We start from the raw sequence: 144,179 nt of genomic DNA on the forward strand, positions 1-144,179 counted from the left end.
TATCTTGGATTTAGCTTTCCATGCTTTCCGAAGCGTATCAAGCCTTTCCAGGGTGAGACTTTCAAAAGGACTCGGTCTCCCACCTGGAACTCCAAAGGTTTCCTTCGTTTGTCTGCATAGCTTTTCTATCGGTCTCTAGCGGCTTTCAATCGTTCATGAATCTGAACGATCTTCTCTGTCGTTTCCTGAATGATTTCCGGACCCCTGAGAGTGTTGTCAGGAACTCGTCCTTTAGCTAATTGAGTGTCACACACCTCAGCCCAACACACAGAGGAGATCTGCACTTCCGGCCATAGAGGGCTTCAAATGGAGCAACCTTGATGCTCGTGTGATAACTGTTGTTGTAGGAGAATTCAACAAGGGGTAAGTGAGTATCCCATGCCTTCCCAAAGTCGATCACACAGGCTCGCAGCATATCTTCCAAGGTTTGGATAGTTCTCTCACTTTGTCCGTCGGTCTGTGGATGGTAGGCTGTACTCATGTCCAGCCTCGTTCCCAAGGAGCTTTGTAGTGACTGCCAGAACCGCGAAGTGAATCTACTATCTCTATCCGAGATAATGGATATGGGAACACCGTGTAGTCGTACAATCTCCCATATGTATGTTCGTGTGAGCTTCTCCATTTTGTCAGTTTCCTTGATGGGCAGGAAGTGTGCGGATTTGGTCAATCTGTCGACGATGACCCAAATGGTATCAAGTCCACCCGTCGTCTTCGGTAGCTTGGTTATGAAGTCCATAGTGATCCGCTCCCACTTTCACTCAGGTATCTCCGGTTGCTGGAGTAGACCTGATGGTTTCTGGTATTCGACCTTGACCTTGGCGCAAGTAAGGCATTTACTTACGAAGGTAGCGATCTCCGCTTTCATCTTAGGCCACCAGTATGACTTTTTAAGATCCAGATACATCTTATCTGAACCCGGGTGGACGGAATATCGAGTGTTGTGTGCTTCTTTAATGACCAAGTCCCTGAAACCACCGTGTCGCGGTGTCCAGATTCGGTCCATGAGGTATAAGGCTCCGTCACCCTTGACTTCCAAGTTCTTATCCATTCCATGCAGGGACTCTCCCGTCACATTTTCAGGTTTCAAGGCTTCGAGCCGAGCCTCCTTAATTTGTGTGGATAGATGCGAATGGATAGTCATTGTTAATGACTTGACTCTTCGACCAGAATATTCTTTCCGACTTAGGGCGTCTGCTACTACGTTGGTTTTACCCGGATGATAACGAATTTTGCATTCGTAGTCATTGAGTAGTTCGACCCACCGTCGTTGTCTCATATTGAGTTCCTTCTGGTTGAATATGTGTTGTAGGCTTTTGTGGTCTGTAAATATAGTACTCTTCGTACCATACAGGTAGTGTTTCCAGATCCTTAGGGCGAACACAACCGATCCTAATTCGAGATCGTGCGTGGTGTAGTTGACCTCGTGTGTCTTCAGTTGTCTTGAGGCGTAGGCGATGACCTTACCTCGTTGCATCAGAACACAGCCGAGCCCCTGGTTGGACGCATCGTAGTATACCACGAAGTCTTCTTTCCCTTCGGGGAGGGATAGTATCGGTGTGGTGCATCAGGCTCGTTTCAACGTTTGGAACGCTTTCTCTTGTTTCTCTTCCCAGTCAAAGGCCACGCCTTTCTGGGTCAATGTAGTAAGGGGTTTCGCAATTCGAGAGAAGTTCTGAATGAATCTGCGGTAGTAGCCAGCGAGACCTAGAAATTGACGAATTTCAGTAGGCGTCTTCGGTGCTGACCAGTTCTCAATGGCTTTAATTTTGGAAGGGTCCACGTGGACCCTCTTCGCTAACCACGTGTCCTACGAATTCGACTCTTCGGATCCAAAATTCGCATTAAGAGAACTTCGCATAAAGCTTCTCTGATCGTTAGGTTCCTAGGACTTGTGGTAAATGATCGCTATGCTCCTCCTTACTTCGAGAGTAGATAAGTATGTCATCGATGAAAACGATGACGAACTAATCCAAGTAAGGACGACATACTCTATTCATTAAGTCCATGAATACTGCGGGCGCATTGGTCAATCCGAATGGCATCACTACGAACTCGTAGTGTCCGTAACGAGTTTGGAAGGCTGTCTTCGAAATATCCTCCTCAAGCACTCGTAACTGGTGATACCCGGACCTCAGGTCAATCTTAGAAAAGTAGTTCGCCCCTTGCAGTTGGTCGAATAAATCGTCTATGCGAGGAAGGGGATAACGATTCTTGACTGTAAGTTTGTTGAGTTCCCTGTAATCGATGCACATACGGAACGATCCGTCATTCTTCTTTACGAACAAGACTGGTGCTCCCCAGGGTGAGAAGCTTGGTCTTATAAAGCCCTTGTTGAGCAGTTCGTTAAGTTGACCCGACAGTTCTTGCATCTCAGCAGGTGCTAGACGATAGGGCGATTTGGCTACGGGGGTAGCCCCTGGAATTAAGTCGATTCGGAACTCGACTTGACGTTGCGGGGGTAATCCTGGGAGTTCTTCCGGAAAGACGTCGGGAAAATCGCGTACTACGGGGAGGTCTTTTAGGACTTTTGTTTTCTGGCTCGTATCGACAACATGCGTCAGGAATGAACGATATTCCTTACGCAAGTACTTTTGGGCTTGAATACTTGAGATGATACGAAGGCTCGTACCGGGTTTGTCTCCGAAGATAGTAAGAGTTTCGCTTGACAGAAGATTAAGGTGAACATCCTTTTCATAGCACATGATGTCAGCACGGTGCAGACTCAACCAATCCATCCCGACAATGACATCGAAACTTTTAATTGAGACCGGCATGAGGTCGATTGGAAATGAATGGCTATCTAGAGTTAGAGTGCATCCTACGTATACACTACTAGTTCTCTCAGTCTTTCCATTAGGCATTTCTACAGTGAATGGTTCTTTAAGTGTGCGGGGTTGTTGTTAAAGTAAGCGAGCAAATTTTTGGTTCACGAAACTCCTCTCCGCTCCACTATCAAACAGTATGCATGCATAAGAGTTATCGAGGAGAAACATATCAGTCACCACCGTAGGGTCACCAACTGCTTGCTTGTGGCCTATAGCCAGAACTCTTCCGGCTCCACCAAAATTTCCTGCCTTGGGGCAGTCCCTTTTGTAGTGGCCCACTTTGCCACATCCATAACAAGACTGGGTCACACCAGACCCTGGAACCTGGTTGATTGGCCTTGCTGGGGCTCTGCAGAAGCGGACAGTGTGTCCCTTTTTGTTGCAGTTGGAACACTGTAACTCCCGGCAGGGTCCATTGTGGTGGAAGCTGCATCTATTGCACTTTGGCAGGTTCCCAACGTACTGCTTTATCGAAGTAGCAGCGACCGGTGCTATCGCGGCATGAACCGCCACAACCTACTGCTTTTTGCTTCTTCTTGTCGTCCCAGAACTTCCGCTTGTTGTCAGTGGGTTTGGAAGGTTCGGACAAGGGTTGGGTTGTTGTTGTTGACAGGGTACGGACCCCATGGTCTATGAGACGTTGTGCCAACCGCTTGGCACTGTCGAAGGTAGCGGGGTTGGAAGCTAAAACATTCCCCTGCACCGGAGGCAACAACCCCCATATATACCTCTCTATCTTCTTCCCCTCCGTGGGAACCATGTTGGGACAGAGGGCCACCAGCTCGCTGAATCTGGCAGTATAAGAATCTATATCGGAGCCCTTCATGGTTAGGCTCCACAGCTCCTGTTCCAACTTCTGGATTTCGCCCCGCGGGCAGTATTCCTCGATCATGAGGTCTTTCAAAGTTTCCCAGCTCATATCGTTAGCCACTGCAAGAGTTAGTGACTTGACATGGCTATTCCACCATGTCAGGGCTCTTTCTTTGAAGGTGCAAGCAGCAAACTTGACCTTACTCGCTGCAGGGCAGGAACAAATCTCGAAGATCGACTCCGTCTTTTCGAACCATTGTGAGAGGGCAATGACTCCGCCAGTCCCTTTGAAGGGCTTTGGCTTACAGTTAGTGAAGTCCTTGTAGGAGCACTCTCTCGAGCGTACAAGGAGTTCACCTTGAGTAGAATTAACTGGGGTTCCACCTCCCCTTGCACCAGTGGAGTGATATTGAGCCATGGCCGTTGCTACAGCCGCGGCTACAATAGCATTCAGAGCCGCCGTATCGATTACTGGAGGAGGTGGTGGTACTGGAGTTGGGGTAATCGGAGGATCACGCCTTGTTGATTTTCGAGGAGGCATCCCTCAACTGTAAGTTTTAAAAAAAGATGAACATGATAGTAAGAATCAATTGTATGGATAGTGAGAGTGATCCATGGGCTAAATTGCCAAAGTTCAACCGTTGAATGAGTGTACGTTTTAAAATAGAAGTACAGTAGAAGAGTAGAGAAACACGAGAGTACAGATGTTTACAACAGATTAGATAACTGCCAATATTACTGGTATTATTGATGTAATAAGTTCGAGAAAAGTGACCTAGAAGTAGGTCTTACATCAAACCAAAAGGGGAAATGTTGGCAGCTTAGAAGTCTAGTTAGAGTACTTTCAAAGTTAGGAATGTTTACAGACAAGTGCTCCATGGGGCACAGAAAGAAAGGCTAGTCCTTAATTCAAAAGTATAGATGAGTCGATATCTTCTACCGGCGACAGGTATCCCTTGGGCTAACCCTCTGGTCTGCCAGTTGACGTACAACTTCCTGAAGATGTCGCTCATGCGCCCTCTGACACACTCGGAGTTCCATGACTTCAGCTCGGGACGCAGCTAGCTGTTGCTGCAGAGCCTCATTTGTACTCCTAGTCCTATCCATAGCCTCTTCGATTTGGTGAATGCGGACTGTGTTAAGGCCAGAGTTGGCATCAATTTCCACTACCCGGTCGATGGCTTCATGACCTTGCTCGACGTTCCTAGAAATCCTACGGACCATGATGGGCAGGACTCGGTTAGCGGAACTTCCCTCGCTTATGTTGTAGAAGCTTCGGTCTCCGTTGAAAGGTAAGGGCTGACCCTGCTCATCACTCCATCGATTCAAGGTTGTTGCCCACAAGGGAGTGGGACCTTGAAATGTCAGACGGGGGTTGAGGTTTGGAATTGGAACTCCTTGGGGAAGGTTGTTGACCTCTGGTTCGGAGTCGGAGCCTTCCGAAAATCCTTCTGCGAGGTGATCATCCAAAGGGATTGGGTGATTATCTTCTGGCTCCTCCTCAAGCCATCCACCAATGCCTTGGTTTGGACAATACGGATCGCCGGGGAGATGGAAGCCAGCCATGCTATCTACACGAAGATGGGGAAAGAATAGTTAATAGACGTCCTAACCTAAGATACTTATAAGATGATCGTTATTAGTTGGCTCAATACTTGCATAGTGCATACCAATTACATGCAACCAAAACAGGATAGACCTTCGAATAAGTGACCCTAACTCTAAATCCAAAACCAAACAAGGAACAGGAAGTAAAGCAAAGATCACAGATTCTAAGTCTATAGCGCCTTCGTCACATGTAACCTTAGAGTATCCACTTAGCAACTATTTCCCTACTAGTAACGACCTTTTTAATTCTCACATATGTAATTTATAGTAACGCAGAACACTCCTATAGTATTTTGTTCTAACGTTCTTGTTGTAGTAGTGTTGGTAAGTTTTTAGACTTGTTGCAACATTACAATCATTCTTAGGCACATGCTAGTCACTCCTCAGAAAATATAGTTGATCAGGCTATATCCCCTTAGGTTTGACTATATGTCTCTAAGCCTAACTGTGATGTTCAAAAATCGTAATACTTTTGTTATGTTCTAGTATGCTACTGACACTGCTATGAATAGATGTATATATATACTTAGTTAAATATTTTATTATTTAAAAGTATATATTCTTGGTCAGAGTGTTTTAATCCCGCTATGTTTATAGTTCGTATATCTTTTATGGGTTGATATACTTGATTCACTATAGACAGTGCTCTGATACCAATTTGTCACACCCCAAAACCGGAACGGCGGAAACGTTTCTGGGATGGAGGACGTCATGTACAGTATCATAACAAAGCATAATGGTAAAGAAAAGCAAACAACATCCACTGCATTAATATAACAATTGTAATACAAGCGTGTTCTGAACAATATATAAGACACCAAAAATGTATAATCAAAATAAAGATGAGTCTTGTATGTGCTCCATCTTCGCAAAAGCTTCATCGGTACCTGTCTACTGATGACCTGAGAATACAAGTTATTTTGAAAGAGTTTGTCAGCATTAAAGCTGGTGAATTCATAAGTATTTTAGTGTCATAGTTTGCCTGAAAAGTTTGTAAGTGATTGAGTGTATAAGTTTGTCAAAATGTTTGTAGTGATGGTTTGTAACTCTTAGAAAACCCTATATTTTCTATTAAAAGTAGTCTTCTACCAAGCCATAAAGTACTGTATGTTTATTCAATTTAAAAGTGAGTATTTCTCCCCAAGACACAACGGGGTACTGTAGCATTATGCTATTAGTGACTACTGTTGTATTAACTACCTTAAACCAATTGTTAATTAAGGTATAATGTGATATAATTGCAACCATACTTGATCGACCTTAGTAAAACACGACGCTCGAAGACGTCGAGATGGTATGACATTGATCACTCGAAGACCTGCAGGTCCCACTGTAGCTAGCAGCAAGGTGTAGGACGGTCAGTCCAGTATAGATCTATACACGAATTCACGCTCTTCTTCCCGAAGACTCTGGTTACAAGTAGAACCATGACAGAGTTGCCATGCCCCGAAGTAGTGCCTCATATTTAAGTTATAGTGGGTATGCATTATTTGTACTAGTGTAGTGTGTGTTCTCTCCTGATTCTCATCATAGTGTGTTCCTTAGTATAGAGTTTAGTGCGTATGAATAGTATGTATTAGTGTAGGTTCTCTCTTTCTAGTATGTAGTATGTTCAGTTATATAGTGTAGTGTATGTAGTGTCTACAGTATGCATTGACTCATGTATGAACTGACTCGTTGTATGTTTCATAGTATTAGAAATAATGTGTAGTAACTCCTAAACTATACCTATTATAGTTTACTAGTAATGTTGTATAAGTAACTTAGCGTATACACCTTTGCTACCCAAAGGGTTGGTACTGAAGTAAAAGCTTTATATCTACACATATATACATGATATATAACAAAGGATCAAACGACAGTCGGACAAACAACAGAGTACTCTAAGTCCACAACCAAACAAGGAATAGGAAATAAAGTGAGTTATCAGTCCTAAGTCCTTCAAACCTTACTTATATAACTATATATGCATTAGACATGATTTGGAAATATATAAGTTTAAAGAGTTGAAAGTAAAGATTTGATAATCAAGAATAAGTTTTATAAACAGTTTAACATGTAAAAGAGTTTGATAATCATTTTGAAGTAGTTTTGTTGACAAAACAGTTAAGAGTATAGAAAATTTTTTTGTTTGCAAGTTATAAATCACATGTGATTGATATTATAACTAGTTTGATTCAACTTGTATTCCCCCCCCCCCCCATAAAAGCATTTAAAAACATTTAAAAAGGTCGATTAAGGGGTATTAACTCACCTGTAGTGAGTGGTTTGGATGGAAGTGTCTGATAGGATGCTAGGTGTCAAGTGAGGACTTGAACACACACACGGATCCTATTTAACATGAAATGATACATATATGTATCTAATTAGTTATTTTAACAACTAATTTATCAAGTAAGGACACCCTAATACATGGATAACACTTTGATTTAAGTGTTAGGAGTACATAAGGGTTGCATCTAAGGAGAGTATGGCCTCACATTGGAGTTTACTTCTCATTTGGTAACCCTACATGTGTTTACGGTTTTTGGTCATTTTCCCCATGAGTTTACGGCCGTAAACTCATGGTAATTGGCACATTTGTGCGTTTTAAGGTCTTATACCCCTCAAGGAAGTGTTCTAGGTTTGAATCAAAGGCTTAGGAAGGGACTAGGGCTCAAAATGGCCCTTCATTGGAGTTTACGGTTCTTGGACCACTCCTTGGAGTTTACGGTCGTAAAACCTTGAGTTTACGGTCGTAAACCCATGAGTTTACGGCCGTAAACTCATGGTCACTCCAACCATTTCGTGATTTAGGGTTTCTAGCTTATGCATGCAAGGTTCTAGTCCAATATCCAAGCCCTAAAAGGTGTTAGTGGCACTTAAACACCACTTGATGGTGTTTACGTTTCAAGGATATCCCTTGACCGTAAACACAAGTGTTCTTGAGGGTTTTTGATGTTCTTCAATGGTTTAGCAAGTATTCTAAGCAAGTAACTAGTGAGAAGGAGTGTACTTACTTATAGGAAGCTTGTAAGAGTGTTTAAGGGCCAAGAACACCAGTGTGTGTTCTTGGTGTTCTTGATGTTTTGAAGAACACTTGAAGATCTAAGTAGAAATGAAGAATTCATGGATGAAATGATGTATAAACACTAGATAAGGTGTTATAGTAACAAAACAAGTGAACGAACACTTACATTTTTGGAAGATTTGGAAGATGATCCTATGATAGTTGAGAGAAAAAGTTGGGTGTTCTTGAGCTAGGAAGTGAGAAATGGGGGAATGAAGAGTAAACTCATGCTATATGCATGAGTTCTTGGTCAAAGAGGAGTTTACGGCCCAAACTCCTCATGTTTGGCCATAAACACCTAACCAAGGTGTTGTTTGTTTACTTGCTACTCAATACTCCTAAAAGATACTTCCGTTTATTTATTCGTTTGACGAAAATTAAAATAAAAACACCTAAACGAATTTTAAACCGGCCAAAAATGTACTGAAATGAATTTGACTATTATTTGTAGTGTTTGACTGTAGAGTTTATACAAATGAAAATTTTGGGTTGTCACATACAATAAAGAGGTATTCTTCTAATTTGATTTTATGATTCATATACCATAATTGTAGGCTAGTTGTAAGCTTCCTGCTTTGGAAATTTAATTGCATGTATAACTAGAGAAAACGTAGATCCAAAGATATTAGGCTTGTATGTGCACCATAGGAGCGTTATATTACTCAAAACCCAACATAACACATATGAACATACAACTAGTATACCGCTTATCACATAATCGGCCGGCCTTGGTGCCTTCGACCCATTGATGTGGTGAGGAGACTCACCTCTGTCTGCTGAACACAAAAGCAGGTTGCCTAATTGTCTGAAACCACATGTGATGAAGAATAATACATTTAACCCTAACTTAGGACTAAATACAATCTAATTAAAGAACCCAATTACCTAAGCCCAAGTCCTTTGATAATGGCCTAAGAGTCTTCCCTTCCTAATGGGACCAATGTCCATATCCAAAGCTATTAATGGGCCACAGGGCCTAATAAAGCCCAACCTAGACAAACATGGCCCAAAACAGATTAATTGGACCACTAACCCAAAATAGGACCAGGCCCAAAACTGAATAAGGCCCAAAGGGCTTACAAGCCCACACGAAACCCAAAACCAACTGGGGTTCGTACGCCAAGCGTGCCACTTTAGTACGCTTAGCGTACCAAGTCCTTGGTTGTACGCGTTGCGTATGCTATATTACGCCCAACGTACAAGATTAAGCACCACATCCATTAACTGCTTAATAATCGATATTCCAACATCCAATATCACATCTGAGCTCATTAAGACGTCCTAGGGAATAAAGTTGGCCACTTTATGCCCTTGCATGCTATAAGGGACTCCAAAAATTCATTCTTCACATTAGGACTTCATATAAAGCGTCAAACTCATGCATGGAGTCTAGATAACTTTCAAGCTAGCACCTTTATGCATCTAGCATGCTCACAAAGCTCAGATCTAACCATCTTAGTCTCTGGAGTTGCTCAACTCCCAATAGAATATCCCAGAACCAAAAATGGGACAATATAGAAAACCCTAACTCAATCTAATGAATAAGATAACAAGATTAAGACGATCGAGTAGCTCCCAAATCGAAAAGAACATGAGCCAACATACCATTGACCAAAAAGGTCCCTATACAAATGTACATATACATATATAAGCATAAAAATTAAATATCAAGCAGGAAAATAGGTTACATATCAGCCATGACATCTGGCGCTGCCCGATCCTCCTCGGTAGTCATCTAAAAAGCGCGGCTCTTCACCGCAGGAGCATCCACCTTGGCAAGACGGTCACCAGTGATTCTCAATGTGGCGAGCGCAGGTAAATTAAAAATCATTACAAATTCACAATGGGTTTGAACAACTTTTAAAAGAAATTACAATGTAAATTGAAATACAACACATGCGAATGCTCCTAAAAGTGAAGTGTCCCTAAGTGCCACTTACTCGATGATTCCTGAAAAAGCATGTAAAACGAGCGTCAACTATAAAAATAGTTGGTGAGTACTCACAGATAAACAAAATAATACTGGTTCCATGAATTGAAATCAAAGTTTTGATAAAAGTTTCCAATAATAAAAGTATATTGTTAAGATGAGTAAATAAGTTTGTAAAAACAAAGTTCTTTGTCATCATGAGAGATAAGGTATGTTGCCCAAATAAGATGCAACATTCATATTCTCATGGAAGATAAAGTTCGTTACTCAAACGAGTAAACAAGTTTCATTGCTAAAATGAGCAATCAATTTCGTTGCTACAAGGAGCAAACAATTTCATTGCTAAAACATGTATATAAGTTTTCAGTAATAACAGTTTGTTGTTGTAATGAGAAACAAAGTTCATTGCTATAATTAATAAACAAGTTTATTGCTATAACGAGAAACGAGTTTGTATGTGTATGAGCAAACAATGAGTCTCAACCAAACCTATGACTGAAGCCCTATCAAGATCTATGCTTATCGTTCCATAGATGAATATGGTATCATGCACTCCAGCAATAGGGCGAGTGAGGAGTTGTCAATTCCTAATAGCGCTATCCATAATGACCATTGGCTCAAAGAGTTAATGGTTAGAGATAAGGGAAGGGCCTTAGTACGATAAGTTCTCATGTTCCGTGTTGCATAGACATACATAGAGAGACATAGCAATAAAATAGCAATCATGTTTGATACAAATCAATTTAAATACAACATTCAAATAATAGCTTTTCGGGACATGCTTTTCCACCCCAAAACATAAAAACTGAAAATAGGGGAGTGCGTGAATACTCACAATACATTTAGATGATGCAAATGGTGCCTTGAACTACGTTCCACGTGTACCACTACCAATTCCTACAATAATGGTATTCGCTAGTGAGTCTCTAATCGAAATCTAACACTAGTATACTTACTACTACAATAGAATTATGCCAATAATGTGTCAAAATTTAATATTGATAAGTTACAAACATTTTTCTGTGGAAATTAAGTTTCAAAGAATCAATTGTTATATAACAATTTAAGTGGAAAATTTCCATTATTGAAATGTTAATATTTAACATTTTAGAGGTGTTCCAATGATTAAATATTCAAAACTAAAACAATTTAGTTCTAAAAGTTCCCAAACTTTGCATTTCAGTTTTAATTGAAGTCAAAGACCTCAAGATAAATTTTCTTGAATTTTTGATTTGTCTAACTATTTTTCACCATTTTAGTTTCTTGAATAACCATAAAATCATGAAAAATAGTAAACAATTAATAAAAATTACCAAACTTCAGATTTTGGTTCTAAATATGTTAAAAGACTTCTAGATAAATTTTCATGGATTATGGATATGCATAACCATTTTTCATATATTTAATTCTCTAAATATATAAAAATTCATGAAAAATAGAAATCGGTTAAGAAAATGCTCCAAACTTTTTATAGTAATGTCATTACACGTATTTAACCTGGGAAAAATATAAAAATAGATTTCCAGACAATTTAACCCAGATTTATGATTTTTGAGCATTTATTCTAATAAAAATTGAAATAAATAGAAAATAGTTTCCAAAATTGTCCAAAATTTTTGTAACGCTGTTATTAGTCATTATTAAGCTAGGAAAAATATAAAAATGAATTTCTAAACTGTTTATCCCAATTTTATGATTTTTTGTGTATGTATTCTAATAAAAATTGGGTTTAAGTGTATTTAATCTTGGGAAAATAGAAGAAAAATAGTATATAGAAGAGAAAAATCATCAAAATTTTTATGTAGCATCCTAATGTACTAAAAGGTGTTCTGGTAAATTTTCATAATGTTTGGATGAGTAAAACTATTTTTCCTGTTTTTAGTCCATTATAAATACAAAAATCGGAGAAAAATAGGAATACACTATGAAAAATTCTGAAAATATTTTTCTAAGTGTTCCACAGAGAGTATAAGCTGCGAAAATTATTAGATACCATTTTTATATTCCCTAATGTGGTTTTATGAATTATTAGAGCTAAACAAAAAGAAAATTCAAAACCATATTAAACAGTAACAAAAATGGATGAAACTTAATGGGAGATGTTTATTAACTTAAAGGATCATCCAAGAATTTTTCCATAATTTATTTACTAGCTTAAGTATTTTATATGATTTAACATTTTATTTTCTTATTATTTTCATATAAAAATAAAGAAAATATATATTGAGCTGAAAATTTCCAGAATGCATCTTCATACAATTTCATAACAATGACAATTTGTGTTCTTATTTTTGATGTTGAACACCATGCCTAAAGGCTCAATAAATTATAGAGAAAACTTGGTTCTTGTGATTTATGTAAAGATTAGTGATGTTACTTTGACAATTTTTGCAACATGTTACAAAGACTTTTGAATCAAGATTTTTTTGTACCTATTAATACATGATATTAAGAGTTCAAAATAATTTTTGAATAATTTTTAGTGATGAATAAGTCCTTTGAAAATGCAACACAAAACAAATGTTCATAAGGAAAGTGCTGTTTGAGCAACAGTTTTATAAAAATTGGTAAAAATCGAAATTTTGGAATTTTTCAGTGAGGTCAGATGGGTTTGAAAGCTAACTCAAAATATTATATTTCAGAAAAATAATCACGAATTTTGGCTAAGAAATGAGTGAGATATGACAGTTTAAAGTCAGGTAAAGAAATCTGGCAGATTGCATGCATGATGATTGGTTAGAAAAGTGGGTTTTCATCATTTCCTTGAGTAAACCTTTTGAAGTATTTTAAATATATCATGATAACCTCATATTTTGGTCATGTTTCTAGAGATCAAAAGATTAAAACTTATCAAAATGTATACATGCATTTATGAAGAAAATTTTGTTTCTCAAAAACTCTTAACTTGAGTTTGATGTTTTAATCCTTAAAATCGATTTTTGCACTAAGATCATGAACATGCAACCTTGTTTATCATACATGCATGGTGTTAAAACACATCCATCATGTTCTAAAAACCATTTTAACAAAAAGAAAACAAGTTTGAAGAAGATGAAGAAGGAGAAAGTGTAAGAAAAGAGCAAAACTTGAAGGAAAAGTGAAGTAGAAATCGATTTTACCTTCAAGAATACCACAAGATGATGAAGATTTCGAGTTTGAGGAGTGTTCTTGGGTTTGTTTTCTGGAATATTTCTTGGTTCTTTAGAGGGAGGAAGAGAGAATGGAGTGGTGTTTGAAGAAAAAAAGTAGAGAGAAGGTAGAGAGAGTTTTCTAGAGAGAGAAAGAAGAGAGATGTGTGTGTTAGAGAATGAGAGTGTGAGAGAGAGATATGGGGAGAGAGGGATCCGATTTTAGGGGAGGAGAGGCTCCCTCTCTCTTGTTTCTTTTATAAAAATTCAAATCTTTTATAAAAATATCCAACTTTTTATAAAATGTGCACCTTAACCTAGTTTTTATGCATAAAACTCTTGATTTTTGGTTTATAAATTAAGGGTAAATGTTAATGAGTTAAATTTCATTTTCCTTGAATGCATTTTCATAATTTTAATTGTTATAAGATCATATTATAAGGTTCATGATTATTTTTATAGAATTTTTAAGGTCAAAGTTTATAAATGTGAGTTTTTAGGGCATTTATGGTTTTTGAGAGTTTGTAAATCTTTGGATATCAAAATTACTTGAATTTTGAGACTTCAAACTATTTTAGAGTTTCATAACTCTTATTCAAATTAGAAATATTGTTTGTAATTTGTTTTTAGCGGTTTATTGGCATTCTATGTAGTGATTCCGAGATTCAAACGAAATTGAGGAATCAAGTATACTAGTCCTACTCTTCAACTTTGACTTAAGTTTCTATGAGACTTTGACCTAATTTCTACTTCTAGGTCAAGTGCATGATGTGTGAACATGATTCATGAAATGGTGTTCGAGTCAAAGAATGACCCGAATATGGATAGTCTCTACAGTTAAGTAGTTATAGAATTCACATATCAATGTGAAATCTATGCACACTATCCATTGATTCTAATTGTTTCCAAGTTTCTAGTAGGTTATAATTTAGCATCTAGTTACTAAGTCTAGTATGTGTAGTGCCTATATGTGCAACTAAGTTTAGTCAAATCTAAAACCGACTCGAATTTTGACGACTGTCACACCAATGCCTTAGAAGAGCTCGATTAAGAACTTTTACTGTAAAGGCACTGTAGGAAATCATAAAATGATTAACCCTAAAAAGGCTTCCCTAAATAACCAAATATGCCATATCAGTTTCAATATCTCAAATACTCAATAATCTCCCCCTAGATGTTGAAACTGATGAAGATCACAATTTCCGATCTTCTTGGCATTTCTCCCCTTAAATTGTGATACTCATCAGCACATGAGGTCTTCAAAGCGAGAGAAATAGAAATAATCTTCCAAATACGAAATCCTCCTTGAATAATCTTCACTCCCCCTTGAATCTTCAACAAATACCATGGATAGAATCCGGAAAGTTAAGAAGAACCAGAAACAATCTTCAAAACCCGTCAGAATAGATGAAATAAATCATTTTGGAATATCCCCAATTCACAAAAATTAAAACCAGAAAAATAACAAAAATAATTTTGTATTTTTCGATTTTAAAATTTAGACAAAAGAATAGAAAAGAAACAATTTATTTAGAAGGGTTTGAAAAGAATAAGACCAAAGAAAAGAAAAAGAAGTGAAAATATCTTGGAAAGGAAGGGTAAAAGGTGGTAAAATCCCAAGAAATTGAAAGAATGTAGAATCTGGGGTAGAAACTATCAAGATCCAAAAATTCCAATGGTTAAAATAAACGGGGTTAATTCTGCCATGCAATGTAAGCTTTGAGGACTGGTATTGTAAATGGAGTCATCTTCTCCAATTGTTCAGAATAATGACGCTTTCTTTGACCTTGATAAAGTCAAAATAAATTCCACTTAGAAATTTACTCCTGATAAGAACCCATATTGAAGCTTCATCTTCAAGTTGCAGACGAATACGAACATTATTCAAGCAAATAGTTTCGATTACAATATCAAGTTCCGAAGAAATCAAATTTCGATTTTGATTTGTAAAATCCGATTCCGAGTCTGATAACGACGATTTTGATTCCGACAAAAATTCCTATTCGCTGTTGATTCTACCGATTCCTTTTTTCATACCAAATCCAAATCGATTACAGATTCAATTATGAGCGAGCCTTAGTTTACAGTTAACACGATTTCAAAATCGAGCCAAGAACAACGAGTCTAACGATTACACATCCGGAAACAAGAAAGACGAAACCAAGCGTGCGCTGATTTTTGATCTCAATTTCATACCTCCGAACGAAAGTGGGAGAAAACGATTGTGATATCAGATCTCAATTCCAAATTTGACTTTCGTTGCTAACCAATTTTGACTTTTCGTTTTTGATTTGCAACTGTAAGCAATCGGCCAAGAACAAGAAACTTTGTTTTGTTTTTGATCTTTTCTGACTTTCGCTTCTTGACTTTCTACTAGACTTTCGCTCCAAACCAATCTTTCGTGAACCACAAGCGAATCTCAGGTTCGCTTCTAATACAGTTGCAGGTTCGCTCCATCAATTACACAACTGAAAGCGAAATCAACCGAACGTTCGGTTGTGAACAGTAGATTCGGGTTCGGTTCTTGTGAGTTCGGTTGTTAAACTGAGTTACGCTTGTAATTGTAAGGTTCACGTCTTTGAGTTTCGCTTAATGCTTCAGTGAACGACCAAACAAGCGAAACCTCTATTGACCATAAATCCAAACGCAACCCCTCCTGTTACAGTAAACTGACAGTTTGTACCCTTTAAGCAGAAAAGTGTCACAAGGCAGCTTTCTTTTTGCAGAAAAATGACACTTTTCACCCAACAATCAACTTTTTCAGCCTTTTGTTAATTCCAATACTTAAAAACTCAATAAATTTGATTCCTTCAATAAACTTTCATATCTTAGAACCAAATCCACCAGATTTCACCAAGACTATATCCATTTAGGGTTTTTTTTTTTGATAAAGGACAAAACCTTTTTTTATGGGACTTTTGGTACCCATTTAAGATTCAACATTGAAGTTCGTTTCTAGGAAACCCATTTATTTGAAGAATATCTATCATCATCAGAAAATAATACACGCTTCTTAGTTGGAAAACAAAAATTTCCAAAAAATTCATTAAACCAACAGAACACTATTTTCTCTTTTCTCCAACCCTTAACATATTCACCTTAATGAAATTTTCTTTGAACATTGTTGACTTCAACTTTTTCAACTTTTTCACAAGCAATGGGCACTTGTACCTTGGGCATCCAAACTTTCATCATTTTACTCTTGTTCTTTCTCTTCTTCTTCCTTTTCTTATTTTTAGGCTTCAGAAACAAATTTCGGATCTGAACAACTTTTTCTTCTTTCTGAAACTAAACATTTGAAGACTTTTCAACACAATCCTTAGGAGTTGGTTAACTATGAACATCTTTAATTATTGGCTTTGTGTAGGGAACCAATCCTTCAAAGACATCATCAGAACACAATAAATCATCTGTTGTTGTTCCAATAGAACAAAATGTCTTTACTTTCATGATTTCCAAAGATTTTCTTTGAGATTCATCTTCAGAACAACTAAATTCGGATTGCAACTCATCTGAAACACATGAACCACTTGACTCCCCCTCAACAAGAACATCTGGAGTCACTCTTTCTTCTGAAACTTGAATAACAACATGAACTTCTTCTTTTTCTTTTTCAGCTCTTTTCATAGCATATTCTTTTCTTTTTCTATCTAACTCCAACTGCTGTTCATTTTTCAGATCTAAATGTGCTTTAATAATACGAAATTGATCTATCAAAACTTCATCAGTTACTAAGACACAACTTCCATATTGTTTACAACTTGTGAACTTATCTATCTCCCCATCAACAAAGAGATTATACATCTCTATAGCATCTCGATCCACATATCGATTGTACAAACGCCAATATTTCCTTAATCCCAGACGAAAATTTAGATCAGTGATATTTAATCCAAGATCGAAAACAAAAGATAAAAACAATGAGTTTGGTGAACCATTAGATTTTCAACAGGTGACAGAACTTGAAGAGAAAGAAAGTAGATCTGATAAGAATTCTAGAGAGAGAAAACGGATCTGAGATGGTTTCTAGTGAGAGAAAACAGATCTGAGATGGTTTTTAGAAAGAAAAAGTGGATCTGAACATGAAAATTCAAGTAAACACAAAATTTCTTCTAAATTTCTTCCAAAACACAAATTAAGAACAAATCATATGATAGAATGGGTAGAAGATAACAGATCTGAACAAGATTTGGCAATAAAACGAAATAGTAGACTTTTTCTTTTCAGAAAACTTACAAAACTAGAAGAACAAGGTGAGATTAAAGATAAGATTTCGCCATAAACAAGACCGATTCTTGCAAAAATCGCTGAGAACTACAAGAACCCGCTCTGATACCACTCGTTAGGAATAAAATCCGAGATGACGAATGCAGAATATCAAGAACAATCAGAATCAATCACTACAACATGCAAGTAATCTGATAAAGGTTTTTCTTGTATTGATTATGAGATGAACGTACAGAGAAAACCCTAATCTGGTCAAAAGCTTACACCAAAAGTTAACCTAATGATTATATATAGGGAACAATAAATATATGCCATAATTATAAAATCTATGCCTAATATGTAACCAATGCCTTAGAAGAGCTCGATTAAGAACTTTTACTGTAAAGGCACCGTAGGAAATCATAAAATGATTAACCCTAAAAAGGCTTCCCTAAATAACCAAATATGCCATATCAGTTTCAATATCTCAAATACTCAACACTGCTAAATCGCCAAAGATAACACTCTCAGCATCGTCGAACAGGTAAAAATTATGATCCATTCTAATAATTACGGAAGCAATTGAAAATTTAGTTAACAATGGGACCGTAAACAACACTTATAACTAGGGATGGTCCAATGGGTACTCAACCAATGAGAACTCTACTCCCCGGTTCAATGCTGATCGTCCCTATGTCCCACCAGATAGTGAGTTTCATTTCCCAGTCAATGATAAAACATTCCCTGAAGACATAAAATGTAACTTCGGTTGACTTCACAAACTGAGTAACAACTGTGTCATTGGGGAAATTCTTCCTAAATCCTCGGGTAATCAAAATGATCACTTACCCATCATTGGCATAATTTGTCCCGATTCTCAATCCACTTCAGATGTAGAAGAATAAATCATTGTGGAAGGACCATAATTGGTTGTAAATTGTCCATCCTTTCCTTCCATAAAATGTCCCAACAAAAGCCCATCTTTAACATACTTTGCGGTAGTCCAGTCATCTGTACCGCAAACCCCAGTCAAAAGCACAACGATTCTTTAGCCTATTCTTCATGCATTAACAATTGAAAATTTTGAATTTGGCCAATGTTCTCATATTCCTGAACTTTCTACTTCTGATGAATCAAGTCCCTGTCTTTCAAATCATTCAAATATTTTCAAGAAAACACAGTTAAATGTCTCTGATTGCGTTTCTCCAAAGGCTCAAGCAAAATTGGCTTTCAAAGAGGAGATCAGATCCCGAGATAAAAAGCGGGAAACTGATCTCAAAAATAAAACTTTCAAACAAGCCAATTTTTCAAATCAAAAGAATTTTGAAAAACCCATCCCTGTCAAAAATCTTTCAAAAAATTTTACAGTCAATGGATCATGCAAAAAAGAATGTACTGTGACAAAATCTTTTTCTAACACTCCTGCAAAATCTCAAAAGAAAGTCACATCATTTTAACAATATTCCTTAAACGATCCAAAGTGGAAGGGTATTTTGCCAACTCCTGAACCTTCAAAATTACATCAGTCAGTCATCAGGTCAAAACCTAAGACTAGTTTACGTGACAAAACTTTTTCAAGTCCCAAGGGCACTGCAGCCAAACATCACCCAAGGACCGGTCGCAAAACCCCAACCACATCCTCCGAATCGTTGACGAAATACGGTGTCTAGATAAACAAGAAAAATCGCTCCTTTGGATTTTATCCACTAAAAATGTCACGTCCAATCCAACATCGTAACACCCCAAATGTTGTCAAACACCCTGGACTAGGTTCAAAAACTGAAAAGCAATTTGTTCCTAACTCCCACGTGCATGCATCCATTAAGAAAATTTCTCATGTGACCCCGGGCTCCAAACTTGTTTGGGTTCCCAATCTAACCCATTAATTTGCAGGCAATGTGCATGGAGGAACAAGAAGAGGAGTGGTTAATTGATAGTGCCTGCTCCTTGCACATGAACAGAATGTTAGAATACCTTCTCGATTTCAGGCCAATCTATAATGGTGGACACGTCACTTTTGGAAACAATTCAAATGGAATCATCAGGGGTTATGGTGTACTGACCACAGGAAGTTTCTCAATTCAAAGAGTTGCTTATGTAGAGGGCCTTAACCATAACTTGATCAACGTGGTTCAAATATGCAAGGCTGGTCATCGGGTTGAATTTGATAGCGAATATTTCCACATAATGACAAATGATAGAAACACCTGCTTGATCAAGTCCAAAGCCGAAGGGACAATGTATCCTTTGGATGACTCATTGATCATTTGCAAACCGCTGTTGTGTTTTCTATCAAAGGCAGTATTTGAGGTAAGTTGGTTATGGCACCGCAAACTTGCTCATCTCAACTTCAGATATATCAACAACCTGGTCACCGAAGAACTAGTCTATGGTCTCCCAATCTTGAAGTACAATAATGATACGTTGTGCCTAGCATGTGAGTGTGGAAAACAAACAAATGGTAGTCATCCTATGATTATCGATTCTTTAATCGTTGAACCTTTAGATCTACTTCACATTGATCTCTGTGGTCCATCTTGTTGGATAAGGTGTCTAAGTCCATAACTTATTTGGTATATACTTGACCCGACCCGGCATGGTCCATTTGGGTTGCACTTCACCCAAACTGTTTATGGATAATTTTATGAGAATTGTATACTTACGATTTATTAATATATTATAAGTTATAATATATTAATATAAAGTCATGTTATTTAATTAGTTTTAATCTTGAATTAATTATGAATTGATTTAGTGATTAAAAAGAAGACTAATTAAATCATGGGCTATTGTATTTATATGGTGTGGGCTAATGCTCATTTGTTAATGGGCTAAGCTTATATGGAAGTCCATGGATGATCCATGGAGCTTTTAACCCATGGATCCTTGGAAGAGGAAAAGACATGGGTTATTAGGGTTTCACCCTAACCATGTACACTATAAACAAGCTTATGTTGCATGAAAAAGACACTAATATGTGTGTAATAGTGGTGGCCAAAATCTAAGAGTTAGTATACTCTCTCATACATTTTACAAGTTTGTGGTGATTTGTGATTTCCATTTGAGGCATTCACATTATTGGTGCTTGGCTCTCAAACTCCAAGGAATCAACAATCAACAAAAGGTATGTAATTCATCTAGTTCTTTTATGTTTAAAAGTACCCCATGCCATGCTAGATAGGTTATAAACCTTGGAAAATAATATTTTGCATGTACCTTAGACAAACATAGATCCAAGGTTTATTAGGGTTGCATGTACAATTAGGAAGTGTTAGAATGCTCAAAACCCAACAGTAGTATCAGAGCCTAGGCTTGTTTGTTTGATACTTGATGCAAAATAGTGATAAAAAGTCGATTTTTTGCTGTCTGACTGATGAACTCGCCGAGTCCATGGGGGGACTCGCCGAGTTCATGTGTAAACTCATCCTACTCGGCGAGTAGGTTCGTGCACTAGGCGAGTAGGAGCCTCAGAATGCAGATTTTCGACTTTTGCTGCTGGAAATGGACTAGAAACATTACCCTAAACAGTTTTGGTGTTTTAAAACTTGTTTTAGTTGGTGTAATGGTAGTTCTAATCCATTTACAATAGCTTATATCAAAATTTCATGCTTTGTATGTGTTCATATAATTCTTGAAACTTTGATGATCATGTTCATGTTCTTATGAATTTAGAAGATGATAGGAATTATTTGCTGAATTGTTTAGGATTAATTCTTGATCATTTATGTGTTTTAATGGAGTCCATAATTTGTCCTCAAGTTATGGATATCCAAAGGTCACTTCTTTTAAACACACACTTAAAACACATAAGTTACATAAAATGAAGAGTCTTCATTTTTATGAACCTTTAATTCATAAGTTATGAAATGAAAAGTTTTGGATAGTTACAAAACTTGCCCTCAAGTTTTGGAATTTGTAAAGTTTCACACACTTTAATAAACTTTAATTTCAAACCCTTAGAGTTTTAAAAGTTAAAATTCAACCCTTATACTATTTATAACATTAATGGTTAATTATTATATATATGTATAAGATCAAGTCGTTTTACCGTTAGTAGGCCTCATTCACGAAGCCGGTCTATAAGGGGGGTATAAGGTTGTTGCCTATAAAATGGCAACTTAATGGGTGTCCATTCTCACCCACCGCTTCCTTGATCGGTGGAGGGTCGTTAGCCGAACGGGTAGGACAATGACTTTAAATTCTCATTAAAAGTATAATGAAAATTATAAAGTAACTAAACCTTTTATAAATTCCCAATCTTAGTTACTTTAGGAAAATGTGAATATGGTGCTAACCCATGAAATTCACACTTTGTACCTTACCAAGTCGTTGGTGGAGCGTGTGTGGTTAACCGGCACACTAACTTGGACTAGTAAGGATCACGAAGGGTGACTTAATGTTTATCATAGATCGGTGGAGCGTGTGTGGTTAACCGGCACATCGATTACGTGATAATATTAAGGGTACCTAGTGAGTCTGCATGGTTATTCACACCTTGTTTTGTGATCCTCGGCATCCCAGTCACAAAACCTGAAGGGCACAATCGAGATTAAAACATGCCATTGAAAAGTTCAATGAATCTCAAAAGATCTAGGAGTTTCAAATCCAATTAAAACCTAATAAATTATTTCGTTTTTCATGGTGGAAATTGGTGAATCGTCATTCACCTACCTTCAAATATTTTATAGCTTGGATTACGGCATCCCTCTTCCAAGTTATAAAATATTGTGTTGGGTCCTAGCCTTAATATTTCATATTGGGTGTTATATTAAGGACTTGAATCAACTGACTTGATTTTCTCCCATTGTAGATGTCTGGTTCAGACAACTATGATCTTCCCAAATCGCTTGAAACAAGCTTTCCTCTTGAAGATGATGACCCTCAACATCATGCTTCACTCCCCCCACCTCTTCCATTTATTCTCCCTGACCCACAAGCCCGAAGACTTGAAAGGTTCAAGATCACTCAAGCTCTACTAGAAATGAAACATAAAGATGGAAGACCTGTGTGCACTCATGTCTTAGGAATGCAGTCACACATAGACAGGTTGAGAATGTTGGGTGTTGTTATTTCAAGGAAGTTCGCTGTTGACTTGGTTCTTTAGTCACTTCCTGAGTCATATAGTGAGTTTATTAAAGAGTACCATATGACAGATCCCGACATAACCCTAATAGATCTTTCTTATTTGCTTGTTGCTGCTGAATCAGCAATGATTTGGCACAATGGTCAAGCAAATATTGATGGAAGGTCTAATTCTCAAACTTCCATGGACATGGACAATGGTAACATTGAAAGTCCAGAAAAGCTTTCTCGTCCCAATGGAAGGGGATCGGCCTTGGTCAACCCGGTTGACCAAAAGGTAAAGGGAAAGGCTAAGTCTGTGATTGTCTCATGTACCATTCCCAAAGAGCCTATATGTTTTTATTGTCATGAGAAGGGACATTGGAAGCGAAGCTGCGCTGAATACCTGAAATGTTTGAAAGCAAGTAGAGACAAAATGTTTGACTCGGCTTCAGGTAAGTCCACTATCTAACTTTGTTAAAATTCCTAATTGTTGATTCTTATTACATGATGTGACTAGGTTGCATCTTGATGTTTAGCAGGATCGAGCAAGAGGAACGTTAAAATAAGAGTGTGCTGAATCTGATCACGAAGATGGATTTCTATCGCATGGTTCGAGGATCGGATTTTTGAGCTACTACTTAAAAGTTATGATAGATTGCTAGGAAATATGTAATATCATAGTTTTCATTTGAAGATGCATTGTAAGGAATATTTTTCCGCATTTTATAAAGAAATAAAAGTTTTGTTTAGTTTATTTTATATTATATCCCCTTACAATGGCATTTATGGAAATTGATGTTTGTATGTTTCTAGCAATATTGGAAATATGAGTTTGATTCTCTCATATGTGGTAGTGTCTGAATTTACCAAATGAGGAAAGGTTCTCATCACCCAAGCTTCAGTTAGACAGAAACTTGGAATCATACAAGTTGTATTGTATGATGGATGAGAATTTTCATCTTTGTAAAAATTAAGACTAATTCATTGATCACATGCATATGTGAGTCAATTGAAGGACTAAGGAATTAGGTACACTGGGTGTGTGCTGGTCAAGGTCCACCACAAAGATCGATTCGTCATGATTTACTAGAGATTAGTAAATATGGTTATACTTATAAGGTTAAGTATAATTCTGTAACATTGGAAAAGTTTCAATGTATGGAAGAACGGATGAGATGAATCAAATTTGGCAGAAAGATAAAAGTTTTTCAAATCTGAAAAGATGGGAGAGTACTTTAGTATCATGTTTTTATGATCATCTTAAGGATTATGAAACCATATCACAAATTCATACTCTAAGGACATCTTAGTGCATTGTTATGACTAAGATGAGGGGTCATGAATTGTTGGAATGTTTAAAATCAAAAAGATGGATCGTACATGTTTTTATGATCATCTTAATGATTATGAAACCATATCACAAATTCATACTCTAAGGACATCTTAGTGCATTGTTATGACTAAGATGAGGGGTCATGAATTGTTGGAATGGTTAAAATCAAGAAGATGGATCATACTTCGTTCCAAAACAACTCTTATAGTCATACTCCAAGATTGTAACATTGAGTGACATAAAGTAAGGTTTAAAACACTTATCAAATGTAGTGTAAAATGTTTTGTACTCCTGTACATTTGAAATTGGTAAGTTGTGATGTCTTGAATAAGACAAAGACCAACTAAGACCAATTGTGTGAAGTGTTTATCTTAATAAGAATCTGCACTATCCCTTGAATATTTGTTTTGTCAAGGAATGGTTCTTGACTAGGGAAACTTATATATCAAGAGGACAGTGGGAGTCTTAAAGATCCTGAAAGGATTTCAAGATTTAATCAAGAGTAAAACCTGAGTTTTATCACTAGCACACGACTTAAGGTTTGAAACCTATTAAGTTGACATAATTCTTGTTTCTGTGTCTGTTCCTATTAAGTTGACTATGCATATGAGTTCTGTTAGTTCTAAACTGTGTGCATAACAGCTTGGAAGCATTGGTGGGCCTTGTGCTACCAGATGACAAGAAAGTAAGATTGAACAAGTTCAATCCATGTAAGGCTGAATTTGTTACTAACCTTGTCTTGTGATTATGGTTTTGAAAAATTCACATGGATAGGGACTCATACACCATAAAATCTAAGTGTCATAAGGTTTCTCTCCGATTCATGAAAATGATGGTGAGGAAATGCTTTCACTAAGAAGATTTTAAGTAGATAGCAATTGTGATGTTTGCATTCTCAAAGTCGTTAGTGGAGCGTGTGTGGTTAACCGGCACACTAACATGGACTTGTGAGAAATGGCAAAGGTCTAAACAATTAAGACTATGATTACGGCATCTCTTTTCATAGTTCTGGAAATTGTTTAGACACACATGTGAGCTATCTAAGAAAGGGTGTACGAATCTAAATTTCAGAAGTCCAGCTGATTTCTGGAAATATGTCAGAGCTAGTGGGAGCATAAGTGTTATGCTGATAATCATCATGTTAGTGGGAGCATGATTATTATGTTTAGTGTTGCAAGTTAGCAATGTTAATTATAGAAAAACAAAAGTTTCAATTCGTAAAGTTGTAGGGGTTGAAAAAGTTGTTTTGCTATAATTAAGGGAGAGGAAATTATACTTTATTTCAATTATAAAAGCTTAGATTGAGTTTTTTAATCATCTTTAGTCAAGGATATATATATATGAATTTTATGTTGGAATGGTTCAACATAAGGAAATTCTATATATATTGCGTTCTCAAATTCGATTATGATTACGACATCCCTCTTCATAGTCGATTTTTGAAAACATGGCAAATAAAAAATATTGTAGCAAAAGACTGATCTAGTATCAGGTCTTTATGTGAGACATCATGAATCGTGTCCCATATGCTTCGGATATAGGATCGATTTCATGTGCTATAATATTTATCCTTTCTAAATTTTCCAAATGCTTAGGGCATCAAGAAGGGAAAAGTCTAGAATTGGATATGACTAAAATGATTAAGCAATTGTCGAGGACAATCTAAGGTTCACCAAAGATTGGTTGCTCAGGGACAGTTGGAAATATAGTGTTAAATTTTGGAATGACCATATTGACATATTCTGAAAAGAGGTAACTCTTGTTCGGAAGTGATAGTCAAAATGGGACTATGGAAATTTTCCATATTGGGAGTTGGATATTAAGAATCTATGAGAAAGTTAGAAACTTTTATGCAAGAAGGATGTTCAAAGCAATGTACCTTGAATATGAGAGTTCGTTTCCATAGAGTTGATCTCCTTTGTAATCCTCTGTAATGACTGATGACAAGGTTTTGGTGACCTTGTGCATAATCATTACGAGAGGATCAGTGCATATAAGTTTAAAATCTAACAATTTTTGGTAAATGGTAGGAATTAGGAATTCTTACATTTACAATAAGGATTTGGGATTGTGAAATGAGCATCATTGGAATCATGTTCAATTGATTTGTTTCACAAAGTAAAGATCATAGACAAACATAGTGTGCATACTTGGAGTATGGCATAACTATTGTTTAGAAAAACAAAGTGTACATGCTAGGAGCATGGGACGACTGTTGTTTTTGTTCAAGTATTAAGTTGATTATTTGAAACATTATACAATGAATAATGTGGAATCAATATGGTGATAAATAAAAGGTGGTTTTATTTATATTCAAAAGGGTTCTGAGATCATATTGGATTCGATTATTATTGTGTTTCACTTTGCATGTTTTGACTTCCATAATAACTAGGTTATTCTTTCCGAATGATTAAGTTATTCAAACCATCCACAGTCGGTCATATGTTGGAAGTAGATATGAATCAAGACTGTCATGAGTTGGTTGTAGAGGTCTAAGATGTTGGACATGGCTACAACACTCATGAGTGCTCATAAGTTATGAGTATTGGAATTAACCCACGCTTACTTGTATCACTTCATGGAATTTATCTCGAGTGATCGTGAGACGGTAATATCATATAAGTCTTCAAACCTAGAGATATGAGTTGTTACCTATGAGTTGGTTGTGCATTGATTGCACGTAAACGCATCAGTAACTTGATGTTATAAAACGTGTCTTTGTGTATAATTCAACAAGTAGTAGAAACAAGTATATGAGTCGAAGTTTATCTGTTCCTTCTAGTCCTTGGAGGATTAGAAGCGATATCTGGGCCCCTCGATGATTTTGTTTTGACCTATGTACCGGGCCCGGTCAAAACCTAATTGATGTGTTCAATTTAGTTCTTTGTCAAACAAATCGGAAATCGGGAAACAAACTGCTGGACAATAAGTACGACATTGTTCCATGTATTTGTCCGGCTGATATCATGAGAACAGAGGATTATATGATCACTTATCTAAAATGGCGCTTCATAGTTCAACAGAGTTTTCGAGAGCTACGATTGCTGGTTGGTTCCTGAAGTAACATACGCAAATACAATTATTAGACTTATCCAAGTGGGAGACTGTTGGATAAGGTGTCTAAGTCCATAACTTAGTTGGTATATACTTGACCCGACCCGGCATGGTCCATTTGGGTTGCACTTCACCCAAACTGTTTATGGATAATTTTATGAGAATTGTATACTTACGATTTATTAATATATTATAAGTTATAATATATTAATATAAATTCATGTTATTTAATTAGTTTTAATCTTGAATTAATTATGAATTGATTTAGTGATTAAAAAGAAGACTAATTAAATCATGGGCTATTGTATTTATATGGTGTGGGCTAATGCTCATTTGTTAATGGGCTAAGCTTATATGGAAGTCCATGGATGATCCATGGAGCTTTTAACCCATGGATCCTTGGAAGAGGAAAAGACATGGGTTATTAGGGTTTCACCCTAACCATGTACACTATATAAACAAGCTTATGTTGCATGAAAAAGACACTAATGTGTGTGTAATAGTGGTGGCCAAAATCTAAGAGTTAGTATACTCTCTCATACATTTTCCAAGTTTGTGGTGATTTGTGATTTCCATTTGAGGCATTCACATTATTGGTGCTTGGCTCTCAAACTCCAAGGAATCAACAATCAACAAAAGGTATGTAATTCATCTAGTTCTTTTATGTTTAAAAGTACCCCATGCCATGCTAGATAGGTTATAAACCTTGGAAAATAATATTTTGCATGTACCTTAGACAAACATAGATCCAAGGTTTATTAGGGTTGCATGTACACTTAGGAAGTGTTAGAATGCTCAAAACCCAACACATCTACCGTAGCCAGTCTTCATCACAAGAAATATATTCTGGTTATAGTTGATGACTTTACTCGCTTTACTTGGGTCTTTTTCTTGAGAATTAAATCCGACACACCGCATATCATGATCAAGTTCATAAAAGAAACAGAGCTCCAAATCAAGCTACCAGTCAGATGCATAAGAAGTGACAACGGAACTGAATTCACTAATCAACTCGTGAATAGTTTTTTAGTTTCCGAGGGCGTCAGTCACAACTTTTCGGCACCCTACACACCACAATAAAATGGAGTAGCAGAGCGAAGAAATAGAACATTGGTCGAAGCAGGTAGATCGATGTTGAATTTTGCCAATCTTCCTCTCTACTTCTGGGTAGAAGTAGTGGCAACTGCATGCTTCGTTCAAAACCGAAGTACCAGTTGCAAACGTCTTAACAAGTCTCCTTATGAGGGTCTCAACAACCACAAACCCAATGTCCGATTCTTCCATGGTTTTGGTTGCAGAGGTTTTGTGATCAACAATAAGGATCACCTTAACAAATTTGCATCGAAATCATATGAAAGAAGTTTTCTTGTCTATTCGACCATCAAAGTGGCCTACAAGGTTCTCATAAGACGTACAACACTGATAGTCGAAAGCTTTTATGTCAAATTTGATGACTATTTTGTCCGCAACACTGCTCCTTCAACTGAAACCAAATCTATCCTGTAAAGTGATATCCAGCCTCATCTGGTCCGTTGAACATAGTTGAAATCAACTATGATGATCTTTTTGACCCTGTAGAGAGAACTCATCTCTTAGAAACTCTGGTGTCTTCGGTAGCCCAACAGCATGATGAAGTATCTGGCCCGACCTTGTCTGAAGACTTGTCACTCAATACTTCCACCTCGCCGGTTGAAGGGGAAAGTTCAACTTCGTTGGAAGTGACAACCATCGAGGTTCCAGTACTAGAAGATGCCATTCCGGTTTCTACCTGTAGAGTGTCTAACCAATCAAATGTTTCTGAAGACTCTGAGGATGAAGAAGTCGAGAGCATTGACACAATATTAGATTCAAGGGTTATCACTCACTCATAAGTCCAGGGGGAACCAATTTCACTGGTTGAAGGGGAACTGTCTTCGGTTCAGGGGGAACTCCCATCCTCAATTCAAAGGGAACCTCCTTCAATAGTTGCAGATCAAATTCCTACAGTCCAAGATACATTTGCGGGCTGCTCCCAAGTCGAGGGGGAACTACCTTCTCCAACCGTAGAGTCCTCTGACATTGAAGATATTCCCTCAACCACAGCTGCAGATCACCAAGAAACTCGTCTTCACATTTGGACGAAGGATCACCCACCGGGTCAAATCATCGGCAACCCGTCTTTAGGTATTCAAACTCGATCCTCTAGTGATTTAAATAACCATTGTCATTATGCAGCATTCATGTCATCGGTCGAGCCCATAACTACAAAATAAGCACCCATAGAGCCTGATTGGATTGTTGCAATGCAAAATGAACTTGTTGAGTTTGAAAGAAATAAAGTGTGGAAATTGGTACCGAAGCGAAAAGGTCACACAATCGTCGGTACAAGATGGGTATATAAAAACAAGCTAGATGAATCCGGTGCGGTGGTAAGAAACAAAGATTGGTTAGTTGCTAAGGGGTACAGTTAAATTGAAGGCGTTGACAACGATGAAACATATGCCCCCATAGCAAGAATGGAAGCAATCCACATTTTCTTAGCGTATGTTTCACACAAAACCATCAAAGTGCATCAAATGGATGTAAAAAGTGCCTTTCTGATGGAGAACTAAAATAGGAAGTTTATATTCAGCAACCTCCTGGCTTTGAAAGTCTAGAATTTCCTAATCACTGCTCCAAGCTGGAGAAAGCAGTATACGGTCTTAAGCAGGAACCGAGGGTGTGGTATGAGATTCTCTCTGAGTTTCTTGTCACGTCGGGATACAAAAGAGGTGTGATTGATCCCACGTAATTTAGATGAGAAAATGATAATTATTTGATGCTTGTTCAAATATATGTGGATGATATCATTTGTGGATCAACAAATCAGGGTATGGTGAATGATTTTGCAAGGCTCATGACAAGCAAGTTTCAAATTAGCATGAGTAGAGAGATCAACTTTTTTCTAGGACTTTAGGTTAAACAAGTCCCTCAGGGGATATTCATTCATCAAGAAAAGTATACCACTGAGTTGCTGAAAAAAATTTCAATGGACAATTGATCCTCAACCAAGGTCCCAATGGCCTTTGGGTATAAGATCTCAGCTGACCCTACCAGAGAATCAGTTGACCACAAAACCTACCGATGAATGATTAGATTGTTGATGTACCTTCCTGCCAGCCGACCGTATATTGTATTTGCAACGAGTCTATATGCTCGATACCAAGCTGACCCTAAAGTATCTCACTTGACTACAGTCAAGCAAATCCTCAGATGTCTAATGAGAAGTAAAGCATTGGGCCTCTGGTACCCTGCGGGCAATGACTTCAGTATTCAAGCGTTCACAGATGCAGATCATGATGGTTGCAGATTAGATCGTAAAAGCACTCCGGGTGGATGCCAGTTCTTAGGAGGAAGATTAGTTACCTGGTATTCAAGAAAACAAAATTGTGTTTCTTTGTTTACCGCAAAGGCAAAATATGTGGCCGCATCCAGCTGTTGTTCCCAAGTTCTTTGGATGAAGACTCAACGTATGGACTATGGTTACAAGATGTTGTGGGTGCCCATTTACTGTGATTCAGAGAGTGGAATAGCGATTTCTCATAATCCTATTCATCACTCAAAGACGAAGCACATTGAACTACGTTACCACTTCATCAAAGACTACATCCTCAAAGGTAACATCGAACTCATTTTTGTGCCCACTCACGAAGAAATAGATGATGTTTTTACTAAGGCACTCGATGCTACAAAGCTAAATGGATTTTTGGAAATGCTAGGAATAATGAACCCAGACCTGCAATTCTTTTTGAATTAATAAGTACCACAGGCCACTTCAGATCTCCAAGGGTGAAGGAACTATTTTTTTTTCTTTTCAAAAAAAAAAACAAAAAAAAAACAAAAAAAAAACAAACTCTAGAAACACTTTCTTCACTGCGGTTGTAGAATAATATATTCTTCATATTCTTTTTTAGTATACCTTGTATACTGCAATCACATATGATCAATATATTCTTTGGGTCTTTTATTTCTTTTATTTCTAACCTTCATGATGAAGTTTGTTTACAGCTACCACAGTCACTTTGCTTTCTATCGCAGTTGCATTGAATGAACCTACAGTCATAACTTCATAAATGCCTTAAATGATATTGTGTGCTACTTAATGGACTTTAATAAAAACATTTTTCAAACAATCGTTTTGTCGCACATGATATTTTAGTCCTTTTCAAAATGACTTTCCTCAGTCGGGTTCCTTTTTCAGATAAAAAACAAATGAATCGTTTTTCCATAAATGAAATCTTTTAAGAAATCTTTTTCCTTAACCAGTCATGTCACTCAGCCATTTAAAGTGTAATCTTTTTCCACTTCCCCACTTTTCACAAAGGATAAACCACCCTCACCCCACAATCAGATGGCGTGTGATCATGGTACTGAAAATGCATTAAATGCTCCTCTTTTCCCAGAAATAATTTAATTTTGATTTATTTTAATTATTGCTGATAATGGTAAAAATCCAAAGGTTTTTAACTTTAATAGTTGTAATTAAAGTGATATGAATAATATTTGAAATTCGGAGGTATAAAACCCCCAATTCTTTCCAAGATAGCTTTTACGCTATCTGAACTCTCTCTCGAAGAAATTCATCTTCTTCATCCTCTTGCCAAAACCTTTTCTGCAAGTTCCTAAATTTTTTCTATAAAAACGGTGAAGTCTAGTATCTCAAAGAAACAGTAAAAAGCATCCGCCTCCGCCCGTCCAACCGGTTCAGAATCCACCATTAAGGATCAAACACCATCAATTGCCTCAAGAATTTTCAGAGCAATATTTGAAGATCATCCATCATACAATGAAGCTATCAAGCTAATGATCAAGTTCCTCCCATCTCATCCACTTTTTCGTGCTTTCGATTTATTCACAAAGGCTGTTCCTTTGTCTGTGATGTTCAAATGTGCGTTTTCGGCATTTCGATCTAGCCACAATCTGCAAGAAGTTTATCTAAATATTGTGGATGATTCTCTGGTGGTGTTAACGAAAGAAAAGTTTCTCAATGAAAACAATCCTAGAGTTCTTCCAACAATAAAGTTTTACTTCCCCAGCAAAAACGATGTGATCTCTACCCTTTATCAAATGGGGGTACCAAAAGAAGCTCAAAGGTGTTGGTGAATTCAAAAAGAACCAATTACCAGCTGTCTGGCAATTCGTGTGCCATTTCTTCATTAATTGTCTATCAGGAAGCACTGGTGGTACTGACAATATGGGAATCAAGCTCTTGGAGATCGTCTGGAGTATCTACAAGGGCAACGCAGTCAACTATGGCCAGATTTTATGCGATGCTTTCTTGAAATACATCCCTAAAGCTGCTCCAAAAGTGGGTGTGACAGAGCTTACTTCGATTCTGGTCACTTTACATTTTCGATCTTCACAAGGAGGCCAAGCTTGGTATGGGCAATGACACGAACCTGTTTTCAACCCGCGATCTCAAAAGGTACACTACTTCTAAAGACCAACTATGTTTGTACCCATTACACGTTTACCGATGTACACCTTGGTGTCCATTGGACTCACTACCGTAGAGGTAGCTGACCACATACAAGCTACGATTGATATTGCCCCATATCACTCTTCCCCGCCTAGACCTAGTCAGCTAACCGCAACACAGGACCCCCAGACTACCACAGACCAAGCCACTCAGCCCAAACCTTAACGAGCCAAGTCTTTGGCAATTTCCAAGAAAGCTCCAGTCCACATTGTCAAAAATGGAGTTGGAACTCCCAAGAAACGAAAAGCCAAGACATCAGAATCTTTTGTTGCGGTTCATCAATCTCCTTCCAAGGCTTTAGACCATCCGGTGAATCTCATTGATGACACTCATCCTGAGCCATCGGTTTCAGGAGAAAGAAACTCAAGTTAACCCCTAGTCATGACCATATGCAGACCACGAAACATACTGAAGTCTCTCAACAGATTCCGGTAGTCATTCGAGTCACCACAAACTCACCACTCAGATACAGAAAGTGTATCTATTTCATCTCATCATGGAGACACACCCCAGATGGAACCCAAGCGGATCCAATTGTGACGAGTCACCCTAAGATCTCCAGGGCATCACGATTGTACTTATTTGATCCTGAGGAATTGAAATCCATTTTGTTTCGTGTCACACAAACATTCGATACACCAGTTGCACTGCAGGGCACTTCTTTCTTAGTCCTTGCCGGAACTGAGCCGAAACCAAACTTGACTTTTGGTCAAGGAGACCAAGGAAGCTCAGGAAATCATATTCCATCGACATTAGGATCAAGTGGTCTAGGCGTGGGGAGCACCAATTTGCAAGGAACCACGAACCCGAGGGACACCTCGACGAAACAAGGATTTCACGGTTATAACTGTGATGATTCTTGGACTTGATATCGTCCAAATACCGAGTCTGGAATCAGAACATTTGAAGCATTCAAGAGCGCAGTGCAAGCGAGAAAGGTGCAACAAGTCCAACAATAACAATAGAAGGAGGAAGCTATTCAGACTGTAGCAAAGTATTGGGCCGATTCCATGAACAATACCAAAACGGTTCATGACATCCTTTCCATTCAACAATGGATGTCTACCATGGAGTAAACTGTTCAAAATGCTCATCAACTGGAGAATATTGTTGACATTTATAAACCTCCCCCCAACGAAGAAGATCACGACTCCAATGACGATGGTAACACAATTGAAATAAGCTCAACTCCCATGTTCGGTATGGATGATGACACTTTTAAGGATGTTTAATAGCCTTTTCCCTCAAATGATTTCATCATGGTAGTTGATGACGAGGATTCAAGTGGATCTCAACACTCCACTTCTAAACCAAAGGAAAATAAGAAAAAAAAGATTGCGGTGTCCAGAAAAGAATTGCTTAGTCTGCAAAACAAAATCGACCAGATCTTGGCGGCAGTCTCTACCAATCAATCACAGACCACTGACTTTGCAACCCTACAGTCACTCGTTGAACGATTAGAAACAAGGGAGAGAATGGCTGCAGATAGGATGATTATGCGAGTTGAAATGGGTATAAGAGAACTTGACAATAGAAGTACCGCAGATCACAAGGAGTTCATCTCAACAGCTGAAAAACTCATTTAGGAGATAACTGAACTGAAGAATGACTTCAATCAAGCTCTTGAAAAACAACTAAGTCATTCCAAGAAACTTGTTGAAGAGACCCACACTGCATACGAATTAAGTCTTGCGGTTCTCCAAAACACAATCAATGGGTTACGGCAGTCACTCACTGCAAAGTCGAGGGTTGATCAAATTATCCATCTTACAAAGGAGATTTATCATCTACTCTTCAACAAGGAAATCCCGAACAATATCCAAGTCTGTGATTAAATGAAGTCTCAATTTAATGAAACCTTTTCAAAAATTGATGGCCTCAAGCAATGGTTTGAGGAGCAACAGGAGGTTGCTTCCTCAAAAGGAGAAAGTGAAGGCACTCCAAGAAGAGAAACAGAACAAGACCCTTCAATATCAAAGACCCCTTGGTTCATCAACATCAAACACCTCCAAGAATTCAACCTCTTCCTACCGAAGAGCACAACAAATCACCAACTCCATGGTCTTCACTGCAACCATCTCCACAACAAACTCCCCCGCAACAAGATTCTCAACAGAATTCTGCACAACAGACTCCTCCTCAATTCAAAAATTTAGCACCTGCAATGTCTTCTGATCACTCCAATGACTCCCTAGCCAGTCTTCGAAAGAAACGTGACTGGAGGGTCGCAATGTTTTCCGAACAAATTTAGAGAGCACATGGTATCGATACAGCAATGGACGAGTCGTTAATCAACTCTTGGGTAAATCCTACTCGCAGGCTTCTGGCTGATGACTATCGGCCAATCCTAACATATGTTGAACCTCCATCAGATAGTTACTGGGACATACCCATCTCTCCAAATTCCAAAATTTTCCCAGATTTGAACCATTTGATCTCAGCCTTCCGGATGATCAAAGACTCCCAATGGAATTTAAACGTCTAAATCGTTTTCATGCTAAGCATGCTTCAGAGTTCGAGAAAATCTGGTCTAATGATAGACCAGACGGGGTCAAGAACTACAAGATAAGAAAATTCATGAAAACCGATTTTCTTCAATATACCCTGACCAAAAGAGGAGATGAATACATCCGAACCCAAGCAGATTTTGTTTGCATGAACCCAGAGGAAATATTTCTGATTGCCAGGGTGTTTCAAGTCAAGGCTGAAAAATACCCTAAGATGAAGATTGCTTGTGAAAAAGTTGGTGATTTCCTCAAGGCTTTCGTATGCGACTTTCGAAAGATTGATGTTGATTTTCCTGAATTCGAGCCTGCACCAGCATACACTAATGGATTTCAAGAGACGTCACTTGGAGCAACCAACTACACGGAGCTAGGAGTTGTTTACAAAAGAGCTCAAGATGGGCCCAAATATTTCATTCCGCTGACTACAATCCATCGATTCACCAAGAAGCAACTACACACCACTCTGGCTTCAGTCCAAAGATCAAAGCATACTACGGATGAAGTAAAATTTGAAATCTCAAGGATAATCCAGTGGTTGTTCGAAGTTACAAAAATTCTGGTGGATTTTTATCCGGTTCCTCAAGTTGAAAAAATGAAGAAGATAGCTAAGAGGTCACTTTGGGGGAAATAGTCTATACAAAAAGTGACCCTCTTTAGCTAAGGAACCGCAGTCTGGAGTGTTGGTGATACCGTAGAAGAAGTTGACTACCGAAGTTGAAGTAGATCCTTGGTGAACCGCAACCGCAACAGCTACCGCAGAGATGGAGATTACATGAAGATTTGTTATATTACTGACTTACCGTGTTTACTTTGTATTATCCAGTGAACCTTTGATGGTCACTTCATGTAATGTTACACCTTCACGATTTTTCTGAACTATTGATGCTATACAAAGATCATTCATCTCTATCTATTATCTTCTGATAAACCGAGTTCCTCTTCACCTTAAGTTGTTCGCATTTACTAACTTGTGTTTGACTGCAAACCTTGTTATGAATCAACTTGGTGTTTAATTGATATAACTTGTTGTCATTTATATTTCCTTTACATTTCCGCATCTAACAATCTAACATTCCTAACTTAGTATTGTTGAGCTATCGATATCCTTGAGATTAACTAACTCTGTAACTTATTATCATGTACTAACATTTGTTCAAGTGTTCCTTCAAGTTTTTCTATCAACATATTGATAATGGTTATTCTCGTCACATGACTGGGTGAAAGGAGAATTCTTGAGACTATCGAAATTAGATAATGCAGGAGCAGTGAAGTTTGGAAACAATAACAAATGCAAAGTAAGAGGATATGGCAAGGCGACGAACGGAAAACTCATTGTGAATAGATGTGCATATTTCGAAGGCTTACAACATAATTTGATGAGTGTTTTGCAACTTGTTGTGGGCATTGGCAATCAAGTTATCTTCGATGAAGAAGGAAGTGCCATCTCTAACAAACAAACGAAGGAAGTTTTTCTTAAGTCAAAAAGAAAAGGAGATATGTTCACACTCGATATGAAGCCTATAGTTAGTGCTCCTTCTGTAAGGCTACTATCGAAAGCTTCATCAGACCTTAGCTGGTTGTGGCATCGTCGTCTCTCCCATCTGAATTTCAAAAATCTCAACAAGCTAGTTTTACATGATCTTGTTCGTGGCTTACCTATATTAAAATATGATAACAATTCGTTGTATGCTGCTTGTGAACAGGTAAAGCAACATGAACAAAGTCATGCAATTGCCATCGACTCTAAAATCATGGAACCTTTGGAACTTCTTCACATTGACCTATGTGGACCTTCAATTGTTGAGACTATCAATAAGAAGATGTACACATTGGTCATTGTTGATGATTTTTCAAGGTTTACTTGGGTTTTCTTTCTTCGTCAAAAGTCTGAAACTGCTCAAGTGATGATATATTTCATCAAAAACATTGAGTTAAGTTTGAGGAAGAAAGTTCGAAGAATAAAAAGTGAAAATGGTTCAAATAACTTTTCACATAACTTTTCATCTCCTTACACATTGCAACAAAAATGTGTTGTTGAAAAGAGGAATCACTTTCTATGCGAAGGTGCAAGAACAATGTTGACATATGCGAATCTGCCTCAATATCTTTGGGAAGAAGTTGTTTCGACGGCGTGTTTCACACAAAATCGTTCTTTAATTCATCTTTATTTTAACATCACCCCTTATTAGATCCTTAACAAATGAAAGCCTAACGTTAAATTCTTTCATGTTTTTGGATGTAGGTGCTTTATCATGAATCTCAAGGATAATCTTTCTAAATTTTATTCACAAGCTGATAAATGATTTTTCTTAGGATACTCGTACAATTCTGTGGCATCTCGGATGTTGAATAAACGAACAAGAAACTGATGACTATCACCTCAGACGTGTCGAACAGTGCTTCTCACAAAATCCAATTATTTCCTAAACGAATGATGAGTCAGAAAATTTGAATTCTTTTGATCTTGACTATGATTTGATTTTTGGTATTTCTAGATAGAGCTATAGATGCTGAAATCCATGCTGATGACACTCGTATTCCTGAAGAATCAAAACAATCAGATGATTCAACGGTTACTAAGGAAGTTGATGATTCTCATTCTACCTCAACATCTCTAGTGAATGTCGAAAACATACCTATTTCGATGGGTGATCAAGTTGAGGGTGGGAACTTGAGTTCGATGTCACATAATCATATTAATGATTCAACTGTTGAGGGGGAGCATTACCGATCTACAAATGCATTCGAAGGGGAGAATCTTAATTCAAATCCATTAGTTTAGGATGAGCTAAATGGGACAATTCCTAATGATTTACATGATCATACTAATGTGTTTCATGATGTTGTTGATAATGTTTCGAATGCAGGTGAAGACTCTGAAACGAATGAGGTATTCGAGGATGCGCCTTTAGATTTTGATCTCGTATATCCACCATTAGATAAATGGACACGAAGTCATCCTAAGGAACATGCTCTTGGTGATCCACATGCTGGAGTCATTACACGAGCACAAATTTGAGCTAAGAATGAAGTATTGAATGTTCACCAGGAATACTGTAAGTTTAATGTTTTTATTTTGAAAAAATGAACCTAAAACAGTAAAGGTTGCATTAAAACACTCAGATTGGGTGGTTGCAATGAAATCTGAACTGGCTGAATTTAAACGTAACAAAGTTTGGAGGTTAATTCCTAAACCAAACGATGTTTCGGTAATTGGTTTGAAATGATTTTTAAGAATAATACTGATAAAGAAGGTAATGTGATTCGCAATAAGGCATGATTAGTTGTTAAAGCTTAGTCTCAACAATACAGAATATATTATGAGGAAACCTTTGCCCGTGTCGCAAGACTCGAGTATGTTAGAATTTTTCTTGCTTATACAGAACATAAAGATTTCGACGTATATCAAATGCCATCAAAATGTGCCTTCCTGAATGGTGTATTGGAGGAAATGGTCTATGTCGAACAAACTCTAGGTTTCGTCAACGATAAGTATCCTGATTACTGTTATGTTCCAGATAAGGCAGTTTATAGGTTAAAACAAGCACCTCGTTCCTGGTATGCAACCGTAACAAATTTTTTGAAAATTGCTAAATTTATAAAAAGGATCAGTTGATCCCACATTATTTCGAAAGAAAGTTGGGAATCACCTGATGCTTGCTCAAATTTATATAGATGATATATTTTTATGTTCAACTTACCCTTTGTTGCCGAAGGAATTTGAAGAGTTAATGAAAAGTATGTTCGAAATGAGCATGATGGAAAAATAAATAATTTTCTGGGTTTACATATTCCTCAGAGCAGGGAAGGCATTTTCATAAATCAAGAAAAATACACACGAAAACTGCTACAAAGATTTGGGATGACAAATAGCAGAAAACTGAAAGTACAGATGGCAGTTGGAAGATGCTTGAATCTTTCATTGGACAACCCAACAGTGGACTTAACTACATATCGAAGCATGATAGGTTCGCTTTAATACTTAACTGTGCCAGGTACCAATCAAACCCAATAGAACCTCCTCTTACTGTTGTGAAGAACATCTTTCGCTATCTTAAAGTAACAGTTTCGTTGGATCTTTAGTATCCTTCGTAGACAGGATTCTTTGTTCAAGCTTTTTCAAACGCATACCTAGGTGGATGTCAACTGGATCGCAAAATCACAACAGGTGGATGTCATTTGTTGGATAGGAAGCTCGTAAGCTGGAAATCGAAGAAACAAACATGTGTTTCGATTTCTACCTCATAAGCAGAGTATGTGGCTGCTGCAACTTGCACTTCTCAAGTAATCTAGATTCAAAGCCAACTGCGTGATTTTGCAATCAATACGAATAAGATCCCTTTATATTGTGACTCACAAAGTTCTATTCACATCTGCCATAATCCAGTCCAACACTCAAAGACTAAACACATAGCTCTTCGCTATCACTTTATCAAGGTTCATGTCGAAGATGGTAACATCAAGGTTCATTTTGTAAAAATGATGGATCAAATTGCAGACATATTTACAAAAACCTTTAGATGGAAAATCATTTTTAAGGATTTTGAATGGTTTAGGAATGATTGAAGCAAGCTCTATTCCTGGTTTTTCATGAATGAAAAGATGTCGATGTGGTTGGTATGTTGCTGAAGGGTCCAGAGGTTACTGTTCACGCTTCAGCGTTCGCATACGTTCGCATTCGAAATTCCTCTTAATCGTTCTGATCTCACCTTGCTTTATGGGGAGAAAGTTGTTCGATGTAGAATACTTCTGGGAGTTGCTACTTCTTACATCGAATGTCACTGATAACACTTTATTAGTTTTTTCTTGATTTTAGTTCTCCACGACAAAAATCCAAAAATAATTTCTTATTTTTATCTTTAAATCTCAAAATAAAAAACTCAAAAAGATTTTCTTATTTTTTGTCATTGTTTTTCAAAAATAAAAATTCAAAAAGATTTTATTATTTTTGTCTTTACATTTAGAAAACAAAATTCCAAAAAGATTTTCTTTGTTTTTATTTCAGATTATGTTTAACCTTTCGTGGCTCATTGTAACAACATGATGTGGTGGTGAATGCTCAAGGATCATATTCAAAAAGGCGAAAAGATACTATTTCGAACTAATGTCCTAGTTAGGAGACCCTAGAAGCATGCTGCTGTATGTTGACCTCAAGCCACAAAGACTTTATGTGTTTGAATCCTTAATGGATCTCTCACTACGAGTGTTCCTTCCCAATCAGGCTATATTAACATTAGTCGAAGAGCTACCTTTCTTTTCTCCAACTGAGCAAATAGATTTCGACAATGTCCATATTTTTCGCAGAGGTACAATGTAACACCCATAAAACTCAATCCAATTTAAAACTTTTCAAAACATTTAAAACCGACAATGTACGATCATGCCTTCGCCCTGCCGCAATCCTCTGATGTACCTGAAACAATAAACTAAAACTGTAAGCCCGATGGCTTAGTGAGTTCCCCCAAAATACCAATACACTGCACACATAACACATATACAAATAACAATATATATTGGGTCCACCGCTTTACAGACTGGATTACCCCCTGGGCCCACAGTCTGAGTCTGGATTGCCTTCCGGGCCCACAACTCACATCTAGATTGCCACCGAGCCCACATTACAAGTCTCCCTCAGCTCGTATCTGGAATGCTCCCGGGTTTGTTGGTTACCGCACAGAGCAATATCAACTCAACCTATCTCACATAATATGTCGACATATAACACAACTAATGCACATACAGATAATCACATGATACTACAGGTAGTCCTACAGATCTACCTAACTGGCATAACATCAACCATGCAACACTAACTCATACTCAACATACTACCAACTTTTAGGAAATCATATCCAATGGGCCGGCATTAGTGCCTTAGACCCCTTAGTATAGTGATGATAACTCACTTCGTAAATGTCGACTCGAAGGATAAGCTTAACTCTCGGATCACCGCCTCAAACTCCACCACCTATATCTGCCAACCAACCATGTTCATAAATTCCCAAAATGCCCCAGAAGTCCAAAAGTCAACCCTTGGTCAAAGTCAAAGTCAACTATCAAAGTGAACAATCCATGTTGACCTGAACTCGTCGAGTACAACCAGCCACTCACCGAGTTCCTTGCATACCTCATGAACTCGCCGAGTCACTTGAGTGACTCGTCGAGTTCCTAATGTTGGTCGCTGTAAACTCCTTGGCCAACTCATTGAGTTACCCTTGCAACTCGCCAAGTTCACACGTGTCCAAAGGTTGGGAAAACCCTAGCTGACTCGCCGAGTCACTCTACTGACTCGCCGAGTCTACGACAATCTTCATCGGACTCGCCGAGTGGACCATGCAACTCGCCGAGTCCCTTTAGTCCTTCATCCAAATAGATGCTTTTTAAGCCATGCTAAGGTTCCATATTGCATATCCAAATCCCCAAGGCATGTTTATCACGTAAAGTTGCAAACTTTACGTTCATAAAAGGCTATAGAGACTCTAAATGACAAATCCAAGCTTGCAATGGAGTTTTACACCTTATGAGAGTTTCATTCTTGCAAAAGCTGGAAGCATTATGGACTTAGAGACCCAAGAGAGTTCAGATCTAAAGTTGCAACTTCAGATCTTAGCTCAAACACAAGAAAGGCTTCCTAATATGCTAGAAAAGCCCTAAAATCCACCCAAAAGAGATCTAGAATGAAATGAGGTTAAGATAACGGATTAATACCTTTCAAAGGATACCAACTGAGGTAGATCTCTGATTCCCACATGTTCCTTGCTTCTATTCACTTGTTCTCCAAGCTTCTGTCACCAAAATCCTCTTCCAAAGCTTAAAACACACAAATGAGCACACTCACACGAATTAGGGTTTATGGAATATCAAGAGGCTGTAAGGGGAGGCTGAGGAGGCCAATGATCCTTTAAATAGGGTGCAAATCCCCCATAGATTAGGGTTTCATTCTCCAGCTCCTACTTGTCGAGTCCCTTCTTGGACTCGGCGAGTAGGTCACTTAGACATGTGGACCAACCCGCTGCTACTCGACGAGTCAGGGAAACCTACTCGTCGAGTAGACCTTGAAATCAAGAAAATCTTATAAAAAAAATCAATACCTGAGAATCGGGGCGCTACAAATGATTTTCTGTAACCAATCTTTTTCACCAACACTTTCTTCACGATCACACACGTCACTGCATATCCCCGACATCTCTGGTAGAAACCAACTAGAATGTAGATATTGCAACAAGTTGTGTTTATAATCCTGATTCATTTTTCTGTGATGATGGTGAAACCCAACAATCCTAACTTCTAAGGCATTGACGGTGAACATCTTGTTCAAGATTATAGTGAAACATTTGTTTCAGTACCATTTTTCGATATTCAAAATCGTATTCCATTCGTCATGCGTGATCTTGACAAAATTCTCTCTAACCAAGACATTTTTGCCCAACAAGATCTACATCCTAATTTTTTTTTGGAATGTGATTTCAGTCTGAATATCTTTCTCAATTTTTGTTACTTCAACAATTATCCAACCATACTTGTTCTTGACTACACTGGTCATCCAATAAATTTTATTCAATCGACTCACACTTATGTTAAGTTGTGGTATTGAGAAACATTGTGCCAACCTTTGAAACCTATAGATAAAGAGGCCATTTGATGCTCATTGATGAGTATTCGATTGTACTTCACGGAAAACCACACAAGCAGTTCGTCATCTCTCTTGATGTCTAATGAATCGATCTTTGCCTAGGATTCAACTGCTTTCATATAAAATGTTGTTTGATATCACTTATCGCACATTTTTTTAATTTGATTCCCACTTATTTTTTGGAACACATTTACACTGGAATCCTTGATGTTTTGGGTAATAGCAATTCAAAACCTATATTGCACAAAATCTGACATATGATTTCAATTTACAATCCCAAAAGCGAATCAGCCTAACCTCAAATAGAAGGTCTGGTGTTTTCTTGATGTCGAAACCATATGGTGTACTTATTCAAAAGTTCGAAACATGTGATGGTTCTTATCCTATAGGGAATAAAGAAAAGTTCGGTGGACGTGACGGTTCAGTATTTCACTGGATTTGAGGAAATCGTGATGATTACGTTTTCTGACATGGCGAATTTTACAACAACTGGCCCCATACACAATGCAACACGTGACAAAATATGATTGGTTACCGGTTCAAATTCAAATTATCTGTCGACTATAAAAGCTATTTGGTGGTGTTATTTGAAGACATTACGCTCAATTATCGTCTTCAAGCAACCTTTGCAAAGCCTAACAATGGCGGCTCCTACTGAAATATGTTGATCCTTCCAACAACACAAATGAAGAAGAGATTTCACAACCATTTATAAAGATTTAGAGTTCAAATCTTCGTCTTCTACCCACCGTTGATCAATATCCTGAGCTGTTGCAGATGTTGATTTTATCCCTAAATCACTCTGTTCTTTCTGTCTTATCATCATCGTTTGTTGTTCCAATGACTTAGTTATGAATTGCTGGTTCAACGGCGGTTTTCAACAAAACAACGAAGGGTGTTATTCCAACTGACGAACGAAAAGTTGCAAAAGCTCACCAAGCGACACTTTGCTCAGATTATGAAGTTACCATAGTCAGGTCCATTCTATGAGGTTACGAATGAACATTTTCTTTTCATGTTTAATGAGATGGGTCATAAATCTACTCTTACTAGGATTAGTCAATTTCGCAAGTCTACTCTTCCCTGTGTGTGGAATTTTCTCTTTGGTATTATACTACGATGCTTGAATGGAATGTTGATTAATGTTTCTCAACTCTAGAAGGACTTGGGTACGGAAATAACTCACACAAATGTGTCGACTGGAGTTTCTTGTGCAAGATACTGGAGTTTAATCCTCAGGGAGCTGTATGAAAAGGAAGGGATTTTGGTTCCTAAAAGACGACAAGGTGGAGTTTTCGACTTTGCATGCTCCGAAATTAGTTATTGATGATCCAGTTCTTTTTCCAAGTGTTGCTCGCATTCCATACGCGATGTTAAGACGGATAGATCCTGCAAACCCAATTTTGGTTCAGTATTTGGCATCTATTAACACAAATGTCACGAACGGAGTTCTTTTGCCAAAGGGGGCTGAGGGTTCGTCGAAGGCTATAAAAGCACCAAAGAAAAAGAAGAAGACTGAACAACCGAAACCTATTCAAGGGCATGTGGAGGAGGAAGTTTCTAAGGAAATCATTCATTCGAAGACTGGAATTCTTAAGTGCACAAATAAGCTAGCTAAAAGACCTCAACGTTCTCCTGTTAGGCCATCTGTTGCAGAGCTTGAAGTTGAGACACTACTCAATCCCAGAATGCTCATTCTTCTTCTAAGGGTATAAATAATATTTGTAAACCTCAGATTAGGAGACGAGGTGTGTTATTTTGAGAAATTCCTGCTCATGTTTCACCTGCTTGAAAGAAACGACAGGCACAAGCGATGATTAAAAAGATTAAGAAGAAGAAGAAGAGACAACTTGAATATCCACTTGACAAAGTCATTGTCGAAACAGATCATGGAAGTGGCAGTGAAAGGTCTGATATTCGGAATGCTGATTCTGGCTTTGGGTCACCTCAAATGGATTCTCTAGTTAATTCGTTTTTCAAGGAGACTTGAAGTCCTGGTGCAAATGTGCACGTATCTAATATGGATACAAACACCAATTTTAGTGATCCTCCATCTACTTCCATCCCAGAGAAGGCCACGATCATACCACCTGATGTTTCGCTAACTGAGTCTAATACGGAGTAGGTTCGAACCTCAGGCATCAATGTGCACATATCTGATACTGACACAAATGTTACCATAGGTGAACGGATGTTAAACAACGAAGCCTCTACTACTTCCAAACTTGAAACATATACTATTTCGACACCTCCATCCTTGATACCTCAACTTCATTACCACCATTATCTTCTCCTATCCCATCTTAACTTCCTGTTTACACAATATCACCAACATATTCTACAATAATGCATGAACCCATAACATCTCTCTTCTCTTCGCAATCCACGGAACTAGAGAGGATAGTTCAAGACGATGAACCAAATGACGATAAAATAATGGTTTCTTTTCTTGATTTAGTATTCGATCCAGACGAAAACAATGTTCATGATAACATGCTAATGGCAGGTAAACACTTCAAGATCCTCAACAACAAACTCAATTCTCTTTTAGAGATACAACTAGATAGTAGGGGTCAAATTTTTGTTTCTGTGGTCGAAATGGAGTACATGTTAAAGTCACAAGTGAGTCGTCTTAGGAGGATGGTGGAAAATATTGAGAAGCAAAAAGTTGAAAGATTGAAAGTTCATGCTAATAATTTTGAGTATGAGATTAAAAAGCTTCGTGATATTGCAAAAGGACGTCATGAACTTTTTGTTGAGCAAGTGAAGACTATGAAAGAGTTTGTTGCTCTCAAGATGGCTGTACTTAAAACAAAGAGTTGCCAAAGAAGTTGATAAGATAGAGAAAATTTATTATGTTCTTCATGGAAAAGTTGATGTTGTTGCTGGTGCTATTGTGAAGCTAGTTGAATACAATTCTACTTACTCAAATAACCTTTATGTGAAGACAGAAACGTATTCCAAAGTATTTGAAAAGTTGTAGGAATTTTTAAGAAGCATCAAGGGTATCCATTTCGAAAGATGCCCTTTCAAACCAATCTTCTGTGTCCCAAGAATCGAATACTCAGATGATTTCATCTATTGAAGAAAATCTCAAAAAGGTACTTACTCCCATCCTTGAGTTAGTTCATCTATCGAATACTCAGATGATTTCAACTAATGCTCCACCTGCGAAGCAAGTGTAACAAGGGGAGAGAAATGATGCGGAGGCGTTGGATATTCGAAATATTCTTATAAAGGAGCAGTTGTTTGGAAGGTGATGTCTATTTAAATACCCACTACACTTCCAGTTTCATTAACAACCACTTCGATAACTAACACAAAAAGACCTATAACAAAATGGATTGTTATAATAGAAAGTGTTGGAGGCAAAGGAAACGGCATTAAGGTAACTCCTTCAGTAGAAGAAAAGAAGAAGCAATTAGAGTTGGAGATCAAAAGAGAAAGCCAAATCAATAGTATTTTGAGGCAAAAATAGAATGACCCACTAGGCTTGAACAAGGGTGATCCCAACAAGCATTGGTGCTACGAAACTATTGAGCAAATTGTTTCAATATGGAAGTTTGAGTATTTTTGCAAGGTTCCAAAGAAAAGTTATTAGGTTGAGAACTTCGATTTTAATCAGCCTGATTTCCCAATAAACGATATGACATAAATTTCTTCTCAATACAAGTTGGTTGATCGGTTCAAAGACAAAGAAGAATACAAAATACTGAAGATAAGATTTCATGCAGTCTTAGGGAAAAGTGAAGAGGAGGTTTGGTCGTCTTTGAAGATCATTAAAGTGATGTCGATTTCTCATGAAAAATTGTTCGAAGGCATACTATAGAAGTTTCGCTATGTTGTTGTAAGAGCGAATAATGTAGTTTGTGATTTTTCGATTGCCGATTTCCCATGATGAAATTAAACGACTTGGTCACAGTGACGTCGATTTTAAGCAATGTGGATGTAACGAAGCTGCATGTGAACACCAAGGATGATTTTCTCATTGGCTTTGCTCGTATGAAGGTGTTCATTTATAGTTATTATGATTGCCTCTCAATCACTAATATTGAGCTGGAAATGGCCATCAACAAAACCTCGAAAGTTCCCAAATCCTTGCTAAAGGGGAAGATCAAAATTGATAAATATGAAGATGGGAAATCGTTCATAAGCCTTTGGGAGTGGTGTTTCGTGGCGAGAACAAGAATATGAGGAAGACAAAGTTTTTGTTCCAAGTAGGAGGTACACGAATATCCAATATACAAGCCTTTTTGTTCAAATCAATAACTGCAAAAAGAACGATGCAATTGACAAGGCTGAAATTCGAAAGACTATACTTTGGAATATGGATATTCGCAGATTTCTTCTCCAGACCATGAAGCTAATGACATGATTTCGACATTTCTCACTAAGGGGGAGATTGTAGGGTGCGAAATGTCTAGTGAGATGTCGGAAGTACTTTTGGTCTGTTTAGGTGCGAAGTCTAGTACGTCGATGTGTATGTATTTTGCAAGGCACTTGTTGATGTCGAAGTAGAATGTCTAGTCCTTGCATATTTTTTTAGCGTTTGTATCACTCTATAAATAGAATTATTATAGAAGTAGAGAGTAGCTTTTTGGCACGTTCGTTCCCGTTCTCTCTCTAGAACTTTTGTACTTGTTCAGACAAATTAATGAGCCAAACAAATATTATTTACGATTGTGTTCTTATTGCTTTCAGTGATTGATTTCGTTTTCTAAACTCGGTTTAAACACTCTTCATATCAACGGTCAAGGGAATGGATGTAAATTTGTACATTGGATGCACATACACCAGATTATAACAAAAAAAACTGGCACCTTTATTAAAAAAATCCACCTATTTTTTTCATTTAAATTCTTTTAGGCCATGTTTTTTATCGAAAAATAAAACGAATATACCGTTGTTCATGATTTTTTGTCATCTTTCCTTAGAGATCAATTTTGATATATAATAAATAATTTTTTGTTAATATTTAATCTTATTTTAATTCCAAAAAAAAAACTAATTATACCAAAAATCTCAATTTTTTCCCTGTATTAATAGACATCAACATCGATCAGTTCAGATTCACACTGTGAATCTGAACTGTGAATAATTCAATTTTAACATTCACAAAATTAATCTGACTTACTATTTCAACTTTTTGATCATTCACAAATTAATTTAGTGCAACTTACCTATAAATCGAAATATTTTTTTCATGTTATTTTATAATATTTTAACGTTTTTTGATTAATCATAGATTAGTTTTGTTAAATAAACAAATGGATTTATTCATATTGCAAATCTGAATTGTATATAATTTAGTTTTTAGAATTCATAATGTGAATCTGACTTACTATTATTCACATTGTGAATCTGTAACGCCCTGTTCCGAATCAATTCCTAATTCGAGGCTGTAGCCCGAAGAGCGGTCCTCTTAGGGATTAGGGCCTTTAAAAAGGTAATATTTAGGCCCATTTGGATGTGGGTAATGAAGGTATGTGACCCAATAGTTTGGTTTGCACATTGGAGTCAAAGGGTAAAATGGGAATGTATTGTTTCAGACTTATTTTATGAACTATGGATTTTAGTTCGATGTGTTTTATGTAAAAAGTAATTAGATAGGGTTGTAGAGCAACTCAATACCTTTCCGTGGATATAAAGAACGTCGAAAACGGAGTTAGCACGAATAAGTTAGGATCGTTTGAAGTTTGGGTGGTTTTGGACCAAGCTGAGTACGCTAGGCGTACAAAAAGGTGTACGATGGGCGTACTAATGGAATCCTGAGTACGCTGGGCATACCAGGAGTACGCTGGGAATACACAATCAATGCACAAACCCTATTTTTGTGGTTTAAGCCCTATTTAAGCTCCTTAACTCCCCCAACCCCACTCCATTCTCACCCTCCACCCCTCCAACACCCCTTTCATGAAACCCTAACCTTAGATGAGCCTTTTGAGCTAAAAGAAGGTGATTTTGAGTGCTTTTGACTACGCATGGTGCATGTTGGAGAAGAAGGAACTTGTTGTAGAAGTGTTGATTGCATTGGATCTTGTAGATTTGGACGTTGTTCACCTTGATCTATCTTTTAGAGGTATAAAATTTGAATCTTGATGATGCATTTGTTAGATCTAGCTAGTTTTCGATGTTATGAGCTTTTGGTCACTTTAGTGCATAAAGTTTAGATCTTGAAAGTTTGTGACCTTTTTATGGATAAATTTGGAAACTTTATCCATCTAAACATCATTCTGATTCAGATCTGAAGGTTGGAGACTTGGACTTAATGGATTAAGTTGAAAAAGATCCACTTTTTGTCCCATTTGATGCTTAAAGGCTAGATCTTGGTGGGTTGGACCATTTTATTGGATAACGTTAGAAACTTTATCCATTATGGAGCTTTTAGGATCCATAAAAATGTAATCTTGATCCTTCTATACCTTCCACGAGAGTGTCATGATGTCTTAATGGATTGATAAGTTAAGGTTTTAGCTTTTGGACCTTTTCTAGACATGGAAAGTAATAAAGGTGGAAACTTTATGACTTAGAATGATGTTTTGGTACTTGTTATGAGTGTTGGATGAAAGGACTTAAGAGATTAAGCACTTAATGGAAAAGTGCTATTTGGTCGGGTACGCCGGGCGTACCTTCGAGTACGTTGCGCGTACTCGTATGAGGTCCCGATTCTGGTTGGTAAGTACGCCATGCGTACGAGCTGACTACGATGTGTGTACTCAGCCTGAAGCTTGACTTGTTGACTTTGACTTCTGTTGACCATTGACTTTTGACCAAGTTTGACCTTGGGCCAAACGTGAGGGTTTTGGCCTATTAAATAAGATTATATCTGGTTCTAGTATTGATAGCTCGGGAAATCGACGGCGCAACAGCCAGGGTTTCTTCCAGGAAGCTTCTACAATCGAGGTAAGTTTCCTCCTGTTGAAACGGGTCGAAGGCACCAATGTCGGCTCGTATATACATGTATATTTGTTTTCCGGATTACGATCTGATGTCGGGCGATGCCCGAGGAATATTTGTTATGCTTGAGATCTTTGTGATTCTTGCATGTGTCGGTATTTGTATGTTTCTGGATTACAATCTGATGCTGGCGGTGCCCGAGGAATGTTATTATGTATGATTTTACGAACTAAGATCTGATGCCGGGTGGTGCCTGAGGAATGTTTATATGTGTGTTTCCGGAATACGGTTCGATGTTGGGTGGTACCTGATGCCTATGTGCATGTTAGATTATACTTGCTGTCAGTGTGATACTTGTATGTGCCTGGTAGTGAGGTAAGTGTGGGCGGGGTCCCGTATCTGATCACTACCTAAGTGTGGACGGGGTTCCATATCTCATCATTAGCAGAACATGGGCGGGGCGGGGCCCATGATAGGCGAGGCCTTAGGACCAGATCAATTATTACCATGTATGATTCTTTACGTGCTAGCATGATTATATGATATTGTTTGTATGTGTATAGCAGGCTAGGCCCAGTGACAGGCGGGGCTTGGAAGAAACAGATCTGTATACCGAGCGACGCTTGATGCCATGCGGGGCCTAATGCCAGACAGAGCGTGATGTCGGGCGGGGCCCGAAGAAGGTTGGGCGGGAACCCAGGATATGTGATTATGTGTATGGTATGTGGTAGTATGGGGAACTCACTAAGCTTCGTGCTTACGTTTTTCAGTTTTGGTTTCAGGTACTTCCAGTCGCAAAGAGAAGAGCTTGGGATGACTGCATTGCACACACCATGATGTTTTAGCCCTGGATGTTTACTCTGATGTTTTGATTTGGAAACTCTGATAATAATGCTTTGAGATACTGTGACTTATGTTTTGATAGAATGTTTTGATAACTATGGTTTATTTAATGGTTTAAAATGAAAATTTTGGACCGTATTTTATGAGTGTTACAAGTTGGTATCAGAGCCTTGCTTTGAGGGATTCGGGCACACTCTCGGGTGTGTCTGAACTCAAACTAAGGACTTGGTATGAAATTTTTAAAAAAGAAAATCATTTTTATATAAAGGATTTTAAAAAGAGAAAAGGTTATGGTGCATGCAATCAGCCGAGCTCAAGTAAATTCTCCCAAATTACCCATACATGTTTATGTTATGATATGGATTGTGAATATGTGAACTGCATGCTAGATTAGGGCTAAGGATCTATTACGGATTCCTTGTACGCCTACTGTATGAGCTTATTGAACTGCATGCTAGTACTGATTAGTCAGTGATATGATTCCTTATACGGATTCCTTGTACGCCTACTGTATTAGCTTATTGAACTCAATGTCCGAATAGTGATTGATTTGTGCTTTTAGGAGTCCTAATTATCTTTATCTAACTAGTAAATGAATATGTTAAGTTACATATTACGAGGACTAAATAATTTTAGAAGGTTGGGTTTAGCCCTATTTCACAACTCTCGTCTAAGTCTAACCGTTGTAGAGAGAGACAATTCATTCGAAGAATTATCTGGTCTTAGTAATATGTAATGGTATTCACAAGCTAGTTAGGGGGGATAATAGGGACTTCTTATGCAGCTGATAGCGGAGAGTGGGTCGGAAGTTACCCTAGAGTAAGCCTAGGATGAGATTAGCACAGAGAGCAGTAGTACTGAAAGGGACGTGGTGGAGTCAATGCAATTATTGAGGAAAGTACGGATAGATTTGGAAGGTAGTATGGGCCCGTACTACTGAAAGCAGAGGATCCATACTCAAATCAAGGAAGGTTGAGATAAAACCAGGCAACTTGTAGTGTGTGTGATCCCTCGATTTGTGATGATTATTATGATATGAGCATGGTGACGCAACGTGATAGGCCAGGTTGCAGTTCTGGTGCCGGCGAGGGATCTGGCTCGGGCTCGGGAGCCGGGCAGCTGGATGATCAGACGGGATAGTTTATTTCAGTTGAGATTATGTGCATAATCATTGACCAGACTCCTATGATCTTCGGTACGGTCAAGGAGGGCATTATGGAGACTCTTGATGAGAGGCTGAGCGCATTCCACACTGAGATAGCGGCCATGATGGGGACGCGTACGTTGACGTTTCGAGAGTTCAAAGCTTGTGGAGCTCCAGAATATCATCGGCCTAGGGACCCCATTGCTAGCAGTAGATGGTTGGCAGATGTTGCCAACGCTTTTCGTAGTAGCCGTTGTCCCGAGGGGGATGAGGTCCAACTTGCTTCCTGCATCCTGAAGGACAGGGCACGTGATTGATGGAAGAGGTTCGTAGTGAGTTGGGTGATGATGCGATTGATGCTATATCATGGGATGACTTTTCGACTAGATTTCGGGCGGAGTTTGCTCAGGCGATTGAGGCGCAATAGTCGGTGCAAGAGTTTCTAGATCTCCAGCAGACTACTGAGACTGTGGCAGAGAGCACTGCCAAGTTTCGGGAGAGGGCTTATTTGGTACCGCAGTATGAAGCAGATGAGGAAATGAAGAAGGTGAAGTATCATGATATACTGCAAAATGATATCAGGGAGTCCGTAAGTATCTCGGGGTGCGAGAGCCTGAATGATATGATGGTGAAACCCAACAATCCCAACTTCTAAGGCATTGACGGTGAACATCCTGTTCAAGATTATAGCCAAACATTTGTTTCAGTACCATTTTTTGTTATTCAAAATCGTATTCCAATCGTCATGCGTGATCTTGACAAAATGCTTTCTAACGAAGACATTTTTGCCCAACAATATCCAAATCTTAAATTTTTTTTGGAATGTGATTTCATGTAACAACCAATTATTTCAGGTCAATATAAGTAAATAAAAGTCTAACTCTTAATCATGTATAAGTGAAACCACATTGTAACCTTATGACGTTAAATCACAATTAGCCATGAGGGCATGTTTATATATGTTAATATATACAATTATACTTTGAAAGCCATCCTTATATAAGACATATATATATATATATATATATATATATATATATATATATATATATATATATATATATATATATATATACTTATATATTGAAAACCATGCTTATATAACTTAATACAAGTCAACACAAGTTAAAGAAATAAATCTAAAAGCATGAAATTCTAAAGTACTTTAGGATTTTGGTTTGGGAATCTTGGAACACTTTAGGACCAAAATCAAGTTCTTTATGGATACTAGGACCAAAATCCCTTCCCTAGGACGAAGTAAGGCCGAAATCACTAATCTAGGGACCACCAAGGCCGAAAACTCAATGCCTAGGACCACACCAAAACCGAAATGACCTCCTTTATGGAGGTTTTGGCCGAAATGTCAATAGTATTCACCTTTTAGACCGAAATCAACCCCCCATGTGATGGTATGACCAAAAACACCTTAGCTAAGGCCTATTAAGGCCGAAATCTACCCAATATATATATATATATATATATATATATATATATATATATATATATATATATATATGAATAGCCGAAAATAATCCTCATAATTCACTTTTCACACCGAAATCTTTCCCATTTTGCTCTCAAAACTCATCCGTAAACCCCATATGTTCATAAGATTTTTGCCCAGATCTTCATAACTTCACCAAGAACACCAAGAACAATCTTCAAATCTTCAAGTTTACACCCAAGAACACCAAGAACACTTCAAACAATTTTAAGAATTGTTTTTGTAAGTATTTCTTACATAATTTAGTGTTGTATAACACTTTAAATTATTATTACGTTAATTTAAATATGATATCGTGTATAAATATTATTAGGATACAACTACTCTCACGTATTCTAAGTCGAGGATCATTCGCAATCACTTCGTATCCAAACAAGCACACACACTCGAGGTGAGTTCATACCCCTACGTTTTCACGATTTTCAATTGTTTTAAGGGGGAATACAAGTAAAACACAAGGAATCTTGTGTTTAAAAATATAAATCGCTTATTTTGTTTTCTTACCATTTATATGCATTTTTATGTGAAATTACTAAATATGCGAAACAACGTTACTACCAAATTTACAAACATTTATATACAATAACATGTTAAAACACAACGTTTATCATTTCAACAAAACATACATTATAAACTATAATATGTATAGTTTATGGTTCATTTTACAATAATTATACACTTAGAAATTTCGATGGAAAAGTTACATTTTCATTTACTAAAAGAATATTATATTTCATTTACTAAAGAGTATTACATCTCATTTACTAAATGCTATTACATCTCTTTTACTAAAAGGGTTTTCAGTTTATTACTTGTAAACTCGTTGAAGTAATAAATTATGAGACGTCTTCAAGTACTTATCTAAGCGCCCGCGAAAGTCCTGACTTATAACCAGAGTCTCTTGTAAGGGAGAGCGGGATATTTGTGCATAGATCTATACGGGACTGACAATTCCGCACTTTAATTGTTAGTTACAGTTAGGCCGGCAGGCATGGGGTGACAAATGTCGTTAACGTTTTCGACGCCTGAAGAACGTCGTGTTCAGGCTATCTTAGGTCACAGTATGGTTATAAGAACTCACATGGAGAAAAACAATGACACATTTACGTAGTAATATATTTTCAGAAAGTTTCATTTTAACGTTAACTTTACATTTGGTTTACGGGGAAAACATACTTTCAAATACTTTTACATGATAATAAAACTACATTACACGACTTCTCAGTACATCACGGGTTACATATCTAGAAACATACATTTAAAGGTATTACATACTAAGACAACTATAGTATACTATTTTCCTAGTAAAGTGCAACTTACATTTCTGAAAGGACCAGTATTGTTAATTCAATGATTACTTGTCATATACGTTAGGGTTATACATAATGAAGATCCTATAGGAAGTCGAATGCGTGATTCCGCCTTAGAACCTGTTCGTTGTTTGGTTGTGGGTTTAGGGCAAAGTCACTCATTCGACTATCCGTTAAATCTTGATTTATATATAACTTGTATACACTATGTGGTCATAGGAGGAAGTAGTATGGGTCATACCACTTACATAAGTTAGAACTTCGTATTACAGATTTATACGTACGAACTTATATATTTTGGTCTTAAGGTACTAAGACTACAACTCATTTTATAGAAAATATGGGATTTTCTGAAACAAACACTATCATTTTACGAACATTGACTTACAAACTCCTTTTATAGAAAATATTGGATTTTCTGGAAGAATATACTAATGTTTTCAAGGAGCAATGAACATACTTTTGTTGGATTAGGTGTCTAAGCCCATAACTATAATTGGTATGTACTTGACCCGATAATAGCATGGTTAATCTGGGTTGTAACACTCTGGAACAATTTTATAGGATGGATATTTGAGGAAGAGGTTATTGTGATTTATTAATATATTATAATTATAATATATTAATTGAGAAATCACATTATTTAATTAGTATTGATCAAAAATTAATTTTGTATTAATTTAGTGATCAAAAGAAACTGATTAAAGTTACTGGGACCGATTAGGTAAATCAGTAATACTTCTAGTTGGACTCATGACTCATGTTGATTAGAGTTGGACTAAACCTATGTGAGAGTCCAAGAAGGTTTAGCCCAAAAGGCCAAAGAAATATGAAGAGTCAGTAGGGCTTGCATGGTTGTAATCCTAAGCTATAAAAGAAGTCCCTAACACCCTAAAATCGACCCCATGCTAACTAGAGTTGTAGCTAGCCGATTTTGATCTCCCAAACCTCTCACTCAAGTTCATTTTCTTGTTATTGGTTTCTTATTTGAGGCATCACAATTGAGGTGTTAGACTCCTAAAGTTCAAAGACAAGCAAGCTACTACACAAGGTAATCTTCTAACTGTTTTTATGATTCAAATGTTGCCTTGCATGCTAGTTTAGGCTTTATGCTTTGGAAAAACAATGTTGCATGTATAATTAGAGAAAACTTAGATCCAAAGCATTAGGGTTGTATGTGCACCATAGGAATGTTAGAATACATAAAACCCATCAACTTTTACATACAAAATGCTTATGAACTCACCAACTTAAATGTTGACATTTTTTTAAACCACTTGTATTCTCAGGAAATTAGTAGACACGTACCACACAGGTTTTCAAGAAGACGGAGCATAGTAGCGTCAACTCTTAGTTTTTGCTATAGTTTTTGTGTCAAATAAACGTTGATTTGAACACAATGTAAATTATATATTTTAATATAATGGTTTTATTGCTTTGATTACTATAATTCAATTGTTATGATATTGTACATGATGTCATCCACCCCCGAACATTTCCGCCGTTCTGGTTTGGGGGTGTGACAGATTAACATCAGAGCATTGTTTATAGTGAACTAAGTATATCAAACCATATATGATATACAACTATAAATAAAATGGGATAAAAACACTCTGACCAAGAGTTGTGCTTTTATAATATAACAATATTTTTATAAAAGTATAAATACATACATACATACATACTAGAACATTGTCATAATAAGAACAAAACAAAAGTATTTAGATAAGTTGAACACTGCGGTTAAGCCTAGACAGTTATGTAATCATATATGGGATAAATATAGCCTGATCAACTATATTTATTTGAGATATGACCAACATGTGTTTGGGAATGATAATGGTGTTGCAATAAGTCTAAAACCTACCAACTATATATACCAAGAAACACTAGAACCAAACATAAAGTTTAAAAATACTATAGGAGTATTTTATGATATTATACAATAACAGCAAGTCTATAAATTTATCAACTTTGTATACCAAGAAACTCTAGAATCAAACATAAAGTTAAAATACTATAGGAGTATTTTAAGATACTATAAATAATTGATGTGAAAACTAAAAGACCCTTAGTGGCAGGACTATAATTGCTTAGTGTATACATTAAGGTTTTATATAATTAAGATTTTTTTTACTTAGAATTAGTGATTCCGCTTTACTTCCTGTTCCTTGTTTGGTTGTGGTCTTAGAGTGGGATCACTTATTCGAAGGTCTATTCGATCTTAGTTATATACAAACTGTATACACTACATGATTATAGGAGGACCTAGTAAGGATCACATCATAAAGATTTCATTAGAAATGCTTCTTTTAGTCTCATAGATTCTTTATATACCCTTATTCTCGTACAAACGACAAATCTAGACATCGTAACCCCACTACAACAGCCAACAGAGGAGTTGAGGAAGAACTAGAAGGGTTCATGAAAGGGATTCCGAGAAAGGATCAGACGAAGAGAAAGGCGATGGGGAGATCGTTAATGAACCTAACCTTATCAAGAGTAGACATGAGACCCTTTTCACCTTTATCTTTCTAGGACATATTCACACAACGTACACCCACTACACAATACTTCAGACCCTAGCACCTACAAATCGAGCACTACCTCTGATTGTAACGTGAAAGACCACCTCAGATATTCAGGTCTAAACTCTCCATCACGAAGTAATGGAGATTAGTAGCAAAGCGAGAAACACGACAGTGTAAAAATTCAACACATATACGAGAAACAAGAACACCATATGGATTCCATGCCCACAAGTAAATCGGGAAAACAATACGGACTACCTATACTACTCGCGCTATGTGTTAGGATTATCGCACCTTTCGTCACAACTAGTAATGGTAAAATCAAGTGAGATACGCCATCCCAAAAGCTATGAAACCCGACCAACCTAAGATTTTGACGTCTATATTCTATTTGGTTAAACATAACATTTATACAATACCTACTCCCACTCACTACCATAAATGCATCACGGGGATGTTGATCAAAACATTGTGAATCGTACAGCAAAACGTGAAATTTATACATATATATAAATAGATAGAATACAACTAGCAACGACCATAGTTATTTACGAACTCGTTTCACATCATGTAACAGAATCATGCCTTCACATGGAAATAACCAGCACACCGACGCAACACCGATTCTACAAATAAACCCCGCTACATTCCAAGTTGTCGTAACAGCTGCAGTGGCAGCTGTCATGGCACAACTTAACGCTAACAACACACATGGAAATGGAAACGATGTCCGCAATTCCAGTCGTAATGATAACCAAGGGCACCAAATAGTGTCTACCGACAAGGATACCCCAAACCACAAACCTAAGAATAAGAAACAGATGTTCTGGAACAAGAAGGGTCGTTCGACTCAAGGACCTACCAAAAGACAACAAACTATTGCAGTCCATACCACCACTGATCCTACTACCTCAATACCGAATAGACCATATGCTGGAAATCACCCAAAGTGCAATAAATGCAGCTTCCATCACTATGGAATCTGCCGAGAAATGCATTGCCGAAATTACAACAAGAATTGGCATATCACCTGTTTCTATAGGACTCTGGCCCAACGCACTACTTAGTCCACTAATGCTGGAGCAAGTCAAGCATGCCATCAAATGCGGTGAAATGGGGCATCTCAAGAGAGATTGTCCAACATAAAGGAATGACGGAGAAGCGGGAAGAGTTTTTGTGACAACCCTAAATTTTTTTAATTTTTGCCTGGTAAAGCTCAGCCAGTCAACCCAACTGAGTGTCAGACTCATTCCTGCTATCATTTAGCCTCGTTTAGAGTCCGTTTAAAGGTCCAAAGGTCAGTACATCCAAGCATTGAGCATAGGATTGGATCGTGTACACTTCTAGCATCAAAACCGGGCCTTACACTCCAACACAAGGAGTGTACTGCCGCACACATGGGTGTGCGGCCGCACACCCCTCTCCTAGCAGCACACTCACGTGTACAAAGGTAGAACTCAACCTTCTTTCATCCCTTTTCACCCTCCCAAGCCTAGAACACGATTTCTCTCTCAACTATCATCCGATTTGCAGCCTAGATCTACGATTTTGTAAGTGTTCTTCCGTAGATTTGTTGTTAATCTTCATAAGCTAGTAACATCCTTTGATTTCATCCATTTGAAATCATGTTTTGGCTAGATCTTCAAATCTCACCAAGAACACACACTTGTTCCTCCTTCCCTATGCTTGAATCTTGTTTAGAACACTTCATTTAGTCTTAGAAATTGCCCAGAACTCAAGAACATATGGTGTGTGCAGCCGCACACATAGGTGTGGCCGTACACCCCCTTATTCGTGGAACTTCTCATCGTTACGCGCATATTCGTTTGAATCACCTACACAGGGTGAGTTCATACCCCGTAATCAATCTTTTAAACTGTTTTAAATGCTTTTAAGGGGGGAATACAAGTTGAACACAATGAAAATTGTGTAATTTTTTGTTTTAAATATTTTCAAAGGATTGCTTATGTCATTTATAAGTAGTCAAAACTTTTCAAAAACTCTTTTAAAAGTTATGTTACTTTTTAGTTTAACAAAACTCCATTTTAAAGTACCAACATAACTTAGTATAAAAATGAATCTTTACAGTAACAGTTCAAGTAAAATATTAGTAAACTATAAGGGTTATAGTTTAATGGTTCACTTCATACTAGATACTAGAGCATACTATAAAGAGAAACAGTGAGGCAGAAACAATACACGATAACAAAGAGAACATACTAAGATACTATAATAGAAGGAACATACTAAGATGCTATAGCATGAGAACACTACAGGATCTAATTATACCAATGAATCACTAACTCATTGTTCTAAACAAAAGGTGATAAGAAAATTGGGTATACATGATCACATAACATTAATGTGAATTCTACACGACCTAGCAATTTGTTTGCGGAAGTCGTGTTTGGTCCCCATAATATCTTGCAGGGAGAGCGTATAGTATGGGTACTATTCCTCACATTATGACCTTAATAAAACAAACATGTTTTAAGGTAATCAGTACTACAGGATGTCAATTTAAAAGACAAATGTGCACTTATATTTTCCTATTACTTTCATTTTTGTGACAGTTCCACTTGAAAGTTAATGCAAACTATTTTCGAGTCAAGATAGTTATAAACTAGGGAAAACTTACATTTTACAACCGACACACAGAACTGTCGAGTCTAGTACATTCAGTAGAAGGGGGCCTATAATGCTAACTTTCTGATTCCTTAGTGTATGCATTCAGGGATATATATTAATCGGATCTGACAGGTAGTAGGATGTGTGCTTTCCGCTTTAATCCATGTTCCTTGTTTGGTTGTGGTCTTAGAGCAGATCCACCCGACGTACTATTTATTCGATCTTAGCTATATATATTCCGTATACACCAAGTAATCATAAGAGGTACCAGGTATGGGCCAGGTCATAGTACAAAACATACTTTTCAAATCAGAACTTTTGGTATACAAAACTGGAAGCTTAACCAGTAAAGGGTTTAATCCATTTTATTAAACCAGTAAAACTTAAAGGACCTTAGGTTGTTAATTCTATAATACCTTAGTTTATACACCAGGGTTATATATAATTAATATCCGATAGGTAGTTGGATGTGTGCTTTCCGCTTCATTCCCTGTTCCTTGTTTGGTTGTGGGCTTAGGACAGATTCGCACAACTAACCATCTGTTCGATATTAGATTATATATAACTAGTATAAACTAAGTGATTATAGAAGGAACTACTGTGGTTATCATTTTATTATAAGCAATAAGGGTTTTCTTAAAGGATCTTTTCATCAAATATAAAGGAACTATCACAGTTAACTCTGTGAGTACCAAGTGGATACGCAAGGGTTATATACAACAATGATCTAACAAACAATGGGATGTGTGCCTTCCGCCTCATTTCTTGTTCCTTGTTTGGTTGTGAGCTTAGGGGAGATAAACACAACCGATTGTTTGTTTACTCTGAGTTTTATATAACTTGTATACATTTAATACTCATAAAAAGGACTGTTGAGTCATTTTTACTTATCTTTCATCAAAGCAGGAAATATAGGATTTTCTGGAGGAACATGCAAACTTTTCTAAACAGACCTTACTACAACTTACTATAACTTTCTACAACTTTCTTACTACTCACTTACATCACCTAAATCTTATGAACTCACCAGCTTAAATGCTGATCTACGCTGTTAAAATAACTTGTATTATCAGGAGACCTATGGACAGGTACGCGCACTGGGATTCAGAAGATGGAGCAGAATAGCTTCATGTCTTTTTGTTATTTGCTGTGTATTCTATATTATGTGAATCGCATAGTTTGTAAACACTTTCTTTCTAAATGAAATGGTTGTTTATTACTTTGCTTTCTATGATGCATGTCTTGTGATACTAAACATGACGTCCTCCACCCCAGAACGTTTCCGCCGTTCCGGTTTTGGGGTGTGACAGATTGTTATCAGAGCATTGTTTATAGTGAACTAAGTATATCAACCGATAAAAGATATACAACTATAAATACAATGGGGCCGAAGTGCTCTGGATAAGAATATATTTTAAATATATAATTATACCTTATAAAAGTATACATACTTGCTTATACATATATACATACTAGAACAAGTATCACAACAAGAACAGAATAGAAGTATTTAAAGGTTGAACACTGTGGTCAAACCTGGACAGTTAAGTAATCATATCTAGGATCAATATGGGCTGATCAACTATATTCATTCGAGATGTGACCAACATGTGTTTGGGAGTGATGTGGTGTTGCAACGGTCTTAAAACTTACCTAACACCAGTCAAGAGAATTCTAGATCAAGTACATAGAGTTAGAATAATATAGGAGTATTCTATGATACTATAACGCGATAACAAGTTTAAAACACGCCAAGTACATTACATTAAAATACTATAGGAGTATTTTAGGCACTATATAAATAAATTATGTGATAACTTAAAAGACCCTTACGGATAGATCTATAATCTTGCAAGGTATACTCCCAGGGTTATATATAATTGAGATTTTATAGACTTAGAATTTATGATCTACGCTTCACTACCTGTTCCTTGTTTGGTTGTGGTTTTGGAGTAGGATCACTTATTCGAAGGCCTATTTAATCCTAAATTATATACAACTTGTATACATTGTGTGATTATAGAAGGACTCTGTAAGGATCACCGCATAATGTGTCACTTAAATCACATAGATTCTTCAGTCACTTCCATTCTCGCACGGCAAACCCAGATAGATGTAAACCACTACCTCATAGCAGCCAACAGATGACTCAAGGAGGAACAAGAGCAAGTTCATGAGAAGCTTTCAAAGAAGGATCAGCCGAAGTAGCCAAAACGTATTATGAGTCACACTAATAAATAACAATCTTGTTTAACTTAATGAGTTAGTGGAAACACTACTCACATTATGTGTTAGGATTATTTTCTTACATGCAGTTGGTAACAGTTATTCAGGTAACAGATATTCATTCGAGGATAGCCATTCCAAATTCATAAAGTTTATCTGGTATAGACTTTTTATGAATTGTTTCCAGAACCCTGTGGAAGTCAGGACCCGATACCCTCAGAACTAGGATAACCTTGTCTTTTAGCTTTCGGCTTATAAACCACTGCTATAGACTTATTCCATATCATCTTTGTATTCTTTTAGAAAAAAAGCCTCCTCGCAGATCAATCAGACGCACTACTCCGATAACTCCAACTCCTACGCCACAATTCGATTCTGCTGCCCTCCAAGCAGCGAAATCCTCCGCAGTGGCAACTGCTCTAGCTCATTTCGGCGAAAGTGGTACCCTCGGATCTGGTAGTGGTACCCACTTAACCAACCCAAGAGATTCTCACGGACACCCAAGGGAGTGTTCGTATAAAGACTTCAAGAACTGCAAACCAAATTCCTTTAATGGAAATGGTGGAGTCATCGCTTTGATGCGATGGTTCGAGAAAACAGATTCGGTCTTCGAAATCTGTTCGTGCCCTGAAAGGAGCAAAGTGAAGTTTGTTGCCTGCAATTTCTCAGACAGAGCCCTGACATGGTGGAATAGCCATGTTAAGTCACTGACCCTATCAGTGGCTATCTCAAAAGGTTGGGAAAACCTAAAAGAGTTAATGCTGGAAGAATACTGCCCCTTGGGTGAAGTTCAAAAGCTGGAACAAGAACTATGGGAGCTAGCGAAGGTCAGCTCAGACATAGTGGCCTACACTAACCGGTTCAGTGACGTAGCAGCTCTATGCCCCGAGATGGTTACCCCAGAGAGCAAGAAGATAGAAAGATACATCTGGGGTCTAGCTGCCTCGATCCAAGGAGATGTGCTGTCTTCTAACCCAACCACTTTCGATAGTGCTAAACGCCTGGCTCAGCGACTCGTCAACCATGGATTTCACCATGGTGTGGAACTCCCTGTTCCCGAGCTATCGAGGGAAGAGGACAATAGCCAGAAGTCGGGGAACAAGAGGAAGAAGAAGCAAACAACACAGGAACCCCCGCAGGAGGAACAAATGAGTACTATGTACGCTGCCACAACACATGCTGCTCCAGCACCTGCCAGTCGATATGTTGGAACCCTCCCGAAGTGTGGAAAGGGCAACTACCACCACATCAGAGTATGCCGGGAAATGCAGTGTCTGAACTGCCACAGAAATGGACACACAATCTGTTTCTATAGGGCACCGGCTCAACCGATCTCCCAAGTCCCCGGAGTTGAAGAAAACCAAGCCTGTTAGGGCTGTGGTGAGACAGGACACTTCCAGAGGGACTACCCGATGACAAAGAACTCAGGAGCGGATGGACGAATTCTGATGATCACCGCAGGTGAATCGACCTCGGAGTCGCCAGCGAGCAGCGGTACGTTTTCGATTTAGTAATTACTTTGAAAAATAATTATATGTATATAAGATTAAAACTTGGGGAACAACACTTAAAAGTAATTATATTAACTCACATATTGAAATAGGTCACAGTATTCAAGAGAACTAAGAGATCCGTTCTGAGAAGCTATGACGGCTTAGTATGTACATTAAGGGTTGTGCATAGCTAAGATTTTGCAGACTTAGAGTGAGTGATTCCGCCTTAATTCTTGTTCCTTGTTTGGTTGTGGATTTGAGGCAGAGTTACTCAGTTGACTGTCTAATTCATCTTAATTATTCATAACTTGTATATGACAGGCGATCATAGTGGTACCAAGGAGGATCGTAGTTTAAGTATTGATACAAGATAACAAAGCACTTTCGCGATATGTACGCGCACATCGCGGTACGATACATAGAAGTTTTAACAACCAGAGGAAAACAGAAAGCACTAGAACATTAACAAAGAGTACATTTTCGAGCACACTAGGGAAGTACCTCATCGTATAACAAACGTTTCTTTCAAATCAGCCAAAACTTTGTTCAGTAAAGAGTTCGTTACTATCTTTCGTCATGAGTTGGCGTGCTCTTCACCATACTAAGTTCATATGTTTCTATCGCCTCGACCATCCAGTTCACGAAACCTTTGTCATTCGTAACGACAGTCCGACCTAAACCTCAGTTTTGTCTTTTGTATTCTAAACCCCAAAGTACTCATGCGAAGGGTACTTTGTCCTCTGAACCCTTGTCGTCTTATGTTCCTCAGACCTTTCCGAAATACCACTCGTCCAACAGACGAAGTTCGAGCACAGAGGCTAAGGACGAATACAGCCCACCTATCACTATTTAGTATATACGCAAGGGTGGTATATCATTGTGATTACGCAGATCTAGTGTGTATGTTTCCGCCCTATCTCATGTTCCTTGTTTGGTTCTGGACCTGGGGCAGAGTCGCACATCCGATCGTCTTACTAATCCTAATTATATACAACTTGTATACTTGAGTTAATGATAGATGGACCGAGTATGAGTCCTATCATGAACAATAGGGCAAAGTTGCCAGGTCTACGAGTGGGTATTCTACCAATCAGACGAGCGCAACCCCAGTAGTACGGCTAAGAAAGCTAATTTCGGGACGAAATTCCATCTAACGGGGGGATGATGTGACAACCCGAAATTTTTTTAATTTTTGCCTGGTAAAGCTCAGCCAGTCAACTCAACTGAGTGTCAGACTCATTCCTGCTATCACTTAGCCTCGTTTAGAGTCCTTTTAAAGGTCCAAAGGTCAGTACATCCAAGCATTGAGCATAGGATTGGATCGTGTACACTTCTAGCATCAAAATCGGGCCTTACACTCCAACACAAGGAGTGTACGGCTGCACACATGGGTGTGCGGCCGCACACCCCTCTCCTGGAAGCACACTCACATGTACAAAGGTAGAACTCAACCTTCTTTCATCCATTTTCACCCTCCCAAGCCTAGAACACGATTTCTCTCTCAACTATCATCCGATTTGCAGCCTAGATCTACGAGTTTGTAAGTGTTCTTCCGTAGATTTGTTGTTAATTTCATAAGCTAGTAACATCCTTTGATTTCATCCAATTGAAATCATGTTTTGGCTAGATCTTCAAATCTCACTAAGAACACCAAGAACACACGCTTGTTCTTGGTGATTTTGAGCCTTTTTGAGCCTCCGGATCGTAAGTACTCCCTCCCTATGCTTGAATCTTGTTTAGAACACTTGATTTAGTCTTAGAAATTTCCTAGAACTCAAGAACATATGGTGTGTGCGGCCGTACACCCCTCAAACACCCTCAAAACAACCCTAAAGGATTCCATATTGTGAGTACCATTCCCTAAGCTCGTTACTTACTAGATATGAGCCTTAGAAAACGTCCAAACCATGTTCATCAAGGAGTGTGCGGCCGCACACACTCCATGTGGCCGTGCACCCCTTTGTTTAGTGCATAAGGGCCTCCAAAGTGTCTTTCTAGCTTCAACACTTGATGAGCATCAGTCCTACAAGCCTCCCTACCCTTGGAAAACATTTTTGTGCACTCTTTAACATGAGTGTGCGGCCGCACACTCCCTGGCTGCACACCCATGGCCGCACACTCCTCAAAGTGGTCGTACACTCCCTTTAGATGAATCACATGTGATTCCAACACTTGGTCAAAGTGTTTCCTAGTCCCGTAAGTTGTTTTCTTGCATTTGGTTGCTTCTAAACACTATATTTATGTCAATATATGCCATTATATGTCATTTAGGACTCGTTAAGTCTCGGGACTTCATTCGTGGAACTTCTCATCCTTACGCGCATATTCGTTTGAATCACCTACACAGGGTGAGTTCATACCCCGTAATCAATCTTTTAAAATGTTTTAAATGCTTTTAAGGGGGGGAATACAAGTTGAACACATTGAAAATTGTGTAATTGTTTGTTATAAACATTTTTAAAGGATTGCTTATGTCATTTATAAGTAGTCAAAACATTTCAAAAATCTTTTAAAAGTTATGTTACTTTTTAGTTTAACAAAACTCCATTTTAAAGTACCAGCATAACATAGTAGAAAAATGAGTCTTTACAGTAACAGTTCAAGTAAAATACTAGTAAACTATAAGGGGTATAGTTTAGGGGTTCAGTTCATACTAGATACTAGAGCATACTATAAAGAGAAACAGTGAGGTAGAAACAATACACGATAACAAAGAGAACATACTAAGATACTATAACAGAACGAACATACTAAGATGCTATATCATGAGAACACTACAGGATCTAATTATACCAATGAATCACTAACTCATTGTTCTAAACAAAAGGTGATAGTAAAATTGGGTATACATGATCACAAAACATTAATGTGAATTCTACACGACCTAGCAATTTGTTTGCGGAAGTCGTGTTTGGTCCCCATAATCTCTTGCAGGGAGAGCATATAGTATGGGTACTATTGCTCACATTATGACCTTAATAAAACAAACATGTTTTAAGGTAATCAGTACTATAGGATGTCAATTTAAAAGACAACTGTGTACTTATATTTTCCCAATACTTTCATTTTTGTGACAGTTCCACTTGAAAGTTAATACAAACTATTTTCGAGTCAAGATACTTATAAACTAGGGAAAACTTACATTTTACAACCGACACACAGAACAGTCGAGTCTAGTACATTCAGTAGAAGGGGGGCCTATAATGCTAACATTATGATTCCTTAGTGTATGCATTCAGGGATATATTTAACGAAACTGAACGCGGCTAAGCCAAGATCGGGTTCGTCAAAGTCTTCGTCTGGGTCTTCGGCTAATCTTAGACGGAAACCCAAACGATCAAAACCAAAGAAAAATGTTCCAAAATCACCTGTAAATATTTCTAAACCTAACTACCAATGGGTGCCCAAACATTTAAATGTCCAATCACCTCAGTCTTCTGTATGTGCGTCTGGTAATCAATCAAATTCAAAAAGTGAAAAAGAAATTTATGTTGCTAATAAGAGCAAACCCAGTGTTTCAATGACCTGGGTTCCAAAATCTATCTTAATCTAGCGCATCGTGCAGGAACAGCTACGGAGGAATGTCGTCAGACCATGGTATGTCGACAGTGGTTGTTCCAGGCACATGACAGACGACATCTCCCAACTGCATTACATTCAGAATTTTAATGGGGGTTATGTTTCCTTCGCGGGAGGAGAAAGTGGGAAGATCACCCAAAAAGGAACTGTCACAAATGGAGTGCTTAGCTGTGAGAACGTCAACTATGCTCCCGAGCTGAAGCACAGTCTGTTAAGTGTCTCACAGATCTGTGGCAAAGGCTATTCAACACACTTCACTGACAAAGTGCGTCTCATCTTGAAGCCTGGAATCATCATCCCTGAAGAATGGATCTTGGTGAAATCGAAGAGGGATGGAAATGCATACATCATAGACATGAATAATAATATCCCGGAGCAAGTTACTTGTCTCTTCTCTAAAGTCTCTGAACACAATGCCATGCTTTGGCATCGTCATCTCGACCATGAGAATGCCAAGAACCTAAATCATCTTGCTAAAAACGAGATTAGGTGTGGCCTTCCTGTCAAAGACTTTATCACTTTTGAAAAATGTGTGGCGTGTGCTCAAGGCAAACATCATCGCAAGCCCCATTTACCAAAGACTATCAACTCAATCAGCAAGGTTCTTCAATTGTTTTACATGGATTTATTTGGATCGGTCAACATTCTCAACATCAACAAGAGTTCTTATTGTCTGGTTGTGATAGATGACTACTCGCGGTTTACTTGGGTTTTCTTCTTATCCAACAAGAGCGGAATTGTTGATCTGATCAAGAAGTTCATTGTGATGATTGAGAATCAAACAAATGAGAAAGTGAAGACGCTCAGAACTGATAATGGCACGGAATTCAAGAATGGTGTTCTGGATCATTTATGTGCCGAAAAGAGTATACTGCGTCAGTACAATGATGTTCGTACACCTCAACAAAATGGTGTTGCTGAATGGCGCAATCGTACTCTGATAGACGCTGTAAGGACGATGCTTTGTGATTCCAAACTACCGGTCCTCTTTTGGGCAGAGGCGATCAACACTGTCTGCTACGTCCAGAACTGTGTCCTGATCAACAAAGCCCAGATGAAGACCCCATATGAAATTCTATACAATCACAAGTCATCAGTTGCCCACTTCAGAATATTTGGATGTCCTTGCACCCTCCTTCACTTAGAGTCCAACCCCATGTTCAACTCGAAGGTCGATGACTGCTACTTTGTGGGATACGCCGCACGAACTGCTTACAGAGTATACAACAAGACCACCAAGCAGATTGTGGAATCTTTCGATGTGTGCTGGCTGGAAGAGAGTGAGACAGATGCCCAAGTCGGTCCTGACTGGTTATTTGATTATTCTTCTTTATTTAAATCATTTAATGTGTTTTCAGATGATGTGTTAGGTTCTTTCTCAGGTACGAAGGTTGTTATTGAAGATGAAGAGGAAGATATTGTGTACAGACCACCTTTGGTGCTTCCTACGACTCCTATGGTGGATGAAGCTGTTCCAAGTACTTCTTCTAGTTCTCCAAGTCAAGGAATCAATCCTGATGCTGAATCCACTCCTCTTACTCCTGCTGAAAGAGAATTCATGACCAGAGATACTTCCGTTGCTACTCAATCTTTCATGGAGCTTCTCTTTCCTTAGCCAATCGCAAATGAGTACGTGGCAAGCACCTCTCACAGTTCCAGATTGTATGAGGCGGATGATTCAGCAGATGATGGACTCATCAACATCAACAACCTTCCTGTCACAAACAATGACATCAGCCATGAAATTCCCACCAGACTTCAACGCGATCATCTGATCTAAAATGTCATTGGTCAACTAGGTGACAGAGTTAAAACGATATGTCAGAGTGGAGATGTCAATACATGTCTGTACTCTTGCTTCATTTCTCAGATCGAGCCAAAGAACGTGGAAATGGCACTGAATGAGCCTAGTTGGGTTGATGTGATGCACGAGGAACTTAATCAATTTGAGAAACTGGGGGTATGGAAACTGGTTGAGTTACCAAAGGGCAAAAAGTCTTTGGACACGCGCTGGGTTTTCTGTAATAAGCAAGACAATTGTGGGGTGATTGTGTGAAACAAAGCACATCTAGTTTTTCGTGGGTTTCGGCAAATTGAAGGCCTTGACTACACTGAAGTGTATGCTCCTCTAGCGTGCCTTGAGGCTATCCGTATCTTCCTGGCTTATGCTTCCAACATGGGGTTCACTGTTTATCAGATGGGCGTTAAGACCGCCTTTCTATATGGAGCTGTGAAAGAGGAAATTTATGTTGATCAACCTCCCGGTTTTGTCAACTCAAAATTTCCAAATCATGTCTATAAATTAGAGAAGGCTCTATATGGGTTGCATCAGGCTCCTCGAGCTTGGTATGCTACTCTAACAGATCATTTGCTTGAGCATGGTTATACCAGAGGCACGATTGATCAGACGCTCTTCATTAAGCATGTGGATGCCGATCTAATTCTTGTACATATATATGTTGATGACATCATTTTCGGGTCAACAAGCTCGAAGCTGTGCAAAGAGTTCAAGGCTGTTATAAAGAAGAGATTTGAGATGAGTTCTTTAGGAGAAATGACCATGTTCTTGGGGCTGCAAGTTCGACAAGATTCAACCGGAATCCTTTTGCATAAAGGAAAATATGTTGAAGACATGCTTGAGAAGTTTGAGTTTAAAGATTCTAAAGTTGCTTTGACATCGATGGCTGAACGACCCTTGTTGACTCCAGATCGAGATGAAGAATCCGTAGACCAAACAGAGTATAGATCGATGATCGGATCCCTGATGTATCTAAATGTGAGCAGACCCGACATCATGTTCGCAGTCTTTCAATGTGCACATTATCAGGCTAATCCTAAACTCTCTCATTTAATTACTATCAAAAGAATTTTTAGGTATCTCAAAGGTAGCCCAAAACTGGGTCTTTGGTATCCTAAAAGTTATGATCTTGAGTTATATGCATTTGCTGACAGCAATTATGGAGGTTGTGAACTTGACAGGAAATCAACTTCAGGGGGGATGTCAATTCCTAGGAGACCATTTGGTGTCGTGGCAATGCAAGAAACAACAAACTGTCTCAACCTCAACAGCTGAGGCAGAATACGTTGCTGCCTCTGCCTGTTGCTCTCAAGTAATCTGGATTCAACATCAACTTTTGCACTACGATTTGAATTTTCTAGAAATCCCTATCTTTTTTGATAATGATGTTGCAATCCAAATAGCTAAAAATCCTGTCCAACACTCCAAAACCAAGCACATCGACCTCAAAGTTCATTTCATTAGAGATTGTTATGAGCGTTCGCTCATCCGTTTGGAACAGATTCACACTGATAATAATGTGGCGAATCTGTTCACCAAACCGTTCAACAAAGCTCGATTCAATATGATTGTGGGTTTTCTCAAAATAATACGTTTTGAAGACTAATTTTTTGTTTTAGGTTAGTTTAAATTTGCGCATTTATTTTCCTTTCTCTCCTATGCACAAATATAGGGGGAGAAAATAAAACACAAAAATATTGTCTTATGATAGCTTGTATGTAGGTGATGTGTTGGGAAGTGATACTAACCAAGTGATAACAGGCAATTTTAATTTGTGTAAAGTACCAATGCTGAACTGTGTAGGATCTGTGTTCAATGCGCTGGTAGGCACGAAAGATTTAAATGGACCAGACTTGGCTTAGATTGACATTTTAAAAGGAATTGAGAAGTATTGACTTAGATAGTTCCGTTTGGTCTGACATTACGACGCTCGGGTAGATTGACCAGTGAGATATACATGGGAATCTGCGGGCTACACTAAAGTAATCTGTATCTAGAACTGTGGCGTAACTTTTCCTTGATGTATGGACGCATGTCCTAAATTCCGGTACTGATAGAGCGACTGGGGAATTCCGATAAAGTAGATATGTAGAAGGTTATTTTCTTGCTTTCTTTCTGTCAGTCATATGTTGCTTCCTCTGTGTGATTGGAAGAGATTCGACCTGGACTGCAACATATGCAACTCTCTTTCTATGCATCTCCTTCTATATGCAATTCTTTATGTCTGTTAGTCATATATTGTCTCCTTTGCATGATAAGTTTTTATCCGATCTGGAACACAGCATATGCAACATTCTATTTCTCAATCCCACTAATTCAGTTAGTCATATGTTAATCCCTTTGCATGATTGGAAGAGATCTAACCTGGGAATAAGACATATGCATTTCTAAATCTATCTTCTTCCTTAATAATTGTCTGCTCATCTAAAGTAAGGAGTATTTTGGAAGTCCTTGATTACCGGGGTATATCAGGAAGTGGGAAACACATTTTAATAAATCTAAAATTGAACATTTAATAGGTTGTTTGTAGATCTCGCTGCTAAATTTAGGTGGACAACAATATCATTGGTGGTCGTCAGCTAAATGGTCCCTCTAGGAATATTATGTAGGTATATGGGTTCAAAAGTATTGTCACCTTTAGCATGTCCAAATTCCTCACAATCTTTCGTGTTTAAGTGGACCACAATACCGACGATTAACCAGATCTACTTATGAAGGTGGAGGTACTGAAAAACAGATTAAGGCTGTCTTAAAACTTTGATCCCAAAATAATAAAAATAATATTAGCAATGGTGAAGAGAAATTAGTGATATTTTGTTTTATTTTTATTTTTATTTTTATTTTCAAAAAATTTAAAAATTAAACAAAATTATTTTAGTTTAAATTTTTAGATTTTTTTTAATTTTATTTTTAGTTTTAAACTTTTCAAAATGTTTTATTTTTGATTAAATTGGATGTATTGGGTTTAAGTTTGAGGCTATTGAGTTTGCAGCCCATGGGCTATGGACCGGATATGGTCCAGGGTATAAAACTTTCAGTTCCCGGCTATAAACTCTTCCACCCTCATTTTTGCATTCACAGTCGTAAACCCTCCCAGTTTTCTCTCTCGACTGTTCTTCAAATCCTTCACCGATTCACCATCTAATCGTTGTTTTCATCTGAAATTGACCACTGAATCTTGTAGGTACATCAATGGCGAACCCCACACAACTATTCTTCATTTGATTTGGTTGCGTTTTGTAGGATTCGGAAGCCGAATTGTTTTTCTTCATCGGAAATATGAATCGTTTACGGCTTAACACCGTTTACGGCTGTTGGACCGTTTATGGTTGTGGAACGATTTACGGCTGCAACTCCGTTTACGACTGTAAATCGTTTACGGCCGTAAACTCATTTTCAACCGTAAACTTGTTTTTAGCCATAAACTTGTTTTTCATTCAAAATAAAATTAAATTGAAGCCTAATCAACTTTTAATTGAGAAAATTCAATTTTAATTGATTAAATCATTAGTTTTCTTACATGGCTCGTTTGGTGCAAAACAAATGGCAGACTTGAAATTTTTCGATAACCACAACATTGCTGCTTTCTTGATTAATCCTCCAGCAGCACACCAAGAATTTAGGTCTATGATTCATGGACTTAAGAGATGGTGTCTTGCACATGCTTTCCAGTCAAATCCTATATTTTATCAAGATTTAGTCAGACAGTTTTGGAACAAAGCTTCAGTCAATAAAGGAGGAGAAGATGGTGAAGACACAGTTGAATCAGTCATCCACGGAAGAAAGATCGTAGTATCTGAACAAATGATTCGCGAAGTGCTTCAAATCAAGGATCAGCCAGGGTCTCAAACTGAAATTTCTATAGAACAGACTGAAGAGATCCTTGAAAAGATGGGTTATGAAGGAGTATTCCCACCCACAATAAAGAATATGTTACCACCATACTCGCGTTTCCTTGCTCACTCATTCGTGATTTGCATCTCCGGCAGGAAATCTAGTGCTGATGAGATTTCCTTATTGTATACTGGTGCTATTGATGTTGTTGCTATGAATATTGAGTTCAACTTTTCAAGATTTGTATTGAACGAAATGAAGATCAATTTAGAAGGAAAGAGGAAGGATAATTTCTTGAAGTATCCAAGATTTCTCCCAATGATCTTTGACAGCAAATACCCAGACTTGGAAAGAAGTAGTGAGACTCTAGATTTAAAATCTCTGGGTGTGAACACTTTTCGTCTTATGAAGCAAAATCGCAAGGGAAAGTTTGTGTTTCAAGGAAAGTACCCTCTGGAGAAGTTTGGCCAGTTTGCGAAGATTAGTGAGGCATGTGAGTCAGAAAGTTCCTTAGATGATGTCACTCTTTCTAAGCATGAAGAAGACCCTGTTCCTCCCGTTGCTATTATTGCCGAGGAACATGTACCGATGACTGATGTGGAGGTGAATTATGATGATGATGCAAGTGATGATGATGAAGGTGAAGATGTGATGAATATTGGGCAAAATGTACTTGACTTTGATGATGATGATGATGATGATGAATTATTCTTCGACTTTGAGCAGAATGATGATTTCAGGTCAAGAAATGAGGAACTCAATGCGTTCTTTGATGATGTCCATGATGTTCTACAACCTACAACGGAGACTGAGGGATTTCGTAGTGTTTTCAAGGTGACACCTCCAACTTTTGATCAGATGGCCGACAGTTCAGCTAATCTGGATACAACTACAAGGATTCCTCCCCTTACAGTTGTTACTCCAGCCACTTTTCCATCTGAAGGTGATCTTATCATGACACTAGCCTCCCAGCCTCCAATCAAAAGGATAAGAGCTGATCTAAGTCCGGGAGTGCTGATTAGGGAACAAGCTTCGCCGGCCCAAAAAAAATTTGCAACTGCAACACCGACCCAACAAGCCCATGTTTTGAAAGAAGGACCAAGTGATGTTCGATCTCCGTATGAAGCCGGGAGCTCTTCAGCTCCTTGGGGTTCCTCTCCACCATAACCTGCGCATGAGGCTGCCTCCGAGAGGCTTGCCAGGTTTTTGGCCCAACAAAATTCAGACCCTTCACCCCGAGGCAAAGGGATATCTATAGGTGAAGGAAGTTCAGGGGGAGCGGACCCATCACTTTCTAAGCTCAAGGAGGAAATTGGTGTTCTGAATCAATAACTCATTGAAAAGGACGTTTTGATTGGAAATCTCGACATTCGAGTTTCCGAGCTTGAGGAAGAAAATTCGCTAAAATCAAAACAAATTTCTACTCTACAGCTCAACCTTAGAGCCTTGACCGCTGGTTACTACGACCTAAAGAACAAACTGATAGCCGAATTTGGCGACAAATTCAAAACAACTGTCGAAAAACCAAGTGCAGTCGTGACTTCTTAAAGTGCCCCTGCCAATACATCTCAACAAGATCTTCTTGTAATTCCTAAACTGTCAGAACCACAAGAATTGTTGACCGATTTGAGAAAGAATCGGCTTAGGCCAATCCAAGAGTTATTATCAAACGACCTCAGAAACAAGTATCTTCACAAAATAAGGGAAGTGGCTCTTCATTAGAAATTCAGATCAAAATGTTCATGGAGACCAGCCCTAACTGACTGTGACTGAGCTCGGAACGAAGCGGTTCAGAGATAAGTATGGTGACAGGTCAGAAATTCTAATGTGGGGTTTTCATGACAAATTAAATTGCTGGTTAGTAAAGTGCAAAAGCGGAAACGTGGAGTATTACAGGTACAAGAATGACTTTTCTTCTTGGACGAATGTGGCCCTCACTGAACTTGCCGATGCTCCATTTTCAAACCCAACTAATGATCCACGAGGAACGAATTTCAAACTCTTCTTAGAAAATCAAGTAAATAGGAAATTCGATGGAATGAAGACAGCTGAATCCTTCGTGAAAATAGCCAAAGATGTTTTTGACCCTAAGACCAACAAGAGCTTCAAGAATGTAATGTGGCCTCCTACAAAGCAGATGACACATATTCCTATTGTTAAGCATTTTTGTGATGGATCGTTGAACAATATGGAATACTAGGTTTTTGATTAAGCCACAACCTCTGCTGTCATCAAATTTCCGAATGGTGTCTTTCATATCGTTGATAAGAAGGATTTGCTATAGTTTGGTGAATGGGATATTCACACTTTGGCTCATCATCAAATCATATGCAAGCATGATATTTTAGAGTCAGCTGCTAAAAAACTTACAAGCATGATCGCTGAGATTATTGAAAAGAAGATGTGGCTAGGGGCTATGGGAAGGTCTGACGTGCTAGTCATTGAAAAAGACTAAACTTATCCTAGCCTCAACCAAGGGGGAGACTATAAGGTCATGTTTTGTTGGTTTAGGCTAGGCATTCATCTGTATGAGTCTTGTTAGTCTTTTTCTTGGTGTTTATAGGGTTTGCGGTTGGGTGAACCGAAAACAGGGGTTTTCGGTTCAATTGGTGTTTGCGGCTGCAAGGTTGTTTGCGGCCGTGAACTGTTTACGGTTCATGTTCCATATATATATATATATATATATATATATATATATATATATATATATATATATATATATATATATATATATATATGTGTGTGTGTGTGTGTGTGTGTGTGTGTGTCAGTCTTGTTAGATTGTACGACGGTTGTATGTGTGTCTGTCCATTGTACCAGACTTCTGCGGCTCGATAGAAACGTGTGCAATTTGGATCATTCTTGCTTCTACTCCTTCTTTTTCTCATTGATTATTGCTTGTTCTTGTGTTTGATCACTAGTTGGTTCCAGATTTGGGGACTTACAACAATCCTCATAATTCACTTTTCACACCGCAATATTTCCCATTTTCCTCTCAAAACTCATCCGTAACCCCCATATGTTCATAAGATTTTTGCCCAGATCTTCATAATTTTACCAAGAACACCAAGAACAACCTTCAAATCTTCAAGCATACTCCCAATAACACCAAGAACACTTCAAACAATTTTAAGAATTGTTTTTGTAAGTACTTCTTACATAATTTAGTGTTGTCTAACACTTTAAATTATTATTACACTAATTTAAATACGATATCGTGCATAAATATGATTAGGATACGACTACTTTCACGTATTCTAACTCGAGGATCATTCGCAATCACTTCGTATACAAACAAGCACACACACTCGAGGTGAGTTCATACCCCTACGTTTTCACGATTTTTCAATTGTTTTAGGGGGGGGGGACACAAGTAAAACAAGAAATCTTGTGTTTAAAAATATAAATCGCTTATTATGTTTTCTTACAATTCATATGCATTTTTACGAGAAATTACTAAATATGTGAAACAACGTTACTCCCAAATCTACAAAACATTTATATACAAAAACATGTTAAAACGCAACGGTTATCATTTCAGCAAAACATACATTATAAACTATAATAGGTATAGTTTATGGTTTATTTTACTATAATTATACACTTAGAAATTTCTATGGAAAAGTTACATTTTCATTTACTAAAAGAGTATTATATTTCATTTACTAAAGAGTATTACATCTCATTTACTAAAGGGTATTAAATCGCATTTACTAAAAGGGTTTTCAGTTCATTACTCGTAAACTCCTTGAAGCAATAAATTATGAGACGTCTTCAAGTACTTATCTAAGTGCCCATGAAAGTCCTGACTTATAACCAACGTCTCTTGTAGGGAGAGCGATTTATCTATACGGGACTGACAATTCCGCACTTTAACTGTTAGTTACAGTTAGGTCGACAGGCCTGGGGTGACAAATGTTGTTAACATTTCCGACGCCTGAAGAACGTCATGCTCAGGCCATCTTAGGTCACAGTATGGTTATAAGAACTCACATGGAGAAAAACGGAACATTTACGTAGTAAGATATTTTTAGACAGTTTCATTTGAACATTAACGTTACATTTGGTTTACGGGGCAAACATACTTTCAAATAGTTTTACATGATAATAAAACAACATTACACGACTTCACAGTACAAAACGGGTTATATTTCTAGAAACATACATTTAAAGGTATTACATACTAAGAAAACTATAGTATACTATTTTCCTAGTACAATTCAACTTACATTTCTTAAAGGACCAATATTGTTAATTCAATGATTACTTGGCGTATACGTTAGGGTTATATATAATGAAGATCCTATAGGCAGTAGAATGCGTGATTCCGCCTTGGATCCTCTTCCTTCTTTGGTTGTGGGTTTAGGGCAGAGTCACTCATTCGACTGTCTGTTCGATCTTGATTATATATTACTTGTATACACTAGATGCTCATAGGAGGAAGCATTATGGGTCATACCACTTACATAAGTTAGAACTTCGTATTATAGATTTAAGAGTAAGAAACTTATACATTTTGGTCTTAAGGTACTAAGATTACAACTCATTTTATAGAAAATATGGGATTTTCTGAAACAAACACTATCATTTTACGAACATTGGCTTACAAACTAGTTTTATAGAAAATATTGTATTTTCCGGAAGAATATACTAACGTTTTCAAGGATCAAAGAACATACTTTTACATAAAAAAATGCTTATGAGCTCACCAACTTAAATGTTGACATTTTTTTTAAACCACTTGTATTCTCAAGAAATTAGTAGACAGGTACCACACAGGTTTTCAAGAAGACGGAACATAGTAGCGTCAAGACTTAGTTTTTTTCTATAGTTTTGGTGTCAAATAGACAATGATTTGAACACAATGTAAATTATATATTTTAATATAATGGTTGTGTTGCTTTGGTTACTATTATTCAATTGTTATGATACTGTACATGACGTCATCCACCCCGAACGTTTCCGTCGTTCTGGTTTGGGTGTGTGACATTTCAGTCTGAATATCTTTCTTAATTCTTGTTACTTCAACAATTATCCAACCATACTTGTTCTTGACTACACTAGTCATCCAAGATATTTTATTCAATCGACTCACACTTATGCTAAGTTATGGTATTTAGAAAAATTGTGCCTACCTTCGAAACCTATTATAAAGAGGCCCTTTGATGCTCATTGATCAGTATTCGATTCTACTTCATGGGAAACCACACAAGTAGTTCATCATCTCTGTTGATGTCGAATGAAGCGATCTTTTCCTAGGATCCAACTGCTTTCATATCAAATGTTGTTTGATATCACTTACCGCACATGTTTTTTAATTTGATTCCCACTTATTTTTTGGACACATTTACACTAGAATCCTTGATGTTTTGGGTAATAGCAATTCGAAACCTAGATTGCACAATGTCTAAAATTTGATTTCGCTTTAAAATCCCAAAAGAAAATGAGCCTTACCTCAAAGAGAAGGTCTGGTGTTCTCTTGTTGTTGAAACCATACAGTTTATTTGTTCCAAAGTTCGAAACATGTGACGGATCTTATCCTATTGGGAACAACGAAAAGTTCAGGACACGTGACGGTTCAGTATTTCACGGGATTTGAGGAAATCATGATGATCACGTTTTCTGACATGGCGAATTTTACAACAATTGGCCCCTTAACCAATGCAACATGTGACAAAATCTGATTGGTCACCGGTTCAAATTCAAATTATCCATCGACTATAAAAGGAATTTGGTGGTGTTATTTGAAGACATTACACTCAATTATCAAATTTTCCCTAAAATTCTCCAAAGATCATAGTCTTCAAACAACCTTTGCAAATCCTAACAATGGCGGCTCCTACTGAAAATGTTGATCCTTCCAACAACACTAATGAAGAAGAGATTTCACAAACATTTTTAAAGATTTAGAGTTTGAATCTTCATTTTCTACCCACCGTTGAGCAATATCCTGAGTTGTTGCAAATGTTGATTTTATCCCTAAATCACTTTGTTCTTTCAATTGTCTTATCATCATCGTTTGTTATTCCAATGACCTAGTTATCACTTGTTGGGTCAACGACGGTTTTCAACAAAACAACTAAGGTTGTTACTTTCCAACTGATGAACAAAAAGTTGCAAAAGCTCACCAAGCGACACTTTGCTCAGATTATGAAGTTACCATAGTTAGGTCCATTCTATGAGGTTACGAATGAACATGTTCTTTTTATGTTTAATGAGATGGGTCATCAATCTACTCTTACTGGGATTAGTCTATTTCGCAAGTTTAGTCTTCCCTGTGTGTGGAATTTTCTCTTTGGTATTATACTACGATGCTTGACTGGTCGTAGTTGAGGGTTAGATAAGGCGAAATTGGAGGTTTATGCGATGATTGTTGGTCTCTATTAAGACTTGAATCTTGATTAATGTTACTCAACTCTTGGAGTAGTTTGGTACGACAATAACTCACAACTGGAGTTTCTTGTGCAAGATACAGGAGTTTCATCCTCATGGAGCTGTATGAAAAGGAAGGGATTTTGCTTCCTAAAAAGATTACAAGGCGGAGTTTTCGACTTTACGGCTCCAAAATTGGTTATTGATGATGGAGTTCTTTTGCCAAAGGGGGTTGAGGGTTCGTCGAAGGCTGTAAAAGCACCAAATAAAAAGAAGAAGACTGAACAACCAAAACCTATTCAAAAGCATGTGGAGGAGGAAGTTTCTAAGGAATTCATTCCTTCAAAGACTGGCATTCTAAAATGCACAAAGAAGCCAACTAAAAAACCTCAACATTCTTATGTTAGGCCATCTATTCCAGAGCTTGAAGTTGAGACCCAACTCAATCCCAGAATACTCATTCTTCTTCTAAAGGTATAAAGAAAATTCGTAAACCTCATATTAGCAGACGAGGTGTGTTATTTCGATAAATTCCTGCTCCTGTTTCACGTGGTTCAATGTAACGGCAGGCACAAGTGATGCTTAAAAAGATTAAGAAGAAGAAGAAGAGACAACTTGAATATCCACTTGAGAAAGTCATTGTCGAAACAGATCATGGAAGTGGCAGCGAAAGGTCTGATATTCACAATGCTGATTCTGGCTTTGGGTTACCTCAAATGCATTCTCCAGTTAAGTCCATTTTGAAGGAGACTGGAAGTCCTGGTGCAAATGTGCATGAATCTAATATGGATACAAACACCAATTTGAGTGATCGTCCATCTACTTCCATCCCAGAGAAGGCCACGATCATACCACCTGAGGTTTTGCTAACTGAGTCCAATACGGAGGAGGTTCGAACCTCAGGCATCAATGTGCACATATCTGATACGGATACAAATGTTACCATGGGTGAAAGGATGTTAAACAACGAAGCCTTTGGTACTTCCAATCTTGAAACATATACTATTTCGACATCACTTAAACTTTTATCCACTATCAAAACCTCCATCCTTGATACCTCAACTTCATTACCACCATTATCTTCTCCTATCCCATCTTAACTTCCTGTTTACACAATATCACCAATGTATTCTACAATAATGCATGAACCCATAACATCCCTCTTCTCTTCGCAATCCATAGAACCAGAGATGATAGTTCAAGACGATGAACCAAATGACGATGAAATAATGGTTTCTTTTCCTGACTTAGTATTCAATCCAGAGGAAGAAAATGTTCCTGATAACATGCTAATGGCAGGTAAACACTTCAAGATCCTCAACAACAAACTTAATTCTCTTTTACAGATTCAAGCAGATATTGGGGGTCGAAATTTTATTTTTGTGGTCGAAATGGAGTACATGTTAAAGTCACAAGAGAGTCGTCTTAGGATTATGGTGGAAAATATTTGGAAGCAACAAGTTAAAAGATTGAAAGTTCATGTTGACAATTTTGAGTATGAGATTAAAAAGCTTCGTGATGTTGCGAAAGAACGTCATGAACTTATTGTTAAGCAAGTGAAGACTTTGAAAGAGTCTGTTATCTCAAGATGGTTGAAATTAAAACAGAGATGGTCAAAGAAGTTGAGAAGATAGAGAAAAGTTATTATGTTCTTCATGGAAAAGTTGATGTTGTTGCTGATGCTATTGTGAAGCTAGTTGAATACAATTCTACTTACTCAACTAAGCTTCATCCGAAGACAGAAACGGATTCCAAAGTATTTGAAAAGTTGGAGGAATTTTTAAGAAGCATCAAGGAATCCTTTTCGAAAGCTGCTCTTTCAAACCAATCTTCTATGTCCCAAGAATCAATTACTCAGATGATTTCATCTATTGAAGAAAATCTCAAAAAGGAACTTGCTCCCATCCTTTAGTTGGTTCTTATCTTACCAACTAATGCTCCACCTGCGAAGCAAGTGTCACAAGGGGGAGAGAAATGATGCGGAGGCGTTGGATCTTCAAAATATTCTTATAAAGGAGTAGTTGGTTGGAATGTGATGTCTACTCAAATACCCACTACACTTCCAGTTTCATTAACAGCCACTTCGACAACTAACACAACAAGACCTATAACAAAATGGATTGTTATAAGCGAAAGTGTTGCAGGCTCTGGGTCAAGCTCTAAGCCACCTCCTTCGAAAGACAATCAGGGAGACAAAGGAAATGGTGTTGAGGTAACTCCTTAAGAAGAAGAAAAGAAGAAGTACTTAGATTTGGAGATCAAAACACAAAGGCAAATCAATAGTATTTTAAGGCAAAGACAAAATGATCCACTAGGATTGAACAAGGGTGATCCCAACAGGCATTAATGCTACGAAAATATTGAGCAAATTGTTTCAATATAGAAGTTTGAGTATTTTTACAAGATTCCAAAGAAGAGTTATGAGGTTGAGAACTCTGATTTTAATCAACATGATTTCCCAATAAACCATATGACATAAATTTCTTCTCAATACAAGTTGGTTGATCGGTTCAAAGACAAAGAAGAATACAAAAGACTCAAGATGAGATTTCATGCAGTCTTAGGGAAAAGTGAAGAAGAGGTTTGGTCGACTTTGAAGATCATTAAAGTGATGTTGATTTCTCGTGAAAACTTGTTCGAAGGCATACTACAAAATTTTCGCTATGTTGTTGTAAGAGCGAATAATGTAGTCTGTGATTTTTCGATTGCCGATTTCCCATGATGAAATTAAACGACTTGGTCACAGTGACATCGATTTTAAGCAACGTGGATGTAACAAAGCTACCTGAGAACACCAAGCATGATTTTCTCATTGGCTTTGCTTATATGAAGGTGTTCAGTTATAGATATTATGATTGCCTCTCAATCACTAATATTGAGCTGGCAATGGCCATCAACAAAACCTCGAAAGTTCCCTAATTCTTGCTAAAGGGGGAGATCAACATTGATAAATATGAAGACGGGGAAATCGTTTATAAACCTTTGGGAGTGGTGTTTCGTGGCAAGAACAAGAATCAAAGGAAGACAAAGTTCTTGTTCCAAGTAGGAGGTACACGAATATCCAATATACAAGCCTTCTTGTTCAAATCAATAACTAAAAAAAGAACGATGCAATTGACAAGGATGAAATTCGAAAGACTATACTTTGGTATATAGAGATTCGCAGAGTTCTTCTCCAGACCATGAAGCTAATGAGATGATTTCGACATTTCTCCCCAAGGGGGAGATTATAGGGTGTGAAATGTCTAGTGAGATGTGTATGTATTTTGCAAGGCAATTGTTGATGTCGAAGTCGAACGTCTAGTCCTTGCATATTTCTGCAAGGCAATTGTTGATGTCGAAGTCGAACGTATGTATTTTGCAAGGGAATTGTTGATGTCTAGTGCTTCGATGTGTATGTATTTTGCAAGGCAATTATTGATGTCGAAGTCGAACGTCTAGTCCTTGCATATTTTTTTAGCGTCTGTATCACTCTATTATAGAGTTAGTATAGAAGTAGAGAGTAGCTTTTTGGCAAGGCAATGGTTGATGTCGAAGTCTAGTACTTCGATGTGTATGTAATTTGCAAAATCTAGTACATCGATGTGTATGTATTTTGCGAAGTCTAGTACTTCGATTTGTATGTATTTTGCAAGGCAATTCGTCTGTTTAGGTGCGAAGTCTAGTACTTCGATGTGTATGTATTTTGCAAGGCAATTGGTCTATTTAGGTGCGATGTCTAGTACTTCGATGTGTATGTATTTTTGCAAGGCAATTGTTGATGTCGAAGTCGAACGTCTAGTCCTTGCATATTTTTTTAGCGTCTGTATCACTCTATAAATAGAGTTAGTATAGAAGTAGATAGTAGCTTTTTGGCACGTTCGTTCTCATTCTCTCTCTAGAACTTTTGTACTTGTTCAGACAAACTAATGAGCCAAACAAATATTATTTATGATTGTGTTCTTATTGCTTTCAATGATTGATTTCGTTTTCTTAACTCGATTTAAACACTCCTCAGATCAACGGTCAAGGGAATGGATGTAAACTCGATTTAGACACTCTTTTAGGCCATGTTTTTTATCCAAAAAAAAACCGAATATACCGTTGTTCATTATTTTTCGTCATCTTTCCAGAGAGATCAATTTTGATATATAAAAAAACAATTTTTTTGTTTTTTAATATTTAAGCTTTTTTTAATCCCAAAAAAAACCTAATTACATCAAAAATGTCAATTTTTTCCCTCTATTAATAGACATCAACATCGATTGATAAAAACATCGATCAGTTCAGATTCACACTGTGAATCTGAACTGTGAATAATTCAATTTTAACATTCACAAAATGAACCTGACTTACTATTTCAACTTTCCGATCATTCAAAAATTAATTTAGTGAAATTTACCTGTAAATCGAAATATATTTTCCTGTTTTTTTATAATATTTTAACGTTTTGATTACTCATAAATTAGTTTTTTAAAATAAACAAATGGATTTATTCATATTGCGAATCTGAACTTTATATAATTTAGTTTTTAGAATTCATAATGTGAATCTAACTTACTATTATTCACACTGTGAATCTGTAACGCCCTGTTCCGAATCAATTCTTAATTCGAGGCTATGGCCCAGAGAGCGGTCATCACAAGGATGTGACCCAGTAGTTTGCTTTGCACTTTGGAGTCAAAGGGTAAAATGGGAATTTAGTGTTTCAGACTTCTTTTATGAATTATGCATTTTAGTTCGATGTGTTTTAAGTGAACAGTAATTAGAGAGGGTTGTAGAGCTCCTCAATACCTTTCAGAGGATATAAAAAACGTTGAAAACAGAGTTAGAACAAAAAAGTTATGACCGTTTGAAGTTTGGGTGGTATTTGGCCATGCTGAGTACGCTGGGCGTACAAAAAGGTGTACGTTGGGCGTACTAATGGAATCCTGAGTATGCTATGCCTACGCAATCAGTGCCAAAACCCTATTTTCGTGGTTTAAGCCCTATTTAAGCTCCTTAACTCCCCCAAACCCACTCCATTCTCAACCTCCACCCCTCCAACACCCCTTTCATGAAACCCTAACCTTAGATGAGCTTTCTGAACTAAAAGAAGGTGATTTTGAGTGCTTTGGACTATGCATGGTGTACGTTGGAGAAAAAGGAACTTCTTGCAGAAGTGTTGATTGCATTGGATCTTGTAGATCTGGACTTTGTTCACTTTGATCTATCTTCTAAAGGTATAAAGTTTGAATCTTGATGACACATTTGTTAGATCTAGCTAGTTTTGGATGTTATGAGCTTTTGGTCATTTTAGTGCATAAAGTTTAGATCATGAAATTTTGTGACCTTGTTATGGATAACGTTAGAAACTTAATCCATCTAAACATCATTGTGATTCATATCTGAAGGTTGGAGACTTGGACTTAATGGATTAAGTTGAAAAAGATGCACTTTTGGTCCCCATTTGATGCTTAAAGGCTAGATCTTGGTGGTTTGGACCATTCTAATGGATAAATTTGGAAAATTTATCCATTATGGAGCTTTTAAGATCCATAAAAATGTAATATTGATCCTTCTATACCTTCCATGAGAGTGTCATGATGTCTTAATGGATTGATAAGTTAAGGTTTTAGCTTTTGGGCCTTTTCTAGACATGGAAAGTCACAAAGGTGGAAAGTTTATGATTTAGAATGATGTTGTGGGGCTAGATCTGAGTGTTGGATGAATGGACTTAACAGATTAAGCACTTAATGGAAAAGTGACATTTGCCTGGGTACGCCTGGCGTACCTTCGAGTACGCTGCACGTAATAGTATGGGGTCCCGATTCTAGTTGGTAAGTATGCCATGCGTACGAGCTGAGTACGATGGGCGTACTCAGCCTAAAGTTTGACTTGTTGACTTTGACTTCCGTTGACTGTCGACTTTTGACCAAGTTTGACCTTGGGCCAAACATGATGGTTTTGGCCTATTAACTAAGATTTTATCAGGTTCTGGTATTGATAGCTTGGGAAGTCGGTGGGGCAGCACCTAGAGATTCATCCATGCAATTGAGGTGAGTTTCCTCCTGTTTGAATGGGTCGAAAGTACCAATGGCAGCCCGTATATATATGTTTATATGTTTTCCAGATTACAATCCGATGTCGGGCGATGCCCAAGGAATATTTGTTATGCTTGAGGTCTTTCTGAATCTTGCATGTGTCGGTCTTTGTATGTTTCTGGATTACGATTCGATGGCGGGTGGTGCCCGAGGAATGTTATTATGTATGCTTTTCCGGACTAAGATCTGATGTTGGGCGGTCCTCGAGGAATGTTTATATTTGTGTTTCCGGACTACGGTTCGATGTCGGGTGGTACCTGATGACTATGTGCATGTTAGATTATACTTGTTGTCTGCATGATACTTGTATGTGCCTGGCAGGGAGCTGAGTGTGGGCGGGGTCCAATATATCATCACTAGCTGAGTGTGGACGAGGTTACATATGAAACATCCCAAAAATATAGTCCAAAATTTTCGTTTAATTTCATTAATAAGAATCATAAATATCATCAATCATATAAAAATCATAAACCATGTTTCTCAAAAATAACATAGTATATGTCATTGTATCAAAATCAAGTGTCAAACATCAGAGTAAATCCTCCCAGGCTGAAAACTATGGTGTGTGCCATGCAGTTATCCCGAGCTCTTTCCCTTAGTAGCGGAAGTACCTGAAACCAAAACTTAAAACTATAAGCACGAAGCTTAGTGAGTCTCCCCAACTACCACATACCATACACATATCACATAAACATATCTTGGTCCCCGCCCCTGTTACATTGGGTCATAGCCTAGCATCAACTATCCCGACATTAGGCCCCACTCAGAATCGAACCCTATTCGGCATCGGGCCCCGCCCAGCATCGAGCACATCTCGGAATACATATGAGCAAAGTCAAGTAATACACATAAACCTAAACATATAACATTATCATGTAAACATTCCTTGGGCCTCGCCCGACATCGAACCGTAATCCTGAAGCATACTAACATTCCTCGGGAACCGCCCCAGAATCGGATCATGATCGGAAACATACAAGTACAAACACATGCAAAAATCACAAAGACATCAAGCATACAAGCATTCCTCGGGACCGCCCGACATCGGATTGAAATCCGGAAAAACATATAACTTACTTCGGGCCCCACCCGACATCGGATCGTAGTACGAAAGTACAACTAACTAAGCGGTCCGACCTTGGTGCCTTAGACCCGTTCCTACTGGAAGAGGACTCAGCTCTCAAACTGGCTGCTGAAATCTCGTGTGAGGAATCTCTCGTAGCTGCTCCCACGACTCCCCGGCTATCATTATCACAACAATCACTTAATCAAAAACTGGTAAACCTTCTAAAGGTAAAATGGCCATCTCCTATGTCAAGACCCCTTCACGGTTCAACCTTGGTCAAGTCAAAATCCCAGTCGAAGTCAATGCTCAGTCCAAGTCAATGTCAACATTTGAGTTGACTCAACTAGTCGAGTCAATCCCTTGACTCGCCGAGTTCCTTTGCCAATCTTGTTGGGTTTTGAGCACTCTAACACTCCTATGGTGTACATGCAACCCTATAAACCTTGGATCTGTGTTTTCTCTATTATACATGCAAATATTAACTATTCCAAGGTTTCATCCTAACTAGCATATTATGAAGCACCTATACTACAAAGTTCTAGTTAGATGACATACCTTTTGATGTAGCTTGATGTCTTCAAGCTTTAAGAGCTTAGCCCCAATAGTGTGGAAGCCTCAAATGGAATCACAAATCACCAAAACACCTTGGAAGAACATGAGAGAATATGTATGCACACTAAAATCGGCCCACTCTTATTTTCACACACGTGTGCCAATTTTGTGAGCCAAGGACCCCTTTATATATTATGGGGGATTAGGGTTACATCCATGTAAACCCTAATACCCATGACCTTTCATTTACATAGGATCCATGGGTTAAAAGCTCCATGGACCATCCATAAAAGCTTAGCCCAACCTAAATGAACTTGGCCCATTCCATATATATAAGAGTCCATATTTAATTAGTTCTTTTTGATCACTTAATTAATTCTAAATTAATTCTTGATCAATACTAATTAAATAATATGATTCCATATTAATATATTAGAACTTATAATATATTAATATAAATCATAAATATACTCTTCTCAAAAGACTATCCATATAAATTGTGCCGGTGAAGTGCAACCCAAATGGACCATGCCGGGTCGGGTCAAGTACATACCAAATATAGTTATGGACTTAGACATTAATCCAACAGTCTCCCACTTGGATAAGTCTAAAACTATTATTGAGTATGACTTCAAAACCTAACTGGCAATCGTAGCTCTTAAAGCCGCTGTCGAACTCTGACCTTGTCAATGACTTTTCCATTAGATAAGGGATCATATATTCCTCCATTCTAGATATCATATGGATTGAGACATGGATTATAATCATTCTCTCTGTCCATTTGTTGTTTCCCGATTTTCAATTTATGATGACTGACTGATTGAACAAATCAAATCAGTGCTGGCTTGGCCAAGCACTCACATATGTCATCGCTAAATCATCAAGGGCCCACAGATATCGCTTTTATCCCGAAGGTAAATGGAATGGATAAACTTCGACTCATATGGCTTGTTCTACTACTTGTTGAATCATACACAAAGGCACGTTTTATAACATCGAGTTACCAATGCGTTTTCGTGCAATCAATGTATAACCAACTCATAGTAACAACTCATATCTCTAGGTTTTAAGAATATAAGATATTATCGTCTCATGATCACTCGTGATAAAATCCATGAAGTGATTCAAATGAGCGTGGGTTGAATCCAATACTCAGAACTTATGAGCACTCATGAGTGTTGTAGCACCACTTTGTCCACCAACTTGGACCTCTACAAACCAACCCATGATAGTCTTGATTCATATCTACTTCCAACATATGACCGAGTGTGGATGGTTTGAATAACTTAATCATTCAGGAAGAGCGACTTAGTTATTCTGGAAGTCAAAACATGCAAAGTGAAACACAAGAATAAATGAATCAAATATGGTATCAAACCCTATGAATATAAATAAACACTTTTATTTATCCCATGCTCCAAGCATGTACACTATGTTTTTCTTAAACAATAGCTTTGCCATACACCAAGTATGCACTCTATGTTTGTCTATGATCCTTACTTTGTTAAATAAACCAATTGAACATAATTTCAATGATTCTAATTTCACACTCCCAAATCCTTATCGAAAAATGTGAGAATTTCAAATTCCTATCATTTATCGAAATCTGTTTATATTTTAAACTTATATGCACTGACCCTCTTGTAATGAATATGTACAAAGTCACAAAGACTTGTCAACAGTCATTATAAGGTATTCCAATGGAGATCAACTCCATGGAAACTAAGTCTCATATTCAAAGTACATTGTTTTGGACATGCTTCTTGCATTAAGTTTTCTAATCTTACACAGATAACTTCCACCTATGGAGACAACGCCATATTCTCATTTTGACTATCACTTCTGAATAAGAGATGCCTCTTTTCAGAATATGTCAATATGGTCTTTCCAAAATTAGCACTATACTTCCAACTGTCCCTGAGCAACCAATCTTTGGTAAACCTCAGATTGTCCTCGACAGTTGCTTAATCATTTTAGTCATATCCAATTCTAGACCTTTTCCGTTCTTAATGCCTCTGGGCATTTGGAAAAATTTAGAAATGACAAATATTATAGCACATGCAATCGATCCTGTACCCAAAGCAAATGGTACACGATTCATGATGTCTCACATAAAGACATGATTCTAGACCAGTCTTTTGCTACAATATTTTTATTTGCCATGTTTTCAAAATTTGACTATGAAGAGGGATGCCATAATCATAATCGAATTTTGAGAACGCAATATATAGAATTTCCTTAAGTTGAACCAATCCAACATGAAATTCATATATATATTCTTGACTAAAGATGATTAAGGTGTCAATCTAAGCCTTTAGAACTGAAATGAAGTATATCCTCTCTCTTAATTATAGCAAAACAACTTTTTCAATCCCTGCAGCCTCACGAATTGAAACTTTTGTTTTCTATAATTAACATTGCTAACTTGCAACACTAACAATAATTATCATGCTCCCACTAACATGATGATTATTAGCATAACACTTATGCTCCCACTAGCTTTGACATGTACTCAGAAATCAGCTGGACTTCTAGAAATCAATACTTTATTGACTTTCTTACGAAAATTTCAGATTTCTGATACGAGATGCTTTGATAAAACTTTATCAAAATCATACACCTTTCCTTAGATAGCATGCATGTGTGTCTAAACAATTTCAGAACTATGAAAAGGGATGCCGTAATCATAGTCTCAATTGTTTAGACCTTTTTCCATCTGCTTCAAATCTACTTGGTGAAAGTGTTTCCTCACCATCATTTTCATGAATCGGAGAGAAACCTTATGACCCTTATATTTTATGGTGTATGTGTTCTTATCCATGTGAATCGTCAAAACCATAGTCACAAGACAAGGATAATGACAAATCCAAACTCATATGGACTGAACTTATGCAATCTTAACTTCTTGCCACCTGGCAGTATAGGGCCTGCCATTGCTTCCAAGTTGTTATGCAACCAATTGAGAACTTTCAGAACTCCTATGCAAAGCCAACTTTAACCGGAATGGGCACAGAATATGTCAACACGATAGGTTATAAACCTCAAGTCGTGTGCTAGTGAAGAACCTCAGGTTTTATTCTTGATTAGTTCTTGAAATTATTTTTAGGATCTTTAAGACTCCCACTATCCTCTTGACATATAAGACTATCTTGCCAAATATTCAAGAGATAGTGCGGATTCTTTATCAAGACAAACACTTCACACAATTGGCCTTAGTTGGTCTTTGTTTTATCCAAAACATCACAACTTGCCAATTTCAAATGTACAAGAGTAGGACACTTTTACTCTTACATTTGACAAGTGTTTTAAACCTTTCTTTAAGATATGTCACTCAAGTTACAATCTTGGAGTATGACTCTAAGAATTGTTTTGGAACGAAGTATGACTCATCTTCCTGATCTAACCATTTCAACAATTCATGACTCCTCTTCTTAGTCATAAGAATGCACTAAGATGACCTTTAGAGGACTAATTGTGATATGATTTCTAAATCATTAAGATCATTACAAACATGATACTAAAGTACTCTCCCATCTTTTCAGATTTGAGAAACTTTTATCTTTCTGCCTAATTTGATTCTTCCCATTCGTTCTGCCATACATTGAGACTTTTCCAATGTTTCAGAATTATACTTAAACTTGTAAGTATAACCATATTTACTAAACTTTAGTAAATCAAATAGTCTTAACGAGCTTTGTGGTGGACATGACCAGTGCACAAGAATATGTACTCGATCCCTTTAGTCCTTCACTTGACTCACACATCTATGTGAACAAGTAATTAGTCTTGATTTTCCAATGCTTGAAAGTTCTCATTCATCATACTATTCAACTTGCATGATTCCAAGTTTCGGTCCAATTGAAACTTGGGTGATGAGGAACTTTCCTGATTTGGTAAATTTAGACACTACCACAAATGAAAGAATTAAATCCATTTTCCAATATTGCTGTCAGTGGAATCATATAAGCAACAATTTTCCACAAATGCCATTGTAAGGATACTTCAAATAAACAAAATTAAACAATTTTCTTTTATTTTAAAACTTTGCGGAAAAACTTATCCTTACAATCCACATGGAAAATTGTTGTTATCTATTCCTTAGCAATATATCATAACTTCTTAAGCAACTGCTCAAAATTCTGATGCGATCGAAATCCACCTTCACGATCAGAATCAACATATACTTCCTTTAAGATTTCTCTCTATTATTTGATTCTTAAAACATCAACATGTGACCCAGTCACATCATGTAATGAGGATCTCAGAATAGAACTTAACAGAGTTAGATAATAGGCTCTACCTGATGTAGAGTCAAACTTATTGACTTTAACATCCTTAGGTAAATTTGGCAGCTTTGCAATCAACGCCCCTTCCTTTGGCAAAATAAACATATGGACCCTTTGGTAATGGGACTATCTCAGACTTAGCTTTTCTCTTTACCATTTGGTCAACCGGGTTGACTATGGCCAATCCCTTTCCATTGGGAAGAGAATGCTTTTTCTGGATTTCCAGTGTCACCATTGTCACTGTCCATAAAGTTTTTGGGAAGTTGATCTTCTAATCAAATTTGCTTTACTATCGTTCCAAATCATTGTTGATTCAGCAGCACCAAGCAAATAGATATGATCATTAAGGTTCATGTCATAGTCTGTATCATAGTAGTCCCAAAGGAACTCACTATGTGACTTAGAAAGTGATTAAACATCCAACTTTCTCAAGACTTTGAAACCCAACTCTCCCGGCTTGTCAATATGTGACTTCATCTCTATGATGTGATCACACATAGACCTTGATTGCCATTAGGGTTTGAGTGACCTTGAACTTGTGGGTTAGGGAGAATAAATGGAGGAGGTGGAGGAAGTAAAGTTCCAAGAGATTTGGGAAGATCATAGATGTCTGAACTCGACATCTTTTGGGAGATATTCAAGATAGTTGATTTAAAGTCCTTAATATAACACCCAATATGAAATATTAAGGCTAGGATCCAACAACCTATTTATAACTGGAAGAGGGATGCCGTAATCCATGTTATAAAATAGTTGAAGGTAGGTAAATGACGATTTACCAATTTCCACCATGAAAAACGAAATAATTTAATTAGGTTTTTTACTTGGATTTGAAACTCCTAGATCTTTTGAGATTCATTGAACTTTTCAATGGAATGTTTCAATCTCGAGTGTGCCCTTCAGGTTTTGTGACTGGGATGCCGAGGATCACAAAACAAGGTGTGAAGTAACCATGCAAATATACTTCGTACCCTTAATATTTACCCCTCAATCGATGTGCCGGTTAACCACACACGCTCCAACGATACTATGATAAACATTAAGTTACCCTTTGCCTACCTTGTGAAGTCCAGGTTAGTGTGCCGGTTAACCACACACGCTCCACTAACAGCTTAAACAAGGTGCAAAGTGTAATTTCATGGATTAGCACCTTATTCACATTTTCCTAAGTAACTAAGATTGGGAATTAATAAAAGGTTTAGTTACTTAGTATTTATCATTAATACTTTTAATGAAGGGAGAATTATAGTCCTTGTCCTACCTGTTCGGCTAACGACCCTCCACCGGTCAAGGAAGCGGTGATTGAGAGTGGACACCCATTAAACTGCCATTTTATAGGCAGTAACCTTATACCCCCCTTATAGACCGGCTTCGTGAATGAGGCCTACTAATGGTAAGACGACTTGCTCTTATACATATAATATATTAAACTTTTAATATTATAATAGTATAAGGGTGTATTTTAGACATTTAAAATACTTGGTGGTTTAATCTATTAATTAAACTAGACTTTTAATTTAACTAAACTCAAACCATATATTTATGGATTAATAATACTCTTTTAATTAAACGCTTTAATTAACTATTAATAAAGTCCATAAGAGTTAATTTGAACTATTCAACAAAACACCATAATTCCAATTATTAAACTCAAAATTAAAACCATTTAATTAATTGTTTAAGTTATGAACCCAAGAGTTTTAGAATTCAATTCTTTTTTTCATAAAAAACTTTTCTCAAATTCCAAAACTTGAGGGCAAGTTTTGTAATTCTTGAAAACCTTTGGATTCCATAACTTATGGAATTAATGGTGTTTTATGATGAAACTTTCAACGTTCCATAACTTAAGAACAAGTTATAGAATTCTTTAAAACATTAACACCAAATTTTGTAACTCCATAAAAACTTTGAATCAAATTTTTTTTTTTAAAAAAAAACTTTCATATCCATAACTTATGGAAGTTTCAAAAACCCTTAAGATCACAACTTTAAAAAAAACTTTTGAGCTCCAAAATTTTATGACAAAATATGTAACTCCTTAAAACATTTAGATCAAACTTTTAAAACTAATAAAATAATCATATAATTTTATCTTTTACTAAATTTGACCTAATTCAACTCATATAGCAAATGTTTCAAATTTTACAAATAATTAGTTTTTCACACAACAAGTAATTATCTTAAAATTTGACAAACGTCATGTTTTTTTTTTCCTTTTTTTTCAACTTGAAAATAAAACATTTGCATCAATATAACAGAAAACAACCCATTGCTCTGATACCACTGTTGAGTTTTGAGCATTCTAACACTCCTATGGTGTACATACAACCCTATAAACCTTGGATCTATGTTTTCTCTATTATACATGCAAATATTAACTATTCCAAGGTTTCATCCTAACTAGCATATTATGAAGCACCTATACTACAAAGTTCTAGTTAGATGACATACCTTTTGATGTAGCTTGATGTCTTCAAGCTTTAAGAGCTTAGCCCCAATAGTGTGGAAGCCTCAAATGGAATCACAAATCACCAAAACACCTTGGAAGAACTTGAGAGAATATGTATGCACACTAAAATCGGCCCACTCTTATTTTCACACACTTGTGCCAATTTTGTGAGCCAAGGACCCCTTTATATATTATGGAGGATTAGGGTTACATCCATGTAAACCCTAATACCCATGACCTTTCATTTACATAGGATCCATGGGTTAAAAGCTCCACGGACCATCCATGAAAGCTTAGCCCAACCTAAATGAACTTGGCCCATTCCATATATATAAGAGTCCATATTTAATTAGTTCTTTTTGATCACTTAATTAATTCTAAATTAATTCTTGATCAATACTAATTAAATAATATGATTCCATATTAATATATTAGAACTTATAATATATTAATATAAATCATAAATATACTATTCTCAAAAGACTATCCATATAAATTGTGCCGGTGAAGTGCAACCCAAATGGACCATGCCGGGTCGGGTCAAGTACATACCAAATATAAATATGGACTTAGACATTAATCCAACAAATCTTAGTCGTGAAAACACAACTAACTCGTCGAGTTCCTTTGCGGACTCGTCGAGTTCCACCTTGTACATAATCGGGACAACCCTTCCCAACTCTTCGAGTCCCCCCTTGGACTCACCGAGTCCCCTTGTCTGTTTGAGCTATCTTAACGGATTAAGCCCCAACACTTCAGATCCAAGCTTCATACTTCACAAAAACCTTGAAAATGTCCTTTTAAGGGTAAAGTTTCCAACTTTACCCGTTAATACCTCTTCTTAAAGGGTTTAGTTCAAACCCTAATTCCTTGGGACCTAGAACTTGGTCCTTAAGCCATCCACACATCAAACTAAAGCTTACAACCACAGATCTAAACCCCTAACACTACTTGGACACGTAAAGTTCCCTCCTTTCTCTACATGCATGGCCTTTTGGGGCTAAAAAGGCCAATATGACACTTTATGGATTTCATGGGGGATCTAATGGCATAAAGTTTGCACCTTTATGTCATATCAGCCCTTCAAAGTCCTAGATCTGGAAGAATACACACTTGGGTCGATCATTCTCCAAAAGATATCATGCTTGGACCAAATACCCTCATAAAATGGACATAATGAGATCTAATGAACTAATAGCCAAGATAGAAACTTGATTACCAGAAAATGTAGCAAATGGTGTGTAGTTTCTGGATCTACTTTTTCCCTCTTGAGCCCTCTATCTTCTTCTTCTTCCACAAGCTTCAAAAGTACACAAAGATCACTCCAAATGGCTCATACTCTCACATAAAGCTCTAGGGTTTCGTGGATTAGGGTTTAGGACATGGAGGCTGGAAATGAGGACAATGAGTGGGCCACTAACTCATCGAGTTGTCCTTTCAAAATGAATAAATTAAAGAGTTAAGAGCATAACAGGAACCAGGCGTTACAATTCTCACCCACTTGTCTTAGACTTCATCGTCGAAGTCTGCAGCGTCTGAAAACAACTCTGGGTAATGCTCCCTCATCTCCTCCTCCGGCTCCCACATCCACTCTGAACCCTTGCGGTGCTGCCACTACACCTTGACTAACTGAACAACCTTGTTCCTCAAGGTCTTCATCTTGCGATCCAGGATCGCCTCCGGCTTCTCAATGTAGTTCAGGCTGTCGTCAACCTGAATATCCTCAAAGGGCACAATCGTTGAATTGTCCACTAAGCACTTCTGCAACTGGTAAACATGGAAAGTGTTGTGGATTTGGCTAGGCTCTGCTGGAAGATCCAGTCGATACGTCACCTTTCCCACCCGGGCTATAACCCTGAAAGGACCAATGTATCTGGGGCCTAGCTTGCCACGCTTCTGGAACCGGCTGACACCTTTCCAAGGTGACACCTTTAGGAGGACCATGTCGCCCACCTGAAACTCGAAGTCTGAACGCCGCTTGTCGTCGTAGCGCTTCTGCCGACTCTGTGTAGTCTGGAGCCTGCTCCGGACCTGCTGGATCCGCTCTGTAGTCTTGAGTACTACCTCAGTACTCCCCATGACTCTCTGACCAACCTCGCCCCAACAGATTGGGGTCCCACACTTCCTCCGATAGAGAATCTCGAAGGGAGGTCGGTCTATGCTGGCGTGGTAACTGTCGTTATTCGAAAATTCCGCTAACGAAGGATACGCATCCCAACTGCCACCGAAATCCAAAACACATGCGCGCAGCATGTCCTCGAGAGTTTGTGTCATCCTCTCACTATCTCTGTCTATATGAGGGTGGAAAGCGTTGCTGAAATGGAGTTGAGTACCCATCTCGTCATGAAACCGCTTCCAAAATCTGGAAGTGAAACGGACATCTCGGTCTGACACCACCAAGACAGGCACTCCATGTCGTGCCACTATCTCATGCTAATATATCTCGGCTAGCTTCTCGGCCGATATGCTCTCCTGAATTGGGATAAAATGAACACTCTTGGTCAACTGATCCATGATTACCCATATCAAATCTACTCCTCGTGCGGTCCTGGGAAGCTTGGTGATGAAATCCATGGTGATATCGTCCCATTTCCACACGGGAATATCCAACGACTGCATCTTGTCGTGGGGTCGCTGGTGCTCGGTCTTGACCTTCCTGCATGTCAAGCACCTCTCCACATACCATGCTACATCCCACTTCATGCAGGGCCACCAATAATATGGGCAAAGATCCCAATACATCTTCGTCGCCCCACGATAGACGGAGAACTTTGACTTATGGGCCTCATCCATCAGAACCTGTCGTACTTCGCCCCAGTACGGAACCCAGACCCTCCCATGCAGGGTCAGCAACTCACGACTGTCATAATCAAACAAGGCCACACGGCCTATGATCTGCTCTTCCTTCAGACCCTCTACCTGCGCCTCCCTGATCTGCTCCAGCAATGGAGTAATCACTGTCATCCTCAGACAGTTGTCTCAAATCAGGGCCACTACTGACTTGTGGCTCAGGGCGTCGGCCACCTTATTGGCCTTGCCCGTGTGGTAAAGGATCTCATAGTCGTAGTCCTTCACCACATCTAACCACCGACGCTGCCTCATGTTCAGATTCGGCTGATCCATGATGTACCTCAAACTCTTGTGGTACGTGTAAATGGTACAATGGACCCCATAGAGGTAATGCCGCCAAATATTAAGGGCGAATACCACAGCCCCCACCTCCAAATCATGTGTGACCTTGCTACATCAATATCGCACCCATGCCCGTAATCGACGCGTCACAGTAAACCACGAAGTCAGCGACGCCCTCCGGTAAGGCCAGGATCAGTGCCTCAAACAACCGCTATCTGAGAGTCTCGAAGGCTGCCTGCTGCTTAGGCCGCCAGCGGAAGGTCACTGACTTTTTGGTCAATCGGGTCAAAGGAACAACGATCTTGGAGAAGTCCTGAATAAATCTCTGGTAATAACCTGCTAGACCAAGGAAACTCCGAATCATAGTTGGAGACCTTGGAATCTCCCACTGCATCACAACCTCTGACAAGGTGCCCCAAGAATTGCACCTCGTGCAACCAGAACACACACTTGGAGAACTTTGCGAAAAGTGTCTCCCTCCTCAGTGTCTCCAGCACCTCCCTCAGGTGCTCCTCATGTTGCTCTTGAGTCTTGGAATAAACCAAGATGTCATCAATGAAAACGATCATAGACCGATCCAACATCGGTATGCACACTCGGTTCATGAGATCCATGAGCGCGGTTGGGGCGTTGGTGAGCCCAAACGGCATCACCAGAAACTCATAGTGACCTTAGCGAGTCCTAAAAGCCGTCGTATGCACGTCCTTATCCCTGACTCACATCTGGTGATAACCCCATCACAGATGAATCTTGGAGAACCAAGATGCACCATATAGTTGGTCAAACAAATCATCAATCCTCGGCAGGGGATAACGGTTCTTCACCGTTACCTTATTCAGCACCCAGTAGTCTAGGCACATCCGATGCGACCCGTCCTTTTTCTTCACAAACAGGATCGGGGCTCCCCATGTCAAACTACTCGGCCTGATAAAACCCTTGTCTAGCAGCTCTTGCAGTTGCGTAGACAACTCCTGCATCGCGGAATGAGCCAACTAATATGGTGCCTTGGCTATCGGAGCGGCACCAGGGACCAGGTCAATCCTGAACTCAACCTGTCTCTCCAAAGGTAACCTAGGAAAATCCTTTGGGAAAATGTATGGGTACTCTTGCACAACCGGTACATCATCGACTGTTGCTTTACCCTTATCCCAGGTATCTATGACATAGGCGACGTAACCTGCGTAACTCTATTGAAGGTAGCGACTCGCTCTCGCTGCAGAGCATAAAGTCAATCCACTTTCCGGTCTTTCGCCCTAAATCACTATCCCTCCCCCACTAGGAGTTCGAATCCTCACTAGCTGCTACTCGCAGTCAATCACTGCCCCATTGGTGCTCAACCAATCAATACCCACTATAACCTTATTCCCTCGTAGGGGAATGGGGACCAAATCCACAGAAAACTGCTCGTCGAACAACTGTAGTGTGCATCCCCGATGTACCCTCGTAACCCTAAAGGTGCTATCATCTTCTATCTCCACGTCAAGTGGGATATCTAGCTCTCGAGAGGCTCCTATGAATCGCTTGATGAGCGTGAGCGACACAAAAAATTGGGTGGCACCCGAATCAAACAGTACCAAGGCTGATATACCGTTCACTAGGAACGATCCTATAACAAACACATGAACATAAGCAATAATCAATACAAACAAAAAGATAAGGAGAGAATACATTGTCGTCACAACATCGAGAGCTACACGTTCCTCCTCTGCAGTAAGCTGAAATGCCCTGCTCCTTGTCGTAGGCGCAGCTGCCTGGCCCTGAAGGCCATCTGCAATCATCAACGTAGCAGGAGCGTGTGCCGCCACCTGTCCTACTGCTGCTAGACTCGGACACTAGGCCTTATTGTGGTGGTGGTGGTATTTGTACAATCCCTACTGATGTGACTAGTTCGGCCAAACTTGAAGCAGCCCGAACTCCCCGCCCTGCACCCCCCCCCCTCGTGCATCTTGCCGCACTTACCACATCGGTTGCGGCCCTGCTGGCTCCTCCATCTGTGATCTGATACCTTGGGCTTCTTTCCCGAACTGCCTGTCTGAACCCTATCTGGTTTCCTCTTCCTCTCCATCTCCAAATCCAACTCCCTCTCTCGAGCCCTAGCAATCCTATCCTCCAGCGTCTTGCAGCTGGAGCGGCTCACAAACTGGTGGATATCACTCCGCAACATCTCATAATATCGGTCCTTTTTCATTTCCTCATCTGCCACATACTGCGGAACGAGAAGGGCCCTCTCCCTAAACTTGGCGGTGATCTCCGCCACAGTCTCCGTCGTCTGCTCAAGATCCTGAAACTCTCTAGCTAGCTGTTTCACCTCAATCACAGGTGCAAAGTCGATCGTGAACCTGTCCGAAAAAACACTCCAGGTCATCGCGTCTGAATTTGCATCATCTCTAATGGCTCTCCCAACCTCCTCCCACCAGTAACGTGCCCTGTCCTTCAGAAGACATGACGCAATTTGAACCTTGTTCCCTTCAGGACATCTGCTAGTGCAGAATGTGTTGGCGACATCCGCCAATCATCAAGTACTCGCAATGGGGTCCCGAGCCCCATGGTAATTGGGAGCTATACAAGCCCTGAACTCCCTGAAAGTTAGTGTGCGTTCCCCTAGCATGGTCGCCATCTCGGTGCAGAATGCATCCAACCTCTCACCAAGTATCTCCAAGATGCCCTCCTTGACCGATCCAAAGATCATAGGAGTCTGGTCTAGAATGTTGTGTGTGATCTCAGACGAGATCAACTCCCTCGTATGCTCGTCAAGTTTCCTGGATCCAGAGCCCAAGCCTGATCCCTCACCAGTGCCTGAAGTGCCGCATGGCCTAGTGCGTAGTGTGACCTTACTGAAAATACACCATATCAAACATCAGTATACTTATCATAACTCGAGGGATCTCACATACTACATGTGTCCTGGATTCATCTCAGCCTTCCTTGATTCGAGTACGGATCCTCTACTTTCAGTAGTACGGGCCCATAGTACCTTCCACATCTATCCATACTTTCTTCAAGAACTGCCTTGACTCCACCAAGTACCTTGTACTACTACTGCTGATCTCATGCTAATCTCATCCTAGGCTTTCCCTAGGGTAATCACCAACCCACTCTCCGCCATCAGTTGCATAAGAAGTCCCTACTATCTCCCCCTAACTAGCTCGCGAATACAATTACATATTACTAAGACTAGACAATTCTTCGAATGAGAGGTCCTGCCCTACAACAATTGGACTCAGACAAGAGATGCGAAATAGAGCTAAACCTTACCTTCTGAAATTATTTAGTCCTTGCAATATGTAACTTAGCATATTAGTTTACTAGTTAGTAGAAGATAACTAGAACTCCTAAAACCACAAAGCAAGCAGCAATCGAGCATTGAGTACATCTTTAAGCTTATCCTAACCAGGCCATTACAGATTAATCTGTACTAGCAAGCAGTTCATACAGCTGATAAACATATAACAGGCACATAAGGCATCCTTCCTAGATCCTTAGTCCTAATCTAGCATGCAGTTCTCATAACATATCATAACATAAACTTGTATGGGCAATTTGGGAGTACTTACTTGAGCTCGGCTGATTGCATGCACCACACCCTTTTCTCTTTTCAAAGTTCTTTTCTATTTTAAAAATGTTTTTCAAAATTCTTTTTATAAAAATGATTTTCTTTTGAAACTTTTACATACCAAGTCCTTAGTTTGAGTCCAGACACACCCAAGAGTGTGCCCGAATCCCTCAAACCAAGGGTCTGATACCAACTTGAAACATCCTAAAAATATAGTCCAAAAATTTTGTTTAATTTCATTAATAAGAATCATAAATATTATCCATCAAACAGAAGTCATAAACCATGTTTCTCAAAAATAACATAGTATCTGCCAATGTATCAAAATCATGTGTCAAATATCAGAGTAAATCCTCACAGGCTGAAAACTATGGTGTGTGCCATCCAGTCATCCCGAGCTCTTCCTCTTGCTAGCAGAAGTACCTGAAACCAAAACTGAAAACTGTAAGCACGAAGCTTAGTGAGTCTCACAAACTACAACATACCATACACATATCACATAAACATATCTTGGTCCCCGCCCCTGCTACATCGGGTCGTAGCCCGACATCGGGCCCCACCCGGCATCGAACCCTATTCGGCATCGAGCCCCGCCTATTCGACATCGAGCCCCATCGGTCTTGGTGCCTTAGACTCGTTCCTACTGGAAGAGGACTCAGCTCTCAAACTGATTGGTGAAATCTCGTGTGAGGAATCTCTCGTAGCTGCTCCCACGACTCCCCAGCTATCATTATCACAACAATCACTTCGTCAAAAACTGGTAACCCTTCTAAGGGTAAAATAACCATCTCCTATGTCAATACCCCTTCACGGGTCAACCTTTGTCAAGTCAAAATCCCATTCAAATTCAACGCTCAGTCCAAGTCAAAGTCAACATTTGAGTTGACTCAAATGGTCGAGTCAATCCCTTACCTCGTCGAGTTCCTTTGCCAATCTTATTCATGAAAACACAACTAACTCGTCGAGTCCCTTCACGCACTCGTCGAGTTCCACCTTCTACACAATCGGGACAACCCTTCCCAACTCGTCGAGTCCCCCCTTGGATTCGCCGAGTCCCCTTGTCTGTTTGAGCTATCTTAGCAGATTAAGCCCTAACACTTCAGATCCAAGCTCATACTTCACCTAAACCCTGAAAATGTCCTTTTAGGGGTAAAGTTTCCAACTTTACCCGTTAATACCTCTTCATAAAGGGTTTAGCTCAAACCCTAATTCCTTGCGACCTAGAACTTGGTCCTTAAGCTATCCACACACCAAACTAAAGCTTACAACCATATATCTAAACCCCTCACACTACTTAGACACATAAAGGTCCCTCCTTTCTCTACATGCATGGCCTTTTGGGGTAAAAAATGCCAATATGACACTCTATGGCTTTCATGGGGGATCCATTGGCATAAAGTTTGCACCTTTATGTCATATCAGCCCTTCAAGGTCCTAGATCTGGAAGAATACCCACTTGGGTCGATCATTCTCCAAAGGATATCATGCTTGGACCAAACACCCTTATAAAATGGACATAATGAGATCTAATGAACTAATAGCCAAGATACAAACTTGATTACCAGAAAATGTATCAAATGGTGTGTAGTTTCTAGATCGACTATTTCCCTCTTGAGCCCTCTATCTTCTTCTTCTTCCACAAGCTTCAAAAGTACACAAAGATCACTCCAAATGGCTCACACTCTCAAATAAAGCTCTAGTGTTTCGTGGATTAGGGTTTGGGACATGGAGGCTGAAATGAGGCCACGGGGTGGGGGTTAAGGAGCTTAAATAGGGTGCAAAACCCCGACATTATGGTTTCCTTCAGGCAGACCTACTCGCAGACTCGAGGGCTCGCGACTCGTCGAGTAGATAGATTAAAACCCGCACATGTTATACCATCTACTCGATGATTTAGGGATACCAACTTGTCGAGTTGTCCTTTAAAAATGAATAAATTAATGAGTTAAGAGCATACCAGGAACCAGACGTTACACCATATCTCATCATTAGTACAGCAGGGGCGCGGCCTATGATAGGCGAGGCCTTAAGAGTGGAGCAATTAGTATTGTGTATGATTCTTTATGTGCTAGCAAGATTATATGATATTGTTTGTATGTGTATAGCGGGCAAGGCCTAGTTACAGGGGGGATGGAAGAAACGGATATGTATACCGAGTGGGGCTCGATGCCAAGCGGGGCCTGATGCCAGGCAGAGCCTGATGTCGGGCGAGGCCCAATGAAGGTAAGGCGGGAGCCCAGGATATGTGATTATGTGTATGGTATGTGGTAGTATGGGGAACTCACTAAGCTTCTGTTGGGTTTTCTATGCTACAACATCCTATGGTGCACATACAACCCTAAATACCTTGGATCTATGTTTTTTCATTAATTATACATGCAAATGGTTTCCAAGGCATTAAACCTATAACTAGCATGCATTTGACATAAACCATATAAGATACTAGTTAGGGTAACATACCTTTTATTTAGCTTGAAGTCTTGATGTATTTGGCCTTAAGAGCTTAGCCCCAATAGTGTGGAAGCCTCAAATGAAGTCACAACACATCATGGACAAAGGTAGAACTTGAGAGAGAATTGCTTCCACACCAAAATCAACTCCATGAGCTCCAAGAACTAGAAGTGGTGATTTTGGTTATGGAGTGACCTATTTATATGTAGGATTCCAAGGGTCATGGGTATAACCCAAATCCATACCCATGGGTATTATGATCCATGGTTCATGTTGCCCAACTCTTTATGTGTCCATACATAAGCTTGGCCCAACATGGATCATAAGCCCAACACATATAAATATAACTAATTACCATAATTAGTCCCCATAGATTTAATTAGTCTCTTTTGATCACAAAATTAATTCCAAATTAATTCTTGATCAATACTAATTAAAACATATTATTTCATATTAATATATTAGAACTTATAATATATTAATAAATCATATATAACCTTCTCTCAATAGTCTATCCTAAGAAATTTTCTTGATCATATGCAACCCAAATGGACCATGCTACTCTCAGGTCGAGTACATACCAATAATAGTTATGGGCTGAGACATCTAATCCAACAGTCTCCCACTTGAATAAGTCTAAAACTATTATTGCAAATATGACTCCAAAATCCCGACTAGCAATCGTAGCTCTTAAAAAGCTGTTGTCGAACTCTGACCTAATCAATGATACGTCTATTAGATAAGGGATCATATATTCCTGCATTCTGGATATCATATGGACTGAGACATTGATTATAATCATTCTCTCTATCCATTTGTTTTTTCCCGATTTCCGATTTATGATGACCGACTAATTGAACAAATCAAATCAGTCCATGTCCGGCCGAGCACTTACGTTTGTCATCACTAAATCATAGAGGGGCCCACACATATCACTTTTATCCCTCCAAGGGTAAAAGGAATGGATAAACTTCGACTCATATGCTTGTACTAAATACTTGTTGAATCATACACAAAGGCACGTTTTATAACATCAAGTTACTGATGTGTTTTTGTACAATCAATGTACAACCAACTCATACTCAACAAATCATATCTCTAGGTTTAAAGAATATAAGATATTATCGTCTCATGATCACACGTGATAAAACCCATGAAGTGATTCAAATGAGCGTGGGTTTAATCCAATACTCGAATCTCATTCCAGGAGCACTCATGAATGTTGCAGCAACTTTTGCTCTGTCTAAACACTTTAGACATCTACAAGCCCAATTCATGACAGTCTTGATTCATATCTACTTCCAAAGTATGATTGACTGTGGAGAGTTTGAATAACCTAGTTATTCGGGAAGTCAAAACATGCAAAGTGAAACACAAGAATAATCGAATCCAATATGGTCTCAGAACTTATGAATATAAATAAAACACCCTTTATTTATCACCATATTGATTACACATTGTTCATTGTACAATGTTTCGATTTATCAACCTAATACTTGAATTAAAACAATAGTCATGCCATGCTCCAAGCATGCACACTATGTTTGTCTATGGTCCTTACTTTGTGAAACAGACCAATTGAACATGATTCCAATGATGCTCATTTCACAATCCCAAATCCTTACCGTAAATGTAAGAATACAAGATTCTTTGCCATTTACTGAAATCTGTTAGATTCTAAACTTATATACATTGATCCTCTTGTAATGACTATCCACAAAAGTCACAAAGACTTGGCAACAGACATTACAAAGCATTCCATTGGAGAGCAACTCCATGGAAACGAAGTCTCACATTCAAAGTACATTCCTTTGAACATCCTTCTTGCATTAAGTTTTCTAATCTTACACAAGTTTAAAGAATAACTTCCACCCATGGAAACATTTCCATATTCCATTTTTACTATCACTTTTGAACAAGAGTTTCCTCCTTTCAGAATATGTCAATATGGTCCTTCCAAAATTTACACTATACTTCCAACTGTCCATTAGCAACCAATCTTTGGTAAACCTCAGATTGTCGTCGACAATTGCTTAATCATTTTAGTCATATCCAGTTCTAGTACTTTTCCTTCTTAATGTCCTAGGCATTTGGAAAAATTTAGAACATGTGAATATTACACAACATGTAATCGATCCTATATCCGAAGCATATGGGACATGATTCATGATGTCTCGCATAAAGACATGATACTAGACCAGTCTTTTGCTACAATATTTCTTATAATTTGCCATGTTCTCATAATTCGAATTATGAAAAGGGATGTCGTAATCATAATCGAATTTTATAATGCAAATAATGTAATCATGACTAAATTTGATTGAAATCTCACAATCTAACCTTTTAGATTTGAAATGAAGTATAATTTCCTCTCCATTAATTATAGCAAAACAACTTTTCAAAACCCTGCATCTTTACGAATTTGAAACTTTGTTTTCTGTAATTAACATTGCTAACTCGTAATACTTAACATAATAATCATGCTCCCACCAACATGATCATTATTAGCATAACACTTTTACTCCCACTAGCTTTGACATGTATCCAGAAATCAGCTGGACATCTACAAATCAATACTTTATTGACTCTCTTACCAAAGTTCAGATTTCTAATACGAGATGCTTTGATAAAACTTTATCAAAATCATACACCTTTTCTTAGATAGCTCACATGTGTCTAAAATTTTTTTAGAAATATGAAAAGGGATGCCGTAATCATAGTCTTAATTATTTAGATCTTTGCCATTTCTCACAAGTCCATGTTAGTGTGCCGGTTAACCACACACGCTCCACTAACGAATTTGAGAATGGAAATATCATAATTGTTATCTACTTAAAATCTACTTAGTGAAAGCGTTTCCTCACCATCGTTTTCATGAATCGGAGAGAAACCTTATGACACTTAGATTTGATGGTGTATGTGTTCCTATCCATGTGAATTTTTCATAACCACAAGAGGAAGATAGTGACAAATCCAAACTAATATGGACTGAACTTGTTCAATCTTAACTTCTTGCCATCTGGCAGCACAAGGGCCTACCATTTCTTCCAAGTAGTTATGCAAACAACTGAGAACTCATAGAACTCACATGCATAGTTAACTTTAACTGGAATGGGCACAGAAACAAGAATATGTCAAAACGATAGGCTATAAACCTCAAGTTGTGTGCTAGTGATAAACAACATGTTTTATTGTTGATTAGTTCTTGAAACTTTTCAAGATCTTTAAGACTCCCACTGAGCTGTTGACATATAAGATTCTCTTGTCAAGAACCATTCCTTGACAAAACAAATATTCAAGAGTTAGTGCAGATTCTTATCAAGACAAACACTTCACACAATTGGTCTTTGTTTTATCCAAAACATCACAACTTACCAATTTCAAATGTACAAGAGTAAGAAAACATTTTACTCTACATTTGACAACTGTTTTAAACCTTTCTTAAGATTATATCACTCGAGTTACAATCTTGGAGTATTACTCTAAGACTCAATTTTGGAACGAAGTATGATTTATCTTTTGATTTTAACCATTTCAACAATCCATCATTCCTCTTCTTAGCCAAACAAATGCACTAAGATGTCCTTAGAGAATCAATTGTGATATGGTTTCATAATCATTAAGATAATCATAAAACAAGATACTCAAGTACTCTCCCATCTTTTCAAATTGGAGAAACTTTTATCTTTCCGCCTAATTTGATTCTTCTTGTTCGTTCTGCCTTACATTGAAACTTTTCCAATGTTTCAGAATTACACTTAAACTTGTAAGTATAACCATATTCACTAAACTTTAGTAAATCATGACGAAAATCCTTATCGATCTTTGTGGTGGACCTGACCAGCGTACAACCAAGTGTACCCGATCCTATAGTCCTTCAGCTGACTCACACGAACATGTGAACAAGGAATTAGCCTTAATTTCCCAAAGATGAAAATTCTCATTCATCATACAATACAAGTTCCATGATTCCAAGTTTCTATCCAACTGAAACTTGGGTGATGAGAATCTTTCCTTATTTGGTAAATTATGACACTACCACAAACGAAAGAATCAAATCCATTTTCCAATATTTCTATCAATGGAATCATATAAACAACAATTTTTTACAAATGCCATTGTAAGGATATTTAAAAAATAAATAAAAATTAAAACCTTTTCTTTTATTTTAAAACTTGCGGTAAAACTTATCCTTACAATGAAAATGCATACGAAAACAATGTTGTTATTTATTCCTAGGCAATCTATCCCAACTCTTAAGTAACAGCTCAAAATTCTGATCACCGAACCATGCGATCGAAATCCATCTTCGCGATCAAAATCAGCATATTCTTCTTTTAAGCTTCCTCTCTTTTCTTTAATTCTTAAAACATCAAAATGCAACCAAGTCACATCATGTAATAAGAATCTCAAAATAGGAACTTAATAGAGTTAGATAGTGGACTTTACCCGAAGTAGAGTCAAACCTTTTTTACTTTTACCATCCTTATGATCTTTCAGGTAAATAGGGCAGCTTCGCAACCAATCCCCCTTTCTTTGGCAATAGAAACATATGGACTCTTTGGGGATGGTACACGGGACTATCTCAGACTTATCCCTTCTCTTTACCATTTGGTCAACCGAGTTGACTATGGCCGATCCCTTTCCATTGGGAAGAGAAGACTTTTCTGGACTTCTAATGTTACCATTGTGAATGTCCATGGAAGTTTCGGAAGTAGATCTTCCAATCAAATTTGCTTTACGAGTGCTCCAAATCATTGTTGACTCTGCATCATCAAGCAAATAGGTAAGATCATTAAGGGTCATGTCATGGTCCGTTACATAGTAGTCCTTAAAGAACTCATTATGTGACTCAGGAAGTGACTGAAGAACGTAGTCAACAACCAACTCCTCAAGACTTTGACACCTAACTCTCTCGGCCTGTCTATATAGGACTTCATCTCCAAGACGTGAGCACACACAGACTTCGCTTGCCAATACGGCTTGAATGACCTTGAACTTGCTGGTTAGGGAAAATAATTGGAGGAAGTGGAGGAAGAGAAGTATGATTTCCATGATCCAACCACAGGACATCATCTTCATTAGGAAAGCTTGTTTCAAGGGATTTGGGAAGATCATAGTTGTCTGAACCAGACATCTACAATGGCATAAATTCAAGTTAGTTGATTTAAGTCCTTAATATAACACCCAATATGAAATATTAAGGCTAGGACTCAACACAATATTTTATAACTTGGAAGAGGGATGTCGTAATCCAAACTATAAAATATTTGAAGGAAGGCGAATGACGATTCACCAATTTCCACCATGAAACCCTCATAGGGTATTGGGTTTTAATTGGATTGAAACTCCTAGATCTGTTGAGATTCATTGAACTTTTCAATGGTATGTTTAAATCTCGGTTGTGCCCTCTCAAGTTTGTGACTGGGATGCCGAGGATCACAAATAAGGTTTGAATAACCATGCAAATTAACTTGGTACCCTTAACTTTATCACCTAATCGATGTGCCGGTTAACCACAAGCACTCCATCGATCTATGATAAACATTAAGTTACCCTTTTCCACACATTGTCAGTCCCAGATTAGTGTGCCGGTTAACCACACACGATCCACTAACGACTTAACAAGGTGCAAAGTGCAATTTCATGGGTTAGCACCAAATTCACATTTTCCTAAGTCACTAAGATTGGGAATTTATAAAAGTTTAGTTACTTAGTATTTATCATTATACTTTTAATGAAGGGAGAATTAATGTCTTGTCCTACCCGTTCGACTAACGACCCTCCACCAGTCAAGGAAGCGGTGGGTGAGAATGGACACCCATTAAACTGCCATTTTATAGGAAGTAACCTTATACCCCCCCCCCTTTATAGAACGGCTTCGTGAATGAGGCCTACTAACGGTAAGACTGACTTACTCTTATACATATATATAAATATTAAACCTATAATATTATAATTGTATAAGGGTTGAATTTTAACTTTTAAAATCCTAAGGGTTTAATTTGGAATCAAAGTATTCATGGGGGGAAACTTTACAAAATCTAAAACTTGAGGGCATGTTTTGAACAATTCAAAAAACCATTGATTTCCATAACTTATGAGTTTAAAGTAGTTTAATGGAAAAAATCTTCAAGTTCCATAACTTGAGGACAAGTTATGGAAGACTTTAAAAACATTTAAAAAAAACTCTTCATATTCATAACTTATGGAAATTTTATGAGTTTTAAAAATCATAAATGAGACTTTGCGTATAACTTGAGGACAAGTTACAAAAACACATATTAGCAACACCTTTTAGATCAATTTGGATCGAAAACAATTATCACATGATTTTTCTATTAATCTAAACTAACTCATAAGAACAAGATAATTCATATCATCAATCTTTAAGAAATTAGCTTATTCATATAAATTAATACAAAACTTGAAATTATGACAATTATCTAATAATCAGAAGAGAATAAACATTACCATAACAACAAAATCAAATTTTATGAACAAAAACACTTTGTGGTAATGATTCTAATCCAAAACAGGCCAAAAAACTCGAATATATGCTGTCAGGGGCTCCAACTCGCCGAGTGCAAGAACCAACTCGACGAGTTGATGAAGTAGCATCAAGTCCCCTCAATGGAATCGCCGAGTCCCCTGTCCAGACAACAAAAAAAATCATTTTTTCAGCTTTTTTCAGCAAGTAGCATCAAGTATAATTGAAAACAACACATGGCTCTGATACCACTGTTGCGTTTTCTGTGCTACAACATCCTATGGTGCACATACAACCCTAAATACCTTGGATCTATGTTTTCACTAATTATACATGCAAATGGTTTCCAAGGCATTAAACCTATAACTAGCATTCATTTGACATAAACCATATAAGATACTAGTTACGGTAACACACCTTTTATTTAGCTTTAAGTCTTGATGTATTTGGCATTAGGAGCTTAGCCCCAATGGTGTGGAAGCCTCAAATGAAGTCAAAACACATCATGGACAAAGGTAAAACTTGAGAGAGAATTCCTTCCACACCAAAATCAACTCCATGAGCTCAAAGAACTTGAAGTGGCGATTTTGGCTATGGAGTGACCTATTTATATGTAGTATTCCAAGGGTCATGGGTATAACCCAAATCCATACCCATGGGTATTATGATCCACGGTTCATGTGGCCCAACTCTTTATGTGTCCATACATAAACTTGGTCCAACATGGATCATAAGCCCAACACATATAAATATAAATAATTACCATAATTAGTCCCCGTAGATTTAATTACTCTCTTTTGATCACAAAATTAATTCCAAATTAATTCTTGATCAATACTCATTAAAACATATGATTTCATATTAATATATTAGAACTTATAATATATTAATAAATCATATATAACCTTCTCTCAAGAGTCTATCCTAACAAATTGTCCTGATGATATGCAACCCAAATAGACCATGCTACTCTCGGGTCGAGTACATACCAATAATAGTTATGGGCTTAGACATCTAATCCAACAACTTCGTGCTTACGGTTTTCAGTTTTGGTCTTAGGTACTTCTAGTTGCAAAGAGAAGAGCTCATGATGAATGCATTGCACACACACCATGATGTTTTAGCTTGGGATGTTTACTCTGATGTTTTGAGTTGGAAACTCTGATAATAATGCTTTGAGATACTTTGATTTATGTTTTGATTGAATGTTTTGATAACTATGATTTATTTAATGGTTTAAAATGATATTTTTGGACCGTATTTTATGAGTGTTACAAGTTGGTATTAGAGCCTTGGTTTGAGGGATTCAGGCACACTCTCGGGTGTGTCTGAACTCATACTGAGGACTTGGTATGAAATTTTAAAAAAAATCATTTTTATAAAAAGGATTTTAAAAAGAGAAAAGGGTGTGGTTCATGCAATCAGCCGAGCTCAAGTAAGTTCTCCCAAATTACCCATACATGTTTATGTTATGATATGAATTGTGAATATATGAACTTCATGATAGATTAGGGATAAGGATCTAGGAAGGATGCCTTGTATGCCAACTATATGAGCTTATTGAACTGCATGCTAGTACTAATTAGTCAGGGATATGCCTGGTTTTGTTTTACTCAATGTCCGAATGTTGCTTGCTTTGTGCTTTTAAGAGTCCTAGTTATCTTTAACTAATTAGTAAACGAATATGTTAAGTTATATATTACGAGGACTAAATAATTTCAGAAGGTTAGGTTTAGCCCTATTTCGCAACTCTCGTCTGAGTCTAACTGTTGTAGGAAGAGACCTCTCATTCAAAGAATTATCTGGCCTTAGTAATATGTAATTGTATTTGCGATCTAGTTAGGGGGAGATAGCAGGGGCTTCTTATGTAAATGATGGTGGAGAGTAGGTTGGAGGTTACCCTAGGGTAAGCCTAGGATGAGATTAGCAGAGAGAGCAGTAGTACTGAAAGGGACTTGCTGGAGTCAAGGCAATTCTTGAGGAAAGTATGGATAGATGTGGAAGGTAGTATGGGCCCGTACTACTGAAAGCATATGATTCGTACTCGAATCAAGAAGGGTTGAGATAAAACTAGGCAACTTTTAGTGTGTGTAATCCCTCCATTTTTGATGTGTATTTTGAGGATTGTTATGGTACGAGCATGGTGACGCTACGTGATAGGCCAGTTGGTAGTTCTGGTGCCGGTGAGGGATCTGGCTCAGGTTCGGGAGTCGGGCAGCTGGATGATCAGATGAGGGAGTTTATTATAGTTGAGATTACGTGCAGAATCATTAACCAGACTCCTGTGATCTTCGGTACGGTCAACGAGGGCATTATGGAGACTCTTGATGAGAGGCTAAGCGCATTCCACACCGAGATAGCGACCATGATGGGGCGCGTACGTTGACGTTTCGGGAGTTAAGAGATTGTGGAGCTCCAAAATATCATGGGGCTAGCGACCCCATTGCTAGCACCAGATGTTTGGCACATGTCACCAACGCTTTTCGTACCAGTCGTTGTTGTTGAATCATGAAAGTGACCCTCTTGAACTTTGCTACCGCAGCCACTTCAGCACCCGCAGTCAGTCTTTTCATCAGCAACCGCAACCGGACTCTTGCTACCACAGTCAACTTAGCTAGATTACTTCATTTGTCTTTATTGTAATACACTCTATTATCCAGTATTCCTTGCATGGCTACGTATAGAGATGTAATCTAGTGCATTTCTGAGTTTCTATAAATAGAGACTTATTCTCTTGTATCCAATACGGATAATTTATGCTTCTATTCTAAATACATTTCTCTGAAGTTATCTTCTATATTTCTCTATCTTTCTACTCTTCACTTCTTACTTGTTACTGGAACATAACTGATTATAACCTCTCTTCGGAGCAAGTCTTTGAGACTTAATCACCAAGTTTGATCTACCTTATTAACTCGGTTTGAATGCATTCCTTGTTATGAATCAACTTGTGTGTTTTCTTGATATAACAATTATCGTCATTTCTATTTCTTTACATTTCCGCAACTAACTCTCTAACTATTTAACTCTAACTTATTAAGATTATTGTTGAGCTTTCAGATCCTTTGAGATTAACTATTCCGCAATATACTTGTTTTAACGTTTTGTTCAACTGTATCTCTAAGTTTTTCTCTCAACAATTGGTATCAGAGCCATAATGGTTGCTTTTTGAAAACGGAACTCTGATTTTTTTTCAAAAGGCTTTCTATACCACTTAAGCTCATCTCTCAAAAAAAAACAACTTCAAAATGGCTCAATCGTTATCTCTGAATGTTTCCAACAGTGTTGGTGGTTCTAACCGAGCCCCAATACTGGTAGCAAATGAATATCATCACTGGTCACAAAGAATGGAAAGGTACTTGAGAAGACTTGGTAGAGATGTATGGCGATCCGTAGAAGAAGGACCACATATCCCAGTACTTACACCTGTTCAAAGCGACGACGCTACAACCAAATTAGGAGGAGGTCAACCAGTCATGAGCCGTCCCACCAAGGATGATCTCGATAAAATGGAAAATGATGCTGTTGCTTTTTATGAAATCTCCTGTGGAGTTGCTCCTGACAACTTCGATATTATCATAAATTGCAAATCAACAAAAGAGATCTGGGAAGTTCTCAAGAATTTGTACGAAGGCTCAGAACAAGCACAAGACAAGAAGCTTACTACCGCACTCAATGAGTTCAACAACTTCAAAGCTCATACTGGTGAAAGTTTGGAAGACTCCTTCAAAAGGTTCAACCTGATAGTCACCAAGTTATCCAATGCGGGCACCATCCGCAGTAACCATGAAACCAATCTTTAGTTTCTTAATGGTTTGGGAAGACATTGGACTACGGCTAAGATGATAGTCCAAGGCGATAGAAAGATTCACTCTTTGTCACTCTACAAGCTCTATGGAGAGCTGCAAGCACAAGAATCCAACGTACTCAAGGATTGTGCTGACTTTGGAGAACCACTTGCTCTCATAGCACAAACTCCACCGCAGTCACCTTACTCTTCCTCGTATGGCACTCCACCACAGTCATACGAAGTTGATTCAGAGTATGATGATGAAGAAGAATTTCAGAAGGCTATTGCCCTGGTTAGCCAACAGTTCAACCGTCTACCACCTCCTTCCTTCCGCAAGAATCAGCAGTTCAACAAACCTCCATTCAACCGTAACTTCGGTTCCCAGAATAACCATTCTCGATATCCCAAAAGTTCTCATCCACCACCGCAATCTCAAAATAATCAACCAAAGGAGGTACCGCGGTCTCCTCAAACCACTGACTCCGGTACTCCCTCAGAAGACAAGACAGATGTTGTAATTTGTCACAAATGCAACAAAGAGAATCACTTTGCAAGAGATTGTAAGGCCAATGTAGTAAAAGACCGAGCCTTCTACCTTAGAGTGGCTCAAGAAGTGGAAGACAAAGAAAAGGCGGAAAAGGCAAGGGCATACGTGGCCCATGTCAAAAGAGACCATCAAGTTTGGTCATCCGGAGACGAAGATGAAGCCATCAGCAATGTTAAAGGAAAAGGGAAAATCTGCATGCTAGCCACTGCGGATGATGATGGGTCTACAACGCTGAACAAGAACTACTGCTACATGGCAAAAGATGGAACTCTAAGCATCGTCGAACAAGTAAAACTCATGATCCAAACTCTAAATTTTAGCATGCATGACTGTCAACCCTACATAGATGATCTTAATAACACGTGTGTTGCCGTCCTTTCAGACTATAACAAAGCCTTAGATGAAAAGAACATTGCGTCCCAAGAGATGTTCCACGTAAGAGGACGACTAGATAACAAAAGACTTAAGATGGCTATGTTAGAGAAGGACCTAGAGTTAGAAAAAGATGCAAGAATGTTAAGTGAAACCCAATTAGAGATAGCTTTGAATCAGAGAGATTTAGCTCAGAGTGAAATTGTACGCTTAAATCTCTTAATTGAAAAATTGTTTAATGAAAGTGAAGCTATTGAAAATTTGGTGAACAATGGAACCATGGACAATACATACAATTGGGGTTGGTCAAATGGATATCCTACCGCAATGGATTCCTCACCCCGGTTCAACAAAGACAGACTGTATGTACCTCCGGACCGAGAATTTCATTTCCCTGTCAATGACAAAACCTTTCCCGAAGATATCAAAACTCACTTCGGTAGACTGCATAGTCTAAGCAATAATTGTGTCATTGAGGAAATAGTGCATGAGGTTTCGGGTTACACATGTGATCTAATTCCTATCTGTGGCACCGTTTATCCAAATTCTCAAACATCATCCGCAGTTGATGAATAAATCGCTGTTGAGGGTCACACATGTGATCTAATTCCACCTCTGTCCTCAGACCGCAGTTCATCACACTGCAGCCAAAAATCTCACAAAAGTCCCACCGCAATCTCAACTCAGACTTACTCTGCAGTAGTTAAAACATCACTACCGCAATCCTCAGCAAAAGGAACTGTGACTCTTCAGGCGATTCATCATGAATTACCTATAGAGAACTTTGAAGTGGGACAATGCTCTCATATCCCAGAATCTTCAAGTTCGGATGACTCAAGCCCATGTTTTCAAAATTATCCTAAGAATTCCAGGAAACCGCAGTTGAACATCAATGACTGCGGTTCACCAAAATCCTTGGCCAAAAATGTCTTCAAAGAGGAAATTAGATCTCGAGGCACAAACAGACAAAGTTTTTCAAAAAATAAGAAGCATGTCAGAATTCCTAAGTCCAAGAGTCCAGAAAAATTTGTTTTCTCACACTACATGTCAAAAAACTCTCCTATCAAGAAAACAAACAAAAAGGAAAGTCCAGCTTCAAAAGTCACTCCTGCTTCCTCTGCCAAAACAAAAAGGGGTGTTCAATCTTTTCAAAACAATGGTTTTCAGGTCTATTCCTCAAATGATCCTAAATGGAAAGGTATTTTACCCACACCAACACTTTTAAAGTCACGTCAAAATTTCAACAATTGGAAGGGTATTCTACCAACTCCACCAAAAGAAACTCAGAAATCTACATGTGCAAAATCTTTTCAAAAATGTACTTTTTCGAAATCCAACAACACTCATGTCAGGAATTACCCACCTCGGACCGGTAACAAGTCCAATTCATCCTTTAAACCACTGACCAAACATAATGTCAGAACAAAAAACAAAACCTCCTTTTGTAAATGTCAGTTCAGTTGTCAGAAGAATTTATCTTATGTCAAATCCAATCAGAGTCAGAAACCTAATACTTTTTCCAAAACTCACAACACTCCAGATCTGATCAAACACCCAGGACTAGGACTAGAAGTTGACAAGAGACCTGTCCCTGCAACCTCGGTCCATGCATCATTCAGAAACACATCAGTTGCCCCAGGCTCCAAACTAGTTTGGATGCGTAAACTAACCGTGTAATTCTCAGGCTTTGTGCAAGGAGGAACAAGAAGATGAGTGGTTAATTGACAGTGCCTGCTCCTTGCACATGACCGGAAGGTTAGAGTACCTTCGGGATTTCAGGCCAATATGCAATGGTGGAAATGTCACATTCGGCAACAATGCGAATGGTGTCATCCGCGGTTACGGTGTTCTCACTACGGGGAACTTCTCCATTCAGAAGGTTGCTTATGTAGAAAGCCTCAAACACAATCTCATCAGTGTTGGCCAACTATGTAAAGCAGGACATCGTGTTGAATTTGATGATCAATTTTGTTACGTAATGACAAGTGACAGGAACACATGCCTGATCAAATCCCGATCCGAAGGTACCATGTACCCCTTAGATGTCTCTCTGATCATTGGCAGACCGCAGTTATGTTTCCTGTCCAAAGCTGTATCAGAAGTCAGCTGGCTATGGCACCGCAAGCTAGCTCATCTCAACTTCAGGTACATCAACAACTTGGTCACAGGAGAACTAGTCCGAGGTCTCCCTATTCTCAAATTCAGCAACAACACTCTCTGTCCGGCTTGTGAATGTGGTAAACAGTCCAAAGCTAGTCACCCTCTGATAATGGACTCTTCTATTTCTGAACCTCTGGAGCTATTGCACATTGATCTCTGCGGTCCATCAACCGTAGCCAGCCTCCACCACAAGAAATACATACTAGTTATTGTTGATGACTATACACGCTTCACATGGGTCTTCTTTCTCAGACTCAAATCAGAGACACCGCAGATTTTCATCAACTTCATCAAAGAAATCGAACTTCAGATCAAGCTTCTAGTTAGACGCATCCGCAGTGATAATGGCACTGAGTTCACTAATCATCTTCTCAACAGTTTCTTGGTGTCAAAGGGCATCACTCACAACTTCTCAACCCCATATACACCGCAACAAAATGGAGTAGTTGAAAGAAGGAACCGTACTCTAGTAGAAGCAGCCAAATCGATGCTTAACTTTGCCCATCTTCCTCTCTACTTCTGGGCTGAAGCTGTAGCAATCGCATGCTTTGTCCAAAACCGAAGAATTGTGTGCAAACGCCTCAATAAAACACAAATGAGGGCCTTAACAACCACAAGCCAAATGTTCGTTTCTTTCATATCTTTGGTTGTAGATGTTTCGTGATCAACAACCGCGATCAGCTTAACAAATTTGCACCAAAGTCTGATGAACGCATATTCCTTGGTTATTCCACTAACAAGGTTGCTTATCGAGTGCTCATCAGGCGTACAAGGCTGATCATTGAAAGCTTTGATGTGAAATTTGATGATTCTCACATCCGCAACGCCCCTCCATCCACTGAAACCACTACAATCATGGAGAGTGACATTCCTGCTTCTTCAGGGCCCTTGAATCTAGTTGAAGTCAATTATGATGATCTTTTCGATTCTGTTGAAACGGCGAAACTATCCGAGGTTCTTGTGTCACCCGCAGCTCAACAACAACACACTGATGTCTCTGGACCATCTCTATCTGAAGTAGCATCTCTCAATACTTTCGCCTCTCCGGTTGAGGGGGAAAGCTCTACTCCGGATCAAGCAACAACTGTCGAGGTTCCAGTACCTGATGCTGTTCAAAGTCCCATCCACAGAGAAGCAATACCATCAAACGTATCTTCGGATTCGGTTTATGAAATCATAGAAAACATTGACACCAGCACCGATCCAAGGATTATCAGTCTCCCATCCGCAGTCCAGGGGGAACTTTCTCAGGTTCCAGAGGAACTCCCATCAGCAATCCAGGGGGAACCTCTCCCAACCGTTCAAGAAAACTCCACTCTCGTTCCAACAAACCAAGATGACTCAGCAGGATGTTCTCAAATCCAGGGGGAACTGCCATCCCCCACCGCAGCTTCTTCTGATATTCAAGATATTCCCTCTACCGCAGCTGCTGATCATCTGCAGCCCCATCTACATGTATGGACGAAGGACCACCCACCAGGTCAAATCATCGGCAACCCATCCGCATTCATCCAAACTCGATCTTCCCAGGACCTATCTGACCACTGCCACTACACAGCATTCATCTCCTCGATAGAGCCCAGAACAATCAAAGAAGCATTGCTTGAACCTGACTGGATAGCTGCAATGCAAGAAGAGCTAAAACAATTTCAAACAAAAAAAGTTTGGCAGCTCGTTCCAAAGCCACGTGGTCACTCCATTGTTAGAACTAGATGGGTGTTCAAAAACAAGCTGGATGAATCTGGTGCGGTAGTCAGAAACAAGGCAAGGCTAGTTGCAAAGGGGTATAGTCAACTTGAAGGCATTGACTACGATGAAACGTATGCTCCGGTAGCACGCATGGAAGCTATCCAGATCTTCCTTGCATACGCAGCCCACAAGAACGTCAAGGTACACCAAATGGACGTTAAGAGTGCCTTTCTCAATGGGGAACTAAAAGAAGAGGTCTATCTTCAGCAACCTCCAGGGTTTGAAAACGTTGAATTCCCAGACCACTGCTACAAGCTTGAAAAAGCAGTCTACGGTCTGAAGCAAGCCCCAAGAGCATGGTATGAGACTCTTTCTGAATTTCTCGTCTCATCTGGGTACAAGAGAGGAGTGATTGACCCCACGTTATTTAGAAAAGCTAATGGTGACCACCTTATGCTTGTACAAATATATGTGGATGATATCATCTTCGGTTCGACTGATCAAGGCATGGTGGATGAATTTGCTAAGCTCATGACCAACAAGTTCAAAATAAGCATGAATAGAGAGATCAATTTCTTTCTAGGACTTCAAGCGAAACAAATTCCGCAAGGGATATTCATTCATCAAGAGAAATACACCACTGAACTTTTAAAGAAATATTCCATGGACAACTGTTCTTCTGCTAAGGTCCCCATGGCCTTCGGTTATAAGATCTCTGATGATCCCGCAGACGAATCTGTAGATCACAAGACTTATCGAGGTATCATTGGTTCTTTGATGTACCTCACCGCAAGCAGGCCAGACATTGTTTTTGCAACTGGTGTATGTGCAAGATATCAGGCGGACCCAAAAGTGTCACATATGACCGCAGCCAAACAGATACTACGGTACCTGAAAGGAAGCAAATCTCTTAGTCTATGCTACCCTGCAGGCAATGACTTCAGCCTGCAAGCTTTCACAGATGCGGATCATGCCGGATGCAGATTAGACCGCAAAAGTACTTCAAGAGGATGTCAATTTTTGGGTGGAAGACTTGTCAGCTGGTCTTCAAGAAAACAAAGTTGTGTTTCTCTTTCTACAACAGAAGCTGAGTATGTGGCCGCAGCCAGTTGTTGCTCTCAAGTCCTTTGGATGAAAACTCAACTAATGGACTACGGGTATAGAATGATGCGGATACCGATCTATTGTGACTCAGAAAGTGCTACTGCTATCTCTCACAATCCAATTCAGCACTCCAAGACTAAACATATTGACCTACGATATCACTTCATCAAAGACCACATCTTAAAAGGTAACATTGAACTCATCCTTGTCCCTTCTCATGAAGAGATTGCTGATGTGTTCACAAAAGCGCTCGATTCCACAAAGCTTAACACCTTCCTGCAAATGTTAGGAATGATGAATCCAGACCCGTAATTCTTTTTGAGTTGTTAGCTACCGCAGACCATCCTTGGTCTCCGTTGCGGTTCTAATTAAGAGTTCTCTATGATAGATGGTTATGGTACCGCAGTCTAGGTACCGCAACCATATATTATACTTATCTCTCATGGGTCTTTATTGTCTGTTATTACTAATCTTTATACAAGTGTTTCTCCTCAGTTCCTCACTGCAGTCTTTTCCTTGTCCATCCGCGATGACTTTCCAACCGCAATGAAATTTCCATCCGCGATGACGTTTCCAACCGCAATGAAATTTCCATCCGCGATGATTTTCCAACCGCAATGAAATTTCCATCCGCGATGACTTTCCAACCGCAATGAAATTTCCATCCGTGATGACGTTTCCAGCCGCAATGCAGCTTCCATCCGCGATCACATTACTCATTTCTCAATTGTTTCATCAACTCCTAAATCTTTTGTGTGCTATTTAATGATCCTTCATTAAATAAAACATTAAATAAAAAAAACATTCCCTTAGAAACTGTCTCATTCTCTTTATGTATAATCCTTGTGTTAGACCTATTTTAGGGATGATGACAAAAAGAACGTTTTCCCATAAACTCATCCTTAATTTGTCCTTTCCTCTCCCTAATACGTCCCATCCGTTACAACTTCCTCTCCCATCACCCCCACGATCACCTGACACATCGATTGAGGCCTGACTTTTCATTAAATGCAAACCCCTTTTAGTAAATCTCCCAAATCTTTTTTAAACAGTTTTAATTATTTGTGAATGAGATTTAACCCCAAATTCAAAGATTCCCCCCAAATACCAAACGACGTTTTTACCCTATCTTTATCTTTTACGTAGGGTTAAAATCTTTCAACCCTTTGTAAACCCATCTTCTTCCCCAAATTCACTTCACGCTTTCTGAACATCGATCATTCCCTCTCTCTCAAAAAAACTTCAAGAACTCTGTTTTTCTACTTCTTCTCTCAAGCTCTCAAAAATGGTGAAATCAGGTGCATCAAAGAAGCAATCTAAGGCTTCAGGCTCAATAAACCCCACTGGATCAGACACTCCAACAATCGCATCAAGCAACTTTCGAGCAGTGTTTGAAGATCATCCCTCATACAATGCTCCAACCAAGCTCATGATCAAATTTCTGAAGAACCATCCCCTATTTGGTCCATTTGACGCATTCACAGATGTTGTTCCAGTTTCAACTCTCTTCAAGTGTGCCTTTTTTGCTTATCGCCCACTAGAAAACCCCCAAGAAGTTCACCTCAACCTCATTAACGATTCTTTGGTCATCTTATCCAAATAAAAGTTCTTATCTGCCATTAATCTTCTGGTTCATCCATCCATCAAAATTTTCTCACCTTCAATGGCGGACGTTACATCTGCACTCTATCAAATGGGGTATCAAAAACCAATCGGAGGGATTGGTGAGTTCAAGAAGAACCAGCTACCTGCGGTTTGGCAGTTCGTATGCCACTTTGTCATCCGCTGTCTATCTGGCAGAACCGGAGGCATTGACAACATAGGATTAAAGCTTTTGGAATTAGTATGGAGCATATTCACTGGACATGACGTCAACTACGGGCAGATCCTTTGGGACGACTTTCTTCAGTACATTCCCAAGGAGAGCCCAAAGGAGAAGCCAACAGAGCTCACATTTGCTCGATTCTGGTCTCTCTGCATATCAGACCTACATGCGGACGCTGGACTAGATATGGGTAGTGACATCAATTTCTTTGTCACTAAGGATCTCAAAAGGTACAATCCCTCTTCCAATCAATCTGTTTTTGGACCAATCCGCAGACTCCCTACTCACATTCTTTCAACCCTTGGTCTTGAGACTGCTGATGTCTCGGACCACATTGAGGCTACGGAAAGTATTGCCCCATACCCCTACCCCGCCTCTTCCTCAAATATCCGCAATTATAAACCCTGAGGGTACCGCAGTCCCCTCTGCCACTACACTATCCAATCTTTCTCAAAGAAGAAAGCAGTTGGCAACCAAGAAGCAGAGAACCCCAAAGAAAAACGCTCCCAAACCAACCGCACCCACGAAGAAACGAAAAACCAAACCTACCCCAATTCCATCTAGCGGTGATTCTGATGAGGATAGGCAACCGATTGCTATCCTCAAGAAAAGAAAAACCGATTCCCCTAGCCAAATGCGTGACCGGACCGATGCTGAAGCCTCTCAAAAGGCTCCAGTAGTCCTTGGGGTAGCCGCAGACCCATTCAACACCACCATCATTTTCCAGTCAGACTCAGAAACTAAGTCTAATTCACAACATCGTGGAGACTCCCCCCCCCCCCAGTTCACTCCCAAGGGGATGATACTGGTGCACGCCCTAAGGTCTCCAGGGCTTCCCGACTGCATTTCTTTTCACCAGAGGAGTTGAGCTCCATCCTTTTAAACGTCACCCATACACTACAAACACCTTCCCACCCGCAGGGCACTTCTTCCGCCCATGCCAGAACTGAGCCGAGGCCACACTTGACCACGGGTCAAGGAGACCGAGGAAGCTCAGGAAATCCTACCCTGCTTACATATTTTACAGGTGGTTTAGGCACGGTGAGCACAAATGTGCTAGGATCCGTGGACCCGAAGGACACTTCGGTGCGTTTTTCAGGATTTGACGGAGAAGATTCAAATGATTCTTGGTTACGGTACACACCAGTAACCGAGTCAGATAAAAAGAAATATGTTGCATTCAGAAGGGCATTCCAAGCCCGCAAGGAACAACAGATCAAGCAGCAAAAGGAGCAGGAAATCCAGCTCGTGGCTAAGTATTGGGCAAATGCCATCAGCAATGTCAGTACCGTAGCCACCATTCAAAAGATTCAAGCTTGGATGGATGAGATGGCTGAAACAATTTTAAAAGCTCAAGCTTCAGGTGCAGCCACGGGTACCTCCAACGTCCGTCCTACTCCAACCCCCAATCCAATTCCCACTCCAACAGTCCGTGAATCCCAAGACGAAGGTACTGCAGTCGAAGTCAGTTCTGCACCCACCTTTGGTCTTGATGATGAAGATATCCAAGAGGTCAACAAGCCCAGCCCCTCAGATGATGACTTAATGATGTTTGATGAGGAAGAAGAGTCCAGCGGTTCCCACCATTCAACTTCCAAGCCTAAAGAAAAGAAGAAAAAGAAGAAGAATGCGGTCTCCAGAAAAGAGTTCCTAAGCCTACAAGCCAAAGTTGATCAGATTTTGGCTACGGTCAAGCCCATTCAACCGCAAACTGAAGATACTCTAGGACCGTAGTCCCTGATCGAACGTATTGAACGTCTGGAAACAAGGGAACGCATGGCTGCTGAAAGAATCTCTCTCAAAGTACAGATGGGAATCTGGTCCCTTGACAACAACCGCAAGGCGGACCACGAGGAATTTATGACTGCAGCGGAACGCCTCATCTCTGAGGTGACCGCAATCAAAACGGATCTCCAAGCGGCCATCACGGATCAAGCCTCTCAGTCTAAGAAATTGATAGATGAGACTCATACTGCTTATGAGTCCACTATCTCTGTTCTTCAAGCCACAATTAACAGACTGCAGAAATCCCTGTCCACCAACTTCCATGGTCCAAAGATCCTCCAGCTCACAAAGGAAATCCACAAGCTGCTCTTCAGCTCCTCCACACCTAACAATCAACAATTGGCAGAAGCTCTAAAAGCTCAATTCCAAGAAGTTTGTGCCAAGGTTGATGGACTTAAGCAATGGCTTGAGGAAGCTCCTCCGTTGCATCCTTCAAGAGGGGGAAGTAAAGAAGAAGAAGAAGAGGAAGTCCATCACTCTGAATCCATTTCTCAACATCAGAGTCCCCCCATCACCACAGAAAAAATTCCCACACCGCAGCCTTCACCGCAACCATCTCAACATACTCCATCTCCTCACACTTCACCTCGGAAGGAGTTCACTCCCAACAAGCCAGAAACTCCTCCCCACTTCAAAAACCTTGCGGAGAACATGTCATCTCCAAGCTCAACAGACTCTCCTGCCACCGCACAAAGAAAACACGAGTGGAAGGCAGCCAAACTGGCAGAGCTTATCAGGAGAGAATGCGGTTTTGATACCATGATGGATGAATCCTTGATAAATTCTTGGATCAATTCTCACCGCAGGTTGCTGGATGAAGACTATCGACCCCACCTTACCTACGCTGAACCTCCCTCGGACGGGTACTGGGATGTACCAATTTCTCCAAATGCCAAGTACTTCACAGTATTTGAGCAATTCGACCGCAACCTTCCTGACCACAAGAGACTGCCAATGGAGTTTGAGAGACTTAGTCTTTGTCACACTAAACATGCCTCCTCCATTGAGAACATATGGTCTAACGACAGACCATCCGCAGTCAAGAACTACAAAGTCCGGAAATTTATGAAGGCTGAATACATCCAGTACACCCTCACAAGAAGGGAACATGACTACGTCCGCAGCCAGGCAGATTTTCCTTTCATGAATCCGGAAGAAATCTTCCTCATTGCCAAGGTGTTTCAAAACAAATCAGAAAAAGCACCCCAAAATGAAAATTGCGCTTAAAAAGGCCAACACTTTTCTGAAAGAAACTGTCTGCGATTTTGCCAAGATAGATACGAATATCTACCCCACCATCCTCAAGAAGTTTGATCTCCCACCTCTTGAACCTGTGCCAATGCCTACTGAAGGCTTTCAAGAAAGATCTCTAGGCGCAACAAACTTTCTTGAACTTGGAGTCATATTCAAAAGGAAGACCGACAATGTCAAATACTTCATTCCTATGACTGCCATGCATCGCCTCACCAGAAAACAACTTGACATCTGCCGAACCACAGTCGAAAGATCGAAGCACACCACCGCAGAAGTCAAGTTCGAGATCTCAAGAAGAATCACCTGGCTAGAAAACATCAGGAAGTTTTGGTGGATTCTGATCAAGTTTCTCAAACTTGATAGCTGAACCGAAGTTAAAGAGGTCACTTAGGGGGAAATTGTTGAATCATGAAAGTTACCCTCTTGAACTTTGCTACTGCAGCCACTTCAGCACCCGCAGTCAGTCTTTTCATCAGCAACCGCAACCGGACTCTTGCTACCGCAATCAACTTAGCTAGATTACTTCATTTGTCTTTATTGTAATACACTCTATTATCCAGTATGCCTTGCATGGCTACGTATAGAGATGTAATCTAGTGCATTTCTGAGTTTCTATAAATAGAGACTTATTCTCTTGTATCCAATATGGATAATTTATGCTTCTATTCTAAATACATTTCTCTGAAGTTATCTTCTCTATTTCTCTATCTTTCTACTCTTCACTTCTTACTTGTTACTGGAACATAACTGATTATAACCTCTCTTCGGAGCAAGCCTTTGAGACTTAATCACCAAGTTTGATCTACCTTATTAACTCGGTTTGAATGCATTCCCTGTTATGAATCAACTTGTGTGTTTTCTTGATATAACAATTGTCGTCATTTCTATTTCTTTACATTTCCGCAACTAACTCTCTAACTATTTAACTCTAACTTATTAATATTATTGTTGAGCTTTCAGATCCTTTGAGATTAACTATTCCGCAATATACTTGTTCTAACGTTTTGTTCAAGTGTATCTCTAAGTTTTTCTCTCAACAGTTGTCCCGAGGGGGACCGGGTCTGACTTGCTTCCTGCCTCCTGAAGGACATGGCACGTGATTGATGGAAGAGGTTGGTAGTGACTTGGGTGATGATGCGGTTGATTCTATTACATGGGATGAATTTTCGACCTGATTCCAGGCAGAGTTTTCCCAGACGATTGAGGCGCAGTAGTCGGTGCAAGAGTTTATGGATCTCCGCCAGACTACTGAGACTGTGGCAGAGAGCACTGCCAAGTTTCGGGAGAGGGCTTATTTGGTACCGCAATATGAAGCAAATGAGGAAATAAAGAAGGTGAGGAATCATGACATACTGCAAAATGATATCAGGGAGTCCGTAAGTATCTTGGGGTGCCAAACCCTGATTGATACGATTTCTAGAGCCCGAGAGCGGAACATTGATTTGAAGCACATTGGGAAGAGGGGACCAGATCAGGTGCATATATTGGAGGGTCCAGGGAAGAGACCCAAGATTTCGGATCAACTTTTGTGGGGCCAGCAGGGCCGGATTCAGTGCAGCACTTGCGGGAAACTACATGATGGAGTTTTTCGTTCCAAGGGTTTAGGTAAGTGTATCTTTGTGTTTGTTTCCCTGCTTGTTTTTAGATTATATTTTCAAGTGATGTTATATGCCATTTGCATACCATGAATCTTAGAGTAGTAGTGTAAGGTCCTCTCCTTATATAGAGGGTTCCCAGGTTGCGGTAGCTATAGCAAGTGTGATTGGAACTCAGGAAGTGTTCCGTTAGCCTTCAAGTGTTGTACTGCTTTAGTATTGGTTAGTTTTGGAACACTAACATTGATGAGTGGTTGTTTCCAGCAGATTGATTATTGGATAGTAAATAGGATTGGGAATCCTTCCAGTCTTGTGTGCTGTAAGATGTTAGTTGAATCAGAGTAGGGGAGAATCGTTCAGGTATCCAATAACAGAAGTAGGCGCGAAACTAGGATGAGTTTGCATTCCCATCAGGGGGAAGGCGGCCCAAGTGGCTGTTAGGATTGAGGAGTGTGTGAGTTTGGAGCTTGGGAAACTTGCCAACGTTGGGTTCACGTAATCTTGGTGTTTGATAGATGGTATTGGGAATCCAGGTTGGGGAATTCCCGTCAGGACGTGAGTTTAGTGAGGATGTTAGGTCGTGTGTGTGCTCGACATTGGATGTGTTCAGAATGGTAATTAACGGTTGAGACAGCGTGGAAAAATTTTTAAGGCTATGGGATAGTCGTAGCATTCACTAGCGGCCAGATAGTGTTGGAAGTGTCGTAAGACTGCGGGATAGCCGTAGCATTCATTAGCGGCCAAATAGCATGGGAAAGTATTGTACGACTGCGGGGCAGCCGTAGCATTCTTCATGTGGTCAGATAGTATGAGAAAGTGTTGTTAGACTACGGAATGAGCCGTAGCATTCGCAGACTCTTTAAGATAAGTTAGGCCAGGGTGGTCAGTTCCTAGGATCGTGGAAAGGCCACAGCGTGATCGGAATCAGGAAAGGATATGTCGAAGGATTCGAGGTGGAGTTGGACCTGTGTAACCCTAGATAGGTGGGACCTGTGGGAAAGGCCGCTCCGTGATACGGTTTGGGTGGGACATGTGGGCGAGGCATGTGTGCTTATAGCAATGTAGGTGGGACCTGGCAGAGAACATTGGGTCGAGGTATATGATCGGGGATTCCAGGATCTATGGAGCCAAGAGTGGCAATGTGGATATGGTCGTTTCAATAGCCGAAGTTTTTCTTTGAAATTCGTGGGGAGCGACCGGGAGGGTGTTCTTCGGCTCAACAACCGAGTTGGAATCCGGTATTCTAGATAGTTGGGACCTGGGGGGTATCGGTTCATACGTAAAGTGGATAAGAGGCAGCGTGATGTTTGGGCAGAAGTAGTAATGTGAGGATCCGAGTGTGTGGAGTAGATTGATGATTGAAGGTCCTAAGTCGCTTGCAGCGGGATTAAACAGTCTCAGAGTACTTGATTTGACCCTGTTGCGCAGCTCTCGTCTGAGTCTAACCGTTGCAGGGATGAATCTTCTACTCGAAGGATTATCTACGTGATATGCCAGCTGGCAGGTCTGGTACCGGTGAGGGATCTGGCTCACGCTCGGGAGTCGGGCAACTGGATGATCAGATGAGGGAGTTTATTGCAGCTGAGATTACGCGCAGAAACATTGACCAGACTCTTGTGATCTTCGGTACGGTCAATTAGGGCATTATGGAGACTCTTGATGAGAGGCTAAGCGCATTCTGCACTGAGATAACGACCATGATGGGGACGCGTACGTTGACGTTTTGGGAGTTAAGAGATTGTGGAGCTCCAGAATATCATGGGGCTAGGGACCCCATTGCTAGCAGCAGATGTTTGGCTGATGTCGCCAACGCTTTTCGTACCAGTCGTTGTCCCGAGGGGGACCGTGTCTGACTTGCTTCCTTCCTCCTGAAGGACATGTCACGTGATTGATGGAAGAGGTTGGTAGTGAGTTGGGTGATGATGTGGTTGATTCGATGACATGGGATGAATTTTCGACCTAATTCCGGGCAGAGTTTGCCCAGGCGATTGAGGCGCAGTAGTCGGTGCAAGAGTTTATGGATCTCCGCCAGACTACTGAGACTGTGGCAGAGAGCACTGCCAAGTTTCGGGAGAGGGCTTATTTGGTACCACAATATGAAGAAGATGAAGAAATAAAGAAGGTGAGGAATCATGATATACTGCGAAATGATATCAGGGAGTCCGTAAGTATCTCGGGGTGCCAGACCCTGAATGATATGATTTCAAGAGCCCGAGAGCGGAAAATTGATTTGAAGCACATTGGGAAGAGGGGACCAGGTCAGGTGCAGATATTGGGGGGTCCAGGGAAGAGACCCAAGATTTCAGATCAACTTTTGAGGGGCCAGCAGGGCCGGATTCAGTGCAGCACTTGCGGGAAACTACATGATGGAGTTTTTCGTTCCAAGGGTTTGGGTAAGTGTATCTTTGTGTTTGTTTCCCTCCTTGTGTTTGGGTTATATTTTCAAGTGATGTCATATGCCATTTGCATACCATGAATCTTAGAGTTGTAGTGTAAGGTCGTCTCCTTATATAAAGGGTTCCCAGGTTGCGGTAGTTATAGCAAGCGTGATTGGAACTCAGGAAGTGTTCCGTTAGCCTTCAAGTGTTGTACTGCTTTAGTATTCGTTAGTTTTGGAACACTAACATTGATTAGTGTTGGTTTCCAGCAGACTGATTATTGGATGGTAAATAGGATTTGGAATCCTTCCAGTCTTGTGTGTTGTAAGATGTTAGTTGAATCAAAGTGGGGGAGAATCGTTCAGGTATCCAATAACAAAAGTAGGCGCGAAACTAGGATGAGTTTGCATTCCCATCAGGGGGAAGGCGGCCCAAGTGGCTGTTAGGATTGACGAGTGTGTGAGTTGGGAGTTTGGGAAACTTCCCAATGTTGGGTTCACGTAATCTCGGTGTTTTATAGCTGGTATTGGGAAACTAGGTTGGGGAATTCCCGTCAGGACGCAAGTTTAGTCAGGATGTTAGGTCGTGTGTGTGCTCGACGTTGGATGTGTTCGAATTGGTAATCGTTGAGACAGCGTGGAAAATTTTGTTAGGCTACGGGATAGCCGTAGCATTTACTAGCGGCCAGATAGTGTGCGAAGTGTCGTAAGACTGCGGGATAGCCGTAGCATTGATTAGCGGCGAAATAGCATGGGAAAGTATTGTACGAATGCGTGGCAGCCGTAGCATTCTTCATGTGGTCAGATAGTATGAGAAAGTGTTGTTAGACTACGGAATGAGTCGTAGCATTCACAGACTCTTTAAGATAAGTTAGGCCCGGGTAGGTCAGTTCGTAGGATCATGGAAAGGCCACAGCGTGATCGGAATCAGGAAAGGATAGGTCGATAGGATTCGAGGTGGAGTTGGACTTGTGTAGCCCTAGATAGGTGGGACCTGTGGGAAAGGCCGCTCCGTGATATGGTTTGGGTGGGACCTGTGGGCGAGGCATGTGTGCTTATAGCAATGCAGGTGGGACCTGGCAGATAACATTGGGTCGAGGTATAGGATCGGGGATTCCAGGATCTATGGAGCCAAGAGTGGGAATGTGGATATGGTAGTTTCGATAGCCGAAGTTTTCTTTGAAAGTCGTGGGGAGCGACTGGGAGGGTGTTCTTTGGCTCAACTTCACGAGATATGGGTTTTGACGATTATTACGAAGGAGACGAATATGAAACAGATTTAGATGATAAGAAGAATAGAGATGTTAATCAGGTGGTACCTTGGTCATCTTCGCCGCCTTCACCGACATCGAGTTCCTCCCGAAGAAAAAAGTACTTTAGGATTTTAAAAGCCGATTTCTAGAAAACAATTTGATTTTCAAATTGCTTTCAAGCAAACATCTTAGAAAAACGATTTCAAAAACAGATTTCAAGCAAACATTTTGATTTAGAAAATCGATTTCAAATGACGATTTCAAACAAACATGTTGATTCCATAAACCAATTTCAAGAAACATTTCGACTTAGAAAATCGATTTCAAATACCGATTTCAAGCAAACATTTCGATTTTATAAACAAGTTCAGTTCTAACAGACAAAATTACTCATCATGCTGGTTGGTGAACCCTTGAAGACGAAGATGGTGATGGTTAGCGAGGGAAAGGGGTGGCGAAATCATTTGGGGTTCGATTTAATCGAGGTAACATCTGCTTCATCTTCACCGGTCTTCATCTTCATTAGTTTCTCTCTCTAGATATAATAACTATTAAACAAGGGATGAACTTGGTTTTTAACCATAAGATCAATATGGGTTTTTGTTTGAACAAAAAAACAATGACGCTTTTTCCTAACCCTGGAAAAAGAAGGAATGCATCCCATCCACACTAAGCCTTCAATCGATCTTCACCATAACGGACTCTATACGTGGTGTTCGATTCTACCGTAGTCAACATCAGGACCACCATCAGAGCCGAAGCAGACAGCGGCGAAGCCTGAGAAGACAGCATCAGAGCAGGTGAAGATGAAAGACGGTAAGGGATTTGATCGGATTCGGGTTCTAAAGAAATCATTACTTTAGGTGTTACACGTAGCAATTAAGTTGGTATCTAAACTTGCTGATTAGGATGGGTGTCACCGGGTGACCCCTTCAAATTTTCCAAAAGGACCTTTTAAAACTTAAAAATACAAGTTCGTGCCATGACAATAACCCTATATATATATATATATATATATATATATATATATATATATATATATATATATATATATATATATATATATATATATATATAGTGTATGCGTGTTTGTGTCAAAATTCATTAATTGATATTTTCTTTGTCCAAAATCGTTCGTGTTACAGAATTTCTATATTGTTGAAACATTAATTATTTTTATAGAATGAAGTCCGTTTGTGATGTCTTAATTTAAAAACTCATTCACTCGTCTCAACATAACAATACATGCTTTTGTCAAATTTTCATGCAAAAATAATTTCACAATCTTATGGAACATGCCGAATGAAACTTTGATTCCGTTGATGGGAACCATACACAAAAACGTTTGGTAATGCAATACGTTGGGCACAGACAAGTGCAACCCTTACATATCAAGCAAAGCTGGACACACAAACATATAGCAATAAAATGTTATGAATAAACATGGACATATACTATAAGTTATAAGGCATGGTTGTGACTCGGAGACAAGTCACATCCCATAAGAGAAAGAAACATCCCTAAGCCTGGTTGTGCCCTCTGCATGGTCAACTTCCAAACCCAACCCTATCTCCCTTTGTTTAACTTATATAAGTAGATGAATGATATAGATAATGATTTCTCTATTCTTTTTAATAACCGTATATTTTTAAAACGAAACTATTTTTTTTAACAGCTAAATATTAGTTAAACAAAACAAACAAGAAGCTAGAAATTAAAAAGAAATAGCTTGAATTGGGTTTTTTAATCCAATCAACCCAATTAGCTTTAGTGTTAATATTTCTAGAACTAAACCAACAATAAGAAAAATCAACTATATTTTCTAAAATCCAATTTTTAACCGGATTTGATCAGTCTGCAAATATGAAACCATTGTCATATTGCCAAATCATCCATAATGTCGTTATTACCCGAAATCAAAACCGTATCAAACCAAAAAAATAGAGCCGGTAATATATCTGCACCCGGATGCACCAAATCCACCCATTTTAACACCCTTTGCCAAATAACTTTAACTTCTTCACATAATAAGAAAACACGATCTGAGTTTTCCAGTTGTTTATTACATAACGGGCAAAGCAACGAAGGGATATAAATACCTTTGATGCTAAGATTCCACGTGGTAGGTAAACGATCTAACACCAATCTCCAAATAAATATATTTACCTTTCTAGGAACAAAGTGACCATTCCACCTAGATACAAGGGTACCATTTGGCAGACATTCACTATCAACATGTTTTCTAACTTCATTCACTGGGAAATTGATAACACCATTCAATTCCAAACGCCAATCATCTTCCTCTAGGTTCGGTTGAAAGGATTGAATGAACAATAAAAAGTCTTAAAATTGACTTTGTAAAGCTCCACCTTCAAAATTACGATTCCAAAGCTAATACCACCCATCTTCCCATATATCCACTAACAATCACGATTTTTTTCTTGATAAAACAAACTAGAAAATAAATCTTTTAAAGGAATATCACATACCCAAGTATCTAACCAAAATCGAGTGGTTCTTCATTTCCCTACCACTTTCTTGAGATACAAAAAAGAAATTATACCCCTTTCATTCATGGTATTTATGGAACCAATAATATGAGTCCGAACCCCCGAACTAGTAACTCTATAATTACTACAAAAATCACCGGTCGGATAATCATACAGAGCTAAAATTGTTGGATTAGTGTCTAAGTCGAAAACTATAATTGGTATGTACTTGACCCGACCCGGCATGGTTCATTTGGGTTGCACTTCATCGGGACAATTTGTATGGATAGACTTATGAGAAAAGGATATTGATGATTTATTAATATATTATAAATTCTAATATATTAATATGAAATCATATTATTTAATTAGTATTCATCAAGAATTAATTTGAAATTAATTTAGTGATCAAAATGGATTAGTAAAATATGGACTCATATAGTATGGGCTAATGTTATTTAGGATGGGCTAAGCCTACATATAAGTCCATGGATAGTCCATGGAGTTTTTAACCCATGGATCCTAAGTAATGTGGAAAGTCATGGGTATTAGGGTTTACCCTAATCATGCATACTATGTAAAGGAGTCCTTGGTGCATAAAATTGACACAAGTGGGTGTTTAAGAAACTTAGCCGATTTTGTGAAGCAACTCTCTCTCTCTCAAGTCTTCCAAGTTGTTGATGGTGATTTTTGATTACACTTGAGGCATTCACATTATTGGTGCTAGGCTCTTAAGGCTCCAAGCAATCAACTACAAGAAAAGGTATGTATTCTATCCAGTTTTTGTTATGCAAATACATATGATTATATGCTAGTTAGGGTAATACCTTGGAAACTTCAAGTTTGCATGTATAATAGAGAAAACATATATCCAAGGTATTTAGGGTTGCATGAACACCTTAGGAGTGTTAGAATGCTCAAAACCCAACAGTGGTATCAGAGCCTAGGATTGTTTTTAGTTATACTTGATGCTACCTGTTGTTTAAAGTTGAAAAAATCGAGTTTTCTGCGTTCTGGGTGATGAACTCGCCGAGTCCACTGAGGGACTCAACGAGTCCATGTACAAAATGAGCTACTCGACGAGTCATATTCATGGACTCGCCGAGTTGGCTGGACAGAGTGCAGAAAAACGTTTTTGGCCCCCAAATGGATAGGATCATTATTCCAAACTGTTTTGAATCTTATAAAAAAATATTTTTTAAGATATGATAATGATCATGCTAATCCATTTGAAAGGTGATTGTCAAAATTTCATGTTTTCTATTAGTTTATACGATTAAGTCTAATTGCATGGAATTTGTTTGACTTGAATTACCTAGTTCATATGAGTTTAATCTAGAACTTGTAACATTCTTGGTTGAATTGTTGTTTTTGATGATTTTAATGGACTCCATAACTTGTCCTTAAGTTATGGAATTCCAAAAGTTTTTCTTCTTAATGGATCATTAAAAGTCATAAGTTATAAAACTTGAAGAGTCTCTTTTCATAAATTGTTTTATGATCTCCATAACTTGTACTCAAGTTATGGATTTTAAAGAGTCTTGCCATTAAAGAAACATTAAACTCATACGTTATGAATATGAAATGTTTTGAATAGTTTCAGAACTTGCCCTCAAGTTTTGGAATTTGTAAAGTCTCACACACATTAATACTTTAATTCCAAAAACCTCCTAGAATTTTAAAAATTTTAAATTTAACCCTTATACTATTATATTATTGAAAGTCTAATAATTATATATATGTATAAGATAAAGTCAGTCTTACCGTTAGTAGGCCTCATTCACGAAGTCAGTCTATAAGGGGGGTATAAGGTTACTGCCAATAAAATGGCAGTTTAATGGGTGTCCACTCTCACCCAGCGCTTCCTTGACTGGTGGAGGGTCGTTAGCCGAACGGGTAGGATAGGACTCTAGTTCTCCTTTCGTTAAAAGTATAATGATAAATACAAAGTAATTGAACACTTATAAATTCCCAATCTTAGTTACATAGGAAAAATGTGAAAATGTGCTAACCCATGAAATTACATTTTGCACCTTTTTAAGTCGTTAGTGGAGTGTGTGTGGTTAACCGGCACACTAATCTGGGACTGACAATGTGTGGCAAAGGGTAGCTTGATGTTAATCATAGATCAATGGAGCGTGTGTGGTTAACCGGCACATTGATTAGATGGTTGTAACATTAAGTGTACCAAGTTAGTTTGCATGGTTATTCACTCCTTGTTTGTGATCCTCGACATCCCAGTCACAAACTTGAAGGGCACAATCGAGATTTAAACATGCCATTGAATAGTTCAATGAATCTCAAAGGATCTAGGAGTTTCAATCCGATTAAAACTTAATGAACAATTTCATTTTTCATGGTGGAAATTGGTAAATCGTCATTTACCTAGCTTCAAATATTTTGTAGCTTGGATTACGGCATCCCTCTTCCAAGTAATAAAATATTGTGTTGGATCCTAGGCTTAATATTTCATATTGGCTGTTATATAAAGGATTTAAAGCAACTTAACTTGAAATTCTCCCTAATAGATGTCTATTTCAGACAACTATGGTCTTCCCAAATCTTTAGGAACAAGCTTCCTAGTGAAGATGATATCTCACATGGCAATCAAGGTGAAAGATTGATCCCTTTGTTGTGCATTAATGGGACTGGAAATCATACTTCACTTCCTCCACCTCCTCCAATTATCCTCCATATCCCACAAGTTTCAAGACTTGAAAAGTTCAAGGTCACTCAATCCCTATTGGCAAGTAAAGTTTATATGTGCTCGGGTCTTGGAGATCTAGTCACACATTGACAGGCCGGGAGAGTTGGGTGTCGAAGTCTGGAGGAAGCTGGTTGTTGACTGGGTTCTTTAGTCACTTCCTGATGACAAATCATGACATGACCCTTATCGATCTTACCTATTTGCTTGTTGCTGCTGAATCAACAATGATTTGGAGCACTGGTAAAGTAAATTTGATTTGAAGGTCCACTTCCCAAACTTCCATGGACATTTACAATGGTAACATTAGAAGTCCAGAAAAGCTTTCTCTTCCCAATGGAAAGGGATCGGCCATGGTCAAGTCGTTTGACCCAATGGTAAAGAGAAAGGCTAAGTCTGAGATAGTCTCGTGTACCATTTCCAAAGAGTCCATATGTTTCTTTTTCCAAGAGAAGGGGCATTGGAAGCGAAGCTGCCCTGACTACCTGAGATATCTAAAAGATAGTAAAGTCAAAAAGTTTGACTCTACTTTAGGTAAAGTTCACTATCTAACTCTGTTAAGTTCCTGTTTGGAGATTCTTAATACATGATGTAATGTAATTACATTTTGATGTTTTGAAGAATCATGGAAAAGTAAGGAAGCTCAAAGAAAGAGTAAGCTGATTCTGATCGCGAAGAGATGGATTTTGATCGCATGGTTCGGTGATCAGAATTTTGAGCTGCTGCTTAAGAGTTACGATATATTGCTTAGGAATAGATAACAACATGTTTTTCATATGTTTTTGCATTGTAAGGATAAGTTTTTCCGCATGTTTTAAAATAAAAGAAAAGTTTTGATTTTATTTATTTTAAGTATCCTTAAAATGGCATTCGTGGAAAATTGTTGTTTATATGATTCCATTGATAGCAATACTGGAAACTGGATTTGATTCTTTCATTTGTGGTAGTGTCATAATTTACCAAATAAGGAAAGATTCTCATCACCCAAGTTTCAGTTGGATAGAAACTTGGAATCATGCAACTTGTATTGTATAATGAATGAGAATTTTCATCTTTGGGAAATTAAGACTAATTCCTTGTTCACATGTAAATGTGAGTCAAGTGAAGGACTAAAGGATTGGGTACACTTAGTTGTGCGCTGGTCAAGTCCACCACAAGAAATGACAAGATTATTCGTTATGATTTACTAAAGTTTAGTAAATATGGTTATGCTTACAAGTTTAAGTGTAATTATGAAACATTGGAAAAGTTTCAATGCAACGAAGAATGAATGAGAAGAATCAAATTAAGCAGAAAGATAAAAGTTTCTCCAATCTGAAGAGATGGGAGAATAATTTAGTATCTTGGTTTATGATTATCTTAGTGATTATGAAACCATATCAAAATTGATCCTCTAAGGACATCTTAGTGCATTTGTATGTCTAAGAAGAGGAATCGTGAATTGTTGAAATGGTTAAATCAAAAGATCAATCACACTTCGTTCCAAAATCAAATCTTATAATCATACTCCAAGATTGAGCCTTGAGTGACATAATCTTAAAAAGGTTTATAACACTTGTCAAATGTAGAGTAAAATGTTTTCTACTCTGGTACATTTGAAATTGCTAATTTGTGGTGTTTTAGATAAAACAAAGACCAACTAAGACCAATTATGTGAAGTGTTTAAATTGATAAGAATCCGTACTAACTCTTGAATATTTGTTTTGTCGAGGAATAGTTGTTGACAAAGAAAATCTTATATGTCAAGAGGTCAGTGGGAGGCTTAAAAGATCTTGAGATAGTTTCAAGAACTAATCAAGAGTATTGTTAATCACTAGCCCACGACTTGAGGTTTGTAACCTATCGTGTTGACATATTCTTATTTTTGTGTCTATTCCAGTTAAAAGTTGACTATACTTGTGAGTTCTATGAGTTCTCAATTGTTTGCATAACAACCTAGAAGCAATGGTAGGCCCTTGAGCTGCCAGGAGGCAAAAAATTAAGATTAAACAAGTTCAGTCCATATGAGTTTGGATTTGTCACTAACCTTGTCTTCTGATTATGGTTATGACAAATTTACATGGATAGGAACACATACACCATAAAAATCTAAGTGTCATAAGGTTTCTCTCCGATTCATGAAAATGATGGTGAGGAAACGCTTTCACTAAGTAGATTTTAAGTAGATAGCAGTGGTAATATTTGCATTCTCAAAGTCGTTAGTGGAGCGTGTGTGGTTAACCGGCACACTAACAAGGACTTGTGAAAAATTGCAAAAAGGTCTAAACATTATGATTACGGCATCCCTCTTCATAATTGTTTAGACACACAGGTGAGCTATCTACGGAAAGGTGTATGATTTTTATAAAGTTTTATCAAAGCATCTCGTATCAGAAAACTAAACTTTGGTAAGAAAGTCAATACAATATTGATTTCTAGAAATCCAGATGATTTCTGGGTACATGTCAAAGCTAGTGGGAGCATAAGTGTTATGCTAATAATTATCATGTTAGTGGGAGCATGATTATTTTGTTAAGTGTTAGCAATATTAATCATAGAAAACAAAAGGTTTAAAATATGCAAAGTTGTAGGGTTTGAGAAGTTGTTTTGCTATAATTAAGGGAGAGGATTTTACAATTCACTCCAATTCTACAAGCTTAGATTAAGATTTCAATCAACTTTAGTCAAGGATATATATGAATGTTATGTTGGAATGGTTCAACATAAGGAAATTCTATATATGTTCCATTCTCAAAATTCGATTATGATTACGGCATGCCTCTTCATAGTTCGAATTATGGCAAAAAAAATATTTTAACAATAGACTGGTAAAGTATCATGTCTTTATGTAAGACATCATGAATCGTGTCCCATATGTTTCGGGTATAGGATCGATTACATGTGCTATAATATTTATCCGATCTAAATTTTCCAAATGCCTAGGGAATTAAGAGGGGAAAAGGACTAGAATTGGATATGACTAAAATGATTAAGTAATTGTCGAGGACAATCTGAGGTTTACCAAAGATTGGTTGCTCATGGACAGTTAGAAGTATAATGTAAATTTTGGAAAGGACCATATTGACATATTCTGGAAAAGAGGAAACTCTTGTTCAGAAGTGATAGTTAAAATGGGAATATGGAAATGTTTCCATAGGTGGAAGTTATTCTTTGAATCTGTGTAAGTTTCGAAAACTTAATGCAAGATGGATGTTCAAAGGAATGTACTTTGACTTAGAGACTTCACTTCCATGGAATTGCTCTCCATTGGAATACTTTGTAATGTCTGTTGCCAAGTCTTTGTGACTTTTGCGCATAGTAATTACAAGAGGATCGTTGCATATAAGTTTAGAATCTAACAGATTTCAGAAAATGTCTAATAATATTGTATTCTTACATTTATCATAAGGATTTGGAATTGTGAAATGAGCATCATTGAAATGTTGTCAATTGATCTATTTCCCAAAGATAGGACCATAGGTAAACATAGTGTGCATGCTTGGAGCATGGCATAACTATTTTTTTCATTCAAGTATTAAGTTGATTATTCGAAACATTAAACAATGAATAATGAGTAATCAATATGGCTCAAAAGTTTTGGGGCCATATAGGATTAGTATTATTCTTGTGTTTCACTTTGCATGTTTTGACTTCCTGAATAACTAGGTTATTCAAATCATCCACAGTCGATCATACTTTGGAAGTAGGTATTGAGGCAAGACTGTCATGAATGGGTCTGTAGTTTGTCTAGGTGTTTTAAACATTTAGACATAGCTGCAGTATTCATGATTGCTCCTGGAATAAGATTCGAGTATTATATTAAACCCACGCTCATCTAATCACTTCATGGATTTTAGCACGAGTGATTAGTGAGACGATAATATCTTATATTCTTCAAACTGAGAGATATGAGTTGCAGTCTACAAGTCGCTTACACATTGATTATGTGAAAACGCAACAGTAACTTGGTGTTATAAAACGTATTTTTGTGTGTAATTTGATGAGTAAATAAAGCAAGAATATGATTCGATGTTTATCCATTCCTTTTACCCTTGGAGGGACAATAGAGATATATGTGGGCCCCTCGATGATTTAGTGATGACACCCCTAAGTGCTTGGCCAAGCCTCAACTGATTTGATTTGTTCAATCCGTCGGTCGTCATAAATTGGAAATCGGGAAACAACAGATGGACAGAGAGAATGATTATAATCCATGTCTCCGTCCATATGATATCTTGTAGAATGGAGGAATATATGATCCCTTATCTAATGGACGCGTCATTGATTTGTTCAGAGTTCGATATCGGATTTAAGAGCTACGATTGCTAGTCGGGTTGTGAAGTCGTACCTGCAATAATAGTTATTAGACTTATCCAAGTGGGAGACTGTTGGATTAGTGTCTAAGTCCAAAACTATAATTGGTATGTACTTGACCCGACCCGACATGGTCCATTTGGGTTGCACTTCACCGGGACAATTTGTATGGATAGACTTATGAGAAAAGGATATTTAAGATTTATTAATATATTATAAGTTCTAATATATTAATATGATATCATATTATTTAATTAGTATTGATCAAGAATTAATTTGGAATTAATTTAGTGATCAAAAGAGACTAGTTAAATATGGACTCATATAGTATGGGCTAATATTATTTAGGATGGGCTAAGCCTACATAGAAGTCCATGGATAGTCCATGGGGATTTTAACCCATGGATCCTAAGTAATGTGGAAAGTCATGGGTATTAAGGTTTACCCTAATCATGCATACTATGTAAAGGAGTCCTTGGCTTATAAAATTCACACTAGTGGGTGTGTAAGAAACTTGGCCGATTTTGTGAAGCAACTCTCTCTCTCTCTCTCTCTCAAGTCTTCCAAGTTGTTGATGGTGATTTGTGATTTCACTTGAGGCATTCACATTATTAGTGCTAGGCTCTTAAAGCTCCAAGTAATCAACTACAAGAAAAGGTATGTATTCTATCTAGTTTTTGTTATGAAAATACATATGATTATATGCTAGTTAGGGTAATACCTTGGAAATTCCAAGTTTGCATGTATAATAGATAAAACATAGATCCAAGGTATTTAGGGTTGCATGAACACCTTAGGAGTGTCAGAATGCTCAAAAGACAACAAAAATCACCTTAAATCATAAAGAATTATTTTTTCTTTAACAAACTTCCGATGCCATTTTTGGATCAAAGCAAGATTAATAGGCTCAAGACTCCCAAAATCGTGACCCCCCTTCTCCTTGGACGCCAACACCAAATTCCAATTAACCTAAGAAATATTTTTATAATTCCCACCAAATCCCCCCAAAAAATTAGCTCGAATGGATTCCAAATATATCCTAACGTGCACCGACATCACAAAAAGAGACATATAATATTTACCTAGCGAACCCAAAACGAAAGTAATCAAAATCGATCTGCCACCAATATATAACATATTTGCCTTCCAATTTGATAGTTTTTTTAAACTTGTTAATTATCAGCTTCCAACCTTCAATAAACGCCATACGGACACCCAACGGTAAACCCAGGTAATAAAAAGGAAGCTTAGCAGGTTTAAAACCAGTCAAAGTAGCAACCATCATAACCTCACCAAAATCGACCCCTGTACCAAAAAGATTGGAATTATGAAGATTTATTCTAAGACCCGAAGCATAGAAAAAACATTCGATTAAACGAACCAACCAGATAACATTCTCGTTAGACCACTCTCCCATAAGCAACGCATCATCCACATATAGAAAATAAGAAAGCCTTAAAGATCCATTTTTTATATCTCAAAAAATACCCGCCTCCATAGCATTTGTAATAGCAACATAAAGACCCTTTATTATAAGAATGAAAAAAAATAGAGATAAAGCATCACCTTGACGAAGACCTCTCTGAATAAAAAATTCCTCTGACGAGCTCCCATTGAGAAGGACCAAAGCCTTACTCGAGAGAAGTCAACCACAAACCCATGAGATCCATTTGGAACCAAACCCGAGAAAAACCATAATCAATAACAAATAACCCCAATTGACAGAGTCATAAGCTTTCTCAAAGTCAAATTTAAAGACCATAAGTTTCTTCTTCAATCTCTTATGCCAATCTATAATTTTGTTGACCATGAGAGGACCATCAATTATTTGACAACCTTTAACAAACACCGATTATTTACTACTGATAATCTAATCCAAAACTACAACAACCCTAAAAGTCAATATATTCACTATAATTTAATAATGAGCACCTGTAACACAGTTTCTAGAACGGATCGGCTTAAGGCATCAAGGAGTCAAAGGCATGGTTTTTGGTAAAACTGGGTGTCACGATGGGACCATAGAGAGTTCACGATGTGACAAGTTAAAACTGAAATGCTCACTCTGAAGATCTTGTCGCGACATCACAAGAGGATGGTCACGGTGTGAGTGCGAGTGCAGCCCAAGCCCGTAATTTCAGGGTTCTTTTCATATTTAAGGATCTTATCTCATGCCCTACGTTATCCTCTTCAGCCTCCACTCATTTTAAATGAAACCATAGACCCATTCATGACTTCTTGTGCTTTTGGTGGTGTTTTGGTGACTTGAAGGTGAAGGGATCATCTTTGGAGCATAGATTCCGCTTGCAAGCCTCATTACCATCTTCTAGCAGCTCTTTTGTAGCTTTGTGAGTATTCAAGCTTCAAGCATTATGGTTTCTTGTTGCTAGATCTAGAGTTTTATGCATTATTGTCCATGATTATATTAGTTAGTGAAGGTTTGTATCGATTAGATACACTCAAGAATAAACAATAAAGAAAAAACAAAGAACAAAGAACGAGATGATCACAAAGATACCTTCACTAAGAAAAAGGGTTCTCATAAAAAGAACGAGGTCACAAAGACGACACCAACTTTATTAGGGTTTGACCCTAATAATACATTATATATGATTACATTAACGAGCTCCCACTATTTAGGGATGTATACTAATCTATGTAAAGGTTTGATCCTAATCACTAAGATTACGAATCAAACATCTATTCTATATATACAACGAATAACTTCCTAATATACATATGATCATTGAGTTCACCCTGACGCTCATCACTCTGATGTTGGCACTGGCACTGATGCTGGTGATGGTGTTCAGCATATATTGTTTTACTCATCAGATTCAAAGGTGTGATCTTACAATCTCCCTGTCTTATATCTGATTGCAAAGTCTATTCTTCACTTAGAGATATTTTCCTGGTCACAAACAAACAAATAAAACTATCTCCCCCCCTGAGAAACTATCTCCCCCTGAGAAAATGAAGGTGTCTTGAAAATATCTCCCCTGAAGCAAATGAATATATTGTGAAAGTATCTCTCCCCCTTTTTATCATCAACAACATTATAGTATTAGCGGAAGCAGTCATCGTATTAGATTTACTCTATCAGTGGATCAAAGTTATAGCTGATAAACGAGTGAGATTGTGATCTCTCCTGATAGCATGGGTTTGAACTATCATTCACTGACATAGTATTGTGAAGTATCATCAGCGTATGCTTTTATATGTTGAATCATCAACTTTTTTTATTAGAAACATAAAAGGAGAGAATGGAGTGATGCGTGTAATACATTTTGGTACAAAATTACCCATCGACAAAGAGTGTCGCCGTTTTATCAGTGTATGGCAGATACAATGAATCATCAACTTCTTTTATTAGAATATTTGTTGGGAGAGAATGGGTAGGTATGTGTAATACATCACGAGACATGATATACCCATGGGCATAGAGTTTTTGAATTCTCATCAACGTTTACTTTCATATGCTGAATCATAAAATTCTAAAGAAGAACGTATGGCGAGAATGGATTGATGTGTGTGATAAGCTATGGTACATAACCTAACAATCAACACAGATTTTTCATGCTCTCATCAACGTATGGTATGTTACGCTGAATCATAAAGCTTTTAATAAGAATTTAAGGGAAAGAAGGGATTGGTGCGTGTGATAGCCTATGGTACATAGACTAACCATCGTCACAATTTTTCAAACTTTTATTAGTGTCTGGTATATCACAGTGAATCACTAAGTTTTATGAAGAAGAAGTTAAGAGGAGATAATGGAATGTTTCAATCACGCTGAGGTGGAATCAACATGAATCATAAACATTGTAAACTTTGTTGGGTTTTGAGCATTATAACACTCTTATGGTGCACATACAACCCTAGACGCTTTGGATCTATGTTTTCTCTAATTATACATGCATTTTAAATTTTCCAAAGCACACATCCTAACTAGCATACAAAATGACAATTGAACAATACATCTAGTTAGATAACTTAACTCATAGTAGGACTTGTAGTTCTTAACCTTTGAAAGCTTGAGCACCTCAAGTGTGATGCCTCTAATGTGTCACAAACACCAAATGCAATAGGAGGCTTGAGAGAATAAGTTACCTAGCACAAAATCAATATCAAACTCATAGAATGATGGTGTCGCCAATTTTAGCTCTAGTGGAGTCCTTTTATAGTGTAGCAAATGCTAGGGTTACACCTTGCAAACCCTAACGACCTTTCATATTACATAGGCTCCATGCGTTAAACCTCCATGGACTATCCATGGATTATCTCATTGGTTTAGCCCATCCACAATAACCATGGATCATTAGCCCACACTATAAGAATCATTGATTTACATAATCAATCCCCAAATATTTAATTAGTCTCTTTTGATCACACAATTAATTCCAAATTGATTCTTGATCAATACTAATTAAATAATATGATTTCTCAATTAATATATTATACTTATAATATACTAGTAAATCATAAATAACCTTATATTCAAAAGTCCATCCTATCAAATTGCACTGGTGAAGGCAACCCAAAAGGACCACGCTACTATCGGTCAAGTACATCTGAATTGTAGTTATGGGCTTAGACACTAAATCTAACAGTCTCCCACTTGGATAAGTCTAATAACTATAGCTGCCAATGCGACTTCAATATCCGACTTAGCAATCGTAGCTTTCAAAAGTCGTTGTTGAACTCTGACCTAGTCAGTGACGCGTCCTTTAGATAATGGATCACATATTCCTATGTTCTCAATATATCTATACGGACAAATACATGGAACATAGTCATATTTATTATCCTGCAATTTATTTCCCGATTTCCGATTCGTCTGACATAGAACATAACTGAACACATCAATTAAGTTCTGACTGGGCCCGACACATAGTCAAAATAGAACCATCGAGGGGCCCAAGATATCACTTTTAATCCTCTTAGCATAAAAGGAACAGATAAACTTCGACATTATATGCTTGTACTAACTACTCATTAAGTCATGCACAACGATAAGTTTTATAACATCAAGTTACTAATGCGTTTTCGTATCATCAATGCACAACCAACTCGTAGTCAACAAGTCATATATCTTAGTTTAAAGATTATATGATATTATCGTTTCACAATCACTCGTGATAAATTCCATGAAGTGATTCAGGTGAGCGTGGGTTAATCCAATACTTAAATATTATTTTAGGAGTACTCACGAATGGTGTAGCAAACTTTTGCTATGTCTAACGCCTTAGAGAATCTACAAGCCAACTCATGACAGTCTAGCCACATTACCTACTTCCAAAGTATGATAGATTGTGGATGGTTTGAATAATCTTATTATTCGGGAAGTCAAAACATGCAAAGTGAAACACAAGAATAATACTAATCCTATACGGCCCCAAAAACTTTTGAGTGTAAATAAAACACTTTTTATTTAATCACCATATTGATTACACATTATTCATTGTATATTGTTTCGATTTATCAACTAATACTTGAATTAAAAAAATAACTATCCCATGCTCCAAGCATGCACTCTATGTTACCTACGGTCCTTACTTTGTGATATAGATCAATTGTAAACAATTCCAACGATACTCATTTCACAATTCCAAATCCTTATCGTAAGTGTAAGAATACCAAGTTCTTGCCACTTACTGTAATTTCTTAGATTCTAAACTTATATACAGTGATGCTTTTGTAATGACTATGTACACAAGTCACGGAGACTTTTTTAATTACAAAACTTTCCATTGGAGATTGTTACAAGACAATTCCATAGATCCAAAGTCTCATATTCAAAGCACATTCCTTGAACATCTTTCTTGCATAAAAGTTTCTAACTTACTTATATATTCTTGATATCCATCACCCATTATGGAAACAGTTCCATATATGCCATATGATAACTCATTTTTAATAGAATCTTGTCTGTTCATAATAGTGTCAATATGGTCCATCCATTACTATACTTCCAACTATCCATAAGCAACCAATCTTTGGCGAACCTTGGATTGTTCTTAGCAGTTGTTTAATCACTTTAGTCATATCCAATTCTAGTCCTTTTTCCCTCTTAATTCCCTAGGCATTTGGAAAATCAG

This window comes from Lactuca virosa, chromosome 3 (genome assembly GCF_052849685.1).
Source record: "Lactuca virosa cultivar CGN04683 chromosome 3, Lactuca_virosa_CGN04683_v6, whole genome shotgun sequence".
Classification (NCBI taxonomy): Eukaryota; Viridiplantae; Streptophyta; class Magnoliopsida; order Asterales; family Asteraceae; genus Lactuca; species Lactuca virosa.